Source organism: Macrotis lagotis, chromosome 2 (genome assembly GCF_037893015.1).
Source record: "Macrotis lagotis isolate mMagLag1 chromosome 2, bilby.v1.9.chrom.fasta, whole genome shotgun sequence".
NCBI classification, from domain to species: domain Eukaryota; kingdom Metazoa; phylum Chordata; class Mammalia; order Peramelemorphia; family Peramelidae; genus Macrotis; species Macrotis lagotis.
Genome location: NC_133659.1, coordinates 18,275,687 through 18,411,649, shown reverse-complemented (window position 1 = coordinate 18,411,649; position 135,963 = coordinate 18,275,687). Strand labels below are relative to the sequence as shown.

Sequence of the window (135,963 nt, the reverse complement as noted above, 5' to 3'; positions counted from 1 at the left end):
GGGCTCCTGCAACATACTAAGGGGGCAATGGAGAACCAACAATAAAATGTTAAGGGGACAAAATGGAAAGAAACCTATACTTGGGAAGGGTTCCAGCCCAGTTCAACCTTTACCAGCTGTGTGACCCCAGGCAATAGTCTTACCTTCACTGAGCCTCCATTTCCTCAGCTGTAACATATAATACCATTTACATGGTACAGTGGAAAAGAATCGGTTCAGAGAGTAGTCATGGCTTATTCTCTGTGACCCTACATTGGGTTTTGTTGGCAAAAATACTGGAATGATTTGCCATTTCCTTCTCTAGATCATTTTACAGATGAGGAAACTGATGGAAAGAGAGCCTGGGGCTACACAGATAATAAGTGTCTGAAATCAGATTTGAATTCAGGTCCTGCTGACTACAGGACCAGCTACCCAGTGTCACCAGACCCAGAAAATGTTGGAGTATGTCCTGGCTCTCCTATTAAATACTTGTGTTGTTTTAAATAAATCATTTGGGGTGGCTAGGTGGTGCAGTGGATAGAGCACTGACCCTTGAGTCAGGAGTCCCTGGGTTCAAATCCAGCCTCAGACACTTCATAATTACCTGGCCATGTGGCCTTGGGCAAGCCACTTAACCCCACTGCCTCGCAAAAACCTAAATCAATCAATCAATCAATCAATCATATGGGGGAGTGTGGTCCACTGGGAAGAACTCTAGCTTCTAGAGCCAAAGGTCCTGAATTCAAATTGAGCCTCTGATCTTCATTACCTGAATGAATAAATATCCTTAGACCTCAGTTTCCTTTTCTGTAAAATGTTAACTGAAAGTCTCTTCTAACATAAAAATGAGGAAACTATGAAAGCCCACATTCTGGGACTCTCCCCAGCCCTGATAGTCTGGCTCTGGCATTAGAGCCTTCCATAATACTTATTGGCTGTGTAACCTTAAAGAAGCCATGTCAGCTGTGTTGCCTAGATGCCCTCTCAGGTTCCTTCTAGGACAATATGATTTGAATTCTTTTCTCATCCAAAAAAGGGGGCAGAGTGGGGGGAAAGGGGTCTTAGTTTCCTCTGAGGCCCCTTCTAGAGCTAAAATGTGAAATGGTAAAACCTTATAAAAATACTGATTTCTTTGTTCAGACTAATGGTTTCAGTACACCCACTCATAGACTTGGCCCCATCAATTGACTAGGCTTTTGTCCCTCAGACCCCAGCACAGTGTTTACTGGGGTCTGAGGGACACACCCTAGAACCATCCCTCTAAGCATCTCTAAGCCAAGGTCTCCTTGATTTATTCCAGTTTTCATTATGGCTATTCTGATCTCACTAAAGACATTTATTACACTCCACCTCTGGATGCTAGGGATGATACCAAGATGCTTGAGACATGGTCCCTACCCTTTACAAGCTAAGCAAGAATTTCCCAGTTGTGGGCAGCTAGGTGGTACAGTGGAGAGAGTACTGGTCTTGGAGTCAGGAGGATTTGAGTTCACATCTGACCTCAGAAACTTAATAACTGCCTAGCTGTATGACCATGGGCAAGTCACTTAACCCCATTGCCTTAAATAAAAAAAAGAAAAGCATTTCCTAGTTGTATATTTCTGAGTTTCTACATTTCAAAATCATGTGTGAATTATTGTCTCATGCTGGATCTTTCCTCAGGGCCCAGGCATTTCTCCTAGAGCTGCAGATTGCTAATCAAGGCTAGCCTTATTCTATAGCCTTTTTTTTAATTTTTGAAAGACAAAAGGGTTAAGTGGCCTGCCCAAAGTCATACAGATAGGTAATTATTAAGTGTCTGAATTCAGATTTGAACTCCGGTCTTCCTGACTCCAGGGGCATTCATCTAGCTGTCCAATATAGACTTTTACATTATGCCCCCCACTTCAGGTCCCCCAATTCTGTCTTCCTTTTTCTTCCCTCTTTCAGTTCCTAAAGGACCTCTATTAGAATGTCAGTTTTTTGAAGATGGGGACTGTCTTTCTTTCTGTATTTGTACCTTCACAGTGTCTGGAATATAGTGGGGCATAATCAATGTTTGTCTCCTTTCCTTCCTTCCTTCCCTCCTTCCTTCCAAGTGGAGAGATCACCCGGTTTCCATCTATAGTTCTGTTTGGTTTGTACCCTATGAAATTTGGTGCTTCAGTCATAATAAACTCATCACCCCAATCTCATTATAGATAGATCATTATTCCTGGCATCAGGAAGACCTGAGTTCAGATGTGACCTCAGACACTTACTGGCCATGTGACTCTGAGAAAGTCAACTTATCTCTATCTGCCTCAGTTAACTCAACTGTAAATTGGGGATATTAACTGCATCCACCTCATATGGTTTTTATAAGAATGAATGAGATATTTGTAAAGGACCTAGCACAGTACTGGGACACAGTAGCTGTGCTCCTCTTTCCCTTCTCTTTCCTTTTCTATTAGCCCTTCTAAACTATGGGGTTCCTCAGTACTGTAAGTCACCATCTAACCCTGTAATTCTCCAATTCAGTGAAAAATATCCTCAGCCTCACTTTCCTTATTTAACAATTTCATTATCTAACTTAAGGGTATATAGGAATGACTTGTACTCCCAGTGGGAGGACTTGCCAAGCCGTTCTCAAGGCTGCTCATTCACATTTAGCATCCACCTGTTACTCCATTCTCAACTGTAGGTCCGAGAAGCTGTTGCATGGGCAACCCTGGTAAAAACAGCCCAGCAAAGCAGGTTAAACCAAGTTATGGATAGTGGAAAGACCTCCAGGTTCATTGGCATATTGGGGAGGAGGGTGTCTACTCTAAGCACATGAAGACTTCCCCTAGTTGAATGAAAAGAATTTGTTCCAACAGCCATGAAGCACCTGAAAGCTTGGTTAGCTATCAAAACAACTGAGATCGTCCACTGTCTTTGCCAATCATCTTGACTTTTGTCCTGCCACTGGACCTTGGTGCCTCTAGAAAACAGAATAAGGTTGAGGATTGCATAACTCTGACTTTCTTAAATATATATCACTCACAGGTTAAGACAACTTCTTTGAAAATGAACAATGGGGGCAGCTAGGTGGCACAGTGGACAGAGCACCAGCCCTGAAGTCAGGAGGACCTGAGTTCAAATCTGACCTCAGACACTTAATCATTACCTAGCTGTGTGGTCTTGGGCAAGTCACTTAACCCCATTGTCTTGCAAAAAACCTAAAAAAGAAAGAAAGAAAAGAAAAGAAAAGAAAAGAAAAGAAAAAGAAAATGAACAATGACCAAATGTATACCTGTGAGACAAGATGATGACAATGATGATGATGATGATGATGATGATTTATGTAATCCCATAACCAACCACACCTACTTCTCTTCTATCAGCTCAACTTTTTTCATTCAGTTGATAGAGGACCTTAGTGAAAGCAGGGGAAGGAAAATGCTTTCCTGGCCAATTTTCTCACCATGGAGATGAGCTTCAACCATACTACAGATGGAGTTTGAAGTTATTTTCTGACAAATCATTCATTCAGTCAATGAATATTTCATGACTGCTACTATATGTGAAGCAATGTAATAATGATGATTGTGATAATAATAAAAATAATAATAATGTGAACTTATATACTTTTTTAAAATTTATAAAATACTTTATACTCACTATCTCATTTGATCCTCACAACAATCCTTTAGGGGAGATACTATTAATTTTCTCATTTTACAGATGAGGGAATGGTGGCAACAGAGGTTAAACTGATAAAAATCTGAGAATGAATTTGAATTTAGACCTTCCTGATCCTAAGTTCCAACTTTACTTCTTAATTTTATTTTATTTCTTTTATTTTGGGTAAGGCAATAGGGTTAAGTGACTTGTCCAAGATCACATAGCTAGGTAATTATTAAGTGTCTGAGTTCAGATTTTAACTCAGGTCTTCCTGAAGGACCAGTGCTCTATCCACTGCACCACCTAGCTGCCCCCATAATATTTATTCCTTATAACACTTAGATAATGTAATGCTACTGAGTGCTACAAAGAAAGACAAAAAAAAAGGGTTCCTGACCTCAAAGAGCTCACCATCTAATGAGAGATGAAAATATGTAAATAACTATTTACATGCAAGATAAAAACAGGGTAAATAGAATACATTCTCAGACGGAAGAGACTCCAGAGCTCCCTTTGGAAAGAAAGATGGGTTTCCTGTAGAATGTGGGAACTTTTTTTCCCTATTTTTCTGAAGGAAAGGAGAAGATGAGTTTTGGGGTCAGGAGAGAGGGTCTAGTGCATGATTTGGAGAGGACAAACTAAATTTGAGCATAAAGAGAAAGAATTCTGCCATGTGAACAGCTGCTGTGCTGGGAGTGGGCGAGTGATGATGCCATGGACCAGAACAGCTGTAGGGGAGCTGGGCTATTGAAGGGACATGTAAATAATTGCTGTGTTTGAGCCATTTGCAAAAGCCCCCATCTCTTTCTTTTGACTCCCTGGGTCCTGGTGACGTGGATATTTGCAGTGCATTAGTTAATTTTATGGCCTTGTTGTGAATCTTGCAATATTTCATCTTCCTAATTCAAAATATTCACTCTGACTGGTTCCAACTTTACAAATAATTTCTGTTGGAAGACGGAATTTTTCCATCTGCTTGGCCCATTCTCCATCTGTTCCCCAGAGCTCAGGGAGGGGCTGAAGCTGCATCACCAGCTTCCATTGATTAGGTCTGATTTAATGAAAAAAGTTCTTTCTTTCTCTCTGTTGAATTATGCTGAGCTCACTTCTTCATTCATTCAACAAACACTTATCTAGGACTTCCTGTGAGTAGGACACTGGGTGAGGTTCTGGAGAAGGTTTAAAGTGTAAATAAGAAATGCAGGGCTAGTCCCTGCCCTCAAAGGACTTTCAATCTAGTGGGGATAAGATATAATTACCGGAAAGTATAATATATACTATTATTAGGTAAGTAAATTAAAAGAAGGTAAAAGCAGTATCAACAGAAAACTAGGGATGTGCTCTGACCAGGGCAAAGCATAGAAGTACTGGCCATCAAGGAAGTAACCTACCAGTCACCAGATATTGGTTAAATGCTGTGCCAAAGAAAACAGTGGCTGCCCTCAAGGAGCTTGCATTCTGGGGGCAGGGGGGGAGGTGGCATGAACATCAAACAGGTCCATGAATAGATTTCAGAGGACTTTGGATGGGGCAAATGGTATATCTTAATTTTCACTAGTTTCCTTTGCAGTCCTGTTTTATTTCATGTATTTAAATCTGATGGGAGAGAGATTATAGATTCATTCTATTGTCCAAGGGTTCTACGACAGAAAATAAAGTAAGACCTCACTCCCATCCATACTCAGTAGCATCTGGGGGAAGGAGGCTCATGAATGGACTCCTTGGAAGATTGCATTTGAAGGAAGTCTTGCAGCCAGGGAAACTAAGGTCAGAACATTCCAGGTATGAATGGGGCAGCAATCCAAAAATATAGACTGACATGGAATGTCCTTTATGAGGATTTATGAGTAGGTCTGTGTGGCTAGACTATACAGTATGAGAAATGGAGTAAAATACAAGAATATTGGGAGGGTAGGAAGAAAACAGGTTGTGGATACTAAAGAGAGTTTTTATATTTGTTACCAGAGGTAAAAGGGAGCCACTGGAATTTACTGAGTGATGGAGTGACTGTGTCAGACCTAAGATTTAGGGAGATCACTTTGACAGTTGAGTGGAAGATAAACTGGAGTTGAGAGTGAAGCAAAGAAACCAATCAATAGCTATTGCAATTGTCCAGACCAGAGATGTTAAACAGATAGAAGGCCAGCATTTTTCCTTGTGTTCCCAGAAACTATTCCTCTTTGTTTTTAACAGAGATTAACTTAGTATTTATTTTATTGATCATATATACATATATGTATATATATATATATATATATATATATATATATATATATATATTAATTCAAATTGAGCCAGACTCAGATAATTCTTAGGTAAGATTAAGGGTAAGTCACTCAGTCACAATTTTTCTTTCTATAAGATGGAAACAATAATACTTTTACTCCCTCCCTCAGCTCATCATATCAAAAAATCAGAAGAAATCTTAGAGATCATCAGGCTAATTTGCTTATTTTATAAATGAGCAAATTGGGGTGTGGGGAGCTTTCCTAAGGTCACATAGAAAAACAAATTCAGCTCTGTTCCTATGTGTGCATAGATGCTTCAGTGGATAGATAGATAAATGGCCCTGAAGTCAGGAAAACTTGAATTCAAATATTGTCTTAAACATTCACTAACTGCGTGACTCTGGAAAAGTCATCAGAAGCCTTACCTTATCTATGTAAGGGTAATAATAATATTTACCACATAGGATTGTTGTGAGAAGCAATTAAGACAACACATGTAAAAAAATCTATGAAAGCTTAAAGTGAAACATTTTCAGTTATCGTTCACTGGTTTTTTCAGTCATGATCAATGCTTACTATCTCCATTTGCAACTTTCTAGTCAAAGATACTGAAGTGGTTTGCCATTTCCTACTCTGGCTTATTTTATAGATGAGGAAACTGAGGCAAACAGAGACAGATGATTTGCCCAGGGTCCCAAAGACAATATCTGAAGACAATTTGAACTAGTCTTCCTGACTCCAGGCTCATCACTCAACCCACTTAACTGCCCTGTAAGTGATCCATAAATGTCTGCTATTATTATTATTAATTCAATGCTCTTTCTATTTCTTCAAAAATTGTGATCAGGATGTAGTTTTGAACACCACAAAACAAGATAGATATCATAAGCGTGTTATCCTAAGACAGCTTGAGATTCCTTTGACTGTGAACAAGAGAGGCAGCCCTGAGTCTAAAAGAATGAATCAGTAAGTTGCTGGATTTGAGAGAAAAAGAGGAAGACCTGCATCTAGAGTAGAGCTGCCTTGTTCCTCCTAAACAGAGAGGCAGCTGCTTTTGCCTTGGACTTCACAGCCTCAAGAATCCCTGTCTCCAGGTCTATACTCAGCAGTCTCCCACATTCGCGATGGTTGGTCCTTCTTGAGGTTATCATCATCCAAGTCAACTCACGATTTGCCATTTATTACCATTAAAAATGCTTTGCTGTTAGAAAATCATTGATTTATAGTTGGAAGAGATCTTAGTTGTAATTAAACACTCCACCAAATTTTTGATGGGAAACTAGAAATGAGAAGAGTTCCATTTGATTCTAGGGGTTAGAACCTGGATCAGTGAGAAGAAGCTTCAGAGACAGATTTAGGCCTCCTTTCAGTGAGAGCTGTCCAAGGTGGAAAGGACTGCCTTAGCAGGGAGAGGGTTCCTTCCTCCTGTTTGGAGGTTTTCAGATGGAGACTGGAGGAGCCTACATTGGATATATTACAGAGGGGATGCCTTTGTGTATGAATCAAATTGAATGGCTTCTGAATTCCCTTCACATCCTCAGATTCAATGATTCTGTGAAACTGAAGCTCAGAGAGGTTGTGACTTGTCTCAGAGAGGTTGTGACTTGTCCAAGATCACTAGGAAGTAAGAGATAGATCTGGGATTTGAACTCAGGATTTCTAACTCTTATTCAGGACTCCTTCTGAAGACTAAACTGATTTAATGATAAAATGTTTTCATTAAAAATGAAAATAATATTTTCTAAAACAATTCATCATAAGAGTCCTGTCAGTTTAATATTAAAAAACTATTATTGTCTCCAGTTTATACTTAAGGATTCGGAGGGAAGGAAGGTGGGAGGGAAAGATGGAAGGAGGAAAAGAAGGAAGGAAGACAATACTTAATTAGCATCTACTATGGACCAGGAACTATGCTAAGTGCTTTACTTATATTTTATGTATTATATACATGTATGTTTATATTTATATAGAGAAACATATATATGTAATCTTATTTGATCCTTGCAACAGCTCTGGGAAGTAGATGCTATTATTAATCTAATTTTAATTATGGAGTAGCTGGCAGGTACTCAGGGTCACATAGCTAGGAAGTGTCTGAAGTTGTCTTTGAATTCAAGCCTTTCCTGATGACAGACTCAGCACTCATTGCTGATTCAATGAAGGGAGAAAATAAATTGGGGCCAGGTTGAGTAGGGTTAATAGAGCTAAACAAACAGAGAAGTTTATCTTTGAGACAACAGGGAACCACTGGAGTTGATTGAATAGGTCCACATGGTTAGATCTGTGCTTAAAAGAAAAATCACTTCTGAGTCTCTTTTACAACATTGTCATCATATCACGCTTTCTAACTGTGAGTATCCCCCAGGGCTCTGACCTGGGCCTGCTTCTAAGCTCTATTTTTTTCCTCTTTTGGCTATTTCATCAGCACCCATGGGCTAGACCATCTTTCTCTGAGATACCTCTCAGATCTATAGATCAATCCTTGGTCTCTCCTGAACTCCAGGCAAATCATCATTAACTGCCTTTTGGACATTTCCAAAGGAAAAGAATGGAGAGAGATCAGACTCAAGATGTCCCAAATAGAACTAATTAACTCCCCGACTACCATCAAAAAACAAACAAACAAAAAACATATCTCTCTTCTCTATTTTTGTTGAGTGTACCATACACTCAGGCTCGCAGCCCCAGAGACATCCATTAAAAACTTTCCAAGTCTGTCCCCTTCTTTCCATTCACACAGCTTCCCTACCTTAAAATCTCAAGTCTTTTCTGGACCATCGCAAATGACCTCCTATTAGATCTCCATGCCTCAAATTTCTCCCCACTCTAGGATGTCCTTTGGTGTTTTAGCAAATTGATTTTCCTTAGGTGCAGATCTAACCTATAAAGTCTAGGCATTTCTTATTGCCTCCAAGATCAAATGTGAATTCCCTTGTGAGGCACTGAATGCCCTCCACAAGCCACCTTTGTAGCTGTAACATTTTTTCACAATACCTTTGTCCAACCAAAGAGGTGATCTTTTTTTAGGTTTTTGCTAGGCAATAGGGTTAAGTGACTTGCCCAAGGCCATACAGCTAGGTAATGATTAAGTGTCTGAGGTCAGATTTGAACTCAGGTACTCCTGACTCCAGGGCCGGTACTCTATCCACTGTGCCATGTAGCCACCCCCAAAGAGATTATCTTAATGTCCCTCATATATGACATTCCATTTCCCTACTCCCACACCTAGGATATTCATCTTCCTCATCTCCACCTTTCCATAAGATCAGGTCTGGGCCCACTTTTTATATTGAAACCCTTCTTGATTTCCCCATCTAGTTGCGTCTTCTCTCCCACTTTATCCTTATTCTTAGCAGTGGATGGACTGCCAGGCCTGAATTAAGTTTGAAATCTAACCACAGATGCTTACCAACAGTGTCACTTTGAGCAAGGCACTCAATCATATTTGCCTCAGTTTCCTCAGAAAATTAACAGAAGTAAATGATAAGCCACTTTAATATCTTTTGCTATGAAAATCCCAAATGGGATCCACAATAACAGCAACAATAAATTTTAAGTATACTCAGATAGGTATAGGTTGTTTCCCTCAGAGAGAATAAAAGCTCCCTTGAGGACAGGGACCATTTCATTTTTTTTTGTCTTTGTTATCTTAGCCATGGATACAGTTTCTAGTATATGATAGGGGCTTAATAAATGCTTAAAGAATGAATGAGTGAATGAATGAATAGTCCCTGGGTAGAGGAACTATAAAGAATGCCAAAATATTAGTTCAGAATTGTAATCTTGCTGCTAGTTCCATTCTGTTCTAGCACCCAAATCCATTTGCTCCAATTGTAGTTTTATTAGTCACCTAATGTATACAACCAACAATTAAGCTCCTGCTTTAACATGGTGCAATGGCTATTGAACTTGAACTCAAGAGATCTGGTTGTTATTCAAAGCTGAATTAAAAAGTAGAATGAAATTATTTTTTAATTGCTAGTTAAAAATAGAAGTATTTTATTTCTTCAGTTTAGCCCCAGAGGGCAAAACTAACTGTATAGGGTGAACTTGGCAGAGATGAAAATCTTCGCTTGATGTCAGAGGGAAAAAACACAAAGCATCTCTATAAATAGAGTTATGCCCAAATGGAATGAACCCACTTGGAATAGAGTAGTTTCCCATTCATTTAAAATCTTAGGGTAAAGGCATGATAAGAATAGGTTGAACTAGAGGACCTGCCATACTTTGTAAGCTAGGTTGAGTGTCTGATTCTGATCCTTACTGGCTAAGTTACCTAGAGGCAGTTGGGTGATGCAGTGGCTAGAGTGTTGGACATAGAGTCAGAAAGAGCTGATTTAAAGTCCATCCTCAAGCGTTTACTAGTTATATGACCCTAGGCAAGTCATTTTGCCTCCCTAAGCCTCAGTTTTCCCATCTGCAAAATGGAAATCATAATAGCACTTGCCTCTCAGTGTTGTTGTGAGAATCAAATGCGATAATAATTGTAAATTATCAATATTTAATATTATTAATTGTTATTATCATCACTGATTTATAATAATATCCATAAATACTTATTTCTATTGATGTTTTTATAGTTGCTGCTACTTTAGAGAAGTTACTTGGCCTCTTAGAACTTCTAAGGTAAGGCGCATTGAGGTGGTGCAATGGATAGAGAACTGGTCCTGGAATAAGGAGAACCTGCATTCAAATCCAGCCCCAGATATTCAATAATTGCCTAGCTGCATCTTCTTGGGCAAGTCACTTAATCCCATTGCCTAAAACAAACAAACAAAAAGAACTTCTATGATTACCTTCATTTGGCAGAAAAGGAATCAGAGATTCAGACAAATTAAATGACCTGTTCAGGATTATATAGCCAGGAATCATGAGGCAGGATTAGAATTCAGCTCTTTACCCATATTGTCACTTAGTTGATCCAGTGAAAAAAAAAGTTCAGGATTCTGAGACAAAGAACCTAGATTGAAATATTAGCTATTCACTACTTGGATAATCTTGGGCGAGGTAGCAAGAGACTCTATTTCCTCACCTGTAAAATGACATATTGGACTAAATGATCTTGAAAGTCCTGCCAGCTCTAATGTCAGCACCCTTGTAGCTAAAGATGTCAAGATATGCCAGGAAGCCTTAATTTGCTTGCCATGGTGAGCTCAATATCTTGAAAATTCATGGAGGGTAAGAGAGTTGCTCCAGGCTAGAAGCTGGTACAAAGCCCACTGCTGTCCCCCAGAGAAGTCTCCAGAGTCCTTTGTCAGACTTCAGTCTGTCTGTGAACGCATTCAGGATCCATTCCCAGCCTTGCCATCTGCTCGTGACTGTATTACCATCTAACCATTCACCTTGCCCCCTCAATCCCTTTCCCCTGAAGTAGCTCTACCCAATGTCTGGTTGGATATATGAAGTCAGGGAAGACCCTTGACCCAGGAAAATGATTATGGATGGAGAAGAAGGGGATGTGGGAGACACAAATGCCTTCCAGTAAAGGGAAAGGATTTATCTTAGAGTGTGAGTAAAACAAAGCCCAGAAGAGGAACCCAGAGAGTGAGCAGTTGGTCCAACTGAAGCCATATTGTGCCCCAGGCATCCTGATCCTTCCTCCAATAATATTGATGTTCTGTGTTTGGAAACTCTTCCTCCAAGGCTTTCCCCTCCCCAATTAGCTCCAGCTAACTGCTGCCTTGCATCCCAATGCTGCTTTCAAACTTCCCCAGCCAACTGTGAGAGCTGTGGAGCAGCTCCTGTGCACTAATGAACCGTCCCTCATCCTGAGACCCCTCTGCCTGCAAGGGTTGTAAAAACAATGGGAAATTACAGCTGAAAGATGTTGGGAAGAGGAGGAGAGGTGAAGGGCTGTACGTGTACAGCATCCCTATTCTTTATCCAATGATGGTTTCATCCAGCTTTTGATCCCAAGTAAAAACAGTGGTTTTCAGGACTCTGTTCTTTCAAGGTTCTTGGGAAATTCCTTTCTTGAATCAATGAGCATGGGCTAACTCTGTCCATAGGCTAGGGCTGCTGCTTTTCCTTATCTAAGTCCTCACTCAATCACCAAGCATTGATTAGGCACCTACTGTTTTAGGGACAATGTTAGACTCTGGAGATATACAAAGAATGAAAGAATCTCTTTTGACAAGGAGAGCTGAGGTCCCATGTTGCAATCAACAGGGCCAGGGAGCACTCCTATTCCTTCTTCATTAAGAGCCTAGAAGGTGCTATATAATCCAGACATGGGACTCCATGGAAGTTGAAGGTATTGGGAAAGAGAGAGAAGGAAAAGCAGAGAGGGAAACAGCAAGAATAACTGCAGAAAATGGATCCCTTGGCCTTTTGGAAACAAGCTAGTGGGAACACTCTACCTGGGCTCTACAGGTTCTTGACAATTTACACTCTGAGTCATCTAATGATAACAACTCATTTTTTATAAAAATTTAATAAAAATATTGCCATGAGAATAGTACTGATCTTCACAAAAACCCTGCCAGGTACCTCCTAAGTGATAATCGTATTCATTTTACAGATGGGCAAATAGGCTCTGACGAGTTAGGGGACTTATCCATGGTCACATAGTATCATTTTCCCATTTTACTGATGAGGAAATTAGACTGGGAGAAATAAAATAATTTGCTCATGGCTACATAGCTAATGGCAAATTGATTGATCAGTCAACAAATATTTTTAGTTACTATGTGCTATGTGCTGAGTTAGGAGCTAGGAAAATAAATTTTCAAATTGAAAAGGTCTCCAACAAAACTATCCATACTACTGGAACGAGAAAACACATTCATAGATAGGATGATACAGGATATGTATAAAATGCCGCCAATAGAAAATGATCTGGAGGGGTAGAGAGAATAACTGTGAATTCAAAGAGGGCTTCCTGGAATAGATAGAGCCAGAGATAAACCTTGACAGGAGCCAAGGAGGTGAGGAGGATGAGCCTTCTAGAAATGAGAACCGGGATAGGCAAAGCCCTGGAGGCAGGAGATGTATGTTGGGATGATATGTTCATTAGCTAAACTTCTCTGGAATTCAAATTCCTCATCTGCAAAGTGAGCTTCTTGGACTGAGTTGCCTGAGTTTCCATTCAGTGCTAAATGTATAATCTGGGGGTGCTATTTCTAGATTCAAATATCACCTAAAACATTTAGTAGGTGTCCAAACCTGTGTAAGTGACTTAATCTCTCAATGCTTCTGAGTAATTCAGTGAGCAGGTAACAATCTGCATCAGTGGAGAGATTTTCCTGAGAATTTCCTATTTGATTTAATCTACTCCCTCTTTCTACTGAGGAAAAAAATGAGAAGATAACAATGTTTTTGTTATCAACAGACTTAGCTTTAATTGAACTGCAATACCCCCTCTCCCCTGTGCCTTTTTAAAATCTTCCTCATAAAGGATAAGTCTCTGGTATGGGAGAACAGGAGAAAAATGTTGAGAAGTGTGGGTGATATGAGGAAAAAAAAAGATGATTAACTATTTTACAATGAAAACAATGGTGATAATAGATTTTTTTCCTGGTTTTATGACCAAGATTTGGGACTGGGTGGGGGGAAAGTCTGAGGAACCAACCCACATTTTCAAGGTTCATAGAAGTTTCCAAACCATTTTTCTCAGAACTCTCTCAGGAAGGCAGCAAAAGTATTATTACCCTCATTTAAGAAGATAATGAAGTTTCAGACCCAGAGAGGTCAAGTGAATCATAGGGACACACAGCAAATGTCTGAACTTGTAATCAAACTCTGGCTCAGAGTTCCATAGAAAAAGCTGAAAAGATCCCCAGAAAGCACCTATTCCAACTCTTTGTACAGATAATGTCACTGAGTACCAGAAAGACAAAGTAATTTGACCAAGGTCACACAGGCATTATGTGGGATTTGAACCCACATCCTCTTATCCTAAAGGCTGAGTCATTTCCACTATGCCACCTTGTCTCCTATTGGTCTTTTTCCACGGCTTGCCTTCTGTTGTTCTAAAATCGTGATAACATCACCTTTACCATTAATCATTTATAGAATGTTTCCAGATTACAAAATAAGTTTACATCCATAGCTTCATTGATCTCAGAAAAACACTGAAAGGTAGAGAGGGTTAATATTCTTGTCTTCATTGTACATATGTGAAAATCAAGACTTGGAGAGGGTAAGGAACTTGTCCATGGTCACTTAGATGGTAAATAAAGGATTGGGACTCAAATAGATCTGTCCAGGGACCAAGACTACAGTTTTTTTTTTCTTGATGGCCACAATACAACACACCCAGCTGCTATCAGTTATCCATTCAGTAGTTGACTGTGGTCTCTTCCAATTCAAATGTATGGTACCTTCTGTCAATAGGGCTCCAGAAAAATCCATCCCACTCTGAACACTCTGAAGAGTCTTGGAAGGCCAGCCTCCAGCAGAGAGAAATGAATTCAGCAATGGACTCTTGAATGAAATCATACCACACACCAGGCAAGATGATTTAGCAAGTGTTTATTCAGGTTTCATAGCAACTATAAACATCATGAGATACTGGATGTGACCTGGGGCTACTCAGAAAGAAAACCTCCACACTGACAAAGAAAAAGGAGAGGATATTTAGAGAAAGGCTCTTAATTAACTATTAACTTGAGACGCTTATCATACTGACACCATAAATGTCAGTGATTGTTGGTCAAAGATTTGGCTAAAAGTGGACCACTTCTTAAAATGGAAGTAGGAGTTCCAAATATTTTTTTTCCTAAATTTAAACCAATGTTAGAATGCTCACTATAGTCTATTCAGAGTAAAACCAGTCAATACTTAGATGTTCTGGGCAACTCATTAAATTCATGAAAACATAGAAGTGTAGCTGAAAAGGACCTCAGAGAGAGCTAACCCAAACATTTTAAAGGTGAAAACACTGAGACTAATGGCAATTGACACCCCCTTCTTACTTCATAGTAACAGAGGACAGAATTTCACCACTCACAGGGCTCTTTGGCCTTCAATGGCTTGCTTTCAGAAGCTTTGCCCAATGGAGATGGCAACTTGAGAGTTGGTGAGGACACATCACAAATTTTTTTTCTTCTATCTGGGTGGTATGGTAAACAGGAAGATGACTTTCATTCTCAACTGGGAAAGCCATTTTACCTTGGACTTAAGTATCATTATCCTTAAAATGGGGGCGGGGGGGTTGATTGGATGGTCTTCAAGGTTCCTCCCAGTTCTAAATTCTATGAACATTTAAATCATTTTGAGTGCATTCAGAATTCAAGATGACAGATAGTGGAGATAGTAGACATTAACTAGATTTTGAAATTTGGGGCATGATGCAGTATGAGGTGTCTATTAGGAATATTCCTAATATTTGCAATATGTTGGCATGAGACTAAATCTTTCCATTCTTGGGTGATCTCCTTCAGTCCCTTTTGATTCAGTTACTCTGCCAACAAGGTGGCAAATAGTACATAACCCTTCCTGTATTTGGAGGGATTAAAGGTGTCATTTGCTTTAATACTCATAAATTACTTCTTTAAAATTATCTCATTTAAGCTTTTCCACAGCCCAATGAGTAAGTAGAGTTGTAGTTATTCCCATTTTACAGATGAGAAAACAAAGAAAGGTCCGGCCACTCAACTAGTAAATATCTCTGGCAGGTTTAAAAGATGGATTTATATGCATCAAACCACCTAATTCTCCAATAAAATTATGCGTATGGTTCATCTAAACTGAACTTATCTGTTTAATAGCTTAATGGAGTTGGAATCTTGGAGCTGGGTTGTGTTAGTTAAACTTCCCCAAAGCCGCCTAGCTCTCTCTCTCTCTCTCTCTCTCTTTCTCTCTCTCTCTCTCTTCTTTTGCAGTTACTATGATAATTGTAATATATCATAAGAATGGAACCTCAGCTGGGCCCTAGAGATTCCTCAAATGGGCAAGGGTTCTGATAACCCTCACTAAATCACAGAATGTGACCTCAAATGAATTTTAGAAGATAGAATAGGACATCTCCATCATCCCTGCCCTCATCCCTATCTTGATCATGATAGATACAGCAACTAGGGCTTTCAAGCTTACGAAGCATTCTACAACCATTATCCCCCTGGAGTCACTTATCAATCCTGTGAGATAGATTGCAACAATGCCATCTTGGTCATCTTATAAATGAGGAAACTGATCCTTAGAACTGCTTAATAACTTGCCCATAGTCAAATAGTTCTAAGGATCACTGGCAAGATACTTCCCAGAGAAAAGAGAATATGGAATGTTGGGCAGAAATGGAACTTAGAATACAGAAGTTTAGAATATAGAGTATTGCATGTTGTCAGGATAAATCAATCAGCCAACTGGCCTTTATTAAACACCATTTTGTGTCTTCTACTTTACACAGTTCTGGAAGATTGCATCATAGACTGTCAGAACTGAATAGGACCTTGGTATGTCAGGATATAGACTGCATAATCTTAGACCACAGCATATTAGAGTTGCTCTGAATCTTAGAATTTAGAATTATAGGACACAGATCATTGAATGTTAGATGGGAAAGAGACCTCAAGACCCCAAATTTAAGAGTTGAGCTCTTCCTTAGAACAGGGCTCTCCAACCTTACTTTTAAAAGAGTTTACTGATACAATAGACTATATATTTTGATTTGCCATTTTAGTGAGAGCTCTGAGGTAGCTCGGCTTTGTTTACTAAAGCATTTAATAAACCCACCTGGGACCACATTTTAGACAGACCTGCCTTAGAACATGGATTTCCCGAATATAGAACAAAGAATCTTAGAGATGGAAGAGACCTTAGAACATAGAAATGTTGGAATTGGCAGGGACCTTAGAACATAAAGCATCAGAACTGGTAGAAACTTTAAAATGGAGTATATTAGAGCCTTAGAACAGGGAGTATTAGATCATAGATGTAAGAACTTAGAACAGAGTCTATCTGAATAATAGTTGGAAGGCACCTTAGGAGATTATCTAGTCTACATCCCCTCCCTGTACCCAAACTGTCACCCTTTTAGAGGAAGAAACTGAGGCCTAGTGGTTAAAGGTCGCACAGTGAGAAAATGTTGGACTGGTTGGTAACAGTCCTCAATAGATTCTCATCCAAACCAAATTAAGCCTCTTCACCTTCATGTCATTCTATAAAAGGGGGTCGGTCTGAGACAGGAGGGCCATAGGAGCACGCCCAGGATGTCTACGACGTCTGCCTCTCCTGGGAAACTCTTCTTCTCTCCCTTCCTCAGAATGAGAAAAACAGGTCCCTGGGGACAAAGAGGGGAGACACAGCAAACATCCATTAGCTTCATCTGGGTCCATCTCACAGCTCCTTCAGGTACTGCAGTGCTGGTTCCAAGAGAAGGTTCTCTCCCTGTCGGAACCTCCGGGCTGCCTGGTCGATTTTCAGAGGGCTGAGGGCGAGGTTATAAATGAGATTGTAGTTGTGCATGAGACGCTTGGCTCGCTCTTTCTCCAGCAGACCTGAGGCAGAGACAGGGACAGAGACACAGAGACAGAGACACAGAGAGAGAGAGAGAGACAGAGACAGAGATAGATAGGACAGAGAGATGGAGAGAAGAATCAAGATAAAGGAGGGAGAAAGAAGAGAGAGAGAGAGAGAGAGAGAGAGAGAGAGAGAGAGAGAGAGAGAGAGAGAGAGAACAGAGAAAGTCAGAGAGACAGAGAAGAATCAAGAAAAAGTAGGGAGGGAGAAGAGAGACAAAGGCAAAGAGATAGAGAGAGAAGTAGGGAAGTGGAGGACAGAGAGATAGAGTCAGAGAGACAGAAGAGAAAAAAGGAAAAAAGAGAGAGAGAGAGAGAGAGAGAGAGAGAGAGAGAGAAAGAGAGAGAGAAAGAGAGAGAAGTAGGGAAGGAGGGGGCAGGCAGAGAGACAGAGAGCCAGAAACAGAAAGAGAGGACAGAAACAGAAGGAGAGAAACACAGACAAACAAAGGGAAACAAAGAATTAGAGAAAGAGATATAGAGAACAGGGCAAAGAGAAAGCAAAAAAAAAAACAAAGAGAAGGTGAATCAAAGGCAGGCAGACAGAGAATAGAGAAACATATCAACATAGAAAGAATGAGACAGATGGAGATGGAGAAAGAGAAAAGACATTTATTTTCAAGGCAAACTTTTCATAATCTTTGATATAATAATTGTTTAATAAACATTTGTTGAATTTAAAGGGATGTCAGAAGTGAATTTGCAATAGATTTTTCTGAGGAGTCCATGTCCCTGACAAAAATCTACCACTGAGATGTGGGCATCTCACCACAGGAGGTCTCTCCTTGATGATGCCATTTGCTGGGTGCAGCTAATAGTTGAATTTGAAGCCAAGTTCAAGACAATACTTTGTATGGTCATTAAAACTTTCTGAAGTCAGTTCTAAAGAAGGGTGGGGAAGGCACTCAAAGACTGCCTAATTCCATCTCTCATTGCCAAGTCACAGAATCATAGAAGGCTAAAGAAGAATGAGGCTCTTGAGGTCATTTAGTCCAATGCCTTTTTCTATTTATGTGAAAACTGAGACCCATTTCCTCCAAGTGATTAATCTTGGTCTTTTACCACCCTGGACACCATATTAAACTAATACTAAATTTCAAAGCTTCTTTTATTTCTCTTTCTCTCCTTTGGTCTCCCAGCATTCCACTTCTATGGTGTATTCTGCATTTTTCTGGCATCTTATCTCCTCTCCTAGATAGTAAGCTCCCTGAGGATCCAGTTACTCACTGGATATATAGTAGAAGTTGAAGGTTGAACACACTGGCTCCTCAAGTCCCTTCTGGCCGTGGGATGTGGGGATTGTGGGCAAATGAGGTCTCTATCTTATTTTTCTATCATCTCCATCATCTAATATAGCACTCTGGACATAAGAAAGTACTTAAAGGATATTTTATAAATTAATTCATTTGTGTTTTGTCTTTTCCTCCTCACATGTGCCTAAAGAATTGGGTTTATATTCCCTAAGATGGCTGGCATCAAACTCTATAATGATAATAATAATAAGGATAAGAAGAAGAATGAGTTGCCCTTCATTTTCAAAGATGACCATGACATCAGGAGAGGTGATGCCATGACAAGCACATGAATTGGATTTGAATGAAGGGGTGCTGTACTAAGACACCAGACTCAGTTTCTCCTCTGGAGCCTTCTGGGTCCAGTGGCCAATGAATCAGGAAGACTGGAGATGACTCTGGATGTGAAGCAATGAAGTTTAAGAGACTTGGCCAAGGTCATACAGCTAGTAAATATCTGAGGCTTGATTCAAATTTCTATCCTCCTGACTCCAAGGCCAGTGCTCTATCCACTGTGCCATCTAGCCACCATGAGAATAATATGAACATATTTAATTAACACTTGAAAGTTTGGAAAGTGCTTGGCATATATGATCCTATTTTATTTTCCCCACTGGATCTTAAAGATTGACATTTTTATTGTCTTTATTTTATAGATGAGGAAACTGAGGTCCCAAGACTTTCCCATCGCAGTACATGGCCAAACTCAGGTGATGAGATCCTAGATTTAGGGGAGGAAGGAAGTTGAGCTCTCCTAGACACTGAGAAAGTGAAAGGATGAGTGACAGTGCCAGGGTAATGCAATAAGTATCTGAGGCAAGATTCAAACTTTCATCATCCTGAAATGCTATTTATGCCCCATCTAGCTGTTAGTATTTGTTCCTATCCCTGACCTGGCCTCACTACTGGCTCACCTCATTGTAAATTGTGCTTCCCATCTCTTATCCTCAGATTGCTCATCTAGGTTTGGTTTTCCCAGAGTCTGTGTTTTTGTTTGCACTTTCAGTGTTCCAAAGTCTCCTCCAGTTCTGATATTTTATATTCTAAAATCTCTTTCTAAATTCAAGACTCTACATTCTGATTTCCTTCCAGCTTTCCAGTCTTTGACTTTGTTTAGCTTTAACATCTTATATTACATGGGCAGTACCACCTCTGGCATTCTCTGCTTTACTATTCTATATACTGATATTCCTTCTTATTCTGTTCTGAGGCTGCTCCCATCTCTGACATTCCACACTCTAAATCTTTCCCTCTACCATTCTATGCTCTAAGGTCCCTTTCACCTCTGACAATTTTGCTTCTAAGGTCTCTCCAAACTCTAGCACTCTCTATCCTTAGGGACCTTCCAATCCTCACATTCTTTAGTCTGGGGTCCCTTTCAGTTCTGACATTCTACATCCTAACATTCCATTTCCTAAGGCCCCCTCCAGCTTCAACATTTTATCTTCTAATGCATACAGCATCTTGGACATTTATTGTTGGAAGATCCCTTTGAGTTCTGACAGTCTAAGCTCGAATAGTCTGTATTCCAAGGTCCTTTACAGCTGTGGCATTCTGTGTTCTATGATTTAAAGAGCTTCCAAACTTTACTGCTAGGAAATTCATCCTGATGTCAGACTAAAAATGCCATCAGCTGAAATGTGTGCCCATTCCAATCTATCATGTCATTAGTGGACTCCCCGAACAGCTGCTCGCCACCATCTTTCAATCTCTCATCATGTGGTAAAGTCCATCTTCTGCTCCTGTCCTACCCCAATCTCCCAATAAATCCATATAAAAAACACACAAACACCTTGGCAAGAATCTGGGAGGACTTTCCATGTATCCTTCAGAGAGCTAGTCATGGCAACAAACCCACTGGCTCCACCAAGGAAAGAACAATCTGCCCCAAATCATTTACTTTCCTTAGTTTATCAGGGTAATCATTCACATCAGTCCTTTGGCCCTTCCCAAACTGTGTGTGTTCTTCCCAGGGACTGCTTCAACTTACTTGTACATAGAAGATGCCAGATAAACATTTATACAGTGACCAGCCTTCATCCTAGCAATCATGCCTCAAACCTCTTTTTGAAACCCATAGAGTGGATCAGTTTGCAAGAGGAAGAAATATGAGTCTGGGCAGGAGCCTTGGAGCTATAGATCAGCTACTTGGGTCCAACTCACTTGCTACAGGACCTTTGACATATGATTTCTTCATTTTAAAAATGAGGTAGTTAAATTCAATGAGTTCTAAGGTATCTTCTAGTTTCAATAGTTTAAATGCTAAGAACCCAAACATACTAGGTTTTAAGGACCCTTCCAATTCTAAACACTCACTGGGAAGTCTTTTTTAGCTCAGTGCTCTAAGATATGTTCTAGAACACCTTTCAGATCCACCATCTCATGTCCTAAGGTCCACAATATTCTATGTTCTAAGATTTCTCCTATCTCTGACATTCTATGTTCTAACATCCCTTTTGATTCTAACATTCTATGCCCAAGTATACCTTTCAGCTCTAATTTTCTATGTTCTGAGATACCTTTTAGCTCTAGGATTCTCTGTTCTAAGGTCCCCTCCAGCTCTGACATTCTAGTTTCAAAGATACCTTCCAGCTCTTCTATTCCATGGTTCTCTCGGGTTCTGACATTCTATACTCAAGATCATGTAAATTCTTATTCTAAAATCCTATATTCTAATGGTCCTTCTAGCTCCAGGTTCTAAGACTTTTATGTACCTTAAAGTTCCAAGGTTTTTCCATGTCTCTATTCTATGCTCTAAGGTTCTACCCAGTTCTACCAGTGTATACTTCAGATCCCTTCCACCTCTAACAGTCTGTGTTCCAAGGTCCCTTTCAGCTTAAATGTTTTGTGTTCTAATGTCCCTTTTAGATAAACCATGTTAAGGTCCTTCTGAGCTTTGATGATTCTATCTCTGGCATCACTGCTCCTGTGCTCTGTATTCTAAGGTCTCTAACTATTCTGTGATTCTGTAACTTAGATCCTCCTTCTGCTAGGAGACCATGTTTGCTTCCTAAGAGTTTGTAGCCAATGAGTCAGCCAATGTGTTGACCTCGGTCAATCCTCATTTTTCATTAAAAGTTGCCTCAGACATTCCCATCTCCTTCTGACCTATTCTTTGGCTGTAGCAACTCTACACATTTCATGGAAACGGGGAAAACAGACATAAATAGTGAAGAGGTCATGGAGAAAGCATTTCAAATCTGCCCTTTTAATTTATTTACATCCATCATCTACCAAGGTCAATAAAACTCCATAGAGAGCATTTCTTTAGAAATTCTACAAGAATGAGGCCCACGTTTAGGGAGAAATAGATCGGTAAATGAGGTTCTGGCCATCATCAGTCAAAGAATTTTGAGGGTTTCTTTTTATTTTTTTAATGCATCTCTCAAGTTATAAAGAGCATGCTTTAAAGGAAATAACTCAGAGGTCAGTCAGGAGAGTGGTTCAAATGCTATCTTGGTCATTGACTAGCTGGGATGGAATATCATGTGACCTCTCTGGACCTGTTTCCTCAACTGTCAGGTTGGGACAATGCTGTGACCTAAGTCACTCAGTTGTGGTATGAAAAAACCCAACAGACTTCTGGTTTTAACTATTCTTTTGAGCTATTTCTTAGAAACCAAGCTTCCTCACCTCAGGACTACCCATTTTGACAGTATTCCAGAATCTCAACTTGGGGAGGGTTCTCAGAGGTATCCAGGACCTACACAGATCAAGAACACTACCCAGAAACTCTTCCTCACAAAACAGTCATCCAGGCCCTACTTAGTGATTTCCTATGGGCAATCCATTGCAAAATTCATGTAGTTTGATGAAGGATGTTGTTCTTTTTATTTAGGGGAAATCTGCTCCTTTTCAATTTTATTGCTTATAGTTCTATTCTCTTGGGCCAGAAAGAACAGATCTAAATCCTTCTCCCCCTCCCAATTTCTGTTATCCAGACTCATAATCCTCTCCTTCCTCCTGGCCTCTCCTGGCTTCTCTGGCTTCCTGCAAGTCTTAGCCAAGCTATGACCTTCTATATGAAGCCCTTCCTGAATTTCCCCCCATTCTAGAGTCTTCCCCTCTGGGGGAAAAAAACCAAAACACCTTCCATTTCCACCCTCTACCTCATCTTCTTTTACATGGATATTTGAATATTGTCTCCTCCATATAAGCTCCTTGAAGATAAAACCTGATTTTTTTTTTATTTTTTGCCTTTCTATGGATCTAAGATTAGTCCAGGGTCTGACCAGGGTAGACATTTGAGAAATGCTTGTTAAGTTATTATGTTGACTCCCTTTTGGGAGCTTTCTTTTCTCCTGGTAAAAGTCTCCAGTTCTTTGAGGTGATCATCCTATGATATAATGTCTAATTCCTTCAGAGGTATGAGGAGTGTCGAACCAACATGGGGAGATAATCAAGAGAGATCAGGTGCTCATCTTGGTCCTACCATGAACTCTCAGGGACAAGTCATATCTCCATGGACCTGAGCATTTATGTGTTATTCTATTGAATGGAAAGGTCAAGTCTCAGAACATTTTAGGAGTCTATGACCTCTGTGTCCATCTTGTAAACAACCTCAGTCCTTTCCCAAACATCCCTAATACTAAATGCTTTCCCTCTACCTTTCAAATTATAATTAGGAAGCCTCCTTAGTGAATCCTATGTTTCTAATCTCTCCCCTTTCCAATTCATTTTGCTCACTGCTATGCATGCAATTTTCTCACTGCACATGTTTTGACATACTACTTCTTAGTTTCAACAAGTTTCTGTGGTCTCCTTCTGTTTAATAAACAATAATTATAATAATAATAATAATAAACAATGTCCTTCATTCTTGAAGAAGACCTCAACATCAGGGAGGCGATGCCATGACAAGCACATGAACTGGATTTTGGATGAGGTGGGGGCTGTGCTAAGTCACCAGTCTCACTGTCTCCTCTAGAGCCATCTGGGCCCAGAGGTCAGATATGAATCAGGATGACTGGATGCGAGGAAGTCAGGATGAAGTGACTTGCCCAAGGTCACACAGCTAGTAAGTGGCAGGTGTCTGAGGTCAAATTCAAAAACCTGTCCTCTTTACTCCAAGGCCAGTGCTCTATCCACTGCACCCTCTAGCTGTCCATTGTTTTCACACATGAATGTATTTATGTGTTTATGTGTATATATGTATACAGGCATATATGTTTGCCTGTGTGTGAATGCATTTTGTGGTCACACATGTAGACCTCTCTAAAATATACAAATATCTTATTAAATAAGACATTTTATATATAAAATTTATATTAAATATATGGTAAATTAATGCACAAATATTAAATTTAATATATTTATAGAAATTAATTTCTATGTAAACATATATTTCAATATATACACCCGAATCTACACATATGTGTAGATATATACTAAATATGAATATATACAAATATATTTTATATGTATTCATACATGTAAGTTCTATGTATGTATGTATGTGGGAGTCACAAAGGTAGTTAAGGACAGAATTCAGCTTAGAAAACAACAGGGTCTCTTGAGGTGCAGACCAGTGTGATCCATAAATCTATGCTGAGATGCTGGGTAAAATAAATTCCTGAAATCCTGATATATACTATGATGTCCATAGCATTTTCCTGATCTACATCACCTCAGGAACCTTTCAAAATTGATAATGAGGGGCAGCTAGGTGACGCAGTGGATAGATCACTGGCTCTGGAGTCAGGAGTACCTGAGTTCAAATCCAACCTCAAACACTTAATAGCTAGCTGTGTGGCCTTGGGTAAGCCACTTAATCCCAATGCCTTGCAAAAACCTGAAAAAAAGGAGAAAAATTATAGTGGAAATTGGACATGAATGTCAACCTACCCTATTTTTTTTTTACCATATGTCCAGAATCTTTAAAAATGTCTATTGGGGTAGAAACTGAAAGAAGTCACACAAGCATCTCCCCATGCAAACTCTGCTCCAGCCCCAGCGATCTAACTTTTGATCTTACCACTCAACTAAAACCTCTTTTCAAAGGCCACTCATGGCATCATAATTGTTGAATGCACTGATCCCTTCTCAGGGCTCATCCACCCTGACTTTGTAGCATTCTATGCTTCTCCTGCAGTACTGCTTCTCTCTCCTTAGCTTCTTGGGCTTCTCCTCTGATCACTTGAGACCACTCCTTCTTGGTCTCCTGGGCCCCCTTTATTGGTCCGTTTCCTTCATCTTCCCCCCAGTTCTCCCCAAGTATGTGTACAAGTCAGACAGTGAGGTAAAAGGCAGAATACTGGCTGCCGAGTCTTGGCTCTAAATCCTGACTCATATATAAAGTCACATTCCCTCTCAACTTCCAAGTCTCCTCTTGAATTGGGAAGAACGATAATGCTGATTTTATCCTGTTTTAAGAGCAACATACACAAAGCGCCTCATACATAAATGAGTGTGCACCATTATCACTACCATCAATACTCCCCTATGCCCTGTAAAAATCTCTTGTGTGAGAGGCAAAATGGAATAGAAAAAAAATGAACATGGAGACTGAGCATCAAATTTTAAATCACTTCCGCCACTTGCTGCCTGTGTGACCTTGGACAAATCATGTACATCGATTGGTTCTCAGTTTAGTCATCTGTTAAATGAGGAGGTTGGACTTGATATACTCAAAGGTCTCTTTCTATATTTAAGTCTAGGAACCTGAGCTGATCTGGGTTTGAATTCCAGAAAAGATGGTCATTCCGACCCTATATACCTTGTCTACTCTGATGAGTTCCATGATCACTTGCCAGGTAGAGGACTTCTGGAGTCATTATATGTTCTAATCTCCTCTCTGAGTGTTAGTTTATACCTGAAATTGCCCTTCACCCCCCCCCAAGATGTCCCACCCCTGCCTCAAACCTAGTAAAGTCCTCTAAATATCTCCAACTCAATCTATCCATCCTTCTTATCATGGTGAGGTAGTCCGTGGGAGATTGGATTTGGATATTTACAGTGATAGGATCCTGCACCAGATAGAATTCAGAATGCCCCATTTCCTATATAGAATGTAAACTATTTAAGGGCAGTAATCACTTTGTTTAGTCCCATAGTCTAACATATTATAGCACATTTCAAAATGCTGATGTTTAATTTTTATCTCTTATAATGATAAGTGAAAGTATGAATTTTTACCTCTCTGGCATCTGTTTTCTCATGTCTAAGTGATTTTGTTCTCTAACAACTCTCTTAAGATCCCTTTGAGCTTTACATTCTTTGCTCTAGGTTCAAGATTTATTCTAACATGATAATTCTATGTTTTAAATTCTAAAATTTTGTGTTCTAAGGTTATTCCAGCTCTAACATTTGATATTCTAATACCCCAGTTTAGCTCCGAAACTCTCTATCAGAAGGTTCCTTCCAGTTCTAACATTCCCTGTTCTATGCTCTATTTTCTATTTAAAGGTACTTTCCTGTTCTAACATCCTGGGTTCCATGTGCTAACATTCTATATTTGAAGGTCCCTCTTATGTCTGGCATTCTCTGTTCTGTTTTTATGTTGACTATCTCCAAGGTTGTACGTTTGGACAGTCTAGGTTCTAGGGTTCATTCCAGTTTGAATATTCCATTCTCCATGTTCTAACACTATGTTCTAACTATTATAATGTATATTCCAGACCTAATATCTCTATTCTAAGATTGGTTTGAAGTCTTGGAAGAGCTATTACATATTGCAGTTTCAAAGAGTTCCCTCCATTTTTGACATCCACTCATCCTTTATACTAATTGTCCCTTCCAGTTGCAACTTTCCATTTTCTACAATTTAGAACGTTATATGAAATTATATGTGCTCAATGTCTGAGCCTTAACTAGAGCCCAGAAATCTTGTGATGACTCCATTTCAATATAGTTTGCTATTGTTATGGAATTTTAGACACAGGCACCTTCCCTGGCATTTAAATAACATTTGTTCTTTGCAAAATACTCCATTTAATAAAGGGAAGCAGCAGGATGGTGTAGTGGGTAACAGTAGATTCACCTAAGTGGAGTGCAAATCCTGCCTCAGACACTTCCTAAGTATGTGGCCCAGAGCAAGTCACTTAATATCAGTCAGATTCTTCATCCCTAAAATGAGAATAATAAAAGGACCTCCTCCCAGGACTAAAACTCTGTAAGCATTAAAATGCTCTATATATGATAATAAATACCATAAACAGAGGATAAACAATACATTAATAATGAATAGCAACATAAACAAATTGCAAAGAAATATTGTAATGAATAAAAATTAACCTTTCCTTCCTTCCTAACTACCTAGCAAGAGGGGGATTTTCTTTATGTATCATCTTTCACCTGTATTGTTCACATCACACAGGTAGAGGGCATTTTCTAGCTTGCGAAATCGGTCCATCCATGTCTCCCGTTGGACATCCTCATTCCTCAGTGGAATCAGAGAGGGTTGTGAGGCTGGTCGGATCTTACTGCTGGCCTCACTTTCCTTGGAAGCCCTTGACTCAGAAACAGGGTTTGCAGGGGGCAACTCCTCATCTTCTGGGTGTTTCTACCAACAAAAAAACAAACAGTTTTATGACAATGAGATAGCAATCCAGACAATCCCAAGGTTCCTTGGCAGAAGAGTGGGCCACCCAGACAGCAGGAACTGGGAGAAGTTTATATTTCTCAAAGCCAGGGAGGCCATATTTCAAATCCTCAGCTCTGCAGGACAATGTCTGCCAACTCCTGCTGAATATCAATGACTCTGATGAAGGTTTTTTAAATTAAATTAAACAGAGGAGAGCACCATCTTGTCTTTAGCTCATTCTTAGTGGGATTTTTTTTTGGGGGGGGTCACAAAAAGTGGTTCCAAAATGGGGAAGCATGCAGTTTGGGCTCTAAGATCTATCTGACTTTATATTAATGTGGTGCAAAGAAGGGGAATGCTCAGTAGAATTGTTAGCATGAGCCCTATTGAGTAAGCAGTCATTAGTTGGCCTTGGGATCAAGGTGCCCACATTGAGTGATGCCCTTATAGAGCACTCTGGGAGTATGCTTCCTCCCATCTTCTGTATCCTTCCCCTTACTTCAACCCTCAGGTAACTTCAGATGCAACTCACATTATGCCTCCTGGCCTATCCTTGGCAATAGTGGCTGTTGGACATCCTCTAAGATGTTTTGGGCATCTGTTTTTAAGGACATGTTTTCCAGTCATACCCTTGTGCAATAAGCATCCAGTCAGAGGATCAGACATTTAAAGCTGAAAATGACTTTATAATCTTCTAATCTAACTCTCATTTACATATGGGGAAACTGAGGTCCAGAGATAGGAAGTCATTTGCCTAAAATCCTTTCTGCTATGGGAAGCCTTCCCCAATGCCATTTTATTGTAGTGCCTCTCCTCTCTTATTTCCTATTTATCCTGTACATATTTATATTATAATATAGACCATTATATATTATATATTATAATATATACATATATACATATATATATGTATGTATGTATATATATATATATATATATATATATATATATATATATATATTTGACTGACACAAGTAGCAACAGAGCTAGCATTCAACTTTGGGGTCTTTGTTCTTTTTCTTATACTCCTCCTCACATCTTTCACAGGGTCCTAAACAGCACTTGTGGCCCCCTGGGAGGCTCATCCATGACTCATCTGCATCTCTCCTCTGTTTTGACTTTAGTATATAAACTCCTTGAGAGAATAGTTGGTTTTTTGCTTTCCTTTGGGTGATTATCATATTTTTGTTGATTGACTGACATATCCCTAAATTGGAAAGACAGTTCTGTAGAGAATTGAGCCTGTGAGGGTAACTAGGTGGGGCAGTGGACAGAGCACCGGCCCTGGAGTCAAGAGTACCTGAGTTCAAATCCGGCCTCAGACACTTAATAATGACCTAGCTGTGTGGCCTTGGGCAAGTCACTTAACCCCATTGCCTTGCAAAAAAAAACCTGAAAAAAAAACAAGAATTGAGCCTGTGAAATGAGCTGCTGAGTATAGGGACTGGGTCTTCCATTGGAACCCATCTAGTATTGAGTGCTGGCCTGTCCAGCCCGATCTTCTTACCTTTGTGCCTGAGTTTTATTTGGTTTTTTTTGACAATTATTTTAATATATTACTTTGTAATTCTATGTATTTTAGTTTTTGCACTTAAAACACATTATTCTGAGAATTAAGTACAGCAATGTTTAACCAAAATGTTCTAGGATACATAAAAAGATCATGGATTTCTACTCTAAGGAGAGACAGTGCCATGTAATGGAGAAAGTCAGATTGGGGGTCAGTGGTTCTAGGTTCAAATCTCCACTCTGCTACTTTCTTTCTATGTGACCCTTGGAAAGTCATTTCCCTTCTATTGATCTCAGTTTCCTATTCTGCAAATTGAGGGAACTGGAATAGATGGTGTATGCAAGATTCTTTCCAGTTCCAAATCCCATGACCCTGTGAACCCATGTACTTTGAAATGTTTTCTTCAGAGAAGAGACCTCTGTTAGGAACACGATAATGATCTCCAACTATTTGAGAAATTGTGACACTGAAGAAGATTTGTTTCTGTCTGGCCTCTGGGGCAAGGACACTGGGAACATGTTCCATAGATACAGATTTTGGCTGGAAAAGAGGGGGGAAAATTCCCAACTTTATAGCGTGAGGAGCTCCTTGTTGACGACGATGTGTGATACTCAACTGAAAACCATTTTTTTTTTTCACAAAAGGCTAAGTGGGAAAAAAAGTTAAAAATTAAAGTTGCCAGTGGCAAAAATGGAGGCTGGTGTGAACTGTCACTTGTGAGTTGCTTATGTTGCTATGATGCTGCTCCTTTGCTGGGGCTGACAGGCTCCAGCTGACATTTTTGGGAAGCCGCGGGGCACTGCTGGGGTCCCACATGCCTGTCTGAGGGGGCTGCTCCTCTGCTCCAGAGTGTCTAGGGCTCCTGAATCCAGCAGGCAGGTAGGAACATGCAATTAAGGTTTATTAAATGCTAGGCACTAGGGATACAAGGAAGAAAGGACAAACAGTCCCTGTCCTCAAGGAACTTACAATTCCTCACCTGTAAATTGAAACCCTTGGATTTTATCATCCTGGCTTGAAATCCTGTGATCTAAAAATAGGTAAAAGCTGACACATTCCTATCTCTCTGAAACAGTAAATTAGTCAATCAATCATCATTTCATAAGTAGTTGTTCAGTGGTTTCTGATATTTCATGACTCCTTTTGAGTTTTTCTTAAAAAAAAGCTATGAGAGTGGTTTGCTACTTCCTTTTTCACTCATTGTTTATAGATGAGGAAACTGAGGCAAACAAGGTTAAGTGCCTTACCCAGGGTCTCACAACTAATGAAGATGACTCTTTCTGACTCCAGTCCAATGCTCTATCTACTGTGGTTCCCTCTAACTGCCCTACACGTATGCACTCTTAACCCCAGGCAATTCTGCTATGTACTAAGGATATAAAGAACAGTTCCTCATCTCAGAGAGCCCTCATTCTCATAGGGAGGCAATAAACAAATAGCTAGTTGCTAAAAAATAAATATATACAGACACATTTGTATATGTCTTTATAAGCATATTTATTTATATCTACCTGGGTATATAGCACATATGTGGCATATGCATGCATATATAAAAGTAAATAAATATATATATACATGCATTTACATACATACATGGAAGGTAATCTCAGAGAAAAGGACTCATGTAATTTTACTGGGGGTGAGGAGGAAAAGCTTCTGATAGAAAGTCAATTTGAACCCAAATTCAGCCTTTTGCCAAAGTTCATCATCCTTAGACATCATCTGATGCAACTCTTATCTAAAAAAGGAATTTTCAGTATCCCTGAGTGAAAATCTCTAATGAAGGAGCATTTGAGTAAGAAGTTGGTTGGATGGACCATTTGCTGGGTATTCTCCTGGCAGCTAGGTGGTACAGTGGTTAGAGCACTGGCCTTGGAATCAGGAGGACAGGAGTCAGAATCTAGCCTCAGACACTGACTCTTTCTAGTTCTGTGACTTCAGGCAAATCACTTAACTCTTATTGCCTTGCATCCAGGGTCATGTCCTGTTGTCCTAATTCATATCTGGCTACTGGACCCATATGGCTCTGGAGGAGAAAGTGAGATGGCAACAGCACAGCCCCCCTCACTCAAATCCAATTCACTTGCTTGTCATGACATCACCTCCCTGAGATTGTTGTCTTCTTTGAAAATGAAAAACAAACCATTAATTGTAAGTTGGATTATATGGGTGCTGGAATCCTAGGAGGAACCTCTGAACTCCTTGTCACCCTGATAGTTGGAAGGTTTTTTCTTTTTCTTAAAATTGGTGAAAGTAGTCCCTGCCCTCAAGAAGTTTTTTTTCCTAATGGAGGAGACAACATTTATACAAATTGATACTTAGGAGATAAATTCAGAGTAAATGGAAGGAATTTTTAATATTAAATAATAAATAATTTCCCATCCTCCTGTTGGTTTTTCTCCAGTTTCTCCTGTTTATATATATATATATGTTTATTTTGTCTCTGTTTTTCAGACTTGAGGACAGAGACAGTCTTTGCCTTGTACTGCTAATTCTAACCATCCTGAGAATTTAGGGCAAAGCTTAGCACCAAGCAGAGGTTTAAGCAATGCTAACTGACTGACCAATAAACTGGTCTTATATCATAGTTTAAGGTTTTACAAAGCACTTTACATCCATGAACTTATCTTATTCTAACAAGAATCCAGTGACACAGGGAAGATTATAACCTCCATTTTGTAGATTTCACAATTGAGGCTTTGAGAGGTTAAGAATGATGCTGGGGGGGGGGGCACGGCTAGGTGGCCCAGTGGATAGAATATCGGCCCTGGAGTCAGGAGGAACCAGGAGAACCCCATTTGCCTTGCAAAAACCAAGGAGACAGAGAGAGAGAGAGAGAGAGAGAGAGAGAGAGAGAGAGAAGAATGTTGCTGAGGATCACATTGTCTTCCCCATTGAGGCAATGGATGATCTGGTTCAAAACTCACTTTATAGATGGGGAAACTTAGGCCAGGGAATTTTCCTTGCCAAAGGTCACCCAGGTAGTATAAGATACTTATTATTTTTAGCACTAAAAGAAGACTGAAGGAAATGCCAATAAATCAAAATTAGACTTGATTTCAGGAAAAACAAGCATCACTGCCTCTAAACTTCTACAAGATGGAGTTATAAGTAAGTTGGGGTGCCTCAGGAAGCAGAGGGTTTGGGTCTCATTTTGATCATTTCTAATAAGAGGGAGGAGGGTTAGCTGAAGAGCAATGTTAGAGCAGAATGTGGTGGGTTTAGGTCTTAGTTTCCTCATCAGTAAAACATTGGGGCTTCAGCGAATGTCTTTAAGTAGAAACTGGTATTTCCCATCAGGAATGTTGTCAAGAACATGCATGTTTAATGTTTAACCAGACAGACTCTGAGGTTCCTTCCAAGTCAAAAATTCAGGGATTCTGTAACTTTTGGATCCTTGAGTTCGATGCCTTAGGACAGTGGGATGAATGCAATCAGAGGATCTGTGTGACCTTGGACAATATCTTTGGGCCTCAGTTTTTTTTCAAGTGGGAATTGTTTCATTTTTTGTATATATATGGTCAGTGGCCAGCACAAAGCCTGGCCTTGCAATTCATGCTTACTGATGTAAAATGTAGAATCTGTCAAATGAGGGGGCTGATGTAAAATGAAGGGTCAGTAAGCTTCAGTGGTCCCTTCCACTTAAGTTTTAATCCACCCTTTATAAAAAGCCAAAGACTTCATGTTCAGCTAAAGTGTTCTTATTGGCTAGAGGGGAAGCGACCTGCTCCGCTCCCTGCCTCAGCTTCTAACAAGAGAGGAAGCTTGGTCCATAATCCTCTGTTGTCAGAAAGACTAGAAAGAAAGTAGGCAAATAGCTTTCCCAAAGACTTAATTCTCTCTTCCAAATGCAATTGCTGTTGTTTTGTTTTTTGGGGGGGAGACAGAGACTGAGACAGAGACAGACACATAAAGAAAGAGATATAGAGAAGAGAGAGAGAGAGAGAGAGAGAGAGAGAGAGAGAGAGAGAGAGAGAGAGGAAACCCTGCCAAAATGGGTACTATTTTCTAAAATATTTTAATGTGTGAAGTATGTGAAGAGGCCTCCCATCACTTTAAGCTGAATGATGTTCTAATCTGGGAATATAAAACATGCCAGCCACACTGAGTTTATACTTTGCTTCTGTTGGCATTCCTCCCCAGGACAAAGTAACTCCTGGTATTAGAGGGTCTTTTAAATGCTGACCCAAAATTTTGGTCCTTCATCAAAGGACCCATTACATTCTTAAGGGTGACATTTGGGTGAAAAAGGTCTCCTTGTTCCTTAGGAAGATGGACTTCCGGTGTTAAAAGAGACCTCATAACCACTCTTTATTTTGACAGGAGTCTGTGTATTATTCATGCACTTCCATAGAAGGCAGACAAACTCCAAAGCTGGAGAATAGGTCCAGGTCCCTTGGGGGGAGATTATAGGGAGGTGTGATGAGGGGAGTTAAAATAGCCTGAGATTCCTCACTGCAATGAAGCAAACCAGTGACAAGACTTTACCTACAAATTACACCCAAAGGAATTTAGACTCAGAAACTCTTTCCCTTGTTTCTAATCTTGACTTTGGTAACTCTTGGGTCAAGAGAATGTTGGTAGCAGAAGGGAAGAGCTTCAGGAGGTCCTAAAATGCTTCAGGCAAGATGGTTTCATAAAAAGAATATTCACATGACATTCCAGGCTCAGAATTTGATTTTTCTATTTCAACAGCATGGCCTTAAGTTCCTTAGACTTCTATGGCCTCATTCATAAAATGCAGATTCCTTTTGAAATTTGAATTATTGCTTCTGTTTAATATTGGAAAAGGAAAAGCACAGGACCAGGAGTCAAAAGATATAGATTCTACTGAGTTTGAGGAAGTCTCTTGTAGTAGTAATGGTGATAGTGCCATTACTGATGAAAGTAATGTTGTAGTAGTAGGAGGAGTAGCAGCAGCAGCAGGAGCAATAATAGTATTAGCAGTAGTAGTAATAGAAGTAGCAGAATATAGTAATGGTATTAAAAGCAATAGTAGTAGTAGTAGTAGTAGTAGTAGTAGTAGTAGTAGTAGTAGTAGTAGTAGTAGTAATAGTAGCAGAAATAGCATCAGCAGTAGCACCAGCAGCAGCAGTAGTAGTAGAAGTAGTAGTAGTGGTGGTAGTAGTGATAGTAGTAGTAGCAGCAGTAGTAGGAAAAGGAGGAGGAAGAGGTAGAGGAGGAAGAAGAGGAGGACAAAAGAATAATCTGTCTTTTGCTTCTTTATACCCCATCCTTTAGCTCAGTGTCTGGTAGACTCTTAACCAAAGTTTATTGATTGATTGTAGTGGTAGGGATGTTTGTAGTTGTAGTTGTGTTGTGTTGATGAGTATTATATTAATGATGATGATGATGATGATGATGATGATGATGATGATGATGATGATGATATCATTGATAAAGTGCTTTAAGTTTGTAAAATGCATTGTACATTCATTATCTCATTTGACCCATAGAACAATCCTGTGAGGTAGTGCTTCTTGGCTTGGATTTTAGAACCCTTCCCAACCTCCCTTTCCAGTCTTTTTACTCATTACTACCTTTTGTGCCCTTGACAGTCTAGTCCAAATGGACCTACTGCTTTCCTTTACTCAAAATAATACATTTCCCACCTCCATGCCTTTTCCCTCTACACCTTGAAGATACACCATCCTCAGCTCCACCCCTTTTTGCTCATGGTTCAGCTCAAGTATCTGCTTCAGTAGGAAGCCTCGTCTGTCTGGTGGTTAGTTCCTTCCTCCAGCTTCTCTTTCCTCTCATAAATTAGGGGTAATAATGTCAACCCTATCTATTCCCATAGGAATAGTTTAGCACTTAAATAAAGTGACTAGATTCAAGTCACTGTGCTAGATAGACCCTGGGCACTAGACCCAAAACAACGGCAAGTTGCCTTCCTCTGGGGGCTTTCATTCCATTGAGGAATGCTGTAAAGACCAAATGAAAGGATACCTGTTAAAGTATTTACGCAATATAAAATATTGTGGCGATACTGCTATTTTTAGTTTTGAATGACTGACTCCCAAATCTCTGGCCCTGGTCCTGACCCCCCCCCCCAAGAAACTCACAAGACTCTCAGTTGGATTTTCAGCATCCTCTGAACCTTTAGTAGCCACAACGGTAGATGGAATGTTCTCCTTCTTTGATCCTAATAATAAAAACAAAAAAAATAATAATTCACATTTCAAGAGCATTTGAGATGTAAATATATTCCCTGGACTTGGGACTTCAGTGGTATAGGAACCTTATAGAGAAGGAACCACAGAGTCTGAGAGAGCTTAGAGAGGTTAAGTCAGAAATTCAGGATCAACACAGTCAATATTTTTCAGAGTTGGAATGTGAAATCTAGTGTCCCTAACTCCAAGACTGGCTCTCTTTCAACCATGCAGCATTGCCTCTTCAAGGCTAAGAAATGGGTTAGAAAAAGCAAACAGAATATGAATAGCATGTCTTTCAGACTCAGTAAGAAAACCACCTGGTCAGGGTCACAAGGCAATAATATATTATTATTATAAGGGAAAGAGACTTGAATTGGGAGGGAGTAGGGCCTGGGGGTGATAGTCCTGGTTCTGTCACTGACCTTGTATGGTCTGAGCTAAACCTTCTTGAGGCTCACTGTTCTCTCCTCTGTAAACCAGTCAGGAGGGTAAGGGTTGGGGAAGTGATGAGCATAATAATATTAGTATTTCTAATGTCACTATGCTGTTGGGAGCATCTATACAAGAGATAAAAATCATGAAAGTGTCTGCAACAATTCAGATCACAGAACTGCAGGTCGAGTGGGAAGGGAAGTCAGAATTCACCTAGCCCAAACCCTTCGTTTTACAGAGGAGGACACTGAGGCCACAGGTAAATGATCAGAGGTGAGATTTGAGCCAAGGTCCTCTGATTTCAGAGCCTATATTTTTCTCTGCTGTATGAGGAAATATTTGGCTGGCCAGGAAATAAATGGGGACTGGAGAAATCAGGAAAGATTTCTTTGGAGAAAGTAAGATTTAACCTGTTCCTGAAAGTTCTGTATGCACTAAACCATGTTCTCCAATTTGTGGTCCTACTGAATGGACTAACAAATAAAAAGAAAATGTTGAGCAAACACTTCCCATTTGTCAGATCCTATGATGAATGCTGAGGATATAAATAGAAAAGAAAGTTAGCCCTTTTCTTCTAGGAGCTCCCAGTCATCCCAGGGACTGTGATACATAGACAAATAACCATCCTATACTACATAGAAGCCAGGTTTTCAGACTTGAGTTTCAATTTTGATTTGGAATTTTCTCTAGAAGATACATTCACAAAATTTATCGAATCATAAATGGAAGGGAATTTAAGGATTCTGTAATTTTCTGTCCTCTCCTTTGCTCTCCCATCCTTCCCTAGACAAATGAGGAACCTGAGACCTGGAGAGGTAAAGTGATTAGCCCAAAGTTAGATAGTGAAAGAGGTGGGATTCAAACCCACTGGCCCCAGCCATCAATCAAAAAAAAAATTATTAAATGCCTCCTGTGGGCCAAGCAGCGAGGATTCAGAGGGAGGGGAAAAGCAGTTCCTGTCCTCAAGAAGCTTGCAGTCTATTGTAAGTTGATCTCCTGTTCTCAAGGAGCTGGCAATCCAATGTAAGTCGACTACTGCAAATAATTTCAGAGCATAATTTACTCCCCAAAAGACTGGTGGTTAAGGTACAGGTGTGCCCTCCATCTATGTTACCTGTCATAGGTCAATAGCCTAGGCATCCTTCCCCTCCCTCCTCCCATGCACCTTTGCTCAGCAAGCATATTCTTATTCATGCTATCCTAAGGCCTTCAATTTGTTATGCCTGTCAGGAAGGTCATCCTGTAATTTATGCCAGCAAGACAGATTGCCGGCTACATTTTCAATGGAAGATAAATGAATAATCATCATGAATGAAGGATGTTTATAGTTCAGCAGACAGCTGGTTTGGGCCCCACCAGATGGTGAGAGGTTCAAGTCCAGACTTGGAATCCCAAACATGCCTGGATGGTAGACCTTGGTGATGGCCAACTCCTACTTTGTCAACTGCATGAATATCATACTCTCCCTCCCTTAACCCCCTCTGCCCTGCCATGGATCACTGTCCAAAGCGGGCTTCACGGCACTTTGGTTGCAAACTCTCCTACCATCTCTTGTTGCTGCCTGGGTGGTCAGGGGAAAAAGCTGTGACCTCAAACAGCTGCTCCCCATAAGCAATTAGGCAAATAGATTACATCAATTCCTTTCTTCTTTTTTGAATTGCTGAGTTCATTTAGAACTCTCAGATCAGGGATAACATGTAAGAAAATGCAGAAACGATACCCCATTTTTCAGAAAACAGGGAAGATCCAGGGATGGGGGGAAATGCTTCAAAGTAAATTTCTCTAATGAAAATGTCATATTCAAAATATATTAGGAACTGATTCAAATGTACAAGGAGAGGAGTCATTCCCCAATAGACAAATGATCTGAGGTCAAAGGATATAAATAGGCAGTTCTCAACGGACAGAATTCAAGCTATTAATAATCAAAAGAAAAAAATTGAAATAACTAATAATTAAAGACTATCATTTTAAAACAATTCCAATGGTTCCACTTCACACTCATCTGATTGGTAAAGATGACAGAAAAACAAGAAAGAAAGATGAAAAATGTTGGAGGGGCTACAAGAAAACAGATATATTAATGTACTATTATTAAAGTTGGGCATTGACCCAACCATTCTGGAAAGCAATTTGGAATGATGCCTGCCTCTAAAGACAGCAAACTAACCATACCATTTGACCCAGTGATACCTCTGCAGACAAATGAAAGAGGACAAATACCTATATGAGTACAAAGCAGGCATTTCCATTAGCTCTTTCAGGCTTGCAAAATACTGACATTTATATAAGGCCTACTCTATCCCAGACATGATATGACGTGCCTTTATAATCAGTATTTCCTTTCATCCTCATGACAGTCCTTAGGAGTAAGTGCTATTATTCTCATTTTACAGCCGAGGAGACCGAGACTGACTGACAGTGACAGAGATTAAGAGTCAAACAACTAGTAAGGGTCTGAGGTAGAATTTGAACTCAAGTCTTTCTGACTCCAAGTCTAGTGCCTATGGACAGAACAGCAGTGGAATTCATCTTTATACAGGACTGTTTCTATCAGTAGCTCATTGAATTACTTACTGAAGGGGCTAACAATAACAAGAAAAAATATTCCTCCAGAAGCCTTCCCTGATTTCTCCACTAGACTGGTAGGATCTTCTCTCCCAAACCACATTGTATTTAAGTAGCTTGCACACATGTGTAGACAGTTATAAATAGATCTGTATGTATTGATTGACTTTATATTGATTTGTCTCCCTGACTATCATGGGCACTCTTTGTTCCAGTTTTGAATTTGTATCTTCAGAGACAAGCACAGTGCTCTACACAAAAGCTGTGCCAAATAACCACCTAATGAGTGAAACATAACAGTAACTGGAACTGAAATCGCACTTTCACATGCACTGAGAGAAATAATTATTAATAACCAGGAATTAGGGAGCTCCAGAATTTTCTCCATCTTCTAAAATCTTGATTTTAAAAAGTAAAAAATTCAGTCTCTTGAAAGACATTATTGATAAAAGAGATTTTCCTCTATCTTTCTATCCTTACAAGCAATCTTAAGGAGTAGAGGTTAGAATCAGGAGGGCAGGAGTTTGAATCCAACCTCAGACATATACTAGCTGTGTGACCTTGGGTAAGTCATTTAACCCTGATTGCCTCACATCTAGAGCCATCTCCAGTCATCCTGACTCATATCTGGCCACTGGATTCAGATGGCTCTGGAGGAGAAAGTGAGACTGGCGACTCAGTACAGCCCCTCACTCAAATCTAATTCATGTGCTTGTCCTGGTATGTCCTCCTTGATGTTGTGATTCTTTGAGAATGAAGGACAAACATTATTATTAGTCAGGGATGAAGTTCATCCAATCAATCTTGGATGGAGATAGATCTTTTGGTCTAGACAGCCCAAGGCTGAGGGTGGTCTAAGTACAGAGATAAGACTCTCAGTCTAAGGGTGACATGGTATCACTCAATCTTTTATTTTAATATAACCCACCTCCCATTGTGTTAATCAATCAGAGTTGTTTGCCACTCCTCTTCCAAAGGAACATATATACTCTGAGGCCATTGCCAAGATTTATTTTGGTCTAAAAGAGATGACCAAATGGCCATCTTTTTAAAAATAATGTTCTTATTAATAAAATGATTAGGGGCAGCTAGGTGATGCAGTGGATAAAAGCACCAACCCTGGAGTCAGGGGGACCTGAGTTCAAATTTGACCTCACACAATAAATACTCTATGTGACCTTGGGCAAGTCACTTAACCCCACTGCCTTGCAAAAATCAAAAAAAATAAAACAGAACAAAATGATTAAACTACAGAACCTAGATCTCTGGAATCTTTATAAATTCCACAACACAATAAAGTTTTACATATAATATCTCATTTAAAGAAATCTCCTATTCCCACTTTGACCACCAAACCAATTTTTCTCTTCTCTAGGTTATTATTTATCTCCATTTCCTTCAGCTGATTTTCTAAAATAGGGTCTCCCATCCTCTTGCTGTTCTGAGCACCTTAATTACTGAAGACATCACAATATGCAGGAAGCCAAACATAAGGTGCCCCCCCCACTTCATTTTATCTCTTATCCCATCCTACACATATAGGTTATCTCAGAGGTGATTGTAGCAATGCCTAAGGGCTCTAGGGGGTCTGGCCAATCCAACCCAGCTGTCAGAAATAGTCTTGAGGAACAAGTGCACTCATGCACTATATATATATATATATATACATACATATATATATATATATATATATATCAGCTTAAATAAAAGGATACAAGGTGTGAAGAGATCAGAACTGGAGTCACAAAGAACTGAGTTCAAATCCAACCTCAGACAATAATTGTAGGAGATAATATAGGTAAAATATTTTGTATGAATGGGAATCATCAGCATCATCACCAAAATGTGACCTTGAGTGAATCATAGGATCTCTAATTTAGGACTTAAAGGATACAGATCAGGGGAGACAGTGATGGATTTTGAGTCATGAAGACTTGGGTTCAAATCTTGACTTAGATACTTTTTATTTGCAAAGCATTCTATCACTCTAAAACTTAGTCTCCTCTGTAAAGTGGAGATAATACCTGTGCTATCTTTGTCATCGGATTAGTGAATAGAAGAAATGAGCTAAGGCCTGTCAAACCTTGTTCATCTTCGCAATACAACAGCAGCATAATAATGATGATGACGACTATTATAATAATTATTGTTATTGATTATATAATCATTTTTAAAGAACTAACAGAAATCGTGTTTCTTCTACTAGATGTCAGCTGCTCCCTCTGTAAAATGAGGGGTGAGTTACCTCAGAGGTTCCTAATAGGAGGGGCCTCCTCTGTGATCTTATTTTTATTACTCTTTTCTTAGTTATATTTCAGCATAATTCTTTCCTTGTAATTCTTCTATTCATTTTAAAACATTATTCTGAGAAGGGGTCCAAGGGCTAGTCTGCCAAAGGAGTCCAAGACACAAACAGGGTTTAAAATATCTGGGTTAAATGTTTTTTAAAAAGCCCTTCTAACCTCCACTGAATAGGATTTTTACCCCTCCATATGATTTGTGTTGAATATCATGGGCTTTTTGTGAACTCCCTAAATTAAAAAGTCCTCAGCTCTGGCCCCAATTGCCTCAGAAGCAGGTATTAAATGAGGGTCTGGATGCAGCCCCCCAGCTCCCATGAAGATGCTGGTTGGCACCCTTTCAATTGACGGTGAGATGCAGCCTGGCTCAGCTGACTTTCCTGTACACTATGATGAAGTGATCACTGCGGCAGTGTGACTGCAATCATCAGAGAGGAGACTTTCTGGGAAATGAGCTCCTAAGCACTTCTGGGCAAGCCAAATTGTCTCACATTGCCCGACTTGCTCCCCAAAGTATAATGACTGGAATTATTGAAAGTTTCAGAAACTGGGCCTAAGAGTCAATCCATCAGTCAACAAAATTTTATTAAGTACCTACAATGTGCCAAACACACTGCCATGTGTTGGGGATATCAAAAAAGGTGGGAAAAAAAGAAAAACCATGCTATGTCTACCCTCAAGGAGCTCACATTCTAAAGGGGACATGACTTGTAAGCAACTATGTAGATTCAAGATGTAAGCAGAGCAAATGGAAGGAAATCTTAGAGGGAAAGCACTAGCCACAAGTGGTGATGGGGAAGACCTGGAAAGTTCTTCTACAGAAGGTAGTCTTTGAATTGGGTCTTGAAGGGAAGCTAGGAGGTAGGGACAAAGATGGAGGTCATTATGGACATAGAGGCAACTCATGGAAATATGTTTGAGAAAAACCAAGGAAGGACATTCATTTAGAAAGTACATGGGGTGCAGTAAGATAGAAGGCTGAAAACATAGCACAAGGTCAAGATCTGATTTCCTGGACAATTTTGGAAGTAATAGTCCCTAAGGTTTATTGAATAGAAAGGTCAGATCTGCTAAGGAAGAGCTAAGTGGTTGACAGACTGGAATTAGGAGAGACTTGTGTCTGAGGATGTTCTTGTTTTTCAATCATGTTCAATTCTTTTTGGGGGTTTATTGGTAAAGGGACTTCAGTGGTCTATCCTAGTCTTCTCCAGCTCATTTTACAAATTAAAAAAAAACTGAGTCAAATTGGGTTAAGTGACTTGCCCAGAGTCATACATTTACTAAGTGATGAGGCCATTTTTGAACCCATGAAGATGGGTCTTCCTGGCTCCAGATCCGGTGCTCTATGCACCATGGCACTACCTAGCTGCCTTGTGATGATGAGGTTAGGAAGGCATATGCAGTTGTAGCTTTAGGTGGTACCAAATAATGGAAAGAATAATGAGTTTGAAGTATGATGACCTGGGTTCAAATGTTACTTTTAGTTCACTTGGGTAAGCTTAGACAAGTCACTTAACTTTCTGGAGCCTCAGTTTCCTTTTCTGTAAAATGTACTGGAGTGTTGAACCAAATGGTCTCTGAGCCCCATCTCACTCTATATCTAAAATCTAATACAAATAGTGCAATCATCATTTCCCTTCCCCCCTCCACCCTTTCTCTCTTTCTTTTTCTGTGACCCTATCAGTTCTCATGAATTTATTTTCTCTCTCTAGTTAAGTCACAGACTAATATGTCCAGCCTCAGTCTCTCCCTGGAGCTTTAATTCCATATTGTAAACTACTTACGGGGCATTTCAGATTATATGCTCCAGAGAAATCTCAGGCTTTGTGAATCTAAAGAAGAATTCATTATCTCTCCTCCCTCCTCTCCCATATCCCCAAGAGATAATGCCTGCATATAGTAGGTGATTAATAAATGCTTTTGACTTAATACATTGAAGGCACTTAATGAAATCATGTCAATAGAATGATGGACCACCATCTCCTTACTTACCTTGGATTCCAACTAGTATGTATCATTCTATCCAATCCAAGCAGCAGACTTTTTTTTTTCTGATCTTACTCTTTTCCCCAAAATAGCTAACATAACTCATTCTGTTGCTATTGACATTTGCTGCTAGGCTCAGCTCTTTCTGTTTTTCCGAGTTTCTGATGTTATTCCTGCAGAACTAGAGCCCAATTGTTCATGGAACCCCACACACTTGTCCTTGCTTCTGTCTTCTGCAAGGGTCTTTTAAAAACCAAAGGTGGTTGGTAAATTTCTTAGCATGCATTTTCCTCTCTTTAGACACCTTTCCCTTTGTTCTCATCAGTGCAATTATTTTTGTGTCTTCAGAATTTCCTCCCTAAGTACTTCCTATCATTCATGAGCTGACCTTCCTAAAGACTTTTTGTCCAGAAATGGATGATAGGAATGATACTGCTCTCTCTCTCTCAATCCTGTGAAATTGACTCCTTTCAAATGGTGGATGTATGATACACCATGATCAGGCTTTCCCTCTTTCTTCATAAATTTCGGGATCCCAGGGCTAGAGATTTCTAAATGGAAGCTAACTTAAAGGTCATTAATCCAGCATCGTTTTGAATAGATGATAATATTTAGATATAGAGAGATGGAAAGGACTTGCTTGAGGTCACACTAGGAGAACTAGAAGAAAAAGTTAGGAAATCAAATCTCCAAATTTCTTACATTTCATATCATTCTACTTTAGTAGCTAGTTTCTCCCTACTGGTCAGAACCAGATCCAGGTCATTATAGGCTTTGTGATGACTTCATTTACCTTTTGAGGCATGATTAAACTAGGAGCTTTGTAGGGACTGGCTTATCATGCCTTCCAGGTATGTTCTGGGTAATAAAACCAATGCACTGACCTGCAGGTGTGAGCAAAGGAGAAGCCTTGTCTGAAGAGGCTTTGACCAAGAACTCCATCAATTTTTGCCATCTGTTTGAGAAGAAAAACAAAGTGACTGTAAAACTAAAAGGAAGTTTCCTTTTGTGCTGAAATAATGGCCAATAAAATTGTCAGAGAGAAGAATTTAAAACTGGAGAAAACAAGTCAAATCAAAGAATTTCTAGGAGAAACAAATCATTCATTTATTCAAATAATTATAAAGCACCATGATGCTGTATTTATGAGACATTTTAAGGTCTCTTTAAACTCTGATTCCTTGTTAACACTATTTTTCCTTATCTACAAATCTTATCTATCATCTAGCAATGCTATCTAAAATAGAAATGGGAAAGTCTGATTCTCCTTAAAACCATATTATACTTCTTTGTGATCATTGTTTCCATGTCTTAAATGTTCCCTAACAAGGTTTTTAATCTCTTTCAACCCAGGTTTAGTTCTCTGCTCTTCCACCTAACCCATCCCCATTTTGATCAACTTGAAAACCAACCTACTTTCTGTTTTCCATTAAAGACTTGCTAATCTGAGCACCTAATGTTTCCTCGGTCTTCAAAAATCATTCCACTTGCTCTTGGCATTAGAATAACAGCATTTTCTACCCATCATATTCAGAATAAGAGGCCAGATGTGCCTGCAAAATCCTACTCGTGGCTGCCAGGCAACTGCACTCCTTGCTCTGAAATGTTAAAGATGTCAGCACATTAGTTTTCCTCTCTCAATTCTTCCTTTCCACCTCTGCCTCTCTTGCCTCGTCTCCATATACTCTGATTTTCATGTTACAGCATTGATCTCTAGTCTTTGTTTCCTCCAAAAAATTTATCAAATTATACCATTGCTTCTTCATTCCCCTTCTTTCTTAAACTCCTATTTACTCCAAAAAAAATTAAAAAATCATCCCTCGTCCTTCCCAAGCACTGGGATTCCACTAGTATGGGGTGTCTCATTCACCATTTCTCTATGATATGGGTCCCTAATTCTCCACACCTTAGGAGAGTTTTTTGTGTTTCTGTGGCTTATTCAAAGATCATGGATATGGAAGGTTATTTAGTTCAACACCATCATTTTGAAGATAAGGAAACTGAGTCCCAGAGAAGTGAAGTCATAGATTAAGTAGCAACCTGAGTTAAAAACTCAAGATTTATGACTAAGTTTAGCTCTTGTTCCCCTGCACCTCATTCATCCCATGGTGGTTATCTTCCTGGCTATTAGAATCTCTGAACTTAGCAAGATTGGTCTTCTGACAGAAGCTTGGAGTATTTTCATCTTGGAGAGACATAGGAGAAATTTTCTCAATGGGAATTACTGTGTAACAGAGGGTCCTTTCAACTGAGAAATTGGCAAAAATAATAAAAAAGGACAACAGATATGGAAACACTCAATCTTGAAGGTACTAAGGGAAAAACAGGCACAATGATATTCTGCAGATTGTTCTATGAACTGGTCCAAGCATTCTGGAAAGCATTTTGAAATGAGGGAAAACGTAGCTCAGTTGTTGACCCAGAGATTCCAGTGTTAGGTATATACCCCCAAGTTAGTGCCAAATAGACCAACAATTCACAAATACCAAAATATTCACAGCAGTATTTCTACTTGGTGGTAAGGACATGGAAATAAGGTGACTATTATTTGATGAATGGAAAACTCTGCAGGCTTAGAGTCAGAAAGATTTATCATCTTGAGTTCAAATTTGGCCTCCAACACACTTAATAGCTTAGTGAACCTAGGCAAATTAGTTTTCTCAGTTGTAAAATGATTTGGAGAAGAAAAAGACAAACACTCTAGTATCTCTGCCATGAAAATCCCAAATTCAACTATGGAGAGTCAAGCATGACTGAAACAACTCAACGATAATACAGCATCATGGTCCATTAATATATTGATATAATATTGTGCTAGAAGAAAAGATGGACAGTAACAATCGGTAGCATTTACATAGCTCTTAAAGGTATGCAATATGCTTTAAAATGTCATCTTGGCCTCTCTTCCCACCAATTAGGGGAGATAAGTGCTATTTATTTAACCATAAATTAAAAATAGCAGCCAATGTGATGAATATGAGAAAGTAATGGAAGACTTATTTGACCTGATTTAAAGTCAAATAGGTAAAACCAGGGGAAAAGGATACATAATGATTGAAACAATATAAATAGAAAAAGAAAGATCAAAAAAATTGAACCTTTGGAAAAATGGAATTATATTAACCTAGCTGGTCACAAAGACGAGATAAGAAAATGCACATCCTTCCTCTTTTAGGCAGAAGTGGGAACTAGGATGTAACATTGTAATATTAGATAACAAATGTTTTAATTGATATGTTGATTAATTTTTCTGGACCATTTTTTTTCCTTTTCATTAAAGGGAAGAAGGAGATACACACAAACATATTTATGGAAATTAAGGTATAACAATAAAAAAATAATAAAATTATTATTTATTTTATCATTTATATTATATCATATGTATCTATTATTTTACAAAACATCTCGGATCACATTTTTATAACAAGGCATCAAAGTATGATTTTAGTGGAAATTCACAACAGATAAACAGAAATCTAATTTTGTCTCAAATCCACCCAGGCTGAACCGATCTTTCCGAAGGGCAATTTCACAGGGGAGATCTGATGAGGCCAATCCACTCTGCCTCTTGTGAAATCCCCCACTGTGGCAGCCACTCACTCAATTCTCTCCTCATTTGTGAGTAAGGAAATAACAAAAGAATTCATTGTTAAAAATCCTGCAGTAAGATGTAGAGAAGACTGCTTCCCTTACCAGCTCCCTCAGGGTGACAGTTTCATAGGGAGTAGGCAAAGGCTTCTTTTTGGTAAAATGGGGGTTAATCCTGCATCACCCTAATCCTTCCTGATGTCTTATTGATTTTAAGGATATTTAATCAGGAAGTAGCTCCAAGCTGGAATCCTGCTAATTACCCAGCAGTCGCTTTCCAAATAAGCACTCTATTGGACAGAGGATTAATGGAAAATATGCCCCAAAATAGGGATTCGTGCATCTCAATCCTCACATGTGTGTCTGTATTGTATTGTTTAATCTCTTAAAGACATAAGTCTGAATATAAAACCCTTGACAAAACGGGTTTAATATCAATAGATGAGGCTTTGGACCGGATATGGATGGAAGAGATTTATCTCATAGAGGAATAATTCCCTCCTGAAGGTCACTGTCATGATGTCCTTGGCTATCTTAGAGGGGAAGGACGGAGAAATCTAGAGTTTCCTGCCCTCCCCCACTCTTTGGATTTAAAAAAAAGTGGGGGATATGGCACCAAAATAATACAGTGGAAGTCTGCCTTATTCCTTTCGGAGTTTCTACCCTTCATCAGAGTCCTATTTCTCCCCTCCATTCTCCCTCCCATCAAAGGCTTATTTTGAATGACCAACTCAACTTATTTTTCAGAGGTGGGGGAAGAAGCAGACTAACCTCTTCCATCACCTAGCTTCCCCTCCCTCCATCTGCAGAATTGATGTAGACACATCAAAAGAAGGGAGGGGAGGCAGATGAAAGAGATGAGCTCAAAGCACCTTGATTTCAAAGGGATATTAGATTCAGGTGTGAGACTAATGCCTGCCTCTCAGGACTGCTCTGCCATCCTAAAGAAAAGAGAAAGGCTGGAACAATTCAGATAAAACACTGATCTTGTTTTGGGCAACTTTAAATGGAGAAAGGTAAGGTGATCTCACTCCCCTGATTCCCCTTTCAGGGCATGGTGTTTAGAGGTGGTTTTGGAATTCTCTTTTTCACCTTCTACTACCTATCTCACTCTCATCTCTTTGTTTCTAGGTCTTGGAATCCTCCTACCCAGGGACAACACTTGGGTTTAATCTAATCGGATATAATTTAGGAGAAATGAAGGCAAAATCACATACTTGAATTAAAAAAAAAGTCAGCATCACAAATATAACATGAGAGAAACACCGCTCAATTTTCTTTCTTTTTTAAAAAATATAGATGGAATAAATGAAAAAAAAAAGCATATATGAAGCTCTTTTTTTATGTAAGCACAGTGCTAAATGCAAATATAAAAGTCAGACGATCATTGATCATTGCATTCAAAGAGTTCACATTCCAAAAGGAGCAGACAATACAAGAGGATCTGGAGATCCCAAGGAAAATCGGCAATATGGTACTGCCCTTGGCAATTATTAAACACCTACTGTTTCCAGCACTTTGCTAAGTGAAGTGGATACAAAGAAATGTTGAGAACTAGGGAGATGGCAGTACTGCTGCTGTCTACCCCTTTTGGAATGTGAACTCTTTGAATGCAATGACTGGCTTTTATATATCCTCTCCCTTAGTTATATCATACCTGGACCCTCAGGGAGGAATTGTTTCCTTTTAGCATTTGTTTCTCTAGACCACCTTTTGGGCAGAATATTGATAAACTGGAGATAGTCCAGAGGAAGATGACCCTTATCATGAAGGTTTTCAAATTTATGCCATCTGAGGATGTAAGGGGGGGGTGTTGCTCAACCTGGAAAGAAGAATTGTGGGAAATGAGGATTTGGAGGGATCTGGCATGGAGGGATTGCTTTCTTGACATGACCCAGTGGGCAGGACAAGGAACTATAGAATATGATAGTAAAAGGGAAAACTTACATTATGGATAGTCAGAAAGACTTGGGTTTAAATCTGACCTCAGACCCTAGGTATGTGACATTGGGTAAGTCAACTAACTGCCGTCTGCCTCAGTTTCCTCATCTGTAAATTTGGAATAATAACCACACCGATCTCTCAGGGTATTGTGAAATCATATAAGGTAACTTTTGTAAAATGTTTCAAATCCTTAAAATTCTACATAAATGTTACTGAGAAGTGTGGCCTGAGGTGAGATCTTTCCAGATTCTTCACCTTAATCCCCCTCCGCACTCAATATTACTGTGAATTTTCCAGTTATTTATCACACATTGTTTCCTCCTGAATAGATTATAAACTCCTTAAGGACAGAGCAATTTCATTTTTTTTTTTTTGGCTTTTGGAATACTAGTACCTGGCAGAGTGCCTTGACCATAGAAGGCATTTAATAAATGTTTATTTGATGAATTAATATATAAGCTGCAGCTATAGTCTCTCTTAATTGAAGATCACTTACTTGATTTCATCTTGTACATTCAAATCCTTGTGACTGCACAAAGTCTTCATCAATGATGGGGACAGAGTGAATCCATGTTGCTCAAAAATAGCCTTGACCTGAAAGTCAAAAAAAGTAATTTAATCAAAAATATTTTAAGTTTAGACAAGACAAACAATCCCTTCTATGCTCTCATCCCTTCCACCCCAACCCATACTTGTCAAGATGAAAAGATGTTTCAGGACAGGAGTAAACTTCCCCTCTAAGCAATATTCCCTGTACCTTCTCCCCCATTTTTATGAGGGTTTGAAGGAGGCTAACAGGAGTGCAAAGTCTTTGATTCAGGTGTCTTTCTTTATATAATCACCATCACAGACTGAGATGAAGGGAAACTGGGCCTTGGGGCCCATGGACATAGAGAAAGAGATCCATGGAATTGGACTTGAGTGAATTAAAAAGACTTTGCAAGGTAGGGTGATCATTTACTTATGAATAAACCTGGCCTATTATGCTAATTCAAGAACTTATATATTCATTTATTCACTAACCCCTTATTGAATACCAACTCTATGCAAGAGTTTTCTATGCTGAGTCTTCAAGAGAAATATGAAACAGTTCCTGCTCTCAAGTAGCTTACAATGAAATAGAGGAGATATAAAATAAACATGAATTATTAGGATTGTGTGGAGGCAGAAGAGAGAGAAGTCCTTTAGCTTTCATTTTGTGATGAGTGACTCCATCTTTATACTGGCTCCCTTTTCTTTTTTTTTCTAAATTTATTTAAGGCAATGGGGTTAAATGATTTTCCCAAGGTCATACAGCTAGGTAATTATTAAGTGTCTGAGACTGAATTTGAACTCAGGTCCTCCTGGCTCCAGGGTCGGCACCACCTAACTTCCCCTTGGCTCCCTTTTCAATGTAAAAGGAACAATCACATTTATACCACTCCATTCTTTTGTTTATGTTTTTGCTCTTCCTTGAGTCCCATTGATATTGGAGAAATGAGTAGTGCTGCCACAAAGATCAGGGGTATTGGAAGTGAAAAACTCATGACTGGTCCTGAAGGTGGGAAAGCTCAGGATTTTTATTTCACAAGCCTGCAAATCATGAGCAATTTACAGAAAGAACATAGACCTAGGAAATATTTAATTATGAGCTCGAAAACAACAGAGGAAAGAAATTGGAGCAAAGAAGAGAGGAGGAAATGGCAGGGAACCAAGAGAGGAAAGAAGAAAAGTTTAGATCAACATAAATCTGGCCACATGTAACTGGGGCCATATTGCTCCAGTGGCTTAAGCCAGTAGCACATGGTTCTAGCTTAGAGAGAGAAAGTGGCCATCTTGTCAAGAAAATGCAAAGAAGAAAAGAGAGAGAAAGGGACCTCCACTCTGGAGGATTTTGCTTAAATGCCTTTCCATAGTGGGTAGGGCAAGGGTGGTGCTTGGGGATTGCTTTACCAGCTGGCTGCAGGTATTCTCAAATACATATGTCACAGGGGTGGCCCCCCAAGGAGTGACTAAGACAGTAGTCATTGCACATGGGTGACTTTCTCTGCACTATTTTTTCCTGTCCCAAAGGGAGTGATTTTCAAGTCCAACATGGCCATTTTCCTGTGTCTCACTTTGCCATGTGATGCTAGCCCCAAGAACAAAACAAAATGTATTCATTGTGATTGCTTTGATATAATTAGTGAGCTTCTGACCTTTCCTAGTTCAACTTAGACTGTTACCCATTTTACTTTTTATCTGTCTATCAGTCTATTATCTGTCTGTCTGTCTGTCTGTCTATCTGACAATCTGTGTGTCTATCTATAAATCTGTAAAAACAATGCAGGAGTTTCTTTGACCCTTCCATGAGAGAAGAAAGGTATCAATCAAATACTTTCTCACTGCCTCAAGCCACATAGAAATACATCTGATTTATTCCCAAATTATACAACATAGTCATTTTTGTCCTGATAAGAAAGAATATGGAACATACAAAGGAGGAATCTGACAAAATGGCAGGAGATATCTAAGAAAGAGACTCATTTTTGAATTTTCATGAAAAACCATTTACAAGAGGACATACTGTATATTTTGGGAGATGAGGTTTCCTTTAAAATGAAATTGTATGATAATTAAGTGGCAGCATATTTTAGTAGGATTAACTTTGGGTTTAGCATCCAGATCCTGAGTTGACTTGCTATCATAGCTTTGACATTTACATATTTTATGAATTTGTAGCCATTTAACTTATCAGAGGCTCAGTTTTTGTCTATTAAATGGATATTTGAAAAACTGGGTGATTGTGAAGAAAAAGCTCTATAAACATTAACATTTTATCAACTTGTAAAGCTTTTTTTTTCCCCTTGGGGGTGATCCTGGCTTATGATTTCTTTGGAGTTAGGGAATTCCCATATGGAAATTTGTCAGTAATTTAATTATTAAAGCGTTGCTTAGGGAAAGTGAGTGGTTACATAGCCAGGATGTGCCCGAAGCAGGACCTGAAGCCAGATCTTGAAGTCTACTATCTCTTTAACACATTATTTTATTTTAAAGTATTAAAGTAATGCGTTGATTCACTAGGGGAAAGAGTGCTAACATCAGTGTGATTGAAGATCCCAAATTGATTACATGTATATAAGTAATGGGGATTCTGAGACACCTAGAAAAAGTAAAATCATGTTGTGTTCTTTTTTTAATGGCCTTGAGAATAAAATATATATGCCCATATTTGGTTTTTAAAGTCTTTCCCAAACTATTTGCTAAGGCAGGAGGGATACGGGAAAGATTTTAATCAAAAAGAGATAAAAATACCACTCGAGCACATAAAATGATAAACTTTTAGATATATGAAAATGTATATCTGTTCAATATATCATTTCCTAATGATGTCTGAGGGTGAGGATGAGGAGGGTTAGGAAAGAGGAACAAGGAAACAAGGACTTTTCCTTGTTTCTCTCTAGTGCTTCTGAAGGTCTAACTCACTCTTTGGTTTCTTCTGGTATCTTCTCAATGAGTGTCTATTAAGGGGACCCAAAGTTTGGAATACATCCATCTAGGTCCCTTTAAGCTTTTCTTGACCTTGCATCCAAAAATAAGTAAAGCTCTGGTTACTCTTAGCACAATTGTCTCAGGATACACATTTATTAAAATTCTTAGGAAACCAAATTCTTATCATTTTCCTCCCCTCAGGTGATAACTATCACTTGAATGAGTTTCGATGCACCTAAGAGATTCCCAATGGAGATCAGCTTCACAGAAACCCCAGTTGGTTACCCCATGATAACCTATGTCCTTCATTTTTGAAGAAGACCACAGCATCAGGGAGTGATGCCATGACAAGAACGTGAATTGAATTTGGGTGGGGGAGTCTGTGCTAAGTCTCCAATCTCACTCTCTCCTCCAGAGTCATCTGGTCCAGTCACCAGATATGAATCAGGATGACTAGAGATGGCCTGGATGCAAGGCAATCAGATTAAGTGACTTTCCCAAGCGCACACAGCTAGTAAGTGTCAAGTGTCTGAGGTCATATTCAAACTCCTGTCTTCCTGACTCCAAGGCCAGTGCTCTATCCACTGTGCTACCAAGCTGTCCCAGCTACTCCATAGAGGTGGAAAACAAAGGTGGGACTTCCATCCTCCACACAGAAGTCAAATTGACATTCCAGAAGCACTAATTTGTCTATATCACTCCCTTTCTCAAGAATGTTCAAGGGTTCTCTTTTACTTTTTTTTTTAGGTTTTTGCAAGGCAAATGGGATTAAGTGGCTTGCCCAAGGCCACACAGCTAGGTAATCATGAAGGGTATGAGACCAGATTTGAACCCAGGTACTCCTGACTCCAGGACCGGTGCTTTATCCACTACGCCACCTAGCTGCTTCTTCTTTTTTACTTTTAAGATAAACTACAAATCCCGAACACATAGTAGCTATGGAATAAATGTTTGTTAATTGATTGACTCCAACCTATCTTTCTAAGCTGGTTTTTCATTATACTTCATCATGTAGATCAGAATTCATTTAAAGGAAACAATATTGAATTCGGTCTTATTCTAAAGGACAGACTATTAGACCAACCTCAAGATAGCACGGGTACGTGAAAGACCTAAAGCAGCTGGGTGGTACAGTGAATAGAACATCAAACTTGGAGTCAGGCAGACTTGAGTTCAAATCCAGAATCATACAGTTACTAATTGGACTAGTAACCGTGAATAAGTCATTTAACCTTGCTGAGCCTCAGTTTCCTCATATCTAAAATATAGATAGTAATATATGACTTCTAAGGGGGTTGGGACAGGGATCAAATGATGTATGTAAAGTGCTTTATCAACCTTAAAAGTTGATAGGAATGTTGTTCTTATGTATCCCGTCAAAACCTCACAGGATCTGACCACTACTCGGTTGGACTGCTGCCTATTTTTATTTAGGTATTTATGTTGAGGGGGCATCTCTCAGACCCTATTGGGAGCTTAAGAGGAACTGAACCTGGGTCTTTTATGATCTTTTTCCATTTTAAGATTTACTCATGAACAAGACAGATGGGGACAGCCAAAGTGCAGCATTCGACTTGCAAACAAGACTAATTCATTATTTCTAGTCCCTTGCAGAGTCTCCTATCCAAGTAGGGAAGCTCAAGATTTCTTGGAGTAGTTCCTTTGTAATCCCAGGTCATTCACCATTCCTTGGAAGCCATGCAGGTCATTGTGGCAAACCCACAAGCAATTTTCCTACTCTGGACATAATTTCTGCAACTGGAGACATGTGTGGGAAGCCTAGGGAAAAACTGGGATGTTTGTTGTTATCGTTCCTCCATCTATGCCCCTCTCGGGGGACATGTGCCCCCTTTCTCTGACCTTAATTAGAAACCACATATACATATAGGAATCCTTCTCTCCAGATGGAAATCTGCCCGAACCTTGTATATGGACTCCTACCCCCAACCCCCATCCTTACTGCCCACACACACACACACACACACACACACACACAAATAACCTTTACCAGAGGATGGAAATCACCTCTTATTTTCTTATCAGTCACCAAGCATTTAATAGCTACTGTATAACTCTATCACTATCTCTATATCCATCCATCAGGATCTGTATCTGTATCTGTATCTGTATCTGTATCTGTATCTGTATCTGTATCTGTATCTGTATCTGTATCTGTATCTCTATCTCTATCTCTATCTCTATCTCTATCTCTATCTCTCTATCTGTATACAAATATAGATATATATGCACACACCCACATATATGTATCATGTATGCATTTTATAAGTATATGCATACATGTATGTTCATATATACATATAGATATAGACTTTAAGTTTGTAAAATATTTATATATATAGTATTTCACTTGATCCTTACAACCTCCTTGTGCTATTGTTAGTCCTGTTTTACTGATAAGGAAACTGAGGCAGACAGACATTAAATGACTTATCCAGGATCACACTCCTAAGAAATGCCTGAGTCAAGAATAGGACTCAGACCTTTAGGATAGCAAACCTAGGATTCTATTTGCAGGGTCCCCCAGCTGCTCACCATGTGCCAGCCCTTTTTCTTTTATTTATTCATTCATTTGTTTATTTATTTATTTGTTTGTTTGTTTGTATAAGGCAATGGGGTTAAGTGACTTGCCCCAGATCACACAGCTAGGCAATTATTAAGTGTCTGAGGTTAGATTTGAACTCAGGTCCTCCTGACTTCAGGGCCGGTACTCTATCCACAATGCCACCTAGTTGCCCCATATGCCAGCCCTTTTGCTGGCACACACAGACATTATAGGAAAAGATGACATGGAAACTGGAAAGACTCTGCACATGGAAATAAGAAGATCATAGTTCTAAACTTGGAAGAGGCTTCAGAGGTTCAAGTCCATCATTGTCATCAGTAAGTCAATTGAAAAAAGATTTATTAGACATTTATTATATACAGTTGCTTTGCTAAGCAAGGAAAAAATGGAACATTTCCTACCCTCATGGAGCCTCCATATTAATGGGGGGAACATCATATTTGAGATATATACTATATATGTAATATATATATATATATATATATATATATATATATATATATATATATATACACACACACATATATGATAACCTTGGAAGGAAAGGCACTAGAATCAAAGAGCAATTGAGGTCTAGAGATATTAAGGTATTCACTTAAATCAAACTTGTAATAAGTTCCATTCGGGATTTGAACCCATTTCATCCAACTGAAGATCAGGCATTCTTTTCACTTCCCCTCTCTGCTTCTGTGAACACTGACCTGTTTTAAATTCTGCCTGCCTAAATTCTCCTTATCTTAGTGGTCTTGGCTGAATTTGGCTACTGGATTGACAGAGTCCATTTTCTTTCCTATGATACTCAAGCTCCATCTTCATGGTAGAGTCTGAACCACTCTCTAAGACTACCAGACTGCTCATGTGCCTGGAGTCGTAGAGGAATTACTTAATAAAGGATTATGGACTTGACTTTTAAACTTGATCCCTTCAGTCAGAATCAAATAATCAAAGACTGTCCAAACTGGAAGGGACATTAATGCCCATTGAGTCCAACCTTTGCCTGACTGGGATTCAACTCTCTAACACTCTCCACCCAGTTTCTCATTAACAGAATCTAGAGAAGGGGATCTCATTGCCTTGGTACCAACAACCAGTGCAGTCCACTTTGGAACAATCCAAATCTTCCAAACCAATCTACCATTCCTAGCTCAGCCCTCTGGCAAGAGAACACCCAACAAGCCATCAGATATTTAAACACTGATGTGATGAGCCCTTCCTCTCAAGTCTTTTTGCCTCTACACTAAGGGGAAAAAAGATTTATATTTCCCTTGGTTGCTCTCTGAGATGGGATCCTTCCAGGACCCCTTCCCGTTGCAATCACCTTCTCTTTTAGGTCATTCTTTTTACACAAAGGCAAACAAGATTTTTCCATGTTCCCTCTACTTCCCTTCCTGGCTGCCATTTCAAATAATTCCAGGAGTTTTGTCAGCATGGCTAGGACTTGAAATTAAGAAGACCCACCTCAAACCCTTACTAGCTGTCAGACCCTCAGCAAGTTGGTGAAACACTCTTATTCTCTGAGTCCTCATCTATAAAATGGGGGTTATTAAAGCTTTCCGTTATATGGGCATTGGGAGAAGAGGCAAAAATAAAGACTTGGCAAGCTCTGAAGCACTCTATGAAAATGAATTATTGTCCTCATCATAATTATTGTTATTACTGCTGCTGATATTATTCCTTTGGTATAATAGAATATGTATTACCCTTGGATGCAGAATGCCTAGGTTCAAAACCAAATGCTTCTGTTTAATGTGGCTTTAGGCTAGTCATTAAACTTCCCTCATTTGTACCATAGAGCGGTTAGAGTAGTTGATCCAACCAATTCTCCCATTTCATATTCTAACGTTCTGTGTCCTAAGGTTCCTGTTGGCTCTTACATTCTTTGTTCTAAGTTCTTATGTTCCAAAGTTCCCCACAATTCTAAGGTGTATGCTAGGGTTAGTTAATATCCTTTATTCTAAGGTTCTCTCCCATGATTATCTTCAGTATTCCAAGGTCTCTTTTTGTTCTGAAATTATGTTCTAAATTCCTTTGAAGTTTGACATTGTCCCATGCTCTAACTTTTTATATTCTGATACACTTCGTAACTCTAACAGTCTATGTTCTAAGGTTCCTTTCAGTTCGAGCATTCTACACTTTATGTTCTAGGATCCATCTCAGCTCTGACATATTCTCTTCAGGGGTTCTTCCCAGTTCTAGCATCCCGCGTTCTGTGATCCCTTCTAGCACTAAAAACCTTGTGGTAGCTGGATGATTGTTTAATGTTTAGGCTGACTGAATGGAAAGGGATGATCACACATGATTCCAAAGGAAGCTAGTGAAGAGTTTGGGAAACTGAGATTTGGCCATTTCACAGAAGGGTTGGTTTTTCTGCTCTGAAATCACCTTTGAGTAGTATTAAATTTTCCTTTGTTATATGAATCATAGACTCTTACTCAAGGCATTTCTTGTCCATTTCTAATCTTTGAATGGTTCTTTTCCTTTGGATTTCTGCCCAACCTCTGAGATAATAATAATCACTAATAATAGCGCATCCTGTGGTACCAGACACTGTCCTTTACCATTATTATGTGATTTGATCTAAGAAGTAGGTGCCATCATTATTCCAAATGTACAGATGATAAAACTGAAGCAAGCTGAAGTGAGGTGTCTTGTCCAGGGTTATACAGCTAGGAAACATTTGTGACTAGACTCACACTCAGGTATTCATAATTTGAGGCCCAGCACTATGTATACTTTATCACCACAGAGAATAAAGAATTTTATCTATACCATTCAATCCCCAAAAGGGACCCAGAAAAGAAAATTACTCCCAGGATTCCCTACCAGCTATCTGCTCATAAACACATATTGAATATCTCCTACAACTCTAAACAGGACATGGTTTACCTTGGAGAGTGGGAGGCAGCCAGAGAAGGGCTGGTCTTCCTTTTGAAAACTCAGGTGAAGGTTTTCAATGTTGAGCTTGTCTTTAGATGTTTTCAGGGTATCCCTGAGCAGCTCAGTTAGGTTATCACTGGTTTCAAAAGATAAGCTGTGGAAATGAGATATAATAGAGGGGATGTGAAATGTGGTAGAGTCCTGAAAATGGCAACAGGAGGCCTGGGTTCAGGAATCATCTCTATCACCCGTGGAAGGCCATTTTCCTCTCCAACTCTATTTCCTCATCTCTAAAATAGGGATGGTATTGTGTATGTGGCAAATACATGGCAAAGGGCCATGCTCTGTGAATCAACACAACCTAATACAGTATAGTAATTTCTGGAATTTGTCAAGTGCTGGAAGATTAAAAATATTTTGGGATGTGAATGTGGACTTGATTTCAGGAAAACCTGGTTCATTCATCAGGTAAAAGGAAGATGACGGTTAAACGAGGACGGAGACTATATGACTGGAGGGAAGAAACTAGATAGGAGAAATGTTGTAGAGATGGGAGTGACAAGATCTGACAGCTGACTAGATATTAGGGTGAGAAGGAAAAGTGGATCTGAGGTGATGCACATGGGCATCCTCAACAGAAATGGGAATGTTAGGAGGAGAGGAATGAGCTCAGTTTTTAGTTTGGGACTTATTGAGATTGAGATGTTCACTAGTCAATGATTCAAGAATGATATATTCTCAAGTGATAATAGGGGCATGAGGATTTAGTTATAATATGCATATTGCATAACTTGAACCAAGGAGAACAAATGAGACTACTAAACAAGAGAAAAGATGGATGGATGGATGGATGGATGGATGGGTGGATGGATGGATGGAGGGATGGATGGATGAATAGAAGAGCATATGTGGCAGGGGGACAAAAAGAGGGGCAGGAAATAGACAAAGTTATTAGAAAAGTAACAACAATTACAGCAGCAATGTTAATCAGCTCTAGCAATTCTATAATACTTTATGACTGTCATTTGATTCTCCCTAATTTATATATGAGATTCCTGAGGTTAAGTGACTTGCCCAAGGTTACAGAGTTGGTAACTCTTTATTTTTCCTCCCTACTTTTAGCTTCTCTATTTCTATGAAATATACCATTATTCTTTTAGACTCCCAAGATTTGCATCAAGATGTTATCTTCAACTCTTTATTCTCACCAACCCTATCTGATCCATTGCCAATTCTAGATATCTCTCAAATCTGTCCTCTTCTTTCTACTCCTAACATAACCAAAGATTGAGGCAGGGTTCAAATACAGGCTTTCCTAACTTCAAACCTGACACTCCAGCCCACCTATGAAGCAGGTCTATGCCTACTCCCCTAGGAATGTTGGAGAACTCTGAGACCACCACCACCATCAAGGGAACAAGAGGCAGATGCATGAAGGAATACCACTTCCCATAGCCTGTGGGAAAGCTTAGAAAGGTTTGGTCCAGATGCTTCCCACATCTGGTCTAACTTAGATGGGGGGAATTACTTCCACCTCTGGTATCACTAGCAATGTTACAAGTTTCAAACACATCCAGGTCTCTTTGACTGGAGGCTCTTCACAAATGAACACCCAGAAAAGACTGACTTCTGGAATTAATACATTAGCAAAGAAAGAAACAAAAAGCCTTGGATGAGCTATAAGTTGAATCCCTGTACCATTCTTCCTATCATTTATTTGTTTGTTTGTTTGGTTGGTTGGTTTTGATGGGGGGTTTTACAAGCAGCAACTTTTCTGAAAATCTCAGGACTCTTCTGAGGTGCCTCTTCTCTAAAGAGAAACAAACTCACCCTGTGAAGTGATAGAAAGGAAACTAGTCAGATGAAGTGAGTTTTATGAGATGTAACCTCTTGGTAGTAAGCATCCTGATAAGTTTGGGAATAGAAACCATGATTGCAACAAATAATGGTGGCAAACCCTCTACAACAGGGTTTATTTCTTTGTAAAATAACTGTCGGAGAGAAGATCTTTAAAGGCCCTCTCAGCTTTGACATTCTTGGTCCTGATCTCCCTCCCTAACATTCTCTGTTCTAATACTCTAAGATCTAGGGTCTCTCCCTCCTCCCTCCTCTATTACTTAGTCCTAAGGTCCATTCCTGATATTCTGTCCTGCTGTTTTAACATTCTAAGATCTAACACCCCTCCTTGGTTCTCATGCTCTGTTCTATGATTTCTTTTTACTCTGATATTATAAAACCTAATGTTCCTTCTGGCATTCACTGTTGCCTGTTTTAACATACTAAGATCTAATGTTTTTCCCAACTCTCAACTTCTGCAATTCTCTGGTATAATACCCAATCTGGGCACTGGAATTTTTAACTTAGCTTGGAGATCAGTTATTTATTGGTGTTCAGTTGTGATTTACTCTTCATAATCCCATTCGAGGTTTTCTTCACAAAGAGTCATTTCCTTTGCCAGCTCTTTTTACAAATGAGGAAATTGAGGCAAACAGAAGTAAGTGACTTGCTCACTAGTGTCTGTGATTGGATTTGATCTCAGGCTTTCCTAACTTCAGGCCCAGTACTCTATTCACTACACACTTAGTTGCCCTATGAACTTATTTGTATCTCATAATTATTTTTCTTGCATAAATTCGATATTTGAGAGTGTTCCTGCTTTTATGGTAAAATTCTAGATTGAAGCTTAGCTCCAGTGACTATTTGACTAAGAATCTCATCTAAAAAGTCTCTCAGTCCATCAAAGTCATGTCTTGAAAATGTTGCCTCAAGAGTAGGCCATTCAGTAAAATACTTTGCAAACTCCTCGAGGACAGGATAGGAACTTAGCACTGATATAAATCATGAATGTTTTATTGATTAATTGATTGAGAGTGCTTTATAAGCTGTCTATAATATTATGGGTACCTAGATGTAGATAGAGTAGTACCATGCCTGGAATCAGAAAGATTGAGTTCAAACCTTCAGCCTTTATAACTATGTGATGCTGGGCAAATAATTTCACCCTGTTTGCCTCAATTTCCTCATCTGTACGATGAACTGGAGAAAGAAATGGCAAACCACTCCAGTATTTCTGCTAAGAAAATCCTAAATAGGATCACAGAGTTGGATACAACTGAACAACAACAGAAAAGCAATATAAAGATAATCCTTATGACCCTAATATTAATCACAGAAAAATTTGAACAAAGGATAAACTTTATGGTTTGAGAAACAATATGGTGACACAATGGATAGAGGGCTGAAATTGAAATTGGGAATACCTGGGTTCAAATGTCATCTTAGATGCTCCCTGGCTTTGGTGATCCTGAGAATGGCACTCTATCTTAAAATGGTAAAATGAGTAATTGGACTCCATTGTCTCTGGGGTCCCTTCCAACTTGAAATATCTCTGATTTTCAGTACTGTGCTGGTCCTAAGTAATGCTATCCTAATTACTGAAGCTAATGTTTTTATCAACAAGGCAGACAGATTGAAGTCAGTGTCCTTTACAGAAACAGAGGGAAAAGAAACCTTATGAAAAATAAGACTGTAAAGCCCCAGGTTTTAATGAAAAAATTGAAATATCATTTATTAACTGCTCAGTATGTATTTGAACACTGGTTAGCTGGTATCTCTTTCAAATTCCCAGGTTGTGTAAAGGAAAAAGCAACCCAATCCAACCCCAAGGATTCACTGCCTTACCTGCTCTCTCTTTTTCCTGTGCTTAAGGGAAGGAGACCTCTGAGACATTCATCTGAATTCCTTTTTCAGAGATAGAGGTGGGCCCCTCTTCATATTCCCTGACAGTGGTCTCAGGTTGAAGGAGAACAATAAACTCATGCACACTCTCTCAGAGAGAATGGCAGAGACAGAGAAAGAAAAGAAGAGGGAGGGAGGGAAAGAGAGAGAGAAAAAGAGAGAGAGAGAGAGAGAGAGAGAGAGAGAGAGAGAGAGAGAGAGAGAGAGAGAGAGAGTGTAAAAGGGGGGGAGAAGAGGGTTAGTCTAAAAGGAGTTTCTAAATTGAGTGGGAGGTAGAACATTTGTTCCATAAGGTTCCATTTAACTCTGAAATTCCTTGAATACATGACCATATGAATAGAAGGAGAGGAAAGGATCACCTTGGACCAGCATCGTTGATTTCCTCCTTTTTCACTGGGACATCATCAGCCAGTGGTTCATTCCTTTGAGCTTCATTGGATGCTGCTAATCTTAAAAACCACAGCAGTTTTTTATAATTGATCTAAAAAATAAACATATATTTCAGTTACATGGAAAAGGAGGTTTGCAGAAGCTGGCAAAAATATCTTTAGATAATCCTTGCATGCATGTATCTATCCATCAATCCATCCATCCATCCATCCATCCATCCATCCATCCATCCATCCATATATTGATACTCACAAAGGATACTGGATATTGGAAGTAAATAGTCTAAACAAAATAATCCTTGTTCTTAAAAGGTGTGAAATTCCAAAAGAGAACAAAATAGTACTCAAACCTTATATAAAAAGGGCTAGGGCATAAGTCTTGGATTTCACTGATAGCCAGTGCAAGAAACCTCTCTAAAAATGCAGATTTGATCTATCATTTATGGCCTTAAAGAGAGATGCTTTGGACACACATGCGTAAATGATTTGCCCAGGATTCCTCCCTTTTTGAGAATGAGAACTCTGCTGAGACTTCTATACCCAGAGTTCCCACACTCCCAGACCAAAATCAAACCCCAATCCCCACCTCCCATTCATCTCTGAGCAACTGGCCAATAATCTTGATGACCTTGAAAATGCAGTCTAATGGAAAAGGCCCTGCAACTGATGTCAGCAAGACCTGTTTTCAAATCCCAACCCGGACACTTGCCAGTTGTGGAATTTTATCCTTCAGTATCTGGTGCCTTAACTTCCTCATCTCTAAAATGAGAAGGTTGAAATAATACTCCCCTGTCCCTCTCAACTCCAAATCTGCGATCTTTGATGAAAGCAATTTTCTGAGAACATTTCAACTCTTTAATCACCATCATTGTTAGTATTAGGCTCCCGAAGCTCATTTCTCCCATTTCCTGTAAGGAAGGTGATGTATAAATCCTAAACCTACTTTCGGATTAGGGAAAAATGGAGCTGAAGGAGGTGAAGTTTATGTTCTGAATTTCAAACTTTCTTTTTTTTAGATTTTTGCAAGGCAATGGCGTTAAGTGGCTTGCCCAAGGCCACACAGCTAGGTCATTATTAAGTGTCTGAGGCCAGATTTGAACTCAGGTCCTCCTGACTCCAGGGCCGGTGCTCTTTCCACCGTGCCACCTAGTCGCCCCTTCAAACTGTCTTTTATAAGTCAACTCAGGGACCACTTCTACAGAAAGTCTTCCATGATTTCCTCCAATTGGAGATGACCTTTTCTTCTCAGACTTTCTAGAACAGTTTGTCTGAGACTTATCATGTAAGAATACACATCATAGCTTTCTTGACTTCCTAGTAGACTGTCAGCTCTTAGCAGGGGCAGGGAACCCTTGACCTTTCAGTGCCTAGGATGTAGCAGTTTTTCAGTTATACATGACTCTACATGACCACATTTGGTGTTTTGGCAGATATATTGGAGTGGTTTGCCATTTCCTTCTCCGGCTCATTATACAGATGAGGAAACTCTAGACAATAGGGTTAAATGACTTGCCCAGGGTCATGTAGCTAAGTGTCTGAGGCTGGATTTGAATTCATGAAGAGATTTCTTCCTAACTCCAAGCCTGGTGCTCTGTGGACCATGGCATCACCTGGCAGCCTAACCTACCAGTGTCTTCAGTAAAAATGGTACCACGATTAGTAAGTTATTACAAGTAGTAGGGTAGAGTGGATTCAGAAGACACTGATCCAAATCCCATCACTGGGGATTACTACCTATGCAAGCTTGCTCCACTCATCCCCTTCTGGCCTAGACTAATAATCCTGGGATCTGATAAGTAAATGGTTTACAGTCACACAACTAGGAAGGGATCCTGGGAAGCAGTATGGTACAGTGGGAGAGATGGCTAGCTGAGGAGTCAAAGCTCAGGATCCAAATAAGATCTGTGAGCTCACTCTGCAAAATATTCTACAGACCATATATCAATAGAATTTGTAATTATGTGTGTATGTATTATACACACATGATAGAAATGCCAAATAATGGATAAGTCTCTATCCATACCTATATATCTAGGTAGAGATAGGTAACTAGAAAGATGGACAAATGAATGGATGGATAGATAGATAAATAGGTGGATAGATTTACTAAATATAACCACATCTCTATTAAAATTTCCTTTCATAGACTTCACAAAACTGCCAAAGAGATTCAAGTCACAGAAAGATTACAAACCCTTGTCTTAAGTCAGTCCTTTAACCTTGCTGATCTTAGCTTCCTCATCTGTAAAATATCAAGGGCTGGGCAAGATGATTTCTGTGATGCCCTCTACCTCTAAATGTATAAAAATCTGAATGTAGTTGAGCGAAATTCAAATGCGAGTCTCCTGATTCTGCTTTGTGCCTTCACTAGAATATGGGGAGAATTAGTCAGTCAATCAGACAACTAAAGTTTGCTAAACAACTGTTAGGCATCTTCAAAGAAACCAAGAGTTTGACAAGTGTTCCCATCACTTCCTGGTAAATAAAGGGAGAAGAAAATGGAAGTGGGATCAGATTTTGTAATCTTGAGCTCAAAGATCACTGCAGACAGCAACTGCAGCCAAGAAATTAAAAGATGCTGGCTCCTTGGAAGGAAAATACTGGTCCATCTGGACTGCATACTAAAAAGGAGAGATGCCACCTTGCCATGAAAGGTGAAGATGTTTGTCCTTCATTCTCAAAGAAGAACCTGATGCCATGACAAGCACATGAACTGGATTTGAGTGAGGAAGGTGCTATGCTAAATCATCAGCCTTACTTTCTCCTCCAGAGCCATCTGGGTTCAGTGGCCAGGATGATTGGAGATGACCCTGGATTCAAAGCAATCAGGATTAAGTGATTTACCTAAGGTCACCCAGCAAGTATCAAGTGTCTGAGGTTGGATTTGCACTCCCATTCTCCTGCTTTGATGGTCAGTGCTCTGCCCACTATGCCACCTAGCTGCCCACCATGGAAGGTCCATATAGTTAAAGCTATGACTTTTCTAGTAGCAATATCTGGCTGTGAGAATTGGTCGATAAGGAAAGGTGAACATTGCAGAACTGATGCTTTTGAATTATGGGTCCAGAGAAGACTTTTGGAGAGTCCCTTGGACAGTCAGGAGGTCTAACCAGTCAATTCTTTTTTTTTGGCAAGGCAATGGAGTTAAGTGACTTGACCAAGGTCATACAGCTAGTAAGTATCAAGTGTCTCAGGTTGGATATGAACTCAAGTCCTCCTGACTCCAGGACTGATGCTTTATCCTCTGTGCCATCTAGTTACCTCTTATAACAAGTCAATTCTTTTTTTTTGCAAGGCAATGGGGTTAAGTGGCTTGACCAAGGCCACACAGCTAGGCAATTATTAAGTGTCTAAGGCTAGATTTGAAATCAGGTACTCCTGTCTCCAGGGTTGGTGCTCTATCCACTGCACCACCTAGCTGCCCCTCTCCAGTCAATTCTTAAAGAAATTAATTCAGTTATTCATTGGAAGATCAAATACTGAAGCTGAAATACTTTGGCCCTAAATTGAGAAGAATCATTGAGGAAAAAAAACTGATATTGGGAAAGATTGAAGCAAAAGGAGAAGATGGAAGCAGATGAGATGGATTTATGGTGTCATAGAAATAATGAGTTTGGACAGATTTAGAGAGAGAGAAGAGGATAAAAGGGCCTGGAGTACTGTGGTCCATGGGGTCACAGAGTCAGACATGACTGATGGACTGAAGAAAACAACAAAATTATGTGTTTGGTATTTTGTCATCCTGGGAATACAAAAAAGGTGAAAAAAGTGCTTTTGACCCTTAAGAAACTTACTTTCTAATAGAAGAGATGCCATGCTAATAGGTCTATACAAATAATGCATATACAGGATAAACTGGGGGTCTTCTGAGAGAGAGAGAGAGGGAGCGCTCAAATATTAAGGACTGGTAAAGACTTCTGAAGACCAGCTCACTAATTCATACCTACTAAAAAAGGTGCTTTTCTCTCCCCCCACCCCCAACTATGAGATTAAACTAGCCATACCATTTCTGAGTACTTGGTCTGAGTGAACCTCTGGAAAAGTAACTTGACCGTGGGCAACTGAAGAGGGACCTCGTGCTTTACTAGCTGTCGACTCAGCTGGGATTGAAGAAGAAGTCCTGTAGAGACAGGATCCAAGACCTTCAATTCCTTTTCCAGCTTGTCCAGTAAATCTGAACTTGGAGGATGCACCCTGAATTCTCTTTCAACCAGGGCCAGAAGAGATTCATCTTCACTTGACCTCACACCAAGGCTCTGAAAAAGACAATGATAAAAAAAAGTACCCAAGCACAGAAATTTTAAAATCTTCAGTTCATGAAAGCATTTTTGGGGGTGTGTTTTGGTGGCATCCTCTTTGCTGTCTCTTGGGTGGAGAATTGGAAGTGAGCATAAGAAGCTTCATGCTCTGTGTTAATGACAGGTGGATCTATAGCTCACTGATACACAATTAGGAACCATCTGTCTCCACCTATAGCACCAATCTTCTTATATCTTACTCCCAAACAAACACATAGTCTTGGATCCAGGGCTTTTCCTCTTACAAGATAATCCATCTCTTAGCTTTGTCCTTCTCTCTGATTTCCTTTCCCCTATGCTTGAACTGCTCACCCTCTTACACTCCAATGATGAACCTTCTGGGATGCCTTTATGTTCCAGTTAAAATCCATCTACTACAGGAGACCTTCCCCAATATGTAAATCTAATGCCTTGCCATTGGTCATTTCCTGTTTATCTGGATTACAACTTGCCTTGCTTGTATTTATTTCCATGCTGTGTCCCCCATCAGCGTGGTAGCTTCCTGAGAACAGGGGCTCTTGTTATATCCCCAGTACTTAACATAGTGACTAGTACATAGTAGGTGTTTAATAAATATTCATTAATTGATTGGTTGAAAATACAAGATAGCTACAAAGAGAGTAACCAGAAATCACCAGAGTAGGTAGCAATATTTATCAATATCTTTGGTCCATTCTGTGAAAACCATGTCAGTATATGGTGTCTTAAGACCAATTAGTCATTTAACATGCATTTATTATGTATTAGTGGCACAATGAATAGAGCACTGGACTTAGGGTCAAAAGGACAGGAGTTCAAGTCCAGCCTCAGACATTTGACTTCTACTAGCTGTGTGACCTTGGCCAAATCACTTAACTATGACTGCCTGGCATCCAGGACTCTCTCCAGTTGTCCTGATTCATATCTGGCCACTGGACCCAGATGGCTCTGGAGGAGGAAGTGAGACAGATGAAATGAGAGCATCCCCCTCACTCAAAATCCAATTCATGTGCTTCTCACAGCTTCACCTCCCTGATGTTGTGGTCTTTTTTTTAAATGAAGGACAAACATTATTATTATTAATTATGTATTTTACATGATTCTAAGTATTGGGGGTACAAAGATAAAGACCCTGCCCTCAAGCCTTACATTCCATTGAGTAAAATAACACGTGAGCTCCTGGAGACATGAGCTACCTTGCCTTTTTTTTTGTGAATTGTGAATCCCCAATATTGAGCCTAGTTAGTAGGAAATACTTCATAAATGCTTTCCAATGGATGGATTGTTTAAGGAGATCCTTACACGTAAAGGAGATCTTAAATATATGCCAAACCAATATGAGATAATTATTTGGTAGGTGTAGGGAGAAGCCACTGCTAGGTGGAGGCATCCGGAAAAAGCCTCATAGCCAGAAGACAACACTTAAGCTTGGAAGGAAGCCTGGGATTCTGAGGTGAGGAGAGAAGGCATCCTAGGTGCAGGGCTTTTGCAACAGAGATGGACTATTATGTCCAAAGAAGAGGAAGGAAAGTAGTTCGACTAGCCCAAGGCATGAAAGGGACCAATGTACAATAAGCATGAAAAGGTACATGGGGTCCACATTATTGAAGACCCACGTTCCCAAAGAGAGCAGGTGTCATTCGATTTGGCAAGAATAGGGAACCATTGCAATTTATTTTGTGAAGGACTGACATCATTAGCCCTGAGCTCCAAGGATATTGCTCTGGCACTCGGGTGATGGCTGAACCACTGGAACTGGGAAAATGAAGTAAAGCCATAGATACTTCATGAAGAAACTGATTCCTTTTTATTACCTATTGACTTCCTAGTTCTATTTTGTTTTTTAGTTTTTGCAAGGCAATGGGGTTAAGTGTCCTAGTTCTCTTTAAAAGATGATTTCAGATGTCACCTTCTCCATGGGACCTTCTTTGATCCCCTCTGTTGATAACGTTCTTGCCCCTTAGACTACAGGAAATATTTTTAACCCTAAAATTCATAACATCTCAAATCTATGTGTAATATACATGAATTTTTAGCTTTTCTTGCTTCATTCCCCAATTGGGAAGTGAAATTGAAGAGGACAGGGGTTATATGTTAGCAACATTTTGGATCTCGCCCAACATTCATTAAATTTCTGCATGTTTAACAGACACTTGTGTATTTATTGAGTGAATGAATGAATGAAGAATTCTGCTCCAGAAAAATGAACCAGTTCTAAATCAAGCTTGAGTTCTAGATGAATCCCTCTGTCATATGTCTGAGAGTTCCAACCTGCTCTGAAAGAATGATAAGGAGGTCAGAATTGATCTAGAAATTCCCTGATAGGCTTCTCTCTATCTTCATCTAGCTGGAATTCTGAAAAAGGAAGAAGAGGTTCTCTCTGAGTTACTACACAGCTCTTCTCGTATATTATTTTAGTTTATATTTCCAACAACCCTATGAAAATCATTCCCAATGTAGAGAATTATAGGATGTTGGACCAGAGAGGAACCTGGAGACAATCTCAAAATGCAGAGGGGAGACAACTGGATTTAGAGTTAGAGAATTTAGGGGGCAGACAGGTGGTGCAGTGGAAAGAGCATTGTCCCTGGAGTCAGGAGGACATAAGTTCAAAGCTGGCCTCAAACACTTAATAATTACCTAGTTGTGTGACTTTGGGAAAGTCACTTAACCCCACTGCCTTGAAAAAAAACACTGGAGAATTTGGGTTTGAATCATGTCTTTGCCATATACTTTCTGTCTTAGGCAGGTCACTTCCAATCTTTTGGAAAGCCATCTGCCTTGGATTCTTCCTTATATTGGACTAAAGGACCAAAAAAATCCCTTTAAAATTTGTCTATCTCTGAACTAGTCACAGAATCACAAATTTCAAGATTTGCAGCTTGAAAGGGACCTCAATGCATATCTAATATGGTGAATCCCTGCATTTGGTGACTAGTATTGATCCCCAAAAAGGAGATAAAAATTATTTTCTCTCCATCCTTTCATGAGAGAGGTGAGGTCCTAATGGGCAGAATGTGGCTACAGTTGGGTTACCTGGCTTTTCTCAACTACCTTCTTTTTGTACAAGATAATGTTACTTTGGGAGAGGGGTCAAGTCCACCAGCAATTGTTCATTATTTATTGTGTACTAGGTAATGTGCTAAATATTGGAAATACAAAAAAAAGGCAAAAAAATAGTCTCTGTCCTTAAAATGCTCACAGTCTAATGGAGAAGACAGCATCAAAATAATTACGCATATATAAATAATATGCAAATATATTATCATATATTTTGTTTAAATATGTATGGGTATATAAATATATATATATATATGTGTGTGTGTGTGTGTGTGTGTGTGTGTGTGTGTGTGTGTGTGTGTGTCTATGCTGTGTGACCTTGGACAAATCACTTAATTCTGATTGCCTCACATCTAGGACCATCTTCTGATGTCCTGATTCATATCTGACCACTGGACCCAGATATCTCTGGAGGAGAAAGTGAGACTGGTGCCTTAGCACAGCACATATCTCGCTCAAATCCAGTTCCCATACTTTTCACCTCCCTGATATCATGGTCTTTTATGAAAATGAAGGACAAACATTTATATGTATATATGGAGAGAGAGAGAGAGAGAGAGAGAGAGATGATAGAGAGAGAAATAAAGATAGATAATAGAGATAGATGATATGGATATGGATATGGATATAGAGATAGAGAGAGAGAGAGAGAGAGAGAGAGAGAGAGAGAGAGAGAGAGAGAGAGATCAGTAGCATGGCAATAACATTGAAAGAAGAAGAGAAAGATCTTTAACAGAAGGTAGGATTTGAACAGAGACTGGGAGGACTCAGGAGGGTAATGCAAATAAATTATTTCAGGCATGGGAGATAGCTGAGGGAAATGGATGGAGTCTGGAGATGAAACATCTTTTGTGAGAAACAGCAGTGAGGTCATATGGCAGGAGGAGGGATCCATCTATAAATACCTACGATATAAAAGTTAAACACAATTTTAAACCCTTTAATAACAAAAAATGGAATGTGGAACTGGTAACTTTTCAGCTCTAAATCCAATATTCTTATGATTTGCAACTTCTACCCCTATTCTCTGCTTTTAATTTCCTAATCCATACCCCCCCAAATAATCCCACTCAATATAGATACCTCGAGTCCACCTGGACCACTTCTAGACATGTGTTCCAAGGTCCAGTCTATTGGGCGGGGCTTGGGGAAGCCATGGAGGTAGGACAGTGACTGGTCTCCAGTGGGCACAGAGCTACACTGAGCATTGCCCCATTTTAGAATCTGATAGAGAAAAGACAATAGAAGAAGAAAAGAGATGATGTTATTTTTTTTAAAAAGTGCATTCTTCTGGTGACAAACTTATAGGCCTTGGCATTGAGATTCATATTTTATGTTTCTTACCTTGGAATCATTCAGTTAGAGAACTCTGTGATATGAGGATATCAAGTACAAACAAAGGAGATCCAAAATCTTTTAGGTCATAAAGATCATAGATTTGAAGCTGGAAAGGATCTTTGAAACCATCAATTCCAACATCTCAGTGAATTGTAAGTTTCTTTGGAGCCCTGATTTCTCTGTCCAAGGTCCTATCCAGTTCCAACATTCTATGGTCCAAGGACCCTTCCCGCTGTGACATCCTTTCTAGTAAGATCCCAACTAGCTTTAACATTCTGTGAATCAGTTTGCAAGCTCTAACAATGCTTTCATATCTAATAACAAAACTTCAGATTGCCTCTCTAAATCACAGAAAGTGGCACTGGTCCATCCATCATCTGCAGTCTTTGTTTGAAGGATTTCCATCCCAACATCCTCCTTCCAGTCCAGCCTAGGCTGATTTAGAAGCAATAAGGGAGCTGGGGTTGGAATGTTTTTCTGTAATTTCTTCACATCTCTAACTCTAGCAGGATGCCTTCTCCTGCCTCCCAACGGTGGTAATGAGGGCCTCACACCCGATACCTTCACCTCCTGTCCCAGACAACTGTGCCTGCCATCTGGTGGACCGTCACCAGGCTTGCCCGCAAACAAAGCTAATTAGTGAGTTCCCCCTGCATCATGCTGAGGCTGGCTTTGTCTGGGGGCCTGGAGTCAGCCCTGCCAAACCTTGTGCAAGGATCCCCAGAGCTCCAAAACATGCCAGGCTCTGGGAGAGGAGGCAAGGAGCCTCTGTCTCAACTCACAGGACTAGACTACAAGGGGTCAGTGCAGACAGAACTCTGGACCTCACAGTCAGCATGCCTGGGTTTTAGATCTGTTCTGACAATTTCTCGATGTGCGAGATTGGGCAAATCGCTTCTCTGACCCTCCACACTTGTTTAAAAGGAACAACAGGAGGAAGAAGACTTGATGGGGCTCTGTGTCTAGATACACTCCCACTCTGATCGACTACAATACTGGGAATCTTTTATTTTCTGAATTCTCTCCACCTAATAGGCATTTTCTTCCCTTTGTCTGGAATGTAACCTAACTACTCTCTCCCCTTAATCTGAATTAGAGGACCAGGGTTCAGATCCTGACTTTGCTGCTTGTTTCTGAGTGACCTTGAGCAAGTCACTTTTCTTTTGACCTCAGTTTCCCCTTATGTAAAATGAGGGTGCTGAACTCTTCCTGATATATTTCTGGTCTTCTGTCCTTACGGTCATGTATTGTGAGTCTGATATGGATCTAGAGAGGACACCTGAGGTCATTTAGTCCAATGAACCCATTTTACAAATGTTCAAGTCAATAGAATTCAGGTCAATGTAGAAGGTCAACCAGTCAATAAACACTTATTAAGTTTCTACTGTGGGCCAGCACTGTTCTGAGCACTGGGAATACAAAAAGAGACAAAAGATACTCCCTGTCCTCTAGGAACTTCCAATCTAATAGAGGATATGACAAGCAAACAGAGATGTACACATAAGGGACATATAAGAAAACTATGAGATAATTAAGAGAGAAAAGGGAACAGGGACACAAAAAGATTTTCTGTGGAAGAGAGATTTTTAGTTGGGTCTTGGAAGCCTGGTAATACAGGCAGCAGAGACAAGGAGGGAGTGCATTCCAGGCATAGAGAGTAGCTAGAGAGACTTCCAGGGACCAAGAGGCAGGAGATATAAGGTTGAATGTTGGCCCCACTGCTTTCTTACTATATGTGATCCACAGCGATAACTGTTGAGTCAAAATATCTGGATTCCAAATCTGGCCACTCACCTAGTCTATTAACACACATGCATCTATTCTCACATACAAACATACATATTTACACACATTCAGAGATACACACACTCATACACACAATTCACAACCACACACAGATCACATACACACTTAAGTATATTACATACACACACTTACACATATCACATACACAGACAACACATTATCTCCCCCCCCCATTTTATAGATGGGTACACTGAGGCAGGCATAAGTTCGATTACTTGCCCAAGGTTATGCAGCAAGTAAGTGTCTGAGGCTGAATTTCAGCTTAGAAAGCTTCTAGAACCAGAGATCTCTATACTGTGCTAGAATCCTTGCCAAAGTCTCTAACAGCTCTAAACAGTTCTATTTTCTGAATAGAAACAGTAAATGAGGCTAGATGTCAGTTTAGAAATCAATTGGTGAATCCTCAATTGAGACATGCGATAGCTCTATCACTCAGTTTCCTCATTACTATGGGAAGATTGGACTAGATTACTTCAAAAATCTATTACAGAACTCCAGAATCAATAAGGACCTCACCCAGACGAGTCCAAAACAGAAAAATTCCTTCTATTTCCCCTGGGTCTCAGTTCCAGCATTTGTAAAATGAAAGGGTTGGACGTGATCTAAGATTTCTCCATCTCTGAAGCTATCATCTTTGGGGGGCACATCTTGTACCTGAAGACCACTGGGGAGGGGGAGGTCACGGCCTACTAAGGAGGTCCATTTCATTTTGGAGGACCTCAAAGAGTTAGGAAGTTGTTTTGTTTTGCTTTGTTTTTTTCCCTGATATCAAACCTAAACCCTGGCCCCTTGAAATATCCTTCCTAATCATGGCTTCTGGGCCCAAAAAGGAAAATGTCTAATCTCTCTTCCCCATACTTTGTCAGAGCTGTCCATCCCCATGTCCTCACCCAAGCCTGCAGCAGTGGGTATGACCCCCAAGTAGAGTCTATACAGATAATAAACAAGCTCCATCCTGCTCAAGTCTGAGATCAGGAATGATCAGATTTGATTGACGTGCTGCGCTCTTATTCTGAGTTATTTGCTTGTTTGTTCTCATCTTCTTTTTCTTTGCTTTTCTTTTGATAAAGATTTTTGCAAGGCAGCAGGGTTAAGCAACCCAAATTCACACAGATAAGTATTAAATGTCTGGCCTTGGATTTGAACTCCTGTCTCCAGGCTCTATTCACTGCTGCCCCAGCTCATTTGTTTTCTGATGCTAAAATGGCTTATTAAAAATAAAGTTCAAGTTATAGCCTTTTGCTCCCAAACATAGAGGCCAGAGGAAGTCACATTTCCCTTTTTTTTCTTTTGCACATTTCCAGAAGTTTCATTTTTAAGGCAGTCTTGAAAAAATAGAAATATAGAGTTTAGAACTAGAAGGAAACATAAAGACATCTATCTAGCCTCACCACACCAATTTGAAGATTAAAAATTCATGATCCTGAGGGAACGTGACTTGCCATTTGGAATGTATCCTTCTGGAGGGCAGGAATCTTATTTTTGCCTTTCTTTCTATCACTAGCACATAACCTGGAACATGGAGTACTTGACGAGGACTGCCCTAATAGCTCAGAAAGTTATCCTTAATTTTACATTTTAATTTTCACTTGTTTTAATTTTTAGGAGCTATTGGCAATGAAGCATAGGAGTAAGTAGACTTGGTTTGGAGTTGGAAGTTTGGAGATGGAAGAAGGAAGAAAGAAAAAGAAAGAAAGAAGGAAGGAAAAAAGAGAGAGATAAACAGAAGGAAGAACATTCTATTCTTAACTCTGCCAGTGTGATGTGAGTCCTAAATCTAGCAGGAGGGTTTAGGTTCAAAACCCAGTAGTTTTGGGTATGGGAAATGTGTCATATGGAAATTAAATTGAGTTTTTCTTCCAATTGCTACCAAGGAATTATCAGATAACCAGATGTATTGGAAAGAGCCCTAGCAATGGAGTCAGAGGATCTGTATTCTAACACTTCTCACCTATCCAATTTGTCCTCCCTAGGTCATAGTTTCCTCCTCAGTAAAATGAGAGGTTGGACTAGTTGACCTCTGAGGTCCCTTTATGCTCTATATAAGAACCTGGGCTGTTACCTGTCTGATATCAGGGAAGTGACTTTTGTCTCTAGATTTCTATTCCTTCCTTTACAAAATGATGGGGTATGTTCCCAGTTCTAAATTTATGGGGTTATTTTCTTGCTCTAAATTTCTGATTCTTTGATCTGATGAAGTCACTTGACCTCTCTAAGTCTTTTCCAGGTTTTTATCTGGTGATCCCACAAGTGAATCTGGATACATCTACTTCCATGACAGTCTCATCATTTTCTTCTCCTTTTCCCTATCAAGTATCAAGAATAAGACAAAAGCAATCATGATTCTAATTACTCACACCGCTGCCTGCTCCCATGCAGATGGATTTATCTTCTTCCTTTCCACCTTTGTTCTGCTCTCTGGAACCAGGGGTGAACTTGACTTTGGGGTCAGTAGGACTGTTGAGAGCTGGTGGGTTTTCTCCAAACTGCCTTCCATGATGAGGTACCAATGGCCCCAGCTCAGACTGAGGTTTGGTTGTTGTGTTTTCCTTCACCTGACTGAGAGAAGATGGCAGTGATCTTGAGCATTTAAAAAGAAAGACTAAATGTATCCTGCCCTGAAGAAAAACAAAAGTATCATCATCTATGGGAGACATCAAGGGGTATTAGGGATCCTCTTGTAATAAACAATAGTTGCTTGCTCTGTGGACCATTTATCTTGCAGATAGTCCACATGGCCATCTCAACACATTTTTCAGATTTCAAAAAAGATGGAAAGAAGAGAGAAAGAGAAGAGAAATAAGCAAAGGAAGGAAGAAAGGAAAGAAGGAAGGATGTAAGGGAGGAGGGAAGGAAGAAAGAAAGAAAGAGAAAGAAAAGAAAGTAAAAAAAGAAGGTAAGAAAGAGAAAGAAGGAAGGAAAGAGAGAAATAAATGGAAGAAGGAAGAAAGTAACCTTTTACTTGTTTCATTTCAACCTCAGTAAGATGTCAGTCAACACAGATTTCTAAAGAGGAATCATATTTCTTCAATGAAAATCTAAAAGTTACTTGAAATCTTTATAATAGGACAAGCGAAAAAGTTAAGACAAATGACTGGTACTTGGCCCTTTCCCCAGCTCTCTTTCCATGTTATTTTCCAAGCTGGGTGTTTTCCTGAGACTCCATTTCTTTAGGCTGAAATGAGAACAGGAGAATATTCCTTATGCCATGATTCAGAAGACAAGGGTGAGTAAAAGTTTGGATTTCTTTTTCCTTATAAGAGATGCAACCCTTTAAAAATAATTAATGGGCGGCTAGGAGGTGCAGTGGATAGAGCACTGGCCTTGGAGTCAGGAGTACCTGAGTTCAAATTGACCTCACACATTTAATAATTACCTAGCTGTGTGGACTTGAGCAAGCTACTTAACCCCTGTTCCTTGAAAAATATAATAATAATAAATAAGAAGAAGAATTCACATTTCTGTAATCCTTTGTAGCTTCCAAAGAATTCACCTCAAACTAATCTAATAAGGCAAGTGAAGCAAATGTTATTATTCTTGCTTTATAAATGAAGAAACGTGTTATTTTTTGAATGGCTTATACAGTCACACCGTAAAGAAGAGAATGGAAGCTACAGCTTTTGACTAGAAGGTTGCTAATTGTTCTTCTGCCATTCACCTAATAACAGAAGTTATCCCACTCTACACTCACCTAGTTCAGTAAAGCATTCAACATTTCACTTGTAAACCTTGAGGTGTTATGTAAATATCAACTATTAGAATAATAATTCTTAGTATTATTAGTTGTAGTATATTCAGGTCAGATTCAGAATTCCCATTAGTAAGCCAATAGCAGACCGCCTCCTTTACAGGAAAAGGGCATTCTGGGAAAGTTGGCTGTAAAATGAATTTCTGTAAATTGAATATAACTGATACCCATTAAAAAGCTAAAGATATATTCACAAAATAACAGCTTAGTCCCAAGACATTTTTAAAAGCATACTTAAAACACAAGCTAACCTTTACAAATAACAAAAGAATCATTTTCCGATTTTAAAACCTTTTTCAAACTAAGTCACCTAGTGGAATTATGGCAGAGAAACTTAAAATCCTAAGACCAGCAAAGGGTTACCTTTGAGTCAATTAAGCAACCAACAGACATTTATTACATTACTTTGTCTTGAGCAGGCTTTAGAACTGGATGGGATACTTCTCTACTAAACAGTCTCCATTGACTCCCATTTGCCTATTGAATAACCCCTAAACTAGTCTTCAAGACTTCACCATTAGCATCAGCCTATCAGAGGCACCAGATGGAGTAATGGACCTAGGTATCAGTCAAGAGGACTTGAATTCCCAAGCCAGCTTCACACACTTACTAGCTGACTTTGAAGCAGTCATTTCCACTCTATCTGCTTCAGTTTTATCAGTAACAAGATAGGACTAATAACGGCACCTATCTGGGGATCATTGTGGGGTTAACAATGAGATAATATCTGTAAAATGCTTGTTAATAAAGTTTCATATAAATATTAGTTATTGTTATTTGAATCCTGTTGTCTGTCTCAGTCTCAAATTCCTCATCTGAAAAATGGGGATAATCGTCATGTTTCTTTCACTGGGTTGTATAAAGGATCAAATGAAAGAGCTTTGTAAACCATTAAGTGCCTTGTATTACTATGACCATTAATTAATGTAATATTAATATTAGAATCAGACACTGTGTGACCCTGAGCACGTCACTTAACCTTGTTTATCTCAATTTCATTATCTGAGGAGCTGGAGAAGGAAATCAAAAATCATTCAAATATCTTTGCCAAGAAAATCTGAAATGGGTTCATAAAGACACACAGAAGTGACAATTATTAATATGACCTTTCTCGTTTTATCACATACATGATTTCTACATTTCAGCATTTGTTTGCAAACTTTAAAGTCATTTAAATGCATCATATACTAGAAAAGCATACTAAGCTGACCCCCTTTTTGTCTCCCCATCATTCCCTGACCACTTTTGCTGTTTTTCCCCAAAATGCTCCTGGGATACTGTACTCATGACCATGGAAATGCAAATCAAGGGCCACTTTCCTTGGAAGCTGTCAATGCAATTTTTGCCACCTCCTGCCCACTCACTCCTCTCAAACCCTTACATCTCTTTTACATATGGCATAGTCTAATGTGCAGATAGCCATCTTTAGGTCCAAGAAGACCTGGTTCTAGACCTGCTTCTCATAGGTGTGGATTTGTGCTACTAAATCATTAAAATCCATATTTCCTCAGATAATGAACTCTCTCAGTATAATCATAGTATTAGCTAATACATAGATATATGGCTTTTTTTTCTGAGGGGACATTGTGGGACAATGGGGTTAACTGATTTGCCCAAGGTCACACAGCTAGTATCAAAGTCTGTGTTTGGATTTGAACTCAGGTCCTCTTGACTCCAGGACAGGTGGGCTCTATTCACTGGGTCACCTATATAAGGGCCACTGTTCCTTCTATAGTTTTTAAAGGTTTGCAAAGTATTAGCCCATGTATAGGTGGTTATATTTTATGATGCACACTCTTTCATTTGATCCTCACATCAACTCTGAAAAATAGATAGAGTTTTATGAATCCCATTTCCTATATGAGGAGACTGAGAGGTTAAGTGACTTGCTCAAGGTAATACAGTTAGTAAAAGAGACAGAATCTGAACTCAGATCTTCCTGATTTTATAATTTTCTTTTTCATGGAAAGAAGTAAATATAGAAATTAACAAAGCACATTCTTAAAGGTCATCCTCTTTTTTTTAAAAAAAAAAGTTGGTTTGCCTCACCATCCATTAGAAAATTGCAAATGAAGGCAACTCTGAGGTACTATGTTATGCTTTTCAGATTGGCTAACTGAATTATTGGCTAATAAGATTATTTCATTTCCCTTTTCCCCCCAGCTAGAAACAGAGTGTGTGATACAGAGAAGCTAAGAAATCTTGATGACTCGTTAATTATGTGCACCTCTCTTTCCTGCTAGATGGAAAAAGACAGAAAGCTCTGAGAAGGAATTTTTGCCTGAGCTTTATTGTGCTGTCTACCCAGCAAGTCAGAGGATAATAGATTAAGAATTAGAGGGAAAATCTTAGAGATACTGAGTTTGGGTCCCTCCAGTTTCCAAATGTAAGGAAATTTAGGGCAATAGAGGGAGAATAAGTGACTTGTTCAAGGTCTTACAGATAGTAAAATAGCAGAAACAAGATTTAGATCAATACTGATCACTTGATTTCAAATGCTGTATAACTTCTGTTCTTATATCTAAATATCTCTTTATAAGAGCTAAATTGATTTTTAATTGGTTAAATGTAACTGAGGCACTAATCACTTGTGGTTTACATTACCCCCCAAAATAATCAGAATGGGGACTTGAAGCAATTTGCATTAGAGAAATACCCTCCTAATCCTTCAAAGGTCTCTGTCGGGGGACAAGAGCCTAGTTTTGCTAAGGGAACTGTATTTATGAGTGGGAGTTGAAATTAGAGTGAGGATACTCAGATCTAAAAAAATGGCTTTACGATTTTGCCTTCTTTTTGTCATAATGAAGGGGCTATGAATACAGTAGTTTAGATAAAAAGAAGATGGGCATGGCACTTTTGGTCTCATCACATTCTTTCACTCTCAAAAGAAGACTTCTCAATAACAATCTCAGGATAGAAGGTGGCCTCCAGAATCTAAGGCGTAAATGCTTATCTGCCAAAAGGGAGCTGTTCAGTGATGAAAATAACAATCTCTCTCACACACACACATTCACATCAGAATGAACCCCTTTATACTTTAGAATAAAATCTGTTTCAATTCAACAGCACTCCAAAGAAAAAACCAAACAAACCAAAACAAAAAAAAAAACAAAAAAACAACAAGGTGGGTCGTACGTGCTAGTATCATGAAAAAGTCTCCGCAGCTCAGCATCGAATGTGTTTGCCATTAAAACAACCAGTTTGAGAACACCACCGTGTTCTTTATAAGCTCACAGTTCTCATTGCTGTTGCTTCTAAGCTCATGGCTTGATGAAAAGGGATTTCAAACGATGAAAAAAGAAACAAGACCTATTAGAAACAGAGATGTAGCCAACTTTTACATACTAAGGGACAGCCAGCTTGATCATATGCCATCCAAAAATAAGAGTGATGAAGCAGGATGATGAAGACAATTCAGATGATTCAGAAAGGACACCTGCCCAACTGTTCACCATTCCACTTGTTATGACCCAAATTTCTGAACAAATTTGCAGTGTGGGTTGTATCTATCTAAAGGACTCCCATAGAACATAAAAGTTGGAAAGGTCTAGGTGGGGGCAGCAAAAAGGTCACCAGATGCCACCTTAAAGGACTGCCAGCTTTGGCAGACACTTATGTCACCAATTCCCAATTGCCCCCACTAATACACCCAGTGCCTTCTGGAATAAGAATGGTAATCCTGCCAAAGCCTGTAACTAGGATCTAATTTCAGCATATAGAAGGGTGAAAGGCAAGAGAGGAAGTTGTGAAAGGGAAAATTAGGGATTTTTGTCATGAAAAGGCCCTCAAAATTTAGTTTATGAAAGAGGAATGGGTGAGAAAGGGGCTTCTCCCTAGTGGAGTTCTTTATGTTAAGGCCAGCTGATCATTTCTCAGTGATGTCCTGGTGGAGATCCCATGGGGTAAGGTGATCCTGAAGTTCCTTTTAATTCTCATATACTGGGATTCTGTTGTTTTTGCTGTCTTTTGATGGAATAAAAGAGAATTCAAATATCTAACCTTTCTTTAAAAGAAAAAATGCACGCATACATGCATATATAATTATATATAAATAGATTTATATTAATATATATATATATATATATATATATATATATATTTATATATACTTTGTTAGGTCACAGGGTAACTGTGCCCTAGTCTCAATTACTGGCAAAGAGGAGCATTTCTGATAGGTGACAAGGGAGCAGGGACCTGGCCTCCAACCCAAGATCAAAAACATCACTAGTGCTTGTGATTGTAGAGGAACAAGAGAAATATCAGAGTATAGACCAGGAGAGCAATGATGACACTTCTCCCCAGACAGAATTACTTTCTAAGAACCCCTAAACTTGCAGATCTCTAGAACTAACTCTGAACACAAGCGAAAATATGCTAAAACTTGACACACTGCCTTCTCATCCCCAAATGAGCAAAACCCAGCTTTAACATAAAGTTCACAGTCAAGAAATAGGCTACAAAAATGAAAAAAAAATAATGACAAAAAGAACTGGACCATAAGAAGCTAGTATGGTGTCAGGGAAGACCAAAACACAAACTCGGAAGGGTGTAATAATGTGAAACAGTTCTGGCCAGTCTTTAAAAATACTAATTTTGCACAATCCCAAAAAGACTTCCTAGAGGAGTAAAAGGGAGAGACAAAATTGGTAGAGGAAAAATTGGTAAAAGAAATGTAAGTGATACAGGAAAACTATAGAAAGAAAATTAATAGTTTGGAAAAAGAAGCACAAAGTTACTGAAGAGAATTACACTTTAAAAACAATAAAAAAGACCAAAAAATTACTGAAGAAACTAATTTCTTAAAAAATAGAATTGGGCAAGTGGAGACTAGTGACTCCATGGAATATCAAGAAACAGTAAAAACAAAGCCAAAAGAATGAAAAAGGAGAAGAAAACATGAAATATTTCCTTGGAAAAACAATCTGGAGCATAACTGAGTAGAAACAAATTAAGAATTATTAAGAAGCCATGATTAAAAAAAAGAAAGTAGACATTATGTTTCAAAAAAGTTATAAAAGAAAAACTGTTCCACTATCTTAGATCAAGAGAGCAAAGTAGAAATTGAAAGAATATACCTATTTTCTCCTTAAAGAGATCCCAAAACATAACTCCTAAAAATATTAGAGTCAAATTCCCTAAGTCTCATGTCAAGGAGAAAATATTCTAACCAGTCAGAAAGAAACAATTCCAATATCACAGAGCTATAGTCAAGATCACTCAAAATTAAGCAACAAATTTTAAGAAAATGAAGGGCTTGGAATATGATATCCCAAAAGTAAAGGAGCTAGGATTATAACCAAGAATATTCTATCTAATTAGAATATATATTTCTTCAGTATAGTTCCTTCAGAGGAAAATGATAGTTAAGAAAATATAGAATTTTATTTTTTTAAAAAAATGATACCAAATTAATGCTAAGACTATTAAAGTATCAAAGGGATACTGTATAGAATTATATATACATATATAATAAATTTCATTTGAAGAATCAAAACAAGAATATCAAGCAAATAATAAAAAAGGAAGGAATGCAGATGTTCAATATTTCTAGACCTCAAAGAATCTTATAAAACAGCAGTTGTCAAAACCATCTCTTTGGGGTGTAAAAAAAGTAATATATTAAACAGATGACAAGAGAAAAGTAAGAGACAAAGAAATTCAATAAACAGGTTGAAATAAAAGAAGTTTCAAACATTTCTGATGAGAAAAGAGCAGAATAGAAATTTTGATAGTCATACATAATTCAAGAGAAGCATTAAAAATAAACATGAAAATCAAAGATAAATCATCAAATCTCAATAAAGCTAAAATATTTGTGTTCCTGTATGGGAAGATAAATCATGCAATTCCTAAGATAGATCTAATTACCTTTATAGATAAATAAATATAGATATAGACATATTTTTATCTACATACTCTATAGAATATATTTATAGACATGAAGGTCTATCTGTCTTTGTCCGTCCATCCGTCCATTCATCCATCCATCCATCCTTCCTCAATTCCCCAAAGAAGTTAATGAATTAATATTTGATATTTTATCCTGGGTCTAACAGAAGTATATTTCAAACTAACTTACGGCTTTGGTTTTTCCACCAGGAATCGGTAATGTTTACTCCCAATAATTTTCACCACAGTCTCAGGCATTGGATACCTCCTATAAGGGGTGTCCCAAGAAGAAGACATGACTTTCTGGAAGTTCCCCACCAGACACCTACAGCCCTCTCCTTGGAAATCCACAGTCTGGAGTTTCAGAACTTCCCAAGGGCTATCAAGGGGCTGCTTTCTATTCACTGTAAAGAAGGAAACTGGGGTTAGTTGCAGCATTTGAAGATAGGCATCTGTCTATTTCATATCATTTCATTTCATTTTATTTTATTTTATTTTACTTTGCTTAGTGTCATCCAAAGACTATTGGGATGGAGTGAGCAGAATTTGGAGAGAGAGGAGCAGGATCACCTACTATTGAATATAGCCTTGGACAATTCACTTTCCTCTGAATTCCTCTTGGGTCAATGCAATGAGGAAGAAAAAAGTGACATATCCATATCCATATCTATATCTATATGTATATCTATATCTAAATATCTATCTTAATACATTGATATATCTCTCTATAGCTATATGCTACCTCTCTTTCTGTGTGTGTTTGTGTGTGTGTATATGTGTGACATATCCAGAATACATAGGAAATAATTATCAGAAGGAAGGGAGTGAAATTAAGAGGGGTTGGAGAAGACAGCAAAATGAGAGACCAGGGTTAGAGATGATATCTGAGAACCTTCTTAGCTTTAAGCCTATGATGTTAATTCATTTCATAAAAAAATTATTAACTACTATGTACAAAACAGAGATACAGCCTAATGTCTCAAATAAAGAAGGAGCTGAACTGAGACTCAGAAAGATCTAGGTTCAAATCTTGCACCTGATGCCTAATAGCTTTGGAACCATGGAAGAGTCAAATAATCATTCTAGGACTCTCTTCCTTTATATAGAAAAGAATAGGACAAGACTAGCAGACTTTTAGAGGCACTTTAGAAACTTTAGAGGTGTTCGCAGTTTTAAAGTTATTTGTAAATTAGGAAATAGAACCAGGTAGGGGAAGGGAGTGGCCTGGGGATGATTCATAAATTTACCCTGTCTGTTTCTAAATAAACATTAAGCAAAGCTAAGGGAAACCAGGGGATAGACTGGTGCGTTGTTGCCAACACATAGAGTCAAAGGAAATGAATCTGGAAAGGAATCTAGAGGTCATCCATTGCCAGCATTCTGCTGAAAATGATACTGATGGTCAGAGAGTTCAATGTCTTGCCCATAATCAAAGAGGAAATAAGCAGCAGGATCCAGATAATTGATTCCAAATCTCATATTCCTTCCATTTTGATCTGGTTCCTTCTACTTTCTAAACCAATACTTCTTGCAGTGGGGTATAGTGTAAAGAACCCTCCATTTGAAATCTAAAGGACTGAATTCCAAACCTGTCTGTTCCTAATATTACCAAGTGATTTTGCCAAGTCCCAGTCTCTATGGTTTCAGTTTCCCCCACTAATAAAAAGATTGCTCTTTTTTATATTTGGACTAGATGACCTTTTAAAGTCTCCAAATTTAAATCTGTTGGCCTGGGTTTCTCTGAGCTGGTTTTAGCTTTCTTTTAAAGTGTTTTGTTTGTTTAAGGAACAGAAAGGATAGATTTATGTGCCCTCCTCCCCCTCCCATGCCTGTCACTCCCCTACTTGCCCAGTACCTGGTCCCATATCAATCACTCAGTTAATTAACATTTATTTGTTATGTACCTATGTTTGCCTAGTACTGGGCTGAGCAACTGAGGAAACAAAAAGAGGCAAAATGCTGTTTTCAAGGAGCTCACAACCTAATGGGGAAGAAAACCAGACACAAATGTGTGATATATATATATATATATATATATATATATATATATATATATATATATGTATATGTATATATATTTGCATACATACATATATGCACACTCTACACACATATACACATATTTATTCAATGCATATATGATGCATGATATAATAATAGTAATAGTAATGCTTAGAATAACATGTTTCAAGTCCCCACCCAAGGTTTTCACAATGGATTATGCCCAACCTGTGGTAGAGCATTCCCAGCTCATATGGGTCTGGTCAGGAGCAGCCAGACATACTGTTATTTGTCTCAAACATAGTGATGCTGGTTTGGGCTTCTTCAATAACAAAGGAAAAGGACCAACTAAACCAACCAATACATGATAGACACACATATATGTATGTGTGTATATATAAAACTATGTATATACATGTATGTTCTTGTGTATGTATGTATATGCATTTGTATATGTCTATATATACACACATACACACAAAGATAGATAGCTAGATGGATGGATAGATAGATGGATGGATAGATAGATGGATGGATAGATAGATGGGTGGATGGATGGTTAAATAGATAATGTATAGATGGATGGAGGGAGGGAGGGAGGGATGGATGGATGGATGGATGGATGGATGAGTGGATGGATGGGTAAATCGCTCACTAGATACAAACCAGTCACAGACGGGATACGTAGGAAACAACTATTGGAAGGAAGGCAGTGGCAGGAAGACGGATTGGGGAAGATCCAGGTAAAAGTTCAGATTGTGGTTGGAACTTAAAGGAAACCTAGGTGTTGGGTAGTCAGAGTTGGGGAGGGAGAGCATTCTAAGCCTGGGGGTGGGGAGAGTGGCCAAGCACCAAGGAAGGCCTGGCACCATGCAGTATCCAGGAGGCCTGGCTTCCAGAGCAGAACGCCTTTGCCGGGGAATGACTGTGGAACTTTGCTGGGAGTTGGGGGGAGAGTGAAGAACGCCCCTGCCCCTCCAGGTGGTCCCCAAGGTCTTCGCAGGGTCCAGAACGTGAGCTCCCCGGTCCGCTCCCCTCGCAGGGGAGCCCAGCCTGTCAGTCTTTTGCCAGCCCCCCCGTGGCCAGGGGAGGGTTTTAGATACCGCCCCCCCCCCCCCCAGCTCCAGCTAGGTCCAGCCGCCGGCCAGTGTCGGCCCTCCTCCCTGCCCCTGCCCAGGGCTGCCAGGATCTCCGGGCGCTTACCTCTGAGGGTCTCGGAGCCCAGGATGCTGAGCGGGGAGGGGGCTCCACCTGGGTCCCCAGCAGACAGGCAGGTAGGAAGGTGCGGTCACAGGGACGGGGAGCCTTGGAGGTGTGCACCAATCAGGGGCAGAGATTCCCAGGAGGCGCCGCCCCAGGGCCAGGTTGCTAAGGACGCGGGGACCCGTTGCTAGGCCAGGCGGATGCCGCCCTCCCCCTCTCTCCACCCCCTGCCTGGCTGCTTAGAGGAGTGGGGGGAGGGGAGGAGGGGCAATGGGGGAGAAGCCCCATTTGGAAGGAAGAGTTGCATTCTTTGGATCAAAGAGGAGCGCAGGGGGCACCTGGAGCCTAGTCCCAATTAATTTTGCAGATCTGGGACTGAGGCCTAAAGGGAGTTTAAAGCCACAAAATTAGTGACTGAGGTGGGATTTCCCTCCCAGGAGTCCGACATCCTCTCCTCCCACCCTGCAAACTCCAACCATGCTGCACTTTTTGGTTATTTCTTCTGTATTGACTTCTTCGTGAACATATTTCATCCTTCCAGGAAAAGGAAGCACCCTGAAGACAAGTATTTTTTGTCAAAATGTTTACTTTTAAAATTTATTTTATTTTATTTTATTTTTGTTTACTTTTTTTAAAGACAAGTCGCAAAGACAGATATCTTTTCTTGGTTTTGTCTTGGCATTTCCCACGCCTGACATGATGCCTGAGACACAGGAGACACGTAACAAAAACTTATTGATTGATTTTGGAAAGATCATAGGTCCAGACCTGGAAGCAACTTGAGTCATCTAGCCCTCTGCCTTTCATTTACTTTAATGTATTTTGTACATCTTTTAAAATTTTTTCGTTCTAATTGTAATGAAAACTCTCCCCAAATAAAAAAAAAGGCATGCACATATACAAATGAGTAGAGAAAGAAGATTTTAAGAAAATTATGAATTCTATACAGATTTTGTTTCACCAAAAAAATAGCAAATTTAACATTACATTCAAAACTCTCCTATTTACCTATGTTTATTTCTGAACTTTCTTTAGTTTTCACCAGTGAAAGCCCTTAAATTTAAATTAAGAAAGGTTGGCACATGGAATGAAAGAGAATTGCTAAAAGATTTACAAAAAAAATAAAAGGATAGGGTTAGTGAATTCTGACGTTCCTTACAGTGCTGGATCTGTCATCCTTCCCAGACCTTTTCTTTCTTTAGACAACACAATTACTATGTTCTCTTTCCCCTTTATCTTTTTCCATCGAAAACACACACATGCAAACAATTCTTGTAAGGAATAAGCATGATTGAAACAAATCTGCATAGGTGTCATTTAAAAAAATAAAATATTTCTTTCTCTATGCTTTAAATTCATGATTTCTTTGTCAAGAGATAAGTAGATGGCCTTCTCATTGTTTGTCCCAAGTCATGGTTGCTGGTTGCATTGTTGAAATTTTATATTTTAGGATTTTTCAATCTTATTCTTGTACAGATTGTTCGGATTCTCTACCCTTCTCTCTGCATTAGTCTATGCATCTTCCTTGTTTCTCTGATAGCATTATTTTTGAATAATTTCTTATTGCACAATGATATACTATGGCATTCATAGTAAGTTGTTTAGCCATTCTGGATTTGATAAGCACAGCCTTCATTTTTAGTTCTTGGCTATAACAAAAGAAGGTTGACAAATATTTTTATACATGAGGGTGTTTTTTCCTCTTTTTTTGAATATCTTTGGATATAAGACTTGGTTAATAATATATTCTTAATTTATTGTTGACTAAACTGTACTGACTCTTCTTTAGATAGTTACTTTCTAGGCAGTAAAATCATAAGGAAGGCTGGCATCCCAGATTGTATTCGGCCACCCCAACATGCTCTTCCTTCTGCCTTCAACCTTCTTGAGCTCACTTTAATAGGGATAAAAGAAAGAATATTTGAATTCGGGGATTCCTGGACTGGATTGTCAAAGGGTTCATGATATCAAAAATTATGAATCCCCAACAAAGTCCAATAACTCATTTTAAAAATGAGGAAAATAAGGCCCAGAGAGTATACTCAAATTGTCTGATATCATACTGTCTCTATTAGATTTGAACCCAAATTTTCTGACCTCTCACCCAGAACTCTTCCTACTTCTCACAGTCCACTTCAACCTTCTTAACTAATCATGGAATTCTCTTTTCTGGAGTCTGCCAAACACCTATATATCTGTGAAATTTCTTGCTCCTGGATTATACTGGATCTAATAAAAATCATAATAGTAAATTTTTACTTTAATATAACAGTGTGATTACAGGAGCCTCCCTTGGAGGTTATAGCTTTAGATGACAAGTCATCAGAGAAAGATTCTGTAGAATCATTACTCTCCAACTTAGCAAGGGACTTAAGGCTTATTTGTTTCCAAAATAAAAGAAAATCTACTACAATAAAAGGGCAAAGAAATACCCCCCCCCTTTTCTGCTGTGATTTCACTTTGTCTATGAAACATAGCCCAGAGATAAAGAAGCAATCAACTTTTACATTCAAATTTCATCCATCATGTCAACGCTGAATCCTTGTAATAATAGGAAGTTATAAAGAACCTCTGATATAGATAGATAGATAGATAGATAGATAGATAGATAGATAGATAGATAGATAAATGATAGATAGATAGATAGAAAGATAGACAAACAGATAGATAGCCACATATATATTTTCTTAAATGAAGTATTTCATAGGGAAGATCTTTCCAAATCAAGTGAGAATCAATCAAGATGTTGTGCTGAGTCATCTGGAACAGAACAAAGACCTTACTTACACTTGGCCAAGGTAATACATCCAACAGATAGGGCAGGGAGGTGTTTGCAAACTTTTCAAATCAAAACCACAAGGGTCCTTCTACAAGAGCAGTCACTCAATAGATCCAACATTGGATAAATGCCTTTCCCCTCGCTGAACCTTTATCTCTAAAATGAGTTGCTTGACTGGGCTGAAAGGGACTCAAGAAGTCAACTTGTTCACTATCCCATTCATTTTACAGATGAAGAAACTGAGCCCTGAGTAAGTTAAATTACTTTCCCAAAGATATACACAATAAGAAAGAGAGAAGTTGGGATTTGCGCCCATTTCCTATGATTTCATTATATCAAACTAAGTCTAAAGATTATCCCTAATGTTACTATCAGTTTTAAATTTCTATTTTCTCTGGATTGATGTTCTATCTTCTAAGTTTCCTCCTAATTTAACACTTTATGTTTACTTTGAAAAGTTGATTTTCTAAGATCCCGTTCAACTCTAATATACTGGATCTACAGTCAAAATATTTAATGTTCAAATCCCAACTTGAATATTTAGGTTCGTCATCATAGTCCTGTTCACTTAAATTTCCCAATCTCTAAAATGGGGGGGGGGGGTGAACTAAATTTCCTATATGTTGTTCTTTCATTTTTCCGTTGTGTCTGACCCTTCTTTATCACATTTGTTATTTTCTTGGCCAAGGTGCAGGAGCGGCTTGCCATTTTCTTCTCCAGCTTATTTTACACATGAGGAAAATGAGGCAAAGCCTTGTTTAATTCACACAGCTAATAAGTGCCTGAAGTCAGATTTGAACTCAGGAAGATGAGTCCCCTGATTCCAAACCCAGCATTGTATCCACTGTACCACTGAGTTGCCCCTATTTTCCACCTTGTTCATTCCATACTCTATTCCAACTTAACTTTATATAAGTGGTGCCTGGCAAATAGCAAACATTCAAATAATCCACATTATCTGGCTACTAGAATAATTAGTGTCTTATTTTATAGATTAACTAAGGTTTAATACTTGTCTTTCGCAGTCATGTAACTAGAACTGTAAGAACCCAGTCTTGAATCCGTATCATCTCATTCTGAGTCTAACGTTATCTCATATTGCTTTCTTAAAACTAATAATCGATTTATAGCCTTGGCCTATTCTGATATCCTTCAAGTTTTAACACTTTATGATCTAAAACTACCCCTCCAACCCACTCTTACAATTTGCAGTCTAAGGTGCAACAATTGACATTCCCTGTTTTTTGACATTCTTTATTCATTCTCCCCTATTTCTAATGATCTGTGATTCTTTGATAATAATATTTATTCATTCATCCAGCAACCATTTGCAGGTTATTTATTATGCTTGTCTTAGAAAGAGCACTACAAAAGGAGAAAGATAGATGATATGTTCTTTGCCTTAGGAAATTTTATCATAGTTGAGCAGAATAGACATATACATGCATACTATAAGATAATCTAAATTTGAATATGATTATTTTATAGAAGGAAGACCAAGTGCTATTAGAGAAGAGACAGAAGAGGTCCCATTCATCAAGAAGAATCAGGAGAGACTTTATGGAAGAGGAGACATTGAAACTGGCCGTATCTCATCTATTATTCCAAAACTTGCCTAAATATGATTTGTTACTGGTTGGAATTATTATCTACTGAGCTTCCTTCCAGACTGAGATTTTTTGATTCTGTGTATACTTTGGAAACCAATTTTCTCCAAGTCTACTCTTTAAAAAATTAAAATTTGTTTCATTTTCTATTCCAAAGTCTTTTCCTCTCATATACCGGGAGCTAGGTGGCAGAGTAGATTGAACACTGGGCTCTGAATGAGGAAGACTTAAATTCACAGCTAGCTTTATTCATGTATAAGATGTGTGATCCTTTGAAAGAGACTTAATCTCTGACTACCTCCATTTTCTTATCCATAAAATGGGGTCAATAATAAAACCTACCTCTCTGAATTGTCCTGAGAATTAAATGAGATAGAGTCACTTTGCAAAACTTGAAGTTCTAATATAAATGTTATTATACTCATTCGTGATTCAAAGACAGTTCCTATCAAATAAATTTTTGGCCTTCCAGAAAGATGTCATCTATGAAAGCTACCATTAGTATCCTTTGACTGTCAACTCTATTCAAAATGCTTATAGTATGGATATTCATGGTCATGCTGGGTGGATATGGATTTTTTTGGCTCCTATAACTAAGAGATAGAGCTTTTCCAATCTCTTGTGTGTGCCACCTCTAAATGAGAGAAGTGGTGTTTACAGTTGCCTCATCCATAGTACATAATGAAAGAAACCTACCTACTTATTTTTGTAATCAGCCTCCTATTCTCCCCAGAGAAGAGCAAATTGGTGCTCGCTCCTGCGAGATGGCGGCTTTGTCCATGCAGCTGATGTTTGACACCTCACAGCTGCAATCTAACAATGAAAATCACAGCCCAGGAGGGAGACCTCTTTTGGCATGTTCATCACTTAAAAGAGAGGAGATTTTTGTCCTCAAAAAGCAAAGTGTCTCTCCTCACATTCTTCCTAGCATGTGGCCTGGCCCTGCTTTCTTGAGTGCATTTCTGATCCTCGCTCTTCGAGTCTACTTGTTTGTGCACACGGCCTATTCTCTCTCTTAGCTCTGAGTTCCTAGAGAACAGGCTTTGGGCCATATTTGTCTTTCTCTGTTCAGTATTGAATATAGTGTCATGAAAACAGTAGGCACTCCAAAATATTTGTTGAATTAAACTGAATCTGAGCAACCTATGGGGAAAAATCATGCCTATATGTTTATATTCTATCCACTTTGTTTGTATGCATGTATATATCCATCTGCCTGCCATCTATATCAGTTCCTATCTTCTCTATCGTTCATCTTTTTACGTAACTATCATATATAACTAACATTGAAATGCATCTCTGTCTCTACTAACCATCTTTATCTACTATTTATTCTTCTATATTGTCTGCCTATCATCCATAAATATGTGCTATCCATAATTTTCCCTCTCCAGGTTTTGTCTGTCTCTTTGCTAGCTAGCTATATGCCTACCTATTAATTTTTCTATCTATTTACTTGTCTGTCTATCTATCTCTCTTCTCTCTCTCTCTCTCTCTCTCTCTCTCTCTCTCTCTCTCTCTCTCTCTCTCTCTCTCCATCTATCATCCATATGCCTCTTTCTATTGCCTTTGGCCTCTGTCTGTGAATCTGCGTATCTCTCTATCTCTGTCTCTCTGTCTCTGTCTTTATCTGTTTCTGTCTACATATCTGTCTGTCTGTCTGTCTATCTATCTATCATCTATATACCTCTTTCTCTTGCCTTTGACCTCTGTCTGTATCTGTGTATCTCTCTGTCTATGTCTCTCTGTTTTTCTCTGTCTGCCTGTGTCTCTTTCTATTTCTTTCTCATTTAAAGTAATGAGCTACACCAAGTAAGAAGCAGCATGTCATAGTTTAAAGAAAATTGACTGTAAATCCAAGGAGAGCTGAGTTCAAGTGCTGTCTCTGACATATTCTGACTATGTGAGCCTAGTCCAATCCCAACATTTTTATGCTTTAAGTAGCTCTGTAAAATTCTAAGTTGCAAGGATTATGCCAGTCTACCATGTAAGAAAGAGTTTTCTTATCCATGTTCTCCATCTGATTTAAGACTCAGGTTTATTCCATTTCTCCAAATACAAAGGGAACCCTGAAGAAGAGATAGAGATTTTGGAATTTGCTTGTGAGAGTGGGAGTTTGGAGAAGACTTGGGAGTGTGACCAGGGTTACACAAAATTGGGGTTTCCAGTGGGTGGAAATGTAACCTAGGAGGAAAAACATTGACCTCAGAGAGTCAGGAAGACCTGCTTGTAGAGGAGATGAAGGAAGGCAAATATTCTAACATGTTGGGGGCATCCAGAAGGCCTTCATGAAGATACTTGGGCTTTGTCTTCAAGAAAAGCAATTCCTTGGGTCAAAGATGAGGCAAGAAAGTATTTCATGCTAGGGGTCGGTGGCGTAAAGACATGAGATAGGAGTTGGAGAACTATGTGGGAAGTACAGAGAGAAGGCAAATATGGCAGGATCATAGGGAAATTGGTTATATATTTATAAAATGAGGCTAGAAATATAATTTGGGACCGCTAGAGAAGTAGTATACTCAACATGAAGAATAAAATATACATTGGTGGATATGACCAATGTGGGCTTTTTTTTTTAAATAAGCCCATTTACCATTGTTTCTGTTGCCTTAAAATTGTTTGATGGAGGAAGTAGGAGGGAAGGAATATAAATGCTTCTTTCTAACAAAAAATATTGAATTTGGAAAAAGAAAAAGAAAATGAAATAAAGAAACACATGATGGGTCTGGTTAGGAAGTTTAATCAGAGCTACAGTTTGACCCTATAGGCTAGAGAATTTTTTTTTCTGGAGAGCATGGACCAAATCTCCTTCAAGGAAATCATTCTGGTAGCCTTTTGGAGGCTATGCTGGCACAAGGGTTCATGAAGAGGGGAGACTAATGAGAAGGTAATTTAATAATAATAAAGGGATTGGATGCTAGACATACTATGTAAGTAACAATAGTAAATTTTTTCTTTTGCTCAGCTATGAGGAATACTGAGGAGTTAAGGATGATGCCAAAGTTATAAATCTGTGAGAGTAGAAGAATTAGGGGGTTACAGAATCCAGGTGCAGAATACAATGTGCCTAGTTCTCAAAGAATCATTGATAGATCCAACTTCTTGGACACAAATTCCCTCTAAGAAGTTTAAGCCTATTATAAGTGTTCTTTATCTGAATATTTAATTAAATAACCAGTAAGCTGTTCCCAAGTCTGTGGAAAAATTATTTTCAATGTGAATGTGTCTTCATTAGCTTGGAAGAGGAAAGTATGATATCTGGAGATCGTTCAGCCTTTGTACTCTCAGTTATATGTCCTGAAGGGCTAGTCCCTCAGTAGCCATCCTCTGTCTTTTGTCTCCACCAAGAAACAATGATATAAGGGGTGGCTAGGTGTCACAGTGGATAGAGCACCAGCCCTGGAGTCAGGAGTATCTGAGTTCAAATCTGACATCAGACACTTAATAATTCCCTAGCTGTGTGGCCTTGGGCAAGCCACTTCACCCCATTGCCTTGCAAAAAAAAACCTAAAAAAAAAGAAACAATGATATAGGATAATCTTTCCTAAACAATGGTTCAGGAACAGACATTGGTCATGGCAAACTTTAACTGGTCCAATAAATTTTCTAATTAATATTTTATTTTTCCAAATACGTGTGAAGAAGGTTTTACAACATTCATCCATATGCCTATATATATTTTTAAGTTACAAAATTTCTTTCCACCCTCCCTGCCCAATCCCTCTCCTTAGTGGCGAATAGTCTGGTTAATATTGTACACACACATTTGTCTTAAACATGTTTACAGATTAGTCATTTGTGGTATGAGGAATTAGGATTAAAGGAAAGAAATAAATAAGAGATATTTTTTTAAAGAAAAGTGAATGTAGTGTTCATTAGATTCTGAAGGGTTTTGTTTTGTTTTTTTCTTCCTCTAGATGGGGATAGCATTTTCCCCAGGTGATCTAATAGAGTTGTCTTAGCACTCTGAACTGCTTAGGGCAGGAGCATCCATCAGCGTTGATCATCTCACAGTGTTGTTGTTAGAGTGTATGTTGTTTTCTTGGTCTAATTAACTTTTACCGCCAAAGATCAATTCAATCAATAAGGCAAAGCAACAAGTATTTATTAACTTCCAGGCATCGTGCTGTTAAATGTTAGGGATATCAATAGCAAACAAAAAGAAAAGCAATCCCTACCTTCAAGGAGCGTACACTCTAATGAGGGGGCGATAAGTGAGCAGATGCCTATTCTGACTTTCTTCAAGTATTGCAAAGGTTTTATTATATGGAAGGGAGGATAATTTTGTGCTATAGTCCATGGTTTCACCTTTTTTGTACTCCTAACATTTAACATGCTCCCTGGAACACATTGACTAATAAATTTGTTCTAATTCTACCCCAAGGGTAAAAATGGGTGAAAAGACAAAGAAGTCATTTGAAGATTGATCAATTGGCCAACAAAGTATTTAATAAGGAACTAAGTAGTGGAGATACAAATATCATGAATCAAATAATCCCTGTTCTGAGGGAGCTTAGATTCTAATGGAATAGACATTCTTTAGTTAGATTTGGGCAGAAAAGTCAAAAGAAAAGGAAAGGTCAAATATATAATCACCACTAATATCATTCTCTTGTGATCCAAACTCTCTAACCCAGCAGGTTTGTCTCCTGAATCCAAACATCTAATTTTGTTCTAGGTCACTTGAAGTTAGTAAAATGGACATTTTTATACTCAGAACAACAATTCCCACAGAATTATAACAAGTTTTATAGACCAAGGCAACTGCAGTTGTAAAATATTATGGAGCATCAATTGTCACATTCATTGATCAAATCTTTATAAGTTTGGAATAGGCCCATAAATATTCTCTAGCTATGCCATTCATGCACTGTGCTTCTGCTTAGATCCATGAAAACCCATCTGATGGTTTACATAGTAAAACAATATGACATCTCCCAATTGTTTTTAAGTAAATGGGAAAAAAATATATCAGCTGAGACCAGCAGCACTCCCCAAACAATGAAGATCAGGCATGTTTGAAGCTGTGATCATTTCCTTTTTAGAGAGCAGCCTGAGCTAAAATTAACGGGCGGTTAAATTGTCCTGCTACTTGCTTTGCTAAGTAGTTTACAATTCCTATATCATTCACCTAAGAGTCTCACTAACAAGGAACAGCTCACTCTTATCCATGAAGTTATTAGATGATGGTAAAATAAAGCCTTTAATAAATGTATGGGAGCTCTGGGGGACAATGAGAGGACACCTTGACCATTCTTTCACTTATTCTGCAAGCATTTATTAAACTTCCATGTTGTACAAGGTACAATGCTTGACTTTGGGGATATCAAGACAGACACAGAGACTAGAACTAAAAAGCATCAGATCTGGGATGGGCATGGGACATCAGAACATAGAAAATATGAGAAATAGGAATCTTAGAACAGAGAATTTCAGAGCTTAAAGATTCCTAAGAACACAAAATGTTAGGATTCCTTGAGGGTATAGTCCATGGTTTCACCTTTTTTGTACTCCTAACATTTAACATAGTCCATGGAACACTCTAGGAACTTAATTTGAATTAATTTCCTTATTAGAATATTTACTTGTGATTGGCAAAGCAAAGAAGTATGGAACATGATTGTATTAGACTAAGTCATGATCCCATAATGGACTATGGTTGGACTTCTGATGGCCAAAATTCAAAAGTCCTACAAGCTTAAATATCTGTTACTCCCCCCTTTTTAGCTGTTCCTTTTTTCCTATCAATTCTTGGCTGCATTCCAAGCTCCCTTGCTCTTTTAAATATCTGGTTCCAAGCCATTCAATCCCTTAATGTTGATGCAGCCAGGTCCTGCGTGATCCTTCCTGTGACTCCTTGATATATAAATTGTTTCTTTCTGGCTGCTTGCAGGATTTTCTCTTTTATCTGATAGTTCTGGAGTTTGGCCACAACATTCCTTGGTGTTTTCATTTTAGGATCTTTTTCTGGTAGGGATCAATGTACTCTTTCAATAACTACTTTGCCCTCTGATTCCATGATATCAGGGCAGTTTTCCATCACTAGATCCTGTAATATTAAGTCCAGGTTTTTTTTTTTTTTTCTCTTCAATGTTTTCAGGAAGTCCTATAATTTTCAGGTTGCCCCTCCTCGATCTATTCTCCAGGTCAGTGGTTTTGTTGATGAGGTATTTTACATTTGCTTCTATTTTTTCTAATTTTTTGGTTTTGTTTAACTGACTCTTGCTGTCTCATGTAGTCATTAATTTCTGTAGACTCCATTCTTTTTTTTGGGGGGAGGACTTTTCTTCATTAACCTTTTGCAACTCCTTTTCCAATTGGTCAATTCTAATTTTGAAAGAGCTTTCCATTTGACCAATTGAGGTTTTGAGAGAATTAATTTCTTTTTGCATTTGCTCATTTGACGATCTGACAGATTTATTCTCATTTTGTATTGGTCCAATTGATGATCTGAGAGATTTATTCTCCTTTTGTATTTGTCCAATTGTACTTTCTAAGGTTTTGTTTTCTTGTTTCAAGGTATTAATTGTCTCTCCCAAATTTTTAAGCTCCTTCCTTATTTCTTCAAGGAAGTCTTTCTGTGCTGGAGACCAGATTGTATTCTCCTCAGAGGTTCCAGGTCTCTCTGGGTTGGCATCTTTCCCTTCCAGGAATTTTTCTATGGATCCACCTTTCTGCTGACCCTTCTTCATTTTGCTAAGACCTTGAGTTGTGGAGGGTCTGGTTCACTGGGGCTTGGGATTGCTAAAGGCTTTACTCATTGAGTACAGTTTCTCTGGCTGGCCAGTAGGAGGTACTGGTTGCTTTCTCTGGAGTGTCTGTGACCTTGACTGAGGCCTTCTCCCTTTGCTTGAAGGGAGGGGTTGGAGCTATTGAGTTCTTTTGCCTTCAATCAATGGTGGGCTTTACACTGGCCTGAGGTCATTCTTCAGCTGGGCTGGTTCCTCTGCTCACACACCTGGGCCTGAGGCAGAAGTAGTTTGCATTTGTTTGTTTGGGAGGAGGTCTGAATTGTAATGGGACCAGAGGAGCCCAGGATGGTGTCCCCAGCTCTCCTGCACCAGAACTCTCCCCCCAGCCCTGTCCCCAAGCTCCAGGGGGATAGCACCAACACAAGTGCCTTTACTCCCCAGCCGACCTAAGCCCCTGTCATCCAGCCCCACCGCTGATCCAGCAGGCCAGCAGGTCCGGCTCTCTGGCCCTTAGACTCCTGGTTCCAATTCAGCTGTTAATCTGGCTGATCTGGGGCTGATCCTCCCTCTGAGCCCAGACTCACCCACACAAATTCGGCCAATGCTGCTGCTGGAAACAAATCCTGAGGTAGATGTTCTTTCTCCTGGCTTTTCTTTCTGGCTTTTGTGGGTCAGATTTCTTTTAAGAGGTTTGTTTCATATGATAGATGGAGAAGAGATCAGGAGACTTTAGAACTGTGCCTGTCTTCTGTCCTCCATCTTGGCCTGAAGTTCCCTTTTGTCCTATAGAACTCTGACTTTGTCTTCCATAATGGAGATTGTCTTTGCCTTGGTTAATTCATGATGCTAAAATAATTTCTCTGTAAAAGCTGGTTATTAGCTAATGAACATAGAAGAAATGTTAGTCCCTGCTCCTCCCACCCCCAACAAATACTACTTTTTCCAAATTGAGATTGTCAACCATTCCATAAAATAAACTGAATTAACTAGATGTAGGTTTACTTTAGAACAGGAGACTGGGGGGGGCACTATAACTGTCTTGAATTATTTGAAGCACTGTCACCCAGGAGAGGGAAATATTTGTTCTGCTTGGAATCAGGTTGGAAATAGGAAAAATGGGAGGTCATTAGAGTCACATTGAAGTTTGATATAAGGAAAATACTCCAACAATCAATCAATCAAAAAGCATTTATTGGCATCTCTATGTGCTGGGAATCATTCGAGGCACAGGGGATGGAGGTAATTAGAGCTATCCCATTGTGGGATAGGCTGCTTTGGAAGGAAATAGCTTCCACTTCACTTGAGGTCTTCAAGAAGATATAAGAAAATGACTCATATGATTAGTTGTTGAGGGATTCAAATGTGAGCTGGACTAGATGACTTCTTAGGTTCCTTCTAACTCAGAATTTCTGTGATTGAATAATTATTTCCCCACACTGTGTCATGGGGGGAAAGGAAGATGTCTATTTCCTCATAATGAGAAGAATGAAGAAAATTTCTTAAGGTCCAGATATTCCATTGATCCAATTATACTGAGCCTCTTACAGTGGCTTATAAACTGCAAACCTCACATAACTGTGCTGTTAAATAGAGTTCTCTGCCACCCAAAGGAATGACCCAACCTGTGGAAATAGGGTTAGAGGAGGCACATGTTCCTTAATGCATTTACTCCCTCTGAAAGTCTACTTCCCAACATCCATGGCTAAACTTTCTTGTGAATGGAATTTTTTCAGGTTCAATTTAAGAGAAAAGAAAATAAAGGGAAAGAATCATCAAAAAAGTATGAACTTATTTAAATATACATCAGTTGTTCAAAAGTGGGAATGCCTATGTTTTCAAAGGAATAAGTATTGCAAATGATTCTCATATTTTGTTTTTAATTTATTGAACTGGACTGGAGATGCTATTGCTGAACAGAATACAGCTGAATAGAATATGGGGAATTCTAATTTGTGGTTCTAGGAAGTTGTCTAGGGCACTGAGATGATGATGATGATGATGATGATGATGATGAGGAGGAGGAGGAGGAGGAGGGTGGTGGTGGCAGTGATGGGTGGTGACAATGGGTTTAATGGATTCCAATAATAATATTAGTTAGCATTTAAATACGGTTTTACAATTTGCAAAGGACTTTACAAATGTTATCTCATTTAATATTCACAACAACCCTAGAAGGAAGATCCTTATGTTATTGCCATTTTCAGATGAGGAAAATGAGGTAGACAGCTGTTAAATACTTTACCAATGTCACATAATATGTTTTAAAGGCAAGATTTGAACTAATTTTTTCCTGTCACCAGGTCCAATATTCTAAACAACTATTAGAGATGTGATATGAAGCCATTACAAGGTTCCTTCTAGCTCTCTATAAATAGAGGGTTCTAAGATCCATAGATTCTTGACTCTAGCCAAATTGCACCAGTAGACATCTCTTGTAAATGTTCTCCACTTTCTCCCATCCAGGTTTATGCTCTCTCTGTATGCTATGCCTGAAATTTGTTTTCAATTTCAATTTTCCACTCCTCTCCTTTGTCTTATAACCAACCCATTGCCTTGCAACCTCATATTTTTAATGATCTAAATCAAATAAATCCAACTCTGGAAATTCTTCTGTGACCATTTACATTTGGCAATTGGCTGCCTGCCTTCTTCCCCTCTCAGATGCCTATATTTTTCATTTTCCCTCTATAATACACATTCACATAAACATATAAATTCATATTAGATATATATAAATATATTGTATATATATAGACATATATATGTCTATATATGCATATATGTGTCTATCTTGAGATACCGATATATGTATATATAAATCATAGGTATAGATAAATTGTACTTACATAAATTCACCTGTGATTTTTAAAGTCTGGAGAAATCCCAGTGAGGAAAGTCACTTCACCAGCAGAATTTATCCATTTTTCTATATTTAGCCATCTTGGAGAGATGCCCAAGGAACCTGAGTCTAAGTGACTTGCTCAGGGTTACCCAATGAGTATATGTGGGAGTTAGTACTTGAACTCAGGTCTTTGTTTCCACATCTGTTTCTTCCTGTAGCCCTGCCTCACAATGTACTTAGCAAGAATTTGTAGAAATGTAGGGTTGTAACCCCCCCTCCACTCACCTCCATCTGGTGAGACAGATGTTTTTGTTTCTGTTTTTTTTTTCCTCTAGAGTCCATTCCTTTTACATAGATCTTGTAAAGGCTGCTTCTGTGTAATGGAGGCTTTTGGTTGATACATTGGATTTGTTTAGCTAAAAGGTTCATTCTCCATTGTTTGAATGAAAAGTCTGAGTATGTGAAAGAGAGAGGGAGAGAGAGAGAGAGAGAGAAGCAGGGAGAGGCAGTTAGAACAGAGACCCACACAGATAGATACACACTGGAAAATGATTAGAAACAGAGCAAAGAGGAGGAGGAAAGGTGGACAATAGGACAGAAAGAAAACAGGAAGAAAGGAAAGAAGGAAGGAAGGAAGGAAGGAAGGAAGGAAGGAAGGAAGGAAGGAAGGAAGGAAGGGAGGGAGGGAGAGAGGGAGAAAAACACACATACAGAGAGAGGGGGGGTGATTAAAGAAGAAAGTTCCACACCAACCTTCTCAGGAGACCAAGATTCAGACTGAGTGCTTTTATTCTACCCTTTTCTAGTTGTTAGAGTCAGGAGAAAGAAGAAAAGAGCTGTACAGTACAGAGAGGCATTACATTCTTTCACCAAGCATCTAGTGAAATGCTCTGAAAGTATGTTTGTTGACTTGATTGAAAGAATGAGGTAAAAGTTTAAATAAAAGTGCTGTCTACATTTAGGATGGTCATCAATTTCTCTTCTTCTTTAACTACTGCTGCTGCACCACCCTCAAGAATAGATTTCTAGAGGTCAGACCAGAAGCCACCATTCAGTCCAACACTCCTGGGGGGTCACTTTGTCTCCTATTTATCCTGATATAGTCTGTGCAGCTGCTTTCTCCCATTCTCTAACTGGTAATCCAATGGATATCATTGCTTCTATAAAAGGAAGACAAAGTGATCTCCAAGGATTCTAATCACCATATTTGTGTTTTTGCACCTTAATTCCCTTCCTCATATGTCTTCTCTTCCCTATTTAGAAGGTAAGCTCCTTATGGCCAGGGGCTTTCTCTCTTTGCATTTGTTATAAGCGTTTGTTTCCTTTTTTCCCTTAAAGTGTTGGTTAGGAGAGAAGAAAAATTAAATGCTTGATAATAGACCAAAAAAAACCCCAAAAGAATTTATTATCCCTGGGTTTTCTCTCCAGTACCCTTTCCTCTTTCTGTAGAACCAGGGTAACTCCAATTTGGTCATACATGTTAATAACGGTATCTTTTTAATCACTCCTTTTGGGCAAATCTTCATTGGTAATATACTGCAAATTATTATGGATTCTATTGACCTTTGGGCCCTCTCAATTTTGCTTCTGGAGAATCTAATATTAATTGGCCAATGCTGAGTCCAGAAAGTACTGAAGGTATTAAAAGATACTGAACCTATGCAGTTTGGACTAGGTTGGGTTGTTATAATGGGGCAAGAGGGTGGGGGGGCACATGGAGTTAGTCTCTTCTTCAGTCTCTTCAATTTCCAGTGTAAGGACTGGAGAAGTTTTGTTCATACTGGAGATTTTTGACCTCTAGGTTCTCCTCCCAAAATGAAGGAGTGATATGTATTGTTTACAATGTGAAGCAAGTAAGGGAAAGGTCATTTTTTCCTACACACACAAAAGGAATGCCAAACATAAAAGATTCAGTGGTCACATTAGTAAAATTATTTACCTAGTGTCCCAACTTATTATTAATGGCTACTGGGAAATTCATTCTTAATCCTCATCAGGGCATTTATGGGAGTAGTAATTAGGCATTCTATATTTTACCTTGACCCTGTATTGTCCAACCAATTCCTAGGTAGGCATTGTGATTGTCATTGGCCTTTGCTGCTGTTGCTATTGCTATTCCTATTGCTACTGCTACTTCTTAAATAAGACTACTTCTACTACTACTACTACTACTACTACTACTACCATCATCATCGCTATATACTACTGCTAGTAGTAGTAGTAGTAGTAGTACTACTACTAATATTATTGCTGCTGCTGCTTCTACTGTTCTCGCAGCTAATTTGGTGGGATTTGGATAAATCCTCTAGTCAGTGACTCTCTTTTCCAAATTGCTCCAAACAGTTTCTGACACAAATCACAGGTGAAAAGAGAGTAGCTGAGGGGGTATGCAGTCAATCAACAAACAATTATTAAGTACCCAGTAAATGTCAGACACTTTTCTAAGCAATGGGAAAATTAAGATAGGCAAAAGATAGTTCCTACCATCAAGGAACTCACAATCTAAAGGGGAGACAACAAACAAATAAACATACAAACAAACAAATAAATAAATAGTTATCCTACATAGAGGATAAATAGGAAACAAGAGAGGGAAGGCACTGGAATGAAAAGGGCTTGGAAAAGGCTTCCTGAGGAAACTGAGACTTGAAAGAACACAAAGGAATCCAATCAGAGGAGATTGAGAGGCATGGAGAACATCCAAGAGGTGGAGTATCTTTGTTTGTGGACCATCTAATAAATCAGAGGCTCATCAAACAAAGTTGCCTCTGTTATCATATCTATCAAGGAATCTCAGTGATTTTAGTTTATGTTTTCGAAACTTAATTATGAATTTTGTTCTATGAAAAATCAATGCTTTCAAAATAGTCACTATACAAGCTTGGAAAGATCAATGAAACTATATCATCTCAAGAGCTGATGTTGGTCCTTCATTCTCAAAGAAAGCTATGACATTTGGGAGGTGATGCCATAACATCCCTGTGAATTGGATTTGGATGAGGAGCTGTGCTAAGTCACCACCCTCCTTTTCCCCTTCAGAACCACCTGGATCCAGTGGTCAAATATGGATCAGGATGACTGAAGATGGCCCTGGATTCAAGGCAATCAGGATTAAGTGATTTTCCCAAGGTCACACAACTAGTTAGTGTCAAGCGTCTGAGGACAGATTCGAACTCCTGTCCTCCTGACTCCAAGATAGTGCACAATCCACTGCACTATGTAGCTACTCTCAAGAGCTAGTAAGGTTGAAATTGAAAAGATAACAAATAAAGAGAAAATGGAACAGATCTATCAAGATTATTATGGCCAACTAGCCTCTTCATTGATAACAATAGAATCATTATGTTTGGGCTACAACATTTAAGCTCCTGATGATCTGAAGAAAATGAAGATAGAGAGGAAGATAAAGAATATGGAAAGGATAGAGACCAAGTAAACTGTTACAAGGGAATCCAGTGCTGAAGGCAAAACGATTTGGAGGAATCAATTCTTAAGATGTCTGAAGTAGAGGAAAATATCAAATGATTTTGACAAAGATGAATTTTGACATAGTTAAAAAAGGGGCAACTGAGGGATCTTCAATAATCACTGTTCCGCATGCCCATTTTCTCAGCCTATAAACTTTGTAAGAAAGACATTTTTTCACTCATTTCAATCAGGTCTGACTCTTTGTGACCCTATTTGAAGTTTTCTTGGGAAAGATACTAGGGTGGTTGGCCATTTCCTTATCCAACTCATTTTATCAAAGAACCTGAGTCAAATCCATAATAATAATAATCGGCAATTTAAGGTTTTTCAAAGTGTCTCACACCTCTTTGCCCATTTCAGCCTCAGAGCACCCTGGATACAGCTCAGGGCAGAGATCAGCAAATCAAATTCTCAAGGCACAATGGATAGTTATCATCATTTTAATTGAATGGATAACCAGAAACCAGGTTGTGGAGGGGAATATCACAAAGAAGAGATGAGGTCCCATTCCTTTTATTAAAATTTAGAACGGTGTGGAGCAGTATAGAGAAGTTGTCTCGTTCAAGTTTTTCAGTCATATCAGATTCTTCATGACCTTGCTGGGGATTTCCTTGGCAAAGAAACTGGAATGGTTTGCCATTGCCTTCTCCAGGTCATTTTACAGATGAGGAAACTGAAGCAAATAGGATTCAATGACTTGTCCACATAGCTAGTAAGTATCTTAGGCCATATTTGAATTCGGGAAGATGAGTCTTCCTGAGTCCTGGCTTCTGCCACCTAGTAACCCATAACAATAATAATAATATTCACATTGAACTTTGAGGTCTAAAAAAATATTTTTATACATTATCTCATCTGATGCTCCCAATAGCCTGATCCTATGAAATTGGTGCTATGATTAATCCCCACTTTAGAGATGAGGAAACAGGAAGAGAGAACTTAGTCACTTGCCCATGGTTCCTCAACTGTAGATTGACTAAAGCAGGATCGGAACCATCTTTGCGACTCTAAGCCTAATAATATATCCCATCTTTCTCTGAAGTTCTAGAAGGCTGTTTTCCCCCCAGATCATAGAGTCCTTAGATCCCTAAATCTTAGCATTTAGAGGATGTCAGAGGCCATTCAATCCAATCCCTTCTCTCTTGGAGTAGCATCACCCTCATCTGTGATGGTACTGTGCTCTATGAGGAAGATAGATTTAAAACAGCTCAAATGAAACATGCCATCCCTAAGTTTAGAGTATCCATCCCAGGGGGTTACATAGACTATTTGTGCCCGGCCTGTGGTCAAGCATTCCGAGCTCATTTTGGTCTGATCAGCCACAGCTGGACACACTGTCATTTGCCTCAAATGTAGTGTTGTTATTTGGGTCTTCTTTGATAACAAAGTTCAAGAACCACAGCATCTTCCTCCACTAGTCTGTATCCCACTTAGATCAAGATCAGTTCCACTGAGTCCTGGTGGGAATTGGGTTTTATAGGACTGCAGAATTTCACTCAATTATAAGAATCTCAAAGACCACCTAGCACAACTTCCTATTGGCATGACTTCAAGTTCTGACTTGGACAAGTCCTCTAATTTCTTTTCACCTCAGTCTTGTCTCCAAGGTGCTACATTTAGTGTCTATGATCCTTTCTGACTCTAAAACCTAAGACTGTGACCTCCCAAACAAGAAAAGAATGTCTTCAAGAACAAAGTAGGATCTTATGCTCATCATCCACTTGTAAAGGTTGCAAAGTGCTTCATATTTTAAACCTAATGACATCTGATTCCACCTACCCACCCAGGCCCCCACATTATGTGGCAATTCTTACCATGAGATTAATTGTAGGGTAACACATAGAAGGCTAGACTTGGAATCAGAAATGAGTTCTAACCCTCCCTCTGGCAGTCATTGAGGGGTAAGCATGTTAATAACTGTACCTAAACTTATTATGGCAAATTATTATGAAGATTATAGGAGATAGCATCTGTAAAATGTGTTACAATATTTCAAATACTACTAAACTCTTATCCCCTTTTCTCAGATAAGAAAACTGAGGACCAGAAAGATTTGTAAGGATCTGTAAGGAAAAATCTGAACTCAGATTTTCTTTATTCCAACACCAATGTCCCATCATCTACCTGAAGACCTCAAGTGAACAAGAATCTACTACCTTCAAGACTTCCCCCTGATTCCTGGCTTCTGCCACCTAGTTCTAAGTATTAGTTTAGGAAGTCATTGAGGAAATTGAGAGAGCATTGATTACCATGGAGACCCCACCACTGCTAGGGAAGACATTCCTTAAGTCAGTGGGTCTTTTCTGTAAGAACAAGAATCTAAAGGTTGCCTAAGACCCTAAAGTATTAAAGGACCAAAGATCTCAAGATTCCTTTATGATATAATGAAGGGTGATTTGTGACTCTGACCACACCCATCCAATTCCCCCATTCAGAATTCAGAATTTTCATTAGATGTCCATTGTTCTATCTTCCATGTGATAAATGACTTATCCAGTCACTTTTGGACCAATCTTTATAGTGATATTTTTACAGCCTCCAGGGCAGTCTCCAACATGTTAGCTATCCCCTGAGAATGGAAGAAAGAATCAAAGTTATGTTCATGGGGGAAAGGAGATAAGGGAAATGCTTCATGACAAAGCATCTCTCATTGCCTCCACCGCCATCCTCTAGACTAGTTTGCTGGAATGTGTGTGTGTGTGGTGGTGGGGTCAATGGAGCAACATTATATATTTCTTTGTTGAGTAAATGATTTATTATTGGAAGGAACAAATTTTGCCTCTATGATCTTGCTCCCATTAATGGGTCAAGGCCAGAGGTAGACAGAGAAGCCTAATTTACTCAGGGGACATTCTGTATAAATCCCATATTCCCTTGTGTTCTGTGCTTCTTTGGATAACCTGAATCTATGCAAACAAAGATGACGGCTGTTCAGAGTTTCAGTGCCTCCCAATGCTGTCCTTTGTGTTACTTCTTGTTCCTTCTAGGTCTGGGGTCAAGGAGAGTCACAAACTTTACATCAACACAACATGGGTTTTCTCTCTACTCAGAGATGGAGCAATCTGTAATCGTTAACCTCACAAGTTTGAGCGTCTACCTTAACATTTGTATGAAGCAGATGGCTTCCGTACTCTGCCAACCTGTTGTTATAAAAGCATTTCCCAAGAATTGTGTTCAAGCCATAGCCACGAGTGTAATTAACCTTTCAGAAGACTTCATAAATAGGAAAACATGCTCTGTTCTTCACGAAAACAGTGATCCTTGGGCCTCACTATTCATATTTCTATGATTCATTGGAGTTGGAGGAGCTCTAAGGTAGGTAGTAATAATGCGATTTTCATTTGTCACCTAGAAACAAAATGCTGAGACTCACATTGGTGATGTGACCTACCTTGGGTCCCCGATTACAAATCTCAGGATGGGACATAAAGTCAGGAGTCAAGGAGGATGACAAGGCTGTGAATCTGGGTAACTGGAAAGATGGCAGTACCCTTGACAGTAAAAGGAATATGAGGAAGAGGAGAGGAATTGAGGTAACATGATAAGTGTAGCTTGGGACATTTTGAGTTTAATAAGGCTATAAAACATTCAGTTTGAGATGCCCAATAGGCATTTTGAATTAGGTAAGGGAATGAGTGAGTCATAGCAATCCATCAATCTACAAGAATTTGTTAAGAGGCTACTATGTGCTAGCTGCTGAGTAATGGTGATTGAAATCAAGACTTGTAGCATCAGATGACACTTCTCACTCCACATTTTAGTTGGTTCAGATATACACATAAGTTTAAACATCCGATCCTCCTACTGAAATACATTTATATTGTATTTACTCTGATCCATACAAAGTACTGAGTGATGATGAGCAGTCAATCAACCAGTCAGTCAATGGCCCAACAATAAACAATTATTAAATACTTACTTTGGTCCAGGCAATGTGTTAAACACTCGGAATGTAAAGAAAGACAAAAGACAGTCCCTGCTTTCAAGTTTGTGGTCTAATGAGGGAGACAGCAGACTGACAACAAGGTACTAACAGTGCAAATTACACAGAGACCTAAATATATAACACACAGAGACCTATGTAGTTTTATGTATGTTTATAAAATTATATATATGTGTGTGTATGTGTGTGTGTGTGTGTGTGTGTGTGTGTGTGATAAAATGAAAATAATCATCAGGAAAAGCATTAGCATTAAGAGGAATTAGGAAAGACTTCTTTTGAGATTTCATCTGAGAATCTAAGGGAGCCAAGGAAGCCAGGGGCAAGAGATGAAGAAGGAGAGATTTCCAGACATAGGGATGAGACAGTGAAAATGCACACTCAGAAGATGGAATATCTCCTGGATTTCCTCCACACTCTCTGACCACTTCTTCCCAGTTTTCTTTGCTGGATCTTCATCCCAATAACTCTCCTAAATCATATATCTTCCCCAAGGTTCTGTCCTGCCCCTTCTTTCTCTTAAACCTCTTTAAAAATTTTTCTAGACGATCTCATTAGCTCCCTTGAATTTAATGATCATTATTATGCTAATTATTCCTAGATCCTTATCCACTCCTATCTTCTGACCTAAGTACCAATATTTATATTTAATATGCCTACTGGGCATCTCAAACTGAATGGTTTATAGGCCAAAACTACACTTATCTTGTTTCCCCAATCCCTCTCCTCTTCCTCATTTTCCTTTTACTATCAAGGGCACTGGCAGCTTTCTAGTTACCCAGATTCACAGCCTTGGGGTCCTCCTTGACTTCTGACTTTATGTCCCTCCTCCAAATATTCAATTTTTACTATGTCCTATTTATTCCACCTTCATAACTTTTCTTTTATGAATTTCCTTCTCTCTAATCCTGGACCACCTATTATTACAGTAGCCTGATTATTACAGTAGTCACAAATCTCTCCATATCAATCCATCCCTCACTCTGCTGAGAAATGGAATATTCTGAATACATATTTGATCATGTCTCCCCTTTGTTCAACCAATTCCTGGTAACTACTTCCTGACTCCTGGTCTTTGCCACCTAGTAACCCATAACAATAATAATATTCACATTGAACTTTGAGGTCTAAAAAATTGTATTTTAGGTGTTCAACCAGCCCCTTCCTATATTCCCCAGACTTCTTATATATCAGCCTCCCTCACCTCTAACAGACACTGCCTTTTTTTCCTATCTTCATTATTTCCAACAAAATGGACAGATAGTAGGTGACAAATCAACAAATCAACAAATAAATACTTGCTAACTTACTACACTGTAATTAAAAAAGAACAAAGAAGAGTCAATGATTGCAATTGAAATTGGGTTCAACTTGTCTCAATGACTTTTCCCCTTTTTTCTATGTAGAATAATAGAAAACTTTAGGTTTAAAAAACTGAGGGACAGCCAGGTGGCACAGTGGATAGAGCAGCAATCTTAAAATCAGGAGGACCTGAGTTCAAATTTGACCTCAGACACCTAATACTTACTAGCTGTGTGACTTTGGGCAATTCACTTAAACCCATTGCCTTGCAAAATTCAAAAGAAAAGAAAAAAATAACAGAGGAAATAAAACATAGAGCTATTTGGTTGCTAAGTTGCTAAATAAATAACTGTTACCTGTTTATGGAATAATCTTCAGATTTTAAAATTGGAATATGTTCTCCAAAACCAAGTCAAGCATGTTGACAGAGACTCAAACCCCTAAACCAAGAGGAGGAATAAAAAGAAAATAAGACAGCTCACTAGAAGAATCTAACTATTCTGAAAAGTTTGCCAAGGTCAAGAGATCGAGATCTTAGAAACTCCTATTGGACATATGATAGACTTCAGTAGTCAATTAACCTGAAATAAAGGATCACAGTTAGAAGTACAAATCTATGCTCCTGGGCTCTCTTTATATCTGTGTGTGTGTGTATGTGTGTGTGTGTGTGTGTGTGTGTGTGTGTGTGTCTGTGTGTGTCTGTGTGTGTGTGTGTGTGTGTGTGTCTGTGAGTGTTATCAATTCACAGGCTGAATTCCACTGCTGAGTGACCTGAAAACTTTGACCTGGGTCACTTTACCCTGCCCTCCCTTCCCACCTCCCACCCTAGCAACCCGATAGACTGGCTCCCAGGAGTTCACTGTTTGGTGAGAAACTTAGCATGGACACACTAGCAACTTTGGTCCTGTTGCAGATCAGAGCCCTACAATTCAATTAGGTCCTCCAATCTCAGTCTTCCCAGGACCTGAAATGGTATATTTTTAATTTTGTTTTTAATTCAGGCAATTTCATACCTTTTCTAGAAAACACATTGACATGCTTCCCGTCAAAAAAAGAGAAATAAATAAGAACAGAGTCTCAAAAAAATCCAGATCTGAGCGCTTGCTAATGGGGACCATCTCTCCTTTTGTGTAAGGTACATCCAAAAAGGAAAGAGTGAATGGGTTAAATTTCCAACAATTTCCAGCATTTGGATTTTAGTCCTTCATATTTCTTAGATGATATAGTAATAAGGCCGAGAAGTACCATGACCTTTTCAGTATTCTGTACCTTCACCAAATTGCTATTTTATGTCTTCAGTAATGAAGGACATAGGTGGTGTTCTGAAAGGCTACAGTACAACTTCAGGCTGGATTTTATACTAGAGTTATGGGAGCAAATAATGAACAGAAGGTCTAAGAGGGGGATCCTGCACAAGGACGAGCTAATTTTGAGTCCCAGATAGTTCTGACAACCAAAAAGACTGGGTGTTGTGTCTTAATTTGGTTTAATTTAGGGCTAGAAGGAACGGCCTGAACCCAACCTATAAGTGACTCATTGTATTCAATTCTTCAAGAATGTTTTCATCTCCTGTCAACTGGCAGAAGCCATGTTGAGGACTGGACATACAAAGTTATGTGTGACAACACTTCCCTCTACCCCAAGAAACTTACATTCAACTGTGGGAAAGAAGAAGGAGCACAATCAATCGAAAAGCATTCATTTATCACCGGATATATTCCTATCACTGTTCTACAGTTTTGTGTGTTTGTGTGTGCATGCAAATACAAAGAAGGAAATTGTTTAACTTCTAAACAAATAAGGGTAAAACAGGAGGGTGTGAAAAGAAGCAAAGGAGAGAGTTACATAAAGTCGTGTGAGAATGTTGAGAAAGGAAAGAAAACCTTGTTATAGAAGTTAGGGAGTTTCCTGGAGGATCTTAAGTTCTCTGGAATGTTTCCTCTATAGTAAAATAACCTTTTTGTCTTAGATCTATTTCCCTTATATTCCCCCCCCCATCTTATTGAGCTCAAGAAACCTGGCCCTTTATCCTCCCCCCATCCCCAGACTCAACTGAATCCCAGCTACCCTCCCTCATACTGATGGTTCATTCTGCTTTACCATACATCATTATCTTCAATTGACTTCATTGTCACTTCTGGATGTGGTACCTTCTTTCAGCATCACTGAAATAATCTTCCTTCTCTTAATCAAAGTCACAAAAATGCTAGGATGGGGGAAACTTCAGTGACTAACTAGTTCAACCCATCCCTGAAAGACATTTCCTCTCTAAACATACTATCCAGCCTCTGCCTGAAATCCTCCAGGGTGGGGTACCCACCATCTCAACAGTCAGGTCACTGTACTTTGGGGATGTTTGATTTGTTAGGAATTTTTTTTTGCTAACATGGAGCCTCTAAATTACTCTCTTTTCCCCTTTGCTCCCAGCTCTACTCTCTAAGACCTGGCAGAACAAGTCCAATTCCTCCTTTATCTGACATCCTTTTGATCTTCCCTCCACCTTTCTCAAACTTCCCCATCCTTTTTGAGATGATCTCTTGGCATTTCTGAATTTTATATTCATGCCTTAGATCTGACTCCACAGTCCATGCCCTTTCCAACATTTGTGGTTTCTGCCTCAGTCATATTGGACTGGCCAAAGCAAGTCTAATGACTTTAAGAAAGTATCTAAAGGATGATCATCTGTAGACTCTGAGCACTCTTATGTTTTTGGTCAAGAGTCAGTTTTGCTGAAAGAGAACTAGCCAGAGACCTCCATTCCCACAAAGCCTGTTTATCCTACAAATGCACCCACTGGAGCTCCATCGTTTCCAAGCTTTCAACACTCCCTTATTATGTAAGAGGCAGATTGGGCCAAAGCAAGGTTTTTTTTCAATTCTCCAGAAAGAACAAGCAGATGTCTCCCTCGGACCGTGACACATACCTGAAACTGGCTGGCCCACCAGTTTATCTAACGCAGATGTGCAAATTCATTAGCTAGCCTGAAAAGAGTAACATTTGGAATTCCCAGGAAGTGAGTTCATATGTGTGACCATGTTTGCTTTGTTTCGGCCTAACAGCCAAAGACAATTGATTGGATATAGCCAGTTTTGCTGATTTCTTTCTCATAGAAGTGTGACTTCAATGTGGTTACTAAAAAGAGCACTGTATCAGGAAGATTCAGTGAATGAATGAATGAATGAATGAATGAATAGTATTATGTACTTACCATTTTCAAACATAATAAATGTTATGTTGCCTATACATATGGAATTATGAAACAATCCCTGTTAATGGGAGAGACATAAAGAAATTCAGTAATAAAAAGATGCTATAGTTCTCCCTATAGTGCAGTTAAGATGTTAATGCTTCTTCCTTACTGATAAAGCTTTAGATGTTCCTAATGTGGAACCATTTGACAGTTCCATAACCTTCCATGATGAGACCATTCTTTCTTGGATCATTAGTAACTGTGGCTGTTAGGGAAGCAGCATTATAGAAAGCACAGAGGCAGATGCCAGGCCACATCTGGTCCTCAGTGATCATTCTTCTCAATGACTGCAAGACTTGGTCTGGGAGGGCAAGTCTATCCATTTGGGCTATCTTCATTAGGGTCTAAATTGCGGGTAATGGTTCAGATGACAGGCTTGACTTGCCTGGCAAATGCTGCTTCCTGTCTTTTCAGGGGGAACCTCAATTCTTCCACAAAGTTGGTTCTGTGGGGGGGAAGTCAGTTTGTACTTGGAGGGGATGGGATAGTTGGCCCCCCTTCTCCTAGGAATTTCCTCCCCAATGAATGACAAGGGTGTCAGGGAATGATGTATTAGAAACAGCACAATGAGTCTGGGGACTAAAATTATTTCCCAGAATACTTCAGTCTAGTCTAGTATATTGTAATCGAAGAGGTAACACAAGAAGAGAAATGTTGGCTAGAAAAGGCGGAGGGGTTAAGTTGAAAAATTCCAGTGACAGTGATTGGAGACATGAAGAGTGGAATGACCCAGTGTTTAGAACAGCACATGTTGCTGGCAACAGTAATTTCATTAGTTTTCCCTAAGTGGAAGTGGAAAGCAGGAGTGAGGGGAACAAGTTACTATTGAGAAGATAACTGAGCACAAATCTAGTCACACTTTGCTAAAATCATCGCGCTCATCGCTTCTTGGAGCAGAGGGATATTATTGCTCACAATCACCTCTCACAGCTTGTTCAGCCATTCCCCAATTGATTTTCATCTTCAAAATAATGAAGAGGGAAATGAGCAGAACCAAGAGAATGTTGTGTACGGTGGCCGTAATTTTGTTTTAACAACAACATTGAGCGAATAAATCATTTTGATATTCTAAATATCCAAATGAACTCCAAGGACATATCAAACAAGAAGTTATCTGCCTTCAGAAGAAGAATTGATCAAAGTATGTATAGAATGGTTTTATACACAAGTGTATATGTTGTGAGTGTGTGTTGTGTTGTGTGTATATGTAAAATGGTAGCTATCTCTAGGGTATGGGAAGGGAAAAAAGGGAAAAAAAATTTTACATGATAACTTTATTATATTTTTAAAAGGAATAGCAAGTTGTATATAATAGACTTGCAGTTTTATGTATAATCATCTTTTATTATGCTATGGAAATGCTTGTTTTATTCCATAAATTAAAAATTAAAAAAATATAAAAAACCATAAAAAGAAAATGGCTGAAGAATAAAGTGAGACTTGGCTGAAATCAGTCTTGTTGCTGATTCAATCACTTCCTAATTTGGCTGCAACTTTGGAGAACATGATTAAACTTCTCTGAATTTTGATTTCATGTTTATAAAATTGGAAAGATGATGATGCTCATAAGGTTGGTTAGTGCTGCAATATAAGAAAAAGTACCTTCCATAGTCTCTTCTCTAGCCCCACAGGTCTTCTTGATGGTTCTCTCACCCACCAGTCAATCTCCTCTCTCTTTGCCTTTGGATTGGCTTTTCTCATGTCTGGAATGTCCTTTCTCCTCATGTCTGGATCATGGAATCCCTACCTTTCTTTCCAAATTCAGCATAGCACTTCCTATGCATGAAACCTTTCCTGATTCCCCAAATCATTATTCTTTCCTGTACCGCACATAATATTGTGAAACCCACTAAGTCTGGGAGACCTTGCATGATGCTGTTAATGGACAAGGAACTGTGCCTCTTGACTGATAGAGAGAATGCTAAGTGTAATGCTATGGACCTATGGAGGGGACTTCTTCAGGAAAGATTTGAGAAGTGGATTCTCTAGAGAGGAGAGAGGGAAAGATTCTGGAAGAAGATGATGTTTGTCCTTCATTCTTGAAGGAGACCATGGCATCAGGGGAAGTGATGCCATGACAAGCACATGAATTGGATTTGGGTGGGGGAGGCTGTGCTAGGTCACCAGAATCATTTTCTCCTCCAGAGTCATCTGAGTCCAGTGTCCACATATGGATCAGGATCCCTAGAGGGCAACAAAGTAGTGCTGTGCATAGAGCCTTGGCCTTGGAATCAGGAGAACTAGAGTTCAAATCCAGTCTTCGACATGCTAGCTATGTGACCTTGGGCCAGTCACTTAACCCTAATTTCCATCTCCAGTTGTCCTAATTCATACCTGGAGGAGAAAGTGAGACTGGTGACTTAGCACGGCATTCTCTCACTCAAATTCAACATGGCATTATCTCCCTGTTATTTTGGTCTTCTTTCAAAATTAAGGGCAATCATCATTAGTCTGACTAGAGATGACCCTGAATATGGTGCATTAAGGGTTAAGTGACTTGTCCAACATCACACAGCTAGTAAGTGTTAAGAATCTGAGATTGTATTTGGACTCCCTTCTTCCTGACTCCAAGGCCAGTGCTCTATCCACTCTGCCGTGTTGGAATAGGAGATATGCTTGGGAAGTCAGTGTCTTCTTCCCTCTGCCTAACTTCCCAAAGATTTTGAGATTGGTTGATATTGTATATGAGTTATCTTAATGTGCAGATCCAGCTTAAAAGAGACATGGATAGATATGAATTAAGTTAGGGTCCATCTCTCTGAGAAGAAGAGCCAAGTGGACCTGCACTGCCATCAGCTAGTGTGGGATAGGCACCCTCCTGACACCCAACAGTCAATCCCCCCCTCTCTTTGCCTTTGGATTGGATTTTCTCCTGTTTGGAATGTCCTTTCTCCTCATGTTTGCCTCATGGAATCCCTTTCTTTCTTCCAAAAACACTTCCTATGCATGAAATCTGTCCTGACCCCCAACTTATTCTTTCCTGCACCCCCAAAAACATTGTGTATATTATATATTTGTGTAGCTAGGCAAGATGGATATTTTCACCTTCAGTCTTCAAGAGGGATATGAGTTACCCTTTACATAGATAACAATTATAAAAACTAGAGTTTCTAAAATGCTTTAAGGGTTGCAAAGTGTTTTACAAATATCTCATCAATTTTCAGAATAACCCTGAAAGATAGGTGCTGTGATTACCCCCATTTTAAAGTCAAGTAAACTGAGGTAGTTGAATGATTTTCCCAGTGTTTTATGACTAGAAGGTATCTGAGGTCACATTTGAATTCAGGTCTTCCTGCCTTTTATTATCCCCATTTTACAGGTGAGAAAGCTAAGTCAGGCAGCCACCGATTAGGTGAATCAGAATCACAAAACTAGGAAATTTCTGAGGTTGAATTGTACCTCAAGTCTTCCTGACTCCAGGTTTAGCCCACCAATTACTAGATCACTTAATATGATGTAAGTCATACAATTAGACAGACAATTTGACAATTAGTCCCACAATTGTCCAAAAAATATTTTTAAAGTGCATATGTGAACATTTCAATCTCTTTCTCAAGAAATTTTAGAGCTACCTTTTACCTTTAGAATGAAATACAAATACATCATAATCTAACTTTTGTTAAACTTTCCAGCCTACTTTCATATATTTTCTCTCATATATTCTACAATCGAGATAAAATTGCCTGTTTGTTCTCTTCAAATTTGAGTTTCCATCATCTTCCTCAATACCTTAGCTCAGACCATCCCCCTTTCTCCATGCTTAGAATGCTATCCCTCATTGTCTCAACCTTTTGGAATCACTAGATTCTTTGAAGGTTCAATTCAGGGCCCTGAGGTGTTTTCTTCGAGAGGTGTTTTCTGATCCCTTCCAGTTTCTGTGGCCCTACAAAATTGCTTTATTTTTTCTCCATATTAATTAAACCACTTAAAAGTATCTCTTCCGGATTCCTCCATGCCCATGAGAATGTGGGCTCTTATGGGTGGGGGCACTCTTGTTGCTGAGTTCACATTTCAAGCCTCAACTTGGTGACTTGCTTAGAGTTAGTGGCCAAAGACAATAATACCTCTCTCTGACTCCTAATGTTGTGCTTTTGCTTGATCCTATACAGTCAAACAAAAATCATGCATTAAGCCCCTACTGTATACCAGGAACCTTGGGAGGTGCTACAGCTACAGTGTTAGAAGTGACCCATTCTTTGTCCTCAAGATGCGTACCTTCAAATGGGAAGAAAACACAAGCTCAAAGCTATACATATTTATATATACACACAGAGAATGTCATATAAATACATTTATTTTATATTCTTTATTTGTATATGCATGTGTGAATATAGGCACAAAGCATGTGTGTGTGTTTTTATCTGTCCATATTTGAGTGGATATATTCAAAGAAGAAACACAAAATGATGCATAGAAGAAGAAAATGGGCATCTTCCATGGTTTTGAGGAAATTGCCTCCTCCCTCCTCACCCTTTTGTTCTTAGGAAGTTTCCTTTCTTCCTCTTATTCCTCAGCATCAGTCGATCTCTGTAGCATTTTGTAGTGTAGGTCACCCTCTTCTCCCCAAAGTTCTCTGGGTTTCTGGGATATTCTTCCCTTGTGGTCTCCTCTTATTCGTCTGGTCCTTTTTAGTCTTCCTTGCTGAGTCTTCAGTTCCATAAATGTCAGATAACTCTGGGACTCTGTTCTCCTTTCTCTTCACTCCCCCAACTCATGGGGAACCGCTTGCTTTCTCTAGGCACAATGTATTTAGCTAGACTCAGTCATCTCCTCTCTTCGACACTTAAGAGTTCTTCACAAGCTACCATCTTCCTATTTTCCAGTCTTTTAAAAATAATAATTAGCATTTCTAGAACACTTTGGGATTTATAAAATGTTTTACATTCATTTTCCCTTGAGTCTTACAACCACTTTGTGTGGTAAATTCTGTAATTCTCTCCCTTTAGATATGAGAAAACTGGGGCTCAGAGAAGTGAAGTGACTTAACCAGAATACTTGTCTGAGGTAGCATTTGAACTCAGGGCAAGTGATTTAACTGCATTATGGTTGGTTCCTTCTCCAGCTAAACTGACAAGCATGCAAATGCTACAGAAGAGAGCAACTATGATGGACTGGCCATGGTTGAATGTCAGATGTGCGCTTGCCAAAAAAAGATTATTTTACGGAGAAATCACACAGGGAAAGTGCTCAAAGTCAGATCAGAAGAAAAAGAAATCCTGACAGTATCTCTTTGAAACTTTGGAATTGATTGTACAACATGTGAGACATTGGCACAAGACCACCCAATATGGTATGACCTCATCAGAGAGGGTGCCGTACTCTGAGCAAGGCAGAGTGGAAGCAGCTCAGAGGAAACTTGAGATCCATTAATTTAGATTAAAAACCCCAGATGTTCATAGGCACTATTTGTGTCATCGTGAGCCCATATTGATCTCATCAGCCACAGTTTGACATCTGTAACTTGTCTCTGACTTAGTGATGTCCTTTTGGTCTTCTTCAGTAATGAAGGATAAAAACCAATCAACTAATCAATATATTAAACATAATAAATAATTGTATACACATCTATAATATTTCACTAATAAATAATAAATGTTAGTCATTTTGCTATATCCTTAATAAAGCTTATTGTCCACAATTATAAATTATTATATAAATATAAAAACATTATTATTATTACTAATAAACAATAAATGTTAGTCATTATTATTCCTCTCACTGTCAATAAATTATTATGCATCATTATATATTATAAATGATTATGAATATGGAACAAATTATTATTAAAATATGACAAATACTAGTAATTATTATTGCTATAAGAGTTCTACTATTCTGTCTCCTTTGCACATCTCCCCAGTTTTTCCATGCCTTTAGACTTCTTTTCTCCTTCTCCCCCATCTAAAGGTGAGCCTTCGTGCTGTGAGAACCCCTCTCTTTGCTACCATATTACATGGTATTTATTTTGTAGAGACTTTGCACCTACTTGTATGTGAATGTCTTATTTTCCTCAGTAAGATCCTGAAGGGTAGATCTTGGGTCACATTTTGTTGTTTGCTTGGTTTTATCTTTAGAGTCACAGCAGTGGCCCAGTTCCTATCATATAGAAGTTGCTTATTAAGTGTCTGATGACTCATTAATTCATTGATCACCTTCTATCAGTTTTCCCATATATATATATATACACAACCTCTAAGTTGCTTTTCTAGATCTTCATATTTTTTACTCTCTTCCTTGGATATATCACCCACTCCCAAGGTTTCAATGGTAGAAGAAGCAGTTCCAAAATTCAACTCCCATTTTATTAAGTTCCTACAATGGGCAGCATCTTGTTTCCATTAATAACTCCCCATATCAGATTCTATGAAAGTTCGATAAGACCAAGAACTCAATGTTTGTTGAAATGGAATTGACATACGGCCTGTCTTCTGGTTGCTCTTTTTCCCCCGAGTCCCTTTTTTTCTGACAAAGCTCCCAAATGGGCTGTTCATATTTGAAGGCTGTGACCATGGAAAAATCCACAGAGTTTTGCTGTCCATATTGGGAAACCCTGCTGGTATCCTTCCTCTACTTGGCTTGTAGAGTAGAGCCAAGATCACTGAAGGATATCAAGAATTCTGGGACTTAGAGAGAAAGAACTCTTACTAAAGATCTTTTGCCACTGAGAGCAAGGAACCAAACACCAAGCGTAAGCACCCACAGTTCTCATAAGATTGTCAGGCACCCTTTAGCACCACATGTTAGGTTGTAGTAACCAACTGCTAACGTGTTAGAAAAAGCCTATAGGCTGACTGAGTTGTTTGGGATGAAATTTCATTTCAGTGAAGTGGCCCTTACTATGCTCCTCAGATTACCATAACTTAAAAATTCCATTTGGATCCCAAGATTTTATGTGTGTGTGTATTTATACACATGCAAATTTTCACACATATATACACCATGTGCAAGATTAAATATTTCAAATTTAACTGTATAATATCATACATAGGAATATATATGCATATCATAATATATTTCATGTGGTCTTACCACATTCAGACCAGAGTGAAGTCAACAGACATTTTAATTAGAAATATTTTTTATTTTAATCAGAGATTTAAGACAATATTCCTTTAACTATAAGGTTTGAGCAAGCCACAGAATCATTAGAGACATTAAGAGGCAAGAAGGGAAAGAAAATCTCTGACATTTTCTATATGACTTTGGCTAAGCCATTTGACCTCAGTTTCCCCATCTACAAAATGAAGAGGTTGGTTTCGATGGTCTATGGCTGAACAGAACCTGAGAAATTTAATTTAATTTATCCCCTTTAATTTTACAAAAAGGAAACTGGATCACACAGAAAAATAAAATAGAAATGAACTTATTTAATAGTACCCAACCAGAGATGTTGGCCAAAGCAGGGACTCATAACCATAAGTAGTGGCTATAATCCAGTGGCTTTTCTCTACACCACAAAGCATGAGATCGTTGATTCATCTTCCATTCATTTAAATGTAGATGTAGAATTCTGCAATTTGATATGATAACAGTTTCCTACTGTCTCAGGCTACAGCCTCTCCTTTCTGGGATCCATCTTTTGCACAGCTGTCAATTAATTGACCCACAAGCATTTATTAGCCCCTATTAAGTGGCCAAGCACTCTGCTGGGGTGCAAAGACCTGCCTTCCAAGGGCTTAAAGTCTATCGGAGGGCTACAGGTACCAGCAGAATGCAAATGAAAAGAAAAAAATAAATACAAGTTTTGGGGATGGATGGCTTATAGTACGAGGCTCTAGAAACTGCCGATGTGACTACCAGGAAATCCATCTGGCCATATCATTTGCCTGCCACAGCAATAGCAGTAGCAGCAGCAAATAGCGACTCTCAGGGGCTCACTGCTACTTCTAGCTTTTAAATCTAGGCAACCCACCTTTCTGGCCTTCTTTCACATTACGTTTTTTTCACACAGTCTTTGTCCCAAGCCAGTTACACCAGTTGTTGCCCTGATTTGATGTGCCTCTTGTGTGCCCAATGCCACCTATCTGCAAGAGAAAATGTTTTTGCCTTGAATCATCATGGGCAAAACTAGGTCCTGAAATCCCATGGGCTAAATTGGAAGGAGATATGATCTCTGTAATCTCCTAGGAAGGACAGATCTGATTATATTCCCTCTGTCATACAGCTCTAACTTTCTATGGTCTGATGACTCTTTCAGTTCTAATATTATGCTTTCTATGACTGCAAATCCATCTTCCTGAGCAAGCAAAAAATAAGTTAAAGAAAAAGTTATCACAGAAGGGAACATGAATCAACGATCTCATGCTTTGTGGAGTGGAGAAAAGACCACTGAATCATAGCCACTACTTATGGTTATGAGTCCCTGCTTTGGCCAACATCTCTGGTTGGGTACTATTAATTAAGTTCATTTCTATTTTATTTTTCTGTGTGAACCAGTTTCCTTTTTGTAAAATTAAAGGGGATAAATTAAATTAAATTTCTCAGGTTCTGTTCAGTCATAAAATTTTATGAATTATTACTTTCAAGATGAATCCTACTCTGCTCTTCTTCCTTGCTTATACCAACTCAATGAAAAACTTCCCAAGTGCATTTTGAACCCATGGAGAAGGCATGGATGGTGGGGGTAGAGGAGCAGTTATTAATGGGCTAGGTAGATCACTAAGCACCTTTACATATATGATCTCCCAGGCAGGTAGATGTTATTATTATCCCCATTTTTGAGTTGGGGAAACTGAGGCAAACAGGGTTGAAGTGACTGGTTCATAGTTACAAAGCTAGAAAGTTAGGAAAGTTAGATTTGAACTCAAGTCTTCCTTACTCCAGGTCTACCATTCTATTCACTAGACTGTCTAACTGCCTCAAATATGACAGCATCAAAGATAAGATAGCTTTGTTGTGGGAATGATAAGAATCTAGATTAGGACCTAGAAGGGACTTTAGAGACAAGTCCAAACCCTTCACTCTCCAGGCAAGGGAACTGAGACCCAGAAAGGGAAGTTTCTGAAGGATCTTAATATGGAACATCCCAAACTTGCCAGCACAGAGGGACCTTGTAAAGTCTTGCAAGTGGCAGTCACATATGGTTCCCATTGAAAACCTCAGAGTCAGAACCGTGGAGGGCTTAATCTGGCCAAAGTCCTGCCAAGGCATCTGTGGGTCATACCTTTAAATCATCTGGAACTCAAATACCACTCATTAATGATGAAAGACTTAGAGTAATGAAAGGCCTGGGAGGGGGGATTGCAAAATGCAACCAAAAAACTAGGGGCTCTGCTTCAAGATTTGGGGGGAAAATGAAACCTTCCACCTCACTCAGCACCCCTCCTTCCCCAACTCTGAGCTATCAACAAGCCAAGCATCACTCCTTTTGCCTTAAAAGTGAACCACATTTCTCTCTTTTCTTTCTTTGACAGAATCGAGAGGCCCGTTGGAATAAGAAAGGTTTCCTTATTTCAAATTCTCCAAAGGATAACTTACTGCATTTGGGGGCGTACTCATTTTATTATCATTATCTTTATTGTTATTGTTATTATTGAAAATTATCCCTGAGAAGGGAAGACTAGAATGAAATGGTAACAGGATTCTTTTTCCTTTTAATTTGGAGAACAAATCAGATTTCAGGAAGACTGAGCAGCTGGGTGACAGTGATTTTGGGTCTGTGACTGCAGTGATCTGCCCCCCCGCCCCCAGGGAGAAGGAAATGCAAGTTTGTTAGTTCTTTGGAATATTTCAATCTCATGGACTCTGGAGGAAGAGGTGAAGGGCTCCCCATTGTATCCCACCACATGGGGCATTCAAGGTTGGTATTAAGGCTGCTGGTAATCATATTTCCTTTTGAAAACTGGAATACTGTCTTCCGATTGACTGTAGATTAGTTCTCAGACTCATTTCACCGAGAAATGAATTTTAGATGATGTTCACATTTTATCTGAAGCTGACATTATCACTAATGTCCACTGACTCGAGTTAATGAACAGCCTATCTGGCCCCATATCTACACAGTCCTGAACAGCCAACAATACCAAATGACAGCCTATTGGAATCAATGATAGGACTGGATCTCACATAGAAGACTGTAAAAATGACAAGGGCTCAGAGGTCTATCCGTCTAATGTCATTCTTGCTGTTTTGGGAAATTATCTTTTGAATGTAATCCACCCCACAAGTTAGTGAATTAAGTTTCCTTAATATGTAGATCCAGAGGGAAAGTTGGAGATTGTCTAGCAAAACCTCTCTTTATAGTTGAGGAAACTGAGTCCTAGGTATTGTGAATTGCCCCGCACTGAAAACCACCAGCACCAAAATTATGCATAAATCTCTTTAAGGTTAGCAAAATCCTTTATAAATATTATCTAATTGTATCTTCACAACATCCCTAGGTGGTAGGTATTAATATGATCTCCACTTTCTAGATGAAGAAACTAAGGCAGGCTAAGTGATTTAAATAGGTTAAATGACCTTCCCAGGATGACACAGTCTTTAATGTCTGAGACTGGATTTTAATTTGTCTTCTTAATGCCAGGTCAGTAACCACTGAGTTGGGACAAGGTCTTCATTTATGAAATATCTACTGTCCTATGTTGGGTGTTGGGGCAAATATAAATGAGGTGGTGTCCCAGGCTTCATGATGCTTATCTGAACATTGGAGGGAATTCAAAGATCACCTAGGCTGATCTACAACTTCCCAGAAGTCCTATCCACCATCCACCACATAGTTGTCGAAACTGCAATGTATAGAGAGCACTGGCCTTAGAATTGGGAGGACATCTTCGAATCTAATCTCAGACACTTGACACTTACTGGCTGTATGACCTTGGACAAGTCACTTAACACGGTCTATCTCCAATTCAAGGCCCTCTCCAGTTGTCCTGATTCATATCTGGGCACTGGACCCAGGTAGTCTGGAGGAGAAAGTGAGGCTAGTGATTTAGCACAGCTCCCCTTCACTCAAATCCAATTCATGGGCTTGTCATGGCAACACCTTCCTGATGTCATGGTCTTCTTCAAGACTGAAAGACCAACATCATGAGTTTGAAGACCTCCAGAGAAAAGGAACTTGGGACATTCCAGAACAACCTACTCTATCTTTGGGCAACCAAAATTGGTAATGATCTTTGATTATATCAGTCATACAGACACTTCTAGTCACTGCTCCTAACTCTATCATCAGGGACCATGAAAAACTAATCTAATCTCTCTTCCATATGTCAGCTCTTTGATCATTGAAGATAATCATATGCCCCTGAATATCCTTCAATCAGTTCTCCATTGGCATTTTATATACTCCCCTCCCTCACACAGTTCTGGTTGTTTTATTCAGTTTGCTCTCTATTTGTCATCAAGTGTGACCAATAGAGTAGGAAGAATTCTGTATGTTGTGGTATTAAAAATTGCCCTCAGAATTATTGCAGGCAGAATGATACAGGACTATAAACACAATAGCTGAAGAATGAAAGACAATTTCTGACTGATAAGTCAGGAAAGAAACAGAGAAGCATAGGTTTTAGAGTTGGCAGGAACCACAAAGGTCACTTCACCCAATCATTTTACAGATAAGGAGATAAAGGTTCAAAGAGATTAGATGATTTCTTGAGGTCGATATTCATTGTCCATGCCCATATACTTGTCAAAACCATATGGACCACGAGCTCAAAAATACTTCTACTGAAGGGGGGGCCATCAAGTTGGGTCCTGATACATAGTTTAGGATCATAATAAGTGTATTTTGACAGGGTAAAATAGGGTTGGGGGCATTCCCATCTTAGAATGGCATGACCAAAGGTTAGGGGGCTGACAATGATAGGATATGTATGAGTGTATGAGTAAATCTAAGTCCTTTATTTTGGATCAAGTGAACTGCCTTTGTGGGAGGAGGGTAAGATGGAACTAAAAAGGAGGGTTGGGGAGATTGTGGAGGGTATTGGAAGCCATGCCACTGAGTTTGACATTCATTTGATAGGAAATGTTGTTTATACTTCATTTTTGAGGAATACTAGTGACATTATGCTGTGATGTCTTGACTTGTGGGTGAATTGGATTTAAGAGAGATATAAATGCATAGTCGTATAAAATTATCAACCTCACTCACTTTTCTAGAGTCATTAAAGTTCAATGGCAATACAAAAGTCAAGATGACTAGGCAATAGGGAGTCACTGAAGGCTTTTGAGCAGAAGGGTGATCTGATTGGAAGTGGGAATTAGGAAGACTAACCTGGTGAACAGTAGATAAAATTCAGAAGAGAGTAGATATGAGATCGTATTAGAAATAATCCATTCACACTTAAGGGTGTCAAAGAACATATTTTTGAAGTACTCAGCACTTGAACATTCTGCCTTGCTCACCATCATGCACTGTTCACTGTTTCTGAAAATATCAGAGGTTGTTAATTCTTTCATCTGTGAAATGAAGGTGTTTGATAAGCTGATCTCTATGTTTACTTGCAGCTCTGATCCTATGGGCTATCCAAGGTTACACAACTATCAAAGGAAATAGCAACTGAAAGCATATGACAAGAAGTCTAGTACTATGTCACTGCTCAATGTTCTAGATGACTTCTGAGGCCACCTCCAGTGTGAAAATTCTGCAATTTTGTCAAACCAGAGTCATCTGTTCATTCTCAAATGGCAGAGAACTCTCACAGAATTGTCAGTTACAACAGCTATTGTCCTTGGAGAGCTAATCCACCCAGTTTTCATGTTTTCCAGTATTTGTCAGGACAGACTCCATGCTGGCATAGGTGTACCCACAACTTTTGTTTCCAAGTGGCCGATTGCAGTCCATGATCACCCTGAGGCTGCTAGAAAATGTTGAGGACTGGGAGAATTTGCTCAAGCTACTTGCCCATTGAGAGTGAGCCAGAGCTTCACTCTATTCAGAATTGTTAGCTTAGGGAGTTGTTGGACCAGCTATAGGGCTTAAGAAGTTTTTTTTTTAATAAAAAAAAAGAGTAAAGAGAAGAATTCTGCTTGACTCATGAGAGAAGAATGCAAGTCATGGAGAAATTTACAATTTAAGCAAGACATCAGAAAAAAATTTGTTCTCAATTCAAGCTGTTCCAAAAATGGGAAAGACTTTGTCAAGAGGTTCTGACCTCCATCCTTGAAGGCCTTCAGAAGCATGTTAGATGATGACTTGGTGACTATTCTATAAGGGGGATTCCTTTAATGTATGAATTGGACTAGGTGGTCACTGAGATCCTTTTCATCTATCAAATTCTGTAGTAATAAAAGAGAATATAGCTTGGTGTAATGTGACCTCAGGAGACCTGAATTCTTATTCTGGAATTAGTTATGTGATCTTAGTCCAGTCATTTAACTTAATAGAAACCATGAGTTTTGAGGAAACTCAGAGGTCATCTAGAATAATTGATAATGGAGCAGAAATATAATCCCTGATGAGGATTTCCCAACATTTGTTTAGAGACTGCTAATGATGAGGAGCTCACTATCTAGCAAATTCAGTTTTGGATAGTCCTAATCGTTAAGAATTTTTTTTTTCTCTTACATCTAGTCAAAATCTGCCCCTCTGACTGCTTCCACTCATTGTCTCTTGTTCCACCTTTTAGCTCAAAGCAGAAAGAATTTAATATTTATTCTTTATGATAATGCTTTAAATATCTGAAGTTTTTTTTTACCATTAACCTCTTCTCATTTATTTCTGCCTCCACCTATTTCCCTCACCTAATCCCTTCAAGGTGAGATCACAAGGTCTATCAACATCATGTTTCCCTTTCTATGTATACTCTATGGATGATCTATGTCCTTCGTAGACTGTGAGGACAAGAGCTAAACATACAAGACATACTACGTGTGGTCTGAATAGAATCATATGTATCCTGGGAGACTCACTTCTCTCATTCTGGATATTGCCTTTCTTGCCAGAGCCTAAAATAGCATGAAATCTTTTGTCACCTAATTTATCCATTTGGAGTTTTAAGTTTATTCAGTTACTCAGATATTTTTCATGATAACTTGTACAGTGTTGCCTCTTCCCTTTGTACTGGTAGAATTGAACTTTTCAGTCTAAGTATGAAAAATAATATTTAACTTAATTAAATTTCAACTGATTTAGATACTGTCTCATCTGATGAGAGCTCTGGGGGCTCTGGTTCTATCATCTTACATATTAGCTCTCCCTCCAGTTTTCATGTTAATTTAGTTATTATGCCTTCTATTTTTCAACATGTAATATCCATGACATCGAAGAGCACAGTTTTCTAGAACCTTCTTCAAGATGAACACTGATCTGTGAAGTATTTTTTCTTAGATTCAGTCATCTGACTAATTCCACATCTACTTCTCTTAGCATCTCATCCACATCTTTTCATCTTGTTCATAAGGGATGCACTTTGGTACATGCTTAACTTATATCCAAGCAAACCTTTGTTGACAAGTCCAATAACTCTGCATAAAACCAAGTATGTAAGGTTGGCAAAATGTGATTTGTTCCTGTTGAATTCAGGTTGGCTCATGGAACTTCCCACTTTGCTTTCTAAATCTTGAAAATTTAATTAATATGTCCTTATTATTGAATATTATGTCCCAGAATCTAAAACAAACTCAATGTTCATCTGCAAAAGTCAGTAAAAAGTGTTTGAAATATAGCAGGCCTGCTTACCATGACTTTTTATTGCACCTCTTTTTGTGTGGCGACGCCAGGATCTCTTGACTATGAGTCACAGGGCCCAAGATGAAGGAGTTGTCTTACATAACTAAATTAAGGTCTCTTCCCAATCTAGATTTACAACTTATAATTTATAATTTATTGATAATTTCCTTACATATTCAAATATATTTAATTGAACAATTTTTCTGATTTTTCTCTAACTAGATTAGCTCCTTAATTCTCAAGGGCTTATTTCTTCTGTAGAATTTTCTCCAAAGTCTGGTCATTATGGAACTGGAATGGAGGTGAGTATTCACCTAATCCTTCTTTTTTTCAGTGAGGAAACTGAGACCTAGAAAAGGTAACCTACCTTTTCTGAGAGATCTTGACCCTCCTGTATCAGCTAGTGCCTTCCTCTCTGAGATTGCCTTCCATCTACTCTATATATTTTAAGTAGATGCAAATTTTTACAAGGTGTCTCCTCCCAAAGTATGTAAACTTTTTAAGGGCAGAAATTGTGGTTTTGCATTTCTTCTCTCTCTCCTATTTTTTTCCTTTACAATTTCTAGCACGTAGCACTTAATAAATACTTGCTGGCTACCAATTGAACACACATTTGCTAAATACCTTTGATGGGCTGGGGGTGAGGGGATAGTCAGTACTGGAGAAAACAGAAGGGTAGCAGTATGCACAGCCAAGTTGGGGAGCAGGGGAACTCTCTGCTTCTCTGATCGTTCATATTATTTAGGAGTCATTTGAAGGTACTTTATGGGGAATGATTGGGCATAAGGATATTATTCATGTACTTACAGCATGGCTTTTCCAAACTTCTTTTCATTTCATTTTAAGGGAGAGAAATGATTTCCTGACCTCCACACATTTATTGTTTTGGGTTCAAGCCAGCTATCTGATCGCTCTAGCTCTCACCACACCACATGGAAAATCACTGGGGGCTGATGCCTAGGTGCATATGCCATCCAGGGCAGGACAGAGAGGGGTTCCCCACCAACATGGATGTCTCATTTTCCTTAGATCATTATCTACGGGTTGGTGGACATTCAATAAACCAGTTGCATAAAGGGTTGTAAATAATGAGGTTTGGTCCATTAGAGATAAAATATGAGTCCAGTGTGTGTGACTTGTCAAATCATCCTACAAAAACCCAAGCTGGTCTGTTTGTCTTTTTTGCATTAGTTTGAAAACAAATCTCTCCCAGAAATCTATGAACATCGACATGATAAACCATAACAGTTCCTGCGGAGCCATCTATATCGTTCACTGATTCATAAGCGACTTGTCATTTAGAGGCTCCATCCTGTAGCTCCATATTTATGAAATTTTAAACACTAGAATTTACTACACTGATGAAGGGTTGTGATATATACGTGTGAAGGAGGCACATTCTGATCCTGTTTAATGAATATATCTTTCATTTAATTTACCATAAAGGCAACAGAAGGAGCTTTTATGATGGCATTGAGAAGATACTTAAGTCAGACCTCTTGATGATATGATACAAGTCAGTGTACCTGCACTAGCAGAAGCCAAGTTTGATTAGACTTCTGTTTGGATACTACTAAGTCCTTTCTGCTCTTGAAAGAATCATGACTAAGCTTTGTCTGTGTGTGTGTGTGTGTGTGTGTGTGTGTCTGGGATCAGTAATATAAACTGCATCTAAAGAAAAATGGCACAAAGTTTACTTTTAGTGAGGGTAGGGGAGCACAGGCATGGTACAGACTATGGAGGAGAAACAGTGTCTAGGAGTCCAGTGGCAAAAGCAGGGGGCAATAGGGAACAAGATCAGATGGAGAGAAAACTTTTTCCAACCCACCATCTGGAAACTTCCAATTTTCACTAATTCTTCTTGTTCCTAAATACTCACTTAGCCTTACTTCATATACTAGCTCACACTTAGATAACACTTTACAAGGTTCTTTCTGTAGATTATTTAATTTAATCCTTATAACAACCCTGGCAGATGGGTGTTGTTATAATCTCCATTTTGCAGATGAGGAAACTGAAGCAAACAAAGATTTTGTGGCTTGCCCAAGATCACACAGTGTTTGAGTTGAGATTCACATTCACATCTTCCCAACTCTCAGTCCATCACTCCCTTCACTACTGAAACAGATGCCAAGTCTTGTTGAGTCTAGAAGCCTACACCATCTCTCCCAGCAAAATGTACAGACGGATTGTATACAGGGACTAAGCTTTAATCATTTCTGTATATTCTTGGATGTTTCTTGGAAGCTCTTGCATCAAATTTAATCTTCATAAGGCTGAGGAAGTGCAATATCATTGTAGAATGAACTGAGCATGTAACATACATAGAAAGTGATGTTTGGATTCACTGTTTTGCTCTAGTTTCATTGATGTTCAGATTTAATTTTCATTAGCATATTAATAAAAGCATGTCTGGGGACTCTCAACCCATGACTTTTTCAAACTCATAGATTTAGCATGATTAAAAGGTCAGTTAAGTTTGCTTAGAAACAAATTCGTGGTTGGGATCTGGGGGCAGAGAGGCACGAGATTAGTATATATAACTTATAAAAAGCATTTGTATCTATTGCTTTAAGAATAATCAGATGACTTAAGCCAGGGTTGCAACAGTGATGAGTGAATGCAAACAGGAAATAAGAAGGCTACTTGTGACCTTGGCTTTTAGAGTGTGTGTGTATACATGTGAATTTGTGTATGTGTTTGTGTGAGAGTGTGTTTTGTGTGTGTGTGTTTGTGGAGAGACAGTCAGATGGATAGATAGATAGCAAGTAAGAAACAGAGAGACGCTTTCCTCTTTTGTATAATGGGAATGGTAATACATGGCCTATCAACTTCTCTAGGTGTTGTTGTGAGGAAAGTTCTTTTAGGAAATATGAACTAGTATGATTGCTATCAAGAAAATAATTTATATTCATGTATGTGACCTTCATAGGGTGAGAGAAACTTTATGTTAGAATAAGAACACTAGAGAAATGTAAAGATCCCTGAGTCCAAAGAAATTTACAGTGGCCAGGAATAGGAAAATATCATAGATATCCTAGAGGCATAGATTAGAGAAAGAAATGACAATAGAGGACATCAAGTTCAACTCATTTTACAGATGGGGAAACTGAGGATCAGAGAGAAATGATTTCCAGAAGATTACACAGGGGAATAGAAGAACTGGGATTCATACCCAGCTTTTCTAACTCCAAATTTTGCACCTCTTAGGCAGTCATACTCATTTTATAAACTGGCATTAGGCCTGTGATATCATCGTTATGGGGAATTCTCGAGTCAAGTCAACTGAAGTGAGTAAGAAAAATTAAGTAATTACTATGAACGAGGTAGCATTGTGCTGCCCTGGTGAGCAGAAAGACCATCTATCCTTTCCTTCAAGGAGCTTTTGTCCATTGTGGGGGGAAGGGGAACATTCCTTCCCTACCATGATAGATGAAGTCCAAAGCTGCAGTGTGGGGAAGAATGAAAACATGATTGACCTGACATCCTCCTTAAAATTGAGGTTCTAGAAGGTGGAATCAGTGGAAGAAATCACAAGGGCAGAAGGAATTTTTGATGTGTGAAGGCAAGGGGTAAGGTAAACCATCCAAATGGAAGAGGTTTCTGTGTCATGGTCAAAAAAGTCTCAGGCCATAGGTTCTATCAGACTGGCATTGCCAAGGTCATTTTAAGAGTGAATTAATTAAATGTTGGAACAAATATAACTGACAATTGATTTTATATATATCCAAATGACCCTTTGCAGAGAAAAGGTTGTCCACCCCTGTCTAGAGGCTCATGAGGGCAGACTGGAGAGGAAAGAATGGAGTTTCTTTTTTTATATTTATTTATTTTTTTAAAATTTTTATTAAAGATATTATTTGAGTTTTACAGTTTTCCCCCAATCTTGCTTCCCTCCCCCTACCCCCACCCCACAGATAGAACACCGTCAGTCTTTACTTTGTTTCCATGTTGTACCTGGATCCAAATTGGGTGTGATGAGAGAGAAATCATATCCTTAAAGAGAACAGAATTCTCAGAGGTAACCAGATCAAACCATAAGACATCTGGGTTTTTTTTTCCGAATTAAAGGGAATAGTCCTTGTACTTTGTTCATACTCCACAGCTCCTTATCTGGATACAGATGGCACTCTCCTTTGCAGACAGCCAAAAATTGTTCCCAATTGTTGCGCTGATGGAATGAGCAAGTCCTTCAAGGTTGAAAGAATGGAGTTTCTGAGTGGTGGGTCTTTCTACCAATGGAAATCAATACTCTTTCTACCATGTATGGTCTCAGATGTCATCTGGAACATTGAAAGTTTAGATGATTTGTCCAGTGATGCGCAGTGTATATTCTATGTATCTGAGTCAGGACTTGAACCTAAATCTTCCTGACACAAAAATGAGAAAATACCATGCCAGAATCCCTTCTACCCATTTAATATGGGGGGGAAATATAGGGAAGACATGAGAAGTGTGCAAAATATAACAAAATAATCAGATCTTTTTGGTCCCAAAAGGCATATTTGGGAACAACTTGTAAGAATTGCAGGAATCAGAGGGAGAAAAGAAGACTTTGTCTCATTGTAAGGAGGTTAAGTGATAAAACAATTGTTATTCTGAACTGGTGGAGAGTATTTCCTCACTGGAAGTTACTACACCAAGGACACCATAGAGCCTCTATAGATTCCCCTTCATCCTTTGGCAAAAAAGGGGAAAACTGAGGAACAGAGCTGTCCATCATGGCCAAGACTTCCCCATGAACAGATTCTTGTCACTGGAGTGGAGATAGTCAGTGAACCATTGTTGTCTTCCTCATTAGAATTTACCTTTCTTTTCTTTTTTTTAAGGTTTTTGCAAGGCAATGGGGTTAAGTGGCTTGCCCAAGGCCACACAGCTAGGTAATTATTAAGTGTTTGAGGCCAGATTTGAACTCAGGTCCTCCTGACTCTAGAGCTGGGTGCTGTATTCACTGTGCCACCTAGCCACCCCCCCCCAGAATGTACTTTTCTTGAAAACAGGGAATGTTTTTGCTCACTCTGTATCACCAATGCTAATCATGGTTCCTGCCACATAGCTGGGACATAATACACACTTGTTGATTAATAATCAACTTTTAAGAAAAAAATTATTAAAATATAAAAATCCGAATATATTTTGTGGAATTAACCATATTCAACTTGACAGAGCAGTATTTGGTCAGCTACATCAAGCCAATCAATCATTGATTGAGATTTATGAGGAATCCTATTCTGGATGAGATGGAAATAGAGGGTCCCTTCTCTTTATAGAAAAGTCACTGGGCATTTGAGAAAGAGCTCAAGCATATTTCTGCTTCAAACCAGACCATTCTCTCAGCCATTTGATTCTGTCCTATCAAAACACCTCAAACTGTCCATACTCCAACCTCAAATACACATTGGTCAAAATGAAATTTTGTTGTTCAAATGTTTCAGTCATATCTAGCTCTTTGTGATTCCATTAGAGGTTTCTTGACAAAGCAATTGAAGTGGTTGGCCATTTCCTTCTCCAGCTCACTTTTATAATGAAGAACTGAGGCAAACAGAGTTAAGTGACTTGCCCAGCGTCACCCAGCTAGAAAATGTCTGAGGTCAGGTTTGAATTCAGGAAGATGGAACTTCCTGATTCCAGGTCCAACACTCTATTCACTCCATCTACTACTATCTAGCTACCTCACACTGGCCATAAGACCCTAGGGAAATCCTATAACTTTTTTTTATGCCCCAAGCTATTCTCTAATAGTAAATATTTCCAAGAAGAAATAATCTGTATTGGAAGAGGCAGTTTCCTCACTGGTTCTTTTCCTGTACCAGCAGAACTATAGCAGAACAAATTTGTAAGCCTTAAAGTGCATTGTAAGTGTGAATTATTGTTTTAATTGTGGTTTAATAGAATAAATCCAGGTTTATATTGACAAGGAAAAATTGGAAGATCAAGGCACCCACTGGAACTTTCCTTTGGGTAGTTGAAGCAATGCTAACAGACAATTGAAAGAAGGTAGAGATAATCAATTCTTAGTTTTCTTCTTTTTTCCCTTCCATGGAAATGATGAACAGAAATGACTAAAAGTTGATCCTCAAGATAAGTAAAGAGATAATTAGAACGCACCTAGGTGCTCATGAATTAAAGGCCCCTCAGCCCAGATAAACTAGGTCTTTGTGGACTGAAGTAGCTGGTAGATAGAGTGATTGAACCATTATTAGGGATATTTCAAATATCATGAGGAAGAAAAGAAAGCATTTCCCTGTTTTCGGGGGGGGGAAGAGAATAGAGTCTATGAATTATAAATCAGTTGGCATGACTTTGATTCCAGGGAAAATTCTAGCAAGTAATCCCAATTAGGGGATATGAATTCAGTGTGTGACATTGAGACTTGATGAAATGAGACTTTTGACGAGACAATAGTTTTAGATTAATATGTGCTTTTTTTGTTGTTTTTGCAAGGCAGATAGATTAAGGGTTAAGTGGCTTGCCCAAGGCCACACGGCTAGGTAATTATTAAGTGTTTGAGACTGGATTTGATCTCAGGTCCTCCTGACTCCAGGACCGGTGCTCTATCCACCACACCTTATCCATCTATCTGCCCTAAATACAAATTTTTTTTTTTTACAATTAATATTTTTATTTGTTTTCCAATTATATACAATAGTAGTTTCTACCCATCATTTTCTGTAAGGTTTTAAATTTTACAATCTTTCTTCCCCCCATCCCCCCACAGAAGGAAGAGTCAGGAGGACCTAAGTTCAAATCATATCCTTGATGAGAAAATAAAATATTAGAGATAGCAGAATTCTGTAGGACATAAGATACTTTTAAAATAAAAACATTGAAAGTAATAGACTTTGGTTTTGTTTAAACTCTACAATTCTTTCTCTGGGTAGAGATGGTATTCTCCATTGCAGGTACTCTAAAATTTCCCTGATTATTGCATTGATGGGTGAGCAAGTTCATTAAGGTTGAACAACACCCCTATGTTGCTGTTAGAATGTACAATGTTCTTCTCATTCCGCTCATCTCAGTATCAGTTCATGCAAGTCTTTCCAGGCTTCTCTGAATTCCCATCTCTTTTGTTTTCTAATAGAACAATAGTGTTCCATAACATACATATATGACAATGTGCTCAGCCATTCCCAACTGATAGACATTTACTTGATTTCTAATTCTTTGCTACCACAAACAGGGCTGCTATGAATATTTTTGTACAAGTGATGTTTTTACCCTTTTGTATGATCTCTTCAGGGTATAGACCCAGTAGTGGTATTCCTGGATCAAAGGGCATGCACATTTTTATTTCCTTTTGTGCATAATTCCAGATTGCTGTCCAGAAAGGTTGGCTGAGTTCACAACTCCACTAACAATGCACTAGTGTCCCAGATTTCCCACATCCTTTCCAACATTGAACATTGTCCTTTCTGGTCATATTGGCCAATCTTATAGGTGTGAGATGGTACTGCAGAGTTTCTTTAATTTGCATTTCTCTGATCAGTAATGATTTAGAGCAATTTTTCATATGACGATAGGTAGCTTTGATTTCCTCATCTGTAAATTCTCTTTGCATATCCTTTGACCATTTGTCAATTGGGGAAAGGCTTGTTTCTTTATAAATTTGACTCAGTTCTCTATTTATTTTAGAAATGAGTCCTTTGTCAGAAATACTAGTTATAAAAATTGTTTTCCAATTTACTACATTTCTTTTGATCTTGGTTAAAGTGGTTTTGTTTGTGTAAAAGCTTTAATTTAATGTAATCAGAATTATCTAATTTGTTTTTAGTGATGTTCTCTATCTCTTCCTTAGTCATAAACTGCTTCCCTTTCTATAGATCTGCCAAGTAAACTATTCCTTGATCTCCTAGTTTGCTTATATATAATATTGTCTTTTATGTATAAATTCCGTACCCATTTTGGTCTTATCTTGGTATAAGGTGTGATATGGTGGTCTAATCAAGTTTCTTCCATACTAGCTTCCAATTTTCCCAACAGTTTTATCAAAGAGAGAGTTCTTATCCCAGAAGCTGGACTTTTTGGGTTTATCAAACAACAGAATACAATAATCACTTCCTGCTATCTCTCTTTTTTGTATGTAATCTATTCCACTGATCCACCACTCTATTTCTTAACCAATATCAGACAGTTTTGATGACTGATACTTTATAGTATAATTTTAGATCTGGTAAGGCTAAGCCACCATCTTCTGCACTTTTTCATTAAATCTCTGGATATTCTTGACTTCTTGTTTCTCCATAAGAATTTAATTACAATTTCTTCTAGCTCATTAAAGTAATTTTTTGGAAGTTTGATTGGAAAGGCACTAAATAAGCAGATTAATTTAGGTAGAATTGCCATTTTTACTATATTAGCTCAGCCTATCCATGAGCAGTTGATAGTTGCCCTGTTATTTAAATCTGATTTTATTTGAGTGAAGAGTGTTTTATAGTTTTCATAGAGTTTCTGAGTCTGCCTTGGCAGATGGACTCCCAAGTATTTTATATTGCCTGAGGTTACTTTGAGTGGAATTTCTCTTTCTAGCTCTTTCTGTTGTATCTTGCTAGTCATATATAGAAATGTTGAGGATTTATGAGGGTTTATTTTATATCCTGTGACTTTGGTAAAGTTGCTAATTGTCTCTAGTAGTTTTTTAGATGAATACATGTTTTTCAAAAGAATCAAGAAAGGTAAAAGATGTTTGTATTTAGGGATGCATTTGTAGTAGAGTTTACATAAATAAAAAAGGCAAATAGAACCAACAGAGCATAAAGAAGATTAAGAGTGGGATGCTGGCATGAGAAATATTGTATATGAAAAAGGGAACAGTACATCCATGAGGAAATTCAAGAATCAAAGTAGGGGAGAATAATGGAAATCATCTGAGTGAAGGCCAATTAAGAGAGAAACAAAACTATTTTTCCATTGGAAGATAAGACAGACCACTTGGGCAGAAAGAAAATAGAAGAATAATTTGGGAACCATCAGAAGCCTGAATAATAGGCTTCATATAGTAGTGATGATGACTTTTCCAAGTGTCTGCTAGAGCACTCTCAAAGTGAAGCTGCTTACAATTTCTTGAATTTCCTCAGTGATAATTTCATCCCCCCAAAAGATTGGAGGAAACAACACTATTTGATTTTTATAAACAGGGAACCACTTGTTCTGCATCTGGGGTAGAAATGATGAGATGCAGAGCAAGTGATTTCTGTACCAAGATTTCAGATAGGAAAGACTTTTCCATCTGTTGGTGGAATATCTGTTATTGCCAAACCTTGAAAACTGTCTCAACTTCTATTTCGGATATCAGGAGCTCTACATTTTCCCACATTCCTTGGTGAAACTACATCAAACCAAGGCAGGGATAAAGAGAGAATTGATTATTTCTTTCCTTTCCATTATTGAGAAAATATGTTCTGTGGCTATTTTATGGAACATCTTTCTTCCATCTCATGCCTCTGGATACCACAAACTAGATTTGAAAACCTACTCTAGAATATTTTACATTACTTTGTTCCCCATCCAGTTTTTAACTGTTAGTAACATCAAATTATCCCATGGCTACCACTGAATCAATATAACCTCGGGTCTGAGATTTAATGACTTTTAAAGAAGGGAAGGAGATTGGGAAAGGAAGTAAGAAGGTGGATACTGAGTCAGGTATATTAAATGATTCAAATGCAATTTTGCATAAAATTGAGAATCACTCAATATAAGAATTAGAAGGGATTTCACGTTGAAGTTCTACCATGTAGAGCAGGCATCCACAGGCAGGACTCAGAATTCAATAAATCTGGGAGTTTTTTAAGAGTGAAATAATTAAATGTTTGACCAAATATAGCAGGGAAACTTTTAAATTGCTCATTTTGTATTGTCCATGAATGATGTGATAAATATCCAAATGGCCCTTGGCAGGAAAAAGATTTCCCATTCCTGATGAATGGCACAGATCAGAGGAGGTTAAAGTGGGAAGATATTTTGAAAAATATAACAGAGTTAGAAGTCACATAGAGCATAGAACGTTAAGGGTGAAATATGGCTTAGAAAATCAAATATTAGAGTTGAAAGACAACTTAGGACAAAATACCAGTCACAAAGAGACTTGGGATGCCCGTAATAACTGCTATTATTCAGTGTTGTACTGAAAATATTTATTATAGCAATAAAAGACAAAGAAATTGAAAAAATAGCTGACAATGGGGGAAAAACTATTGCTCTTTACAAATGATATGATGGGTGCTCAGAGAATCAACTAAAAGTCAATGCAATTATCAATTTTACCAAAGCAGTAGGATATACAATAAAGCCACAAAATCAGCCCCATTAAAATATATATATATATATATATATATGTTTGTGTGTGTGTGTGTGTGTATGTGTGAGACAAAGTATAGTAGTAAGAGTTAGAAAGAGAAATTTCATTTAAAATAACCATAGACAATAGAAAATCCTTGGGAATCTTCCTGCCAAGACAAACCCAGGAACTATATGAACACAATTACAAAGCACTTTTCCTATAAACAGAGTCATATCTAACCAATAGGAAATATATCAATGTTCATGGGTAGGGCAAACCAGTGCAATAAGAATAATAATTTTACCTAAATTAACTTATTTATTCAGTGTCATACCAATTAAATCAACAAAAGTTGTTTTAGACTATCATAGTTGATTATCAATGTTTCTGTTACTGTGTACAGTGTTTTCTTGTTTCTACTCACTTCACTCAGCATCAGTTCATGGGAGTCTCTCAAGGTTTTCTGAATTTTACCTGCTCATCATTTCCTAAAGCACAATGGTGTGTAATGGAATAGTATTGTGCTATATGAAACATATAGAATGTTTTCAGAAAATCCTGGAAGGACTTACATAAAATTGATGCAGAGTGAAGTAAATAGTACCAGAGAATATTGTTTACAGTAATCCTAACACATGCTGATCAACTCTGAGTGACTTAGTTATTCTCAGTAATACAATGATCCAAGACTATTCCAAAGGACTTATGATGAAAAATATTATAGACACCCAGAGAGAGAACTGATGGAATCTGAATCTAAATTGAAGCATACTACTTTTCACTTCATTTTGGGTGTATTGTGTGATTTGTGTCTGTGTGTGTGAGTATGTATTATATGTGTGTATGTGTAGAGTGGTGGTCAAGACTGGTGAAACAAAAGATTTATTCTCTTTTATGATATTTGTTAAAACCCTCGTAATACATTTTAAGATTTGTAGAGGAAGAGGAGTATCATAACCCTAAATAACTCTCTCCTACTCTGTCTCACACACACATTCTTTACTCCATGGGCTGGTTAAGTTTGCTTTTAGTTCTTGGAGAAATTCTGGAATGCATTATTAGAGGGGCAAGTTAAGTGACTTATCCAGGATCACACAGTCAGTATATGTCATTATATTTTGAGGTCTTCCCGTCTTGAGGACAACTCTCTATCCACTATACAATATCATTTCAACATAATAACAAAACACTTAATAGCTGAATAGCATACTGCAAAGACTCAGGAATTCCCCATAGGGCATATGAAA

The 135,963-nt window shown here is 38.8% G+C and overlaps 1 protein-coding gene across 1 annotated transcript; it reads right to left on the bottom strand.

Moving 5' to 3' along the window:
• Positions 1-14,304: 14,304 nt before the first annotated feature.
• On the bottom strand, positions 14,305-84,033 carry C2H1orf87 (chromosome 2 C1orf87 homolog). The gene is made up of 12 exons (XM_074221298.1): positions 83,950-84,033; positions 80,936-81,149; positions 73,466-73,667; positions 69,048-69,188; positions 64,632-64,883; positions 60,598-60,719; positions 56,510-56,654; positions 48,086-48,183; positions 42,942-43,012; positions 34,682-34,761; positions 26,878-27,085; positions 14,305-17,272 (listed from the first exon to the last, which is right to left on the bottom strand). The coding sequence occupies exons 2-12, from the start codon at positions 81,040-81,042 to the stop codon at positions 17,112-17,114; spliced, it is 1,587 nt and encodes a 528-aa protein (XP_074077399.1). The 5' UTR covers positions 81,043-81,149; positions 83,950-84,033; the 3' UTR covers positions 14,305-17,111.
• Positions 84,034-135,963: the final 51,930 nt, after the last annotated feature.

Excerpts from the sequence above, each read along its gene's own strand:
- C2H1orf87 (XM_074221298.1), bottom strand. The coding sequence starts at position 81,042 with ATGTCTTCTTCTTGGGACACCCCTTATAGGAGGTATCCAATGCCTGAG. Across the intron at positions 56,655-60,597 it reads ATCAACGATGCTGGTCCAAG|CTTATCTTTTGAAACCAGTG; the intron begins GTGATCCTTTCC and ends TCATTTCCACAG. Across the intron at positions 48,184-56,509 it reads GCTGCCTCCCACTCTCCAAG|GTCAAGGCTATTTTTGAGCA; the intron begins GTAAACCATGTC and ends TTTGACTTTCAG.